At 40.7% G+C, this 140,261-nt stretch overlaps 10 protein-coding genes and 1 long non-coding RNA gene across 23 annotated transcripts; 5 read left to right on the forward strand and 6 right to left on the reverse strand.

Moving 5' to 3' along the window:
- The first annotated feature begins 5,192 nt into the window (after window positions 1–5,192).
- On the forward strand, window positions 5,193–39,180 carry cdk6 (cyclin dependent kinase 6). Of its 2 annotated transcripts, none has more exons than XM_020631563.3 (8): window positions 5,193–5,724; window positions 6,409–6,936; window positions 11,184–11,319; window positions 15,933–16,100; window positions 29,047–29,156; window positions 35,303–35,353; window positions 35,752–35,887; window positions 36,011–39,180. In XM_020631563.3, exons 2-8 carry the CDS (start codon window positions 6,713–6,715, stop codon window positions 36,161–36,163), a joined length of 978 nt encoding a protein of 325 aa, XP_020487219.1. In that variant the 5' UTR covers window positions 5,193–5,724; window positions 6,409–6,712; the 3' UTR covers window positions 36,164–39,180. The 2 variants fall into 2 exon arrangements, with proteins under 2 accessions (XP_020487219.1, XP_020487220.1); XM_020631564.3 differs by having other exon boundaries at window positions 6,588–6,936.
- LOC136177081 (uncharacterized) lies at window positions 23,502–34,813 on the reverse strand. The gene is made up of 3 exons (XR_010664738.1): window positions 34,680–34,813; window positions 24,375–25,706; window positions 23,502–23,764 (listed from the first exon to the last, which is right to left on the reverse strand). It is a non-coding gene; the product is annotated as an uncharacterized lncRNA (long non-coding RNA).
- An 831-nt stretch (window positions 39,181–40,011) lies between the features above and the next one.
- Window positions 40,012–47,458, forward strand: fam133b (family with sequence similarity 133 member B). 8 transcript variants are annotated; one of them, XM_029276942.2, is made up of 11 exons: window positions 40,012–40,158; window positions 40,860–40,957; window positions 42,740–42,818; window positions 44,206–44,325; window positions 44,410–44,442; window positions 44,657–44,728; window positions 45,093–45,191; window positions 45,326–45,367; window positions 45,598–45,690; window positions 46,355–46,405; window positions 46,740–47,458. In XM_029276942.2, exons 1-11 carry the CDS (start codon window positions 40,135–40,137, stop codon window positions 46,833–46,835), a joined length of 807 nt encoding a protein of 268 aa, XP_029132775.1. In that variant the 5' UTR covers window positions 40,012–40,134; the 3' UTR covers window positions 46,836–47,458. The 8 variants fall into 8 exon arrangements, with proteins under 8 accessions (XP_029132775.1, XP_020487221.1, XP_065804168.1 ...); XM_020631565.3 differs by having other exon boundaries at window positions 45,598–45,687; XM_065948096.1 differs by having other exon boundaries at window positions 45,329–45,367.
- A 1,643-nt stretch (window positions 47,459–49,101) lies between these two features.
- LOC109982398 (progranulin) lies at window positions 49,102–52,183 on the forward strand. The gene is made up of 6 exons (XM_020631585.3): window positions 49,102–49,260; window positions 49,537–49,674; window positions 49,790–50,083; window positions 50,275–50,442; window positions 51,462–51,605; window positions 51,776–52,183. The coding sequence occupies exons 1-6, from the start codon at window positions 49,228–49,230 to the stop codon at window positions 51,902–51,904; spliced, it is 906 nt and encodes a 301-aa protein (XP_020487241.1). The 5' UTR covers window positions 49,102–49,227; the 3' UTR covers window positions 51,905–52,183.
- Window positions 52,184–55,458: 3,275 nt separating this feature from the next.
- Window positions 55,459–74,310, forward strand: LOC109982406 (serine/threonine-protein phosphatase 6 regulatory ankyrin repeat subunit A). 2 transcript variants are annotated; one of them, XM_020631594.3, is made up of 29 exons: window positions 55,459–55,611; window positions 63,711–63,794; window positions 64,584–64,662; window positions 65,646–65,716; window positions 66,339–66,539; window positions 66,617–66,704; window positions 66,829–66,971; window positions 67,085–67,192; window positions 67,745–67,849; window positions 68,357–68,435; window positions 68,577–68,691; window positions 68,865–68,947; window positions 69,029–69,092; window positions 69,335–69,403; window positions 69,512–69,652; window positions 69,730–69,841; window positions 69,980–70,006; window positions 70,329–70,403; window positions 70,530–70,731; window positions 70,856–70,940; window positions 71,096–71,213; window positions 71,307–71,526; window positions 71,629–71,716; window positions 71,801–71,884; window positions 71,981–72,129; window positions 72,229–72,311; window positions 72,641–72,723; window positions 72,812–72,903; window positions 73,005–74,310. In XM_020631594.3, exons 1-29 carry the CDS (start codon window positions 55,585–55,587, stop codon window positions 73,301–73,303), a joined length of 3,174 nt encoding a protein of 1,057 aa, XP_020487250.2. In that variant the 5' UTR covers window positions 55,459–55,584; the 3' UTR covers window positions 73,304–74,310. The 2 variants fall into 2 exon arrangements, with proteins under 2 accessions (XP_020487250.2, XP_020487249.2); XM_020631593.2 differs by lacking the exon at window positions 55,459–55,611 and adding an exon at window positions 60,850–61,549.
- Window positions 74,311–74,340: 30 nt separating this feature from the next.
- Window positions 74,341–76,770, reverse strand: LOC109982410 (biotinidase). Its single transcript, XM_020631598.3, has 6 exons — window positions 76,250–76,770; window positions 75,917–76,066; window positions 75,660–75,811; window positions 75,385–75,562; window positions 74,758–75,309; window positions 74,341–74,673 (listed from the first exon to the last, which is right to left on the reverse strand). Exons 1-6 carry the CDS (start codon window positions 76,487–76,489, stop codon window positions 74,401–74,403), a joined length of 1,545 nt encoding a protein of 514 aa, XP_020487254.2. The 5' UTR covers window positions 76,490–76,770; the 3' UTR covers window positions 74,341–74,400.
- Window positions 76,771–83,967: 7,197 nt separating this feature from the next.
- LOC109982408 (biotinidase) lies at window positions 83,968–88,547 on the reverse strand. Its single transcript, XM_020631597.3, has 6 exons — window positions 88,238–88,547; window positions 87,533–87,682; window positions 87,214–87,365; window positions 86,946–87,123; window positions 86,281–86,859; window positions 83,968–86,196 (listed from the first exon to the last, which is right to left on the reverse strand). The coding sequence occupies exons 1-6, from the start codon at window positions 88,454–88,456 to the stop codon at window positions 85,924–85,926; spliced, it is 1,551 nt and encodes a 516-aa protein (XP_020487253.1). The 5' UTR covers window positions 88,457–88,547; the 3' UTR covers window positions 83,968–85,923.
- A 527-nt stretch (window positions 88,548–89,074) lies between these two features.
- dmac1 (distal membrane arm assembly component 1) lies at window positions 89,075–91,752 on the forward strand. Its single transcript, XM_020631599.3, has 2 exons — window positions 89,075–89,475; window positions 89,561–91,752. Exons 1-2 carry the CDS (start codon window positions 89,286–89,288, stop codon window positions 89,623–89,625), a joined length of 255 nt encoding a protein of 84 aa, XP_020487255.1. The 5' UTR covers window positions 89,075–89,285; the 3' UTR covers window positions 89,626–91,752.
- snx13 (sorting nexin 13) lies at window positions 90,748–113,191 on the reverse strand. 4 transcript variants are annotated; one of them, XM_020631596.3, is made up of 25 exons: window positions 113,020–113,191; window positions 103,520–103,632; window positions 103,304–103,406; window positions 103,015–103,104; window positions 100,930–101,051; window positions 100,696–100,814; window positions 100,378–100,482; window positions 100,167–100,255; window positions 99,798–99,881; window positions 99,443–99,581; window positions 99,207–99,295; window positions 98,917–99,016; window positions 98,037–98,230; window positions 97,752–97,856; window positions 97,478–97,648; window positions 97,263–97,332; window positions 96,605–96,747; window positions 96,398–96,505; window positions 96,201–96,311; window positions 95,835–95,996; window positions 95,581–95,652; window positions 95,342–95,487; window positions 94,698–94,766; window positions 94,302–94,414; window positions 90,748–93,273 (listed from the first exon to the last, which is right to left on the reverse strand). In XM_020631596.3, exons 1-25 carry the CDS (start codon window positions 113,029–113,031, stop codon window positions 93,038–93,040), a joined length of 2,865 nt encoding a protein of 954 aa, XP_020487252.1. In that variant the 5' UTR covers window positions 113,032–113,191; the 3' UTR covers window positions 90,748–93,037. The 4 variants fall into 4 exon arrangements, with proteins under 4 accessions (XP_020487252.1, XP_020487251.1, XP_065804012.1 ...); XM_020631595.3 differs by having other exon boundaries at window positions 96,599–96,747; XM_065947940.1 differs by having other exon boundaries at window positions 96,605–96,783.
- A 14,435-nt stretch (window positions 113,192–127,626) lies between these two features.
- Window positions 127,627–129,093, reverse strand: twist1a (twist family bHLH transcription factor 1a). The gene is made up of 2 exons (XM_020631722.3): window positions 128,386–129,093; window positions 127,627–128,112 (listed from the first exon to the last, which is right to left on the reverse strand). The coding sequence occupies exon 1, from the start codon at window positions 128,952–128,954 to the stop codon at window positions 128,412–128,414; it is 543 nt and encodes a 180-aa protein (XP_020487378.1). The 5' UTR covers window positions 128,955–129,093; the 3' UTR covers window positions 127,627–128,112; window positions 128,386–128,411.
- Window positions 129,094–129,360: 267 nt separating this feature from the next.
- On the reverse strand, window positions 129,361–133,504 carry LOC109982486 (protein Fer3). The gene has a single exon (XM_065948516.1). The coding sequence runs from the start codon at window positions 131,547–131,549 to the stop codon at window positions 131,085–131,087; it is 465 nt and encodes a 154-aa protein (XP_065804588.1). The 5' UTR covers window positions 131,550–133,504; the 3' UTR covers window positions 129,361–131,084.
- Between the last annotated feature and the right edge of the window lie 6,757 nt (window positions 133,505–140,261).

The raw sequence follows: 140,261 nt of genomic DNA on the forward strand, positions 1-140,261 counted from the left end.
TCCATTCAAATAATAGTAACAGTTGCATATATGGGCTATGCTAATAGTCTTTTTTCACAACAGACTGTTTGTCTTGTCATGGCAGTAAACACAGGTGTAATTAATAACATTATATCAGATGTATTGCATTCTGTTGAGCAAGCTTGCGGTACTCTACTGAGCTGGCTTGTTCACTGTCATGGTTACTGGGATGTTAGAAACTGTGTCATCGTTTGTGCTATTTGTTTCAGCTGGACTTTTACTGCGTTCCATTCATAGACTGTAAATATTAAGTGACCTCACCCATGTGTCTCAGCAGGGGGCTATACGGAGGTTCATGCTGGAAATCCTGTCTCAGCTTAAATTTCAGTCAACCTAAAGACAAGCTGAGAACTGGAGCTGAGGCGGGTGTTAAGCTTCCTGACAAACTGTTACATCGCGCCAACCTGTCAATCACGTCAGCTACTTGCCTAACTATGGACAACACAAGTAGTCTGTCAAATCAATACGGATGTAGCTGTTGTGCTTATTAGAAACTTAATCCTCTTTTTGTTTAATTCAATTAATCGCACACAAACTATCATGCAGTGTGTTGTTATTGCCAGGTATTAGCTAACAAAACAAAGGTACTCCTGGAGGCGTCCATGTTGCTTGTCCGACTTGTTGCCAACTTGAAACTACAACGCGGTAAACTCGGGTGTGACATCATTCCCAGCTCAGAAACCCTTTTCCTGCAAAAACAGCTCAAATGTGAGCAAATTATTTTTGAGGCACCTTTTCGCAAAATTCTCTTTACACCCATACACCTAACAAAAAATTGAAAATGCTCTTGAAAGGAATAAAATAAAACATCGTAGTGCGCATATAAGACAAAAATATTTGATGTTCTACCTGCCTGTCTACCAACCTGCCTGCATTATCATTTACGCCACATGAACGGCGTCTCCCGCAAGCTTAAACTAGCAAGACAAGATTACAGGAGAAAGGTCACTTGTTGCTAATATCAAGCACAGCAATTCACCTAAAAATGTTTAGGTGGGGTGCCATTAAACAAAGGACTTGCTCATAGACTCATTTTTATGGTCCTTTTCCCTTTAATCAAGGAATGCCCTGAAGGTCATGCAATTTTAACAAGAAACACTCTCAGGTACAGTCTCATGCTGCATGGATGAGCTGGTGACTCATCTGAGCATGTGTTAGGTGGTCCTTTATGATTACTTATTAAAGAAACCGCTGGTGTGAAAAAGACAGAACTAAAATGGTAGAACAGAGATAGATGCGTGTCTTAGCCTGAAACCATAAATCTTATCAACAACGAGTTATTTGTTTTTATGAAGCTCCTTTCTTCATTTTGCTGGAACAAGAGTTAAAAAAAACAAACAACCTGAGATGTTATCAGAAGATAAATGAGCTTCTAAAGGGGAGCAGATGTTAGTTAGAGGTCTCATTTGAATGTTACAATGATCCTCTGTTTGTGTGTGTGTGTGTGTGTGTGTGTGTGTGTGTGTGTGTGTGTGTGTGTGTGTGTGTGTGTGTGTTGGTGACCACATGAATTTGTATGTTAAGTGTGTCTGCACGTGGCCCGGCATCAAGCACCCCCCCCCCCCCCCCTCCCCCAGTCGGGCGGAGGCAGCAGGTGTTCCTGTGTCCCCTAGTAGAGCAGGTTTTTATGTCGCCTCCTTAAGTTAGTGGCTTGGTTGCCATGGGGATGCCCCAACAGAAAGAGGCTTGTGTCTGGGGGCCGGTGCCGGGAGGGAGAAGGAGGAGGACGACAAGGGAAGAGGAGAGGAGAGGAGAGAAGGGGCTTTACTTGCACGCCGTGCACATACTCTGGACTTCAGTCTGGCTTGACAAGAAGGAGGAAGAGAAGAGTCGGAGATGCGAAAACAGACTCAGATTGTCCACTGTGTGCTGTCTTTAGACCCAAGATGTGCTTAAATATTAATCTGCTGATGGGTCGATCACACCTGACTCACATGAAACACACTAAGCACATTAAGTGACGCTTGTGAATCCTGACAAAGGGGTGGTGAACTTAAAAAGGAACCTAGTGTCACAGATCCTATCGGATTCCTCCCCAGGTGCGTGACATCTGTCCACCTATACGGACTTCAGGTTATTATCACTGCACCCTCTGACTTGGACATGCCCCTTTACTTAGGTGGGACCAGGGAGACAAGCCCACAATCAATCTCTCCCTCTCTCTGTATGCGTGTGTGTGTGTGTGTGTGTGTGTGTGTGTGTGTGTGTGTGTGTGTGTGTGTGTGTGTGTGTGTGTGTGTGTGTGTGTGTGTGTGTGTGTGTTGTAAGGAGATCTGGGAGTCACCTGTCCCTTGTTGGCCTCTCTTATCCCCCTTGGGAGGGCCCTAATTCTCTCTTGGCTGGACTGATCAGCAGCTGCCACGTGCACACACATAAGAACAAAGGAAACACATTCAGAAACACAAATAATCGGTCACGCTTTAGATAAGGGTCCACAAATGATCATGAATTTCATGCATGAATGAATCATGACTAAATGAATGCATTCATAATGAAATATCTGGAATTCACATGTCTGAACAGTATCTTAATGCATTCATTTATGTATTAACTAAGGTGTTTTGGGGGGGGGGGGGGGGTGCTGATAGAGTTGTGGGTACTGTGCACCATATAGGGGCAATAGTCCCCCAAGCGGGCGCCCAGGGTTCGAATACCACCTGTGGCTCCTTTCAACCATTTCATTCCCCACTCTCCCTGATTTCTGACTCAATCCACTATCCTACCTCTAAATAAAGGAATAAAAATCCCCAAAATATAATGAAAGAAAACTAAGGTGTTTCAGTCATCATGAGTCAGGAGTTATTAGGGGGATGTTCATGATTTCTACACAGACAAGTTTTCAGTTTGAGGTACAAGACAAAGAACTGACCAATCTGCGGAATTCCAACTGTTGAAATTATGGTTTGTGACTTTCTTTGAAAACTTTATTCTTTGAAGTTTTGTTATCTTAAAAAAAACAGTGATATAAATATGTCATCATGCATTCTGGTACACAAAACGGAATCAACAATACGCATGCCAAGCAAGCTTACCAACAGCCAGTCCAAAACCCCCCGACCCTGAGACATTTAAGCTTATACTCGATGATATCTTATTTTTCTAACAAAATGACTGTGGTCTAATCTGTTCCTGTCACTTTCAAATATATGATAAATGAATAGAGATAAAAGCTGGCTTCATTTAAGAGGCTGATCAATAACTACGCAACGAATGGCTTATACACTTTGACTTGATTGAATCTTGTTTACCACACTTAATATAGACTAATTATTGCAATACTGAGCATTGTTATTGCAGATTTAATATTTTCCTGATACTCTGCAGCCTTTCTTGAAACTATGGTCAAATATATCCGTTTTTGTGTTTTTTTGAGTTCTCCCATTCAAAAATGAAAAATAAATAAACTTTTAGTTGTAGTGCTTAAAGCTGAATGTAAAAAAGGTACTTTTGCTGTTCTTGAATTTAATTGGTAAGAGACTATAGACTTGCATTGAATTACCAAAATTAAATATCAACAATGTTTGCTTTCTCTCCATAAATTTTATTTCTCATATTTACTTTAACCTGAATTATGGCATCCTGTCCACAACACTCAAAAGACCTTATTATCTGAGATGTGGAACTGCAAAAGGCAACTAGTCGCCTGATAAAAAAAATAAATGTCAGGCTTCCTTTTGAGAATAATGTCACAAGGCAGCATTGTTGAAAGCTTCAAGTGGCAGTTTCTAAATAATAGATAATGTACTTTATTGATCCAAAAGAATATACATAAAATATATATTTAATATCTCTTTTAGCCTATTTTTAATTATAAATACCACAAAACACCCCACAATTATAATTAATGAATTATATTGTGACCATGATGTTTGCAGAACAAGATGTTCGTAATGGAACCATCCTGTTCTCGCATCTTTTCAAAAATGAGTCCTCACAGTTGCGCCATCAAAGTAAACACATGACACACAGAGACTTGTGGAAACGCATATAAAAAAAAAAACCTCTTTGTGTATTGTTCACTCAATGACTGTTACAGAAGGAGTGTGTGCATGTGTCTGTCTTAAATCTCTACAGCCTATGCAGTATCTAATTGGCGTGTTCTCTAAACAAATAAGAAGCATGCATTTTAATGATTTCAATCCGGGGGAAGGCTCTCAGAGCTGATTTCACATGAACAATGATGAAAAATGTAAATTACATTTACAGTAATTGGTGTGGGATACATTGTGTGCATTGTGTTGCTTTGTGATGCAAATGCTTTAAATTTAGGGTTGCCTAGAAAGGTTAGGAAGGAGAGACTAACATACTGTACATACTTCCATGTCATTATCTCCTCCAAATGTACCTTGTCAATGGAAATCAGTGGATTTTAAAGCAGCATGCAGCTGAAGTTTGCATGTAAATCCCAGCACTGGAGGAATGTCCTTCCTCTGATCCTGTGTGCGCCTCTGATACACGCCTTCAATGAAGTTATGATAATAGAGCTGGGTTACACGCCTGTAATTGGCCATTCATAGGGATAATCTGACATCAAGTCTTGTCATGTCTAAACCGTGTCCAGCATGAAGGAGAAAACAAACGTGTTAAAGTTTGAAGAACTCTTCTGATCAATAGCATTGTTTTTAATGTTGCAATCAGTTTTGCAAAAAGCATACATTAACAAGGAGAATTATAATTTATCCTGAAATGATCATCTGAAAAATATCTCCATATTTTCCAAATAAATCGTTCTCCATATTGCAGCTCATATGGTTACACTCCTGCAGCATGGGCCCTGGTTGCAAACGACCACCCGAGCAGTGGAGTTCCCCCCGCCTCCCACTGCCACAGATCAAGCCTCCGGGCCTTGAACCTGACCCCTCAGGTCCATCTAGGGCGAGCTTGTCACATCGCATCCCCGCTGGCGCATTGTTTCCTGCAGGAGCTCCTCAATGCTTTGAGAGAGATAGATAGTGTGGCCGTCCATCCAACACACCTCCTCTCTCCCCTCTCTGATCCCCGTGGTGCTCCCGGGGTTGACACGGGAGACAAAACCCGCGGAGAGGACTATGAATGGTAAAGGACCGAGGAGGCCGAGGGAGAGCAAAAAGGAGGCGGTGAGCCTTTGTAGTCGGAGAGGAATGCGGAAATGTCCCCGCTCCGTGTCAAACCTCTCTGAAGGGGGTCAGGCCACATTCAGCCGGCGTGGGAAAGCCAGGCAGAGACGGAGCTCACACAGGCGAGCGGGGCTGCAGTTGCATGGGCCTATCCGGGGATATAAGGAAGAAACAAGAAGAAGAAAGAGAGGGGAAAATCCAAAGAAGAGCGTGGTTTTGGAGGGCTGTATCACGCGTTTGCCTTTGTCCTATGACCCCCCCCCCCCCCAACTCCCTCCACGCTACACCCCCTTCCCCTCCACACCCCCACCCACAAAGTTGCAGTGAGAGTGCGTGTGTGAGTTTTCGTTCAGCCCCCCCACCATCTCCTCTTCCACCTCCTACTTCTCCTCCTCCTCCTCCCTGTTTGAGTGTCTCTCTGCCTGGTGTAGTCAGAGGGATGGGGGGTTAGAGCCTGCACCGTCCAACTACCTGTGTGGCCCCCGCATGGAGGACAGTGGACAGTGATGCGTTTGATGCAGGACATTTTATCCGAGACGCGAGTGTCTCCACAACGTTTTATTGGACATGCCGACGTTACGACATTTTATTGACAACATAAACTAAGGTAAACTATAAAAGTCTGGATATTTATACAGAAATATATATATATATATATATATTGTACAGAACATTGTGCAAAAGTGTTTAAAAATGACATGTTAAATTACAAGGCACCTTAAAACCCGAAAATAACCATTCCCCTTTCTAGAATTCACTTTAATTAGCTAGTTTGAGCCCACGCGCAATTAAATTAGAAAAAAATAGAGGAAGCTGTCTTCGTTAAAGAAAACACTTTTAAAACTCCGCTACCGTATTGTTTTACGCAATTACAACAGTTTCATGTCTGAAAGGTGAGTTTTACTGTGTTTTAAACAGACTGTTGCTTTAGGAAGTTCAGACAATGCAATCAGACAGCCACGTGCTCTCAAAGTTTGTGTCGCCTCATGCACGCACATTGATACAAGTTGAAGAGTTGGTTTGCTGTTTTCCGAGCTTAAAATTACTTATTGTGAAATGTTTGTTCTCGTCGTTTGCGTTTTCTCTTTAAAAAAAAAAAAAAAAAAAAAAGTTTAATTCCCTTTAAGAGAGTGAGACAGCCCACATGAGCTTAACTTTTAACAACATTGCTTGTTGGGTGACTTTTATTCTTTTTTGTTGCACAAGCTAGACAGTTTATTTTGAGCAAACACAGATTAAAAAGAGGCTAACGTGTTGAATTTTAATTATTTTACCTTTTTGTTGGTGATAGGAGGACATGAGTTGCTATGCGTAATAGGAGGAGGAGTGGAAGTTCGGACGCAACGGGGCTCTTGTGTTGTTAGTCGGAATAAAACATGATGACAGCCTGTTATTGCTTACCTGGAGCAACATTTGAACAGATTTGACAAAGATGGTGTCTTCCTCCATCTGTGTCTCCCTGTCATCTAGGCATTGTATGTGCCAACTTTTTTCTGTGAATATGCCTTTGTGAGAAACTCTCTGGCTCGTCACCCTCGCCGGGATTCCCCTCAATATTTTCAACAAGAGACGAGGAACAAAACACATCTGCAAAAATGGACAGAGAAAGTGCTGGGACTCGATATGAGCCTGTGGCCGAGATTGGAGAAGGCGCTTACGGGAAAGTTTACAAGGCGAGAGATTTGAAGAACGGGGGACGCTTTGTAGCTTTGAAAAGAGTTCGAGTCCAGACGGAGGAAGAGGGGATGCCTCTCTCTACCATCCGGGAGGTGGCGGTACTGAGGCAGCTTGAAGCCTTCGAGCACCCCAATGTTGTCAGGTAAGTGAAGGGTAGAGGTGGGTAGACCTGTGTGGGTGAATACTTTGATGTGTAGGCATATTTACAAATTTATTTTTAGAGGTGGGGGGGGGGGGGGGGTAGAAGTTTTTTGTACAAGATAAAGACATGCAACTTCCTTTTTGATGATCTGTGGTGGTGACCATGCTGCCTCATTTGACCTTTAGGTTAGGCTTACATGATGCTGCTTGTCCTCTTGTTTTTTTTGGTAGCAGACATCTTGTAACTGTCATCTGAATGAGCTGGTTGATGACACCATTAGAAGACAGTAGCTACACACCTGTCAGATCACAACTTCCTTCAGTCCCACTGTCTATATTCATTGTTAGCTTAATCTCATTCATTATCCTCTCCTACCACACTTAACTCCTCATGTATTCATCTATGAAAAAGTTATCCCCGTTCAGAAAATGCATTCACCAGCAGAACATGGATCTGTGTGTATACCTGAATGCATGCATTTAACACGCATACGTGGGAGAAAAAAAAACACATTATGATCTCATTAAGCACTAATGTCAAAGTTGATTTAAAACATGGATCAGATTTGGCATGATTGACAGATATCTTATGAACATGCATAAACCTGTTACGCTCACATTGCCATCCTGCATGATCTCTGTTGCTTACCTTTACTCAGTCAAAACCGATCATGGATCTGATCGCATACTCAAAATCTCTGTGCGTATATTCAAAACCCATGGTTACCTTCCAAACTAGTAATCACATGATAGTGCTAATTTCATCTGCATGTAATTTATTGAAAAAGAAACTATCTCTTACCTTATTCTGAGGCTGAAGTCAACATCATTAGATTGGTTTTGCTTTACCAGTCAGAACAACAAAAAGAATCAGTGATCAGAATCCCCCCAAATTTTTTTTTCAATATTTTCAAAATATCATTTACATATGTTATATTGTTGTAAATGAATGTGTCTGCTAGAATTTTGAAACACTAAGAGCAGTGCATCTGGGACTTGTGCATGGTTAGATATTACAGCACCAATGTTGCTGTGTGTCCATGTCAAATAAGAAAGTAAAACTAAATGAAATTCCATCTAATAACATGCTGTATTTAGCATACATATTAACTTCACCATGTTAACTCCCTTGGTAGTTACTGGACTGAAATACAGTGAAACAAAATCCACAGAAAGAAGAAAACTACAGGTTTTTATTCTGGAAAGACTATATTCAGTACACATCTTGTTGTTTTATAATAGCTGTACAATAAGTGAAGCAGAGATTTGATGCTTTTTTGTATGTTCTGGGTTTGAGTTTGTCCATTATGGCTGCATTTGTTCAATGCTGTCAATACTCACCTATAATATTGATGTGGCCTTAAGCAAGACACTCGCACTCGCCCAGCTCAGTTACTGTACGTCAAACTGGATTTAGTGAAAATACTCAAGTTAAAGACATCTCTGGTTTTGAGTTGTGTCCTCCTTCCTCCTCTGCATGTGGAGGCCATTTTCTTTCACTTTTGTAATGAATTGTTCACTCAGAGGTCAGAGACTGCGTCATATGTTGGAACTTGCCAAGGTCTAGCCTTGGTACAGGTTTATTATGGAATATTGAGTGCTTTGGGATTGAAGGGGAAGCTCTAAATGGACGTTTTAGAAGCACAGTTGAAGCCCTTGGGCCTCTGACAATATATCCCCAGTGTATCAATGAATAATGGAGGATAATGCTTTTCTCTTAATGGTTTCAAAATGGGATATGTTCTCACTGGAAGACATGCATCTTTGACTAAAGCTCTCTTATGTAAATTTTATTAAAAAGTTCAACACATTTTGTTGCGACCATGAAAGCAATTTTTAAACAGAGGGACTTCGCTGTTCTCCGCTTTTGCCTATAGCAGCTCACCACCAGTAAGAGTGCATTGTGGGCTTTCTGTGTGACTCGCGGCAACCCCTGGATGTTTGTAATGAGGCCCATTATTCATTCCATATGTTCAGTGTCTGCTAAGAGCCCCCATTGTAGCCCAACAATCGAGCTGTGAGGGGCTTCTAACCTCAGCGCTTCGAGAGGAGGGCGCCGTCTATGCTGTGACATCATGCACAGAACCTTGAATGATACCTCACCCACCGCACTGACTGTGGAGGTTCAGTCATTTCATTTCATTCCATGCATCCATTTTAAATGGCTTATGTTGGTCAGCTAGTTTGAAATGAAGACGCACAGGTGTTTTAAAGTTTTGATATGACATTGAAAGGGTTACTATCAGTTAACATTTGCAGCAATTATAGTCATTCCCTATTTATTGTCAATATTTGCTCAAATTCCCTTTGCCATTTTTTGGGTGTCATGAACGGATGTGGGCGGCTGTGGCACAGTTGGTAGAGTCGTTGCCTAGGGTTCAATCCCCAGCTGAGCAACATGTCCGATGTGTCCTTGGGCAAGACACTTAACTCCGCATTGCTCCCGCTGCTTCGGTGGCGGTGTGAATAGATTATATAGAAATATGAATGGATTAGTGTTGTACTTACTCTCTGATGTACGTCGCTTTGAATAAAAGCATCTGCTCAGTGAATTGTAGAATGAACACGTCATTACATGACTTGAAAGCTTTTTAGAACATCCACATTAGTTTTACACACGTTAAAGTATATGTTGGCGTTTGTCATTTATTTCAAAGTCAATAAATATGATAAGAATGTTTGTTAAGTCAAAGTCTTTGGGGAACACGATCTTCCTTCTTGTGATACTCGCCTCAGAGATTGGAAATTGCTCTATGGATCATACTTCTGATTTTATTGTCTCGTTCGAATACCCTGATAGTCGTAGTAATAAATACACAATATAAAGGTAATGTGATCACAGTTATCCATTACCTTGATACATCTTCACAGCTCCGTCAGCTCGTGTGTTGTTGTGATAAAGATGCTGCCTCTGCAGCAGCTACAGGCACTCGACTTCCCAGAGAGCATCAGGAGTTGTCATAGTGCTGCTGGAAGAATGCTGCTTGTGGTCCCCAGCTCTTTGAAGAGGACATTCTGGAAAGCTTTTTCAGCTTTTCACCAAAGCCTGCTTTGGCAGGTCGGCTGACATAATCTGGATTCTTGGCCTTAGTTTGTTGCCTAGTGAAGCACCATAAGTGCATGTGTTTAAGGCCTGATGGTCCTGAATTTCCAGAAGCTTTTCATACCTTTTATTTTTTTTATTTTTATTTTTTTACTGCCTACTGACAATAGGTTCAAAAGGCCCAAGATGTCTGATGTCCGAGGAGAGAGAGTAGGTGATGCTTGATTGACCAGCTAAAAATGACAAATGAAAAATGCAAACTCTTTTCTTTTTTTTTTTGCTGCATCAACAGCCACATTTTTCATGCATGTACTTAAACTTTTCGTAGCAGTAGCCACACAGGTGAACCTGGTAACATTAGTAACCAGCCCCTCTACAATATGGCGCTCCGTAAACACTCATCATTCATTATTGTGTCTGAAATCACATTCTAATTCGGCACTTCATTTGGTTTTTCTGTTGAAGACTTTATTATGAGCTCATTGGCACTTTTGCACTTTTTGCCGATGCACAGAGCACCGATAAAGACATCGTTACTGTTGCAGGCTGGCCGTATTTCTCTCGTGAACACCGTAATGCATGATATTATGTATTACTTGGTTAGTGACTGTCTGTTGTACACTACTTTTCACAACACATTGTTTTATGAAATAAGTAATAATTGTCACTCAGAAGTTGTGGAGCACTACAAAAGGGTGAATCACTGTAATAGTGTGCTTGTAGTGGGTGATTTCAGCCACAGTCAATGTCGTTAGTTCTACCTGTCTTTAAAATGTCTTCAACTGCCCAACTCACTCCTTATTAACCCTGAAAGAAAAACATGTTACGATTCTCCAGTGTAAAATAGATCCAATAGATTGTTTTAGGGGTTTAACACAACACAGCCAAAACATAAAAACATACAAATGCTTCCAAAGAAGACATTACCAGTTAAATGTTTAGATTGCTCCTACTCAGTACTACTAAGGGTTAAACTGGAAGGAACTGGTAAAAGTTAAACAAGGGACATATTTCAGACAATGGCCATTTCCGCAGGACAATTAGGGACATAACAATGATATGCACAAGATAAGGAAAAAAGATGTTTTGATTCTACCTTCAGTCTCATTAGCTGTGGTCGCTCGCTCTGTCGCAGCAGGCTGAGCAGAGTGGACCAACGTTAAATCAACAATATTGATGTCCTCCACCTGTTTCTCTTGTTCCAGGTTGTTTGATGTGTGTACAGTGTCTCGGACTGACAGAGAAACCAAACTCACTCTAGTCTTTGAGCATGTGGACCAGGACCTGACCACCTACCTGGAGAAGGCCCCTGACCCCGGGGTACCACCTGAGACCATAAAGGTAACCATTACCCTAGTTACCTAGAGGTTTGAATGTTTGTGTTGGAAGCTTTAATGATTATTATTATTATTATTAGAACACTATTTTTGGATGTTTTTACAAGGAAGGATTTCAAAAACAACAACAAATGGAAGAAGGTACTGTGAAATATTGCTTGCAATCTCTACTTGAAATGTGAAGGAAGCTATTTGCTAATCTTCTGTGGTTGTACATTGCATGGCTAGAGCTGTGTCTGCATGGTACTGAGTGAGTTTACAGAGGACAGAGAAAAGTTCCCTTTAACATCAGAGGTACCGGAGCATTCTGGAGGGCAGCACATGTGGCAGATGGGCTGCAAATTAGAGGCTCCCCATCTTCTCTATTTTCAGCCTTCAAGTCCACACTGTATTAACAGATGGAGACAAAAAGTCTGTGTGTGAAGTACTAGCCCGAAAACTCTTTTTTTTTTTTTAAAGTGGACTCGATTAAATGCTAGCTGCAAGTTTAATGTCTGTACCATCAAGTCATTCAAACTCACAACAGATATAACATTTCTCCATAAATCAATTCACAGAGTATCTGTTTTCTCTTTGCCAAAAGGTCGGAAATTGATTTTTTCCACAATCCCTTTTCTCTCTTTATTTCCATTTTTCCCACACTCAATTCTTTTTTAAAAATCTCTTCATCGTGTTTCACCCCAAGGTCTGTAAATGTATCGTGCACAATATCGGAAAAGGAAATCTCTATTTTTGGACAGAGGGGGCCTCAGAGTTTAAAGTTTCGTATTTGAAACAGAGAAGTTCTTGATGCTAGAGTCAAGCCGTTTGTTTTCACCTGAGGGCTGGGTTTATGTGCCATCATTTTGTGTCGAGCTGTAATGTCGACGGGATGCTGTGCAAGTGAAGGTGAGTCAGGTAGATCACACCTGAGGCATTCCCATGTCTTTCTCTGAAGATGATACACTGTGCAGTACAGTAGATTGGATATTCACCCAATGATGATTGTGTGGATAATAATGGTGGTGTGCTCGAGATATAATACCTCTAATGAAACACTGACACTGCTTTTTGACATTGGACATAAATTCTCAGCCATTGTGAAATTATTTGTAGCTTTAAATACTCTGATTATTAGGCTGTACAGTAAAAGTAAAAGTAAACACAACATATTTCTGCAAACATCTGTCCTTTTTCCAAGTACTTTTCAAATGTGAAGATCTGCTCTGTGTGTTTGTTTTTGGACTGTTGATTAACAGAATGTAGATAAGTCACCTTGTCCCCACTCTTGCATTTTAAAGGTAAAACAATACATGAATAGTGAATAAAAAAATGGAGGAAATTGCTGGCAAAAGTTGTTCATTGGAGCCTTAGAAGTCAGTCATTTTTCATGATGAATGATAGCTTGTCTCCACTTCTTTTTGTATGAGGATTTACTTATCAAATAAGTTTCCATCATTGTAAATGAAAAATATTTAGGTTCATTGTTAAGAAAGCAATCTGAAGGTTTGAGAACTGTTTTATTCTTTGTCGTTGAGAAAGTCCCACATGTATTATTTAAAATGGGAAAACCCCTCTTATTGTTGTATGGTCTTTTTTCACAGGCATTCATGTTGTCATACTTGATCATACACATAAATAGTAGTAGTTTTCTGTAGCAGGTTTATTTTGATATTCCTTTCTTTAAAACAGCCAAAGATTTAATCTCAGATCTGGTTTACTTTCATTTTTCCACAAACCTACCAAACACTTTTTTTTTTTTTTTAAGATTGCTAGTGTCAGAACTATAAGAAAAAATGATAGTTTCCCCCTCAAATTCTGATGTTGCAATCCCTCAAGCACTTCGTTTGAAGCATACTGACCCCTAAAGACCTCCTTCTTAAGCTTTCCCTAACATCCATATGGCCTTTAGGGGACAAAAGGACAAAGTCGGAGTGACATGAAGACACTGGCACCATCCCTTGTTGTAGGACAGCCCCCCCCCCTCCCCCCCCCCCCCTCCCCAACAGCCTAATGTGGTCTTGGCAGATGTCACCAGATAGTGTATCTCAGTCCAGCTTTCACAGCACAACATACCTGTGCCTATCAGATATAACGTCCACCTTTCCGAGACTCAACTTTGAATACGAAGAACTAAGAAAAAGCAGTCACACCAAAAACAACAGACATACTTCCCCTGAAAACCAGACTCTCCCCAGCCTGTCCACTGCACGCCCCCTCCCTCCACCACCCACCCACCACTCTGCCTTACTCAGACTCAAGACCCACCACATGGTCATTGATGAAAGAGGTCCTCCTCCAGGAATCAAATGAGCTGGAATGACATCAAGCAGCCAGTCTGCCCCGGCCTCAGTGCTCCTCAGCCGGGCAAGCGCTTGGGTCTCACCCACCCTCCTCCGCCGCCACTCTGCAAGCTTCCATAGCTCTATTCTCTGGGCCCATAAAGGGGGAGGTTAATGAAGCATGGGGAGGGAATTACACTAACGCTAACCGGCAGATGTCCCATATTGTGCCTGGCTACAATAAACAATATGGCTGCCTCTGGTGCATTTGCATCAGAAAAGGGGGCGAACCCAGTAAGCCATGTTTTGACTGCATCTTGCGGAGAGATGACTACTTTTTTGGTCCTTCTGCCTTTTTTTAGGGTCATATGTGTCACCTATTGTGATTTTTCTTCCTGGCCAAGTTGTATGCGGAGATTAAAAGGTTGAAGTTTGGGTTTGAAGACTTTTGTGTGCCATGCAACTTACGTGAGTTTTGTTGCTGCTTGGTTCAATATTTTGTGGCTGAGATGATGTAAAGAAAATGTCTTTGTGTAACACGAGGTATTAAACTGTGTGACTGTATTTATTAAGATATTAGTTACACATAGCTAAACGTGGGATTTCCCATTTTCAAATGCAGCCAACTAGCAGTTGATCATTTGAATGTTACTCAGCTGTGACAGTAATTGATACAGCAGAAGAGATGACACTCAGGCAGAGGGGGGCACAGTGTTGTTTGCATGTTTGTCTAAAAGTCACACTTCTGAGATAATTAGTGTTTACTAGGAAATGCTGTTGAAAGGAAGCACGGCAAAATGGCTATTTAAAGCAGAGAGGAACTGGTGGTGTGGTGGGGGGGCTGCTATTGTGTCAGGCACCCCCCCAGAACACACACACACACACACACACACACAAAATAACCAACTGCCTGCCTCTCTCCTATGGCTCTGTCTGTCTGCTGCCCTCCTCACCGGGTCATGGCTGGATGGAGATGTAGAAAGGAAGGTCTGTTCATGCATCCTGCTTGCCCTTGGTCAGAGGGCACACACACACACACAGCATGCTTACACACACACACACACACACACACACACACACACACACACACACACACACACACACACACACACACACACACACACACACACACACACACAGATGCACCCTTACACAGTCTGAGGTGCACATTCGAACAAATAATGTTGTACACACTTACATCAACCGAGAGGGACACTGTGTGTTTACAAACACACACAACACACACACACACACACATCACACCCCACACCCTGTCTCCGCAGCATTGTGTGTGGCGCCCTGTCTCTTCTTCCATGGCCAGCACAGCAGCCAGCCCCGCGCCGTTTGCTAATGTTTTCTGCTTGAGTGTGCAGACCCCTTTGACTCACTCACCAGCTGGTCAGCCAGTGAATAGCGCTGCGGGCTCAGGTCCATGTCACTTGTGAGGTCTTGGCGGAGAGAGAGTGTGTGTGTGTGTTTTGGAGGGGGGTGTACAGCCCAAGATGCAACAAACCCCCACCAGCATCACAGTATTACAATTCACAAATATCTGTTTTTGCCTTTTAGTTTTCTGACCGATCAAATGACTGTGGAAGCTCATTTATTACCTGCGTAATCTCCCTATTTATTTGTATTTGTCATAAGGCTTTCACCTGAAAGGACTCTATAAGATTTTAACCAAACAATCCAAACTCCAGCTCTGCCAAAACCACCTGGCCACAATCCCCTGTTAATGACTTGTACTTGTTTACAGGTGCAGGACCTGTTTGAGAGTATTTCAGTTTGAATAGAACAAGTCTTAGCTGGTTTTAACATAGTTGACTGCTGTTCACACACCAGTCTACTTGTGCTTGTCTGTCATGGAGGCAGTCAGAGCCTATGGCCATTCTGAGGTCAGATTTTGGGCATAAAAAAAAGACAACAAGAGCTGATTAACTGAATTAGGACAGCTGCTATAATAGAGAGAGCCATGCTTGTACAGAGCAGGGCCCCTCGCTGTCTGTTGGTTATCGAACATCTGCTACAGTTGACAAGAAAAGTCAGGCCTCCTCTAGTTAACTCCCCCCTTGCCACAGTGTCTCTGCCTTTTGTGCTTAAGTTCTCACTGCGTGAACCTGTCATTCTGGCCTTTTGTTGCCTGGCTTGACAGGGACAAATTCAAATTCTGACGTACAGATGTGAGCGTTGGAGCTTATTATTTTCGCTAAATCAAATTCTTGACTGTTCAAGTGTCATTTTCTGTCACCACTATCCAAAAGCTCGGAACCAATTTTACCTATTTGATCATATGAATTGTTGTCATTGTCATAATTATCCATCACTCTCTCTCTTTTTTCCCATTCTGTTCTCTTTGCAGGATATGATGTACCAGCTTCTCCAGGGGCTGGACTTCCTGCACTCACACCGCGTGGTTCACCGTGACCTAAAGCCGCAGAACATCCTGGTCACCAGCGCAGGACAGATCAAACTGGCCGACTTCGGCCTCGCTCGCATCTACAGCTTTCAGATGGCGCTCACTTCTGTGGTGAGTTATGTCGTTTTTGAATATCTGAATTCAGTTTTTCTCATCCAAAAGTCTCTTTTAAGCAGAGTGACTAAACACAAACACTGTTAACTCAGCTGAAGAAGAAAGACTGAAAAAGTGGGTTGCAGGATGTTTAAACTGGGTCGCAGACAAAAATAGACTTGGAAAGGGCAATGTTGCATGACCTCAAATATTAGTTTGTGTTGTCATATAGTGCACAGGCTCTGACGCAATAAGAGTTTGGTTAATTTCCACCTACATAAAGTAATTAGTACTAAGTACTACATCCGTGTCCTCCAAATTCTGTCATGCTTGCTACAGAGGAAATTTAAGTTAAGTTTAAGGTGTTCTGTCCACTGATATATATGCTAAATGCAACAAAACACAATTGTCTTGCTAGTACCTTAATCTTTTTAAGAGCTTATTTTCACCCAAGTATTCAGAATAATGAATAGTTGCTACTGACTCTACCTTTAATGCTTTTGTGCAGATATTTGCCAATGCTATTGTGCATATAGTCTTTACAACAAGCATTCTCACAGAGGACTCATCTGATGTGAGAACCGATTCTGGAGTGAAACTTTTTAAAACCGGAATTGTGTTGTTTTGGCGACATAATAAAATATATGCCTACTGCTAATAAAGATCGTCAAACAGGCAGAGAGAAACAGAGGGAGACAGTGAGGTTAGCAAAGTCTGGACCTTGGTTTGTTTAATAAAATCTGGGTTATTAAGCAGGCCATTTTCATTTATTTTTGTGCGTGCTGCTCAAAGGGATTTCAGTCAGCAGCAGATCAGCTCTCTGTCTCTTTCTCTCTCTCTCTCTCTCTCTCTCTCCATCTTACTACCTCTCTCTCTTTTTGGCATTGTTACAAGTTAATTTAAGATTAATTAACTCAGTTATGCCATGCAAAAACGAAATATGAACTATAAATTGCCTACTTGTATACAGCTGCAGGCTATGGCTGAAATAGTGGAGAAACACAAGTACTGTTAAAGTTGGCATGTTTGTAAAAGCATTTAGATAAGTGATATAATCCTTGCATAAATTTGCATTAACAGCAGTAGAGTTTTTAAAAGAAACCAAAGATGATCCAAGAAGGGATCTTTATAAAGTGGTGAAGTAAAGGCACACATTTTTACAAAAAAAAATGTATGTGAATGCACTTACAATACAATAAATGACATTAAGAAAGTTACAAACAGTATTTAAAAAAAAAATATATATATTAAATAAACATACATTTTGGGCTGGCACACCTAGGCAGTGCGTGCGGGATGGGTGGGTATTGTTCAGGCTTTTTTCGTCCTTTGCCAATCACATCTTTGGTCCAGACGCACACAAACCAACACACTGACACACCGCCTTGAACTATCCGCCCGTCTCTGGAGACTGAGATGAAAAGCGTCTAAAGTGACGTTGCGGGCACTTACAGGGCATCAGCGAGCAGCTCTGCAGCATCAGGCAGAATGATAGGGTTTCTCTGTGTAAAATGAGAGCCAGGCGCCCCCGCGGTCCGTCTCAGGAATCCCTCAGTGGCTGCTGCAGACGGGGATGGGACAGACGAGGAGAGACGGACACCCCTCCCTTCCCACTGTCGGTACTTTGATGTCCAACTGGTGAGCTGTGGGCTCTGATGACCAGATAAAATGTAGAGAGAGACTGAAAGGAGTCTTTGGAAGACTTGAAGATAGAGAAAGATGAGACGTTTAAGATTAAGGGAGCAGGCTACTTCTCATTATGTTGTTATAAGCTTTAATTACAAAGAGAGTTTTTTGATGCGTCACTTTCACACATATATTTGCTTCCATGGCATAGATTTTTTTTTTTGCTAAGTATCTTGAATTATATTACTATTCAGAAATGTTTTGTTTATACATTTCAGTATATTGTATATCAGTTGCTTAATGATAAAACTAAGATTTTCTTGTCATGTTTTTTTCATGGAGGATTGGATATTAGTACCGGTCTTTCCATCAACCTTTCATGCTAGAAGTGCTGTTTCAGTTCAAGAAGATGGATTATAATTTGAAAGAAACTGGGACGGACGAGTAAATGTAAACGTTACTCACCAGATCTGCTTTTGAAGCATGAGAATGATCAGAAGCCAGATGGGGGTTGTAGTTTTAGAGCCATGAAACTTTGGTGATGCCAAGTACGCAAAGCTAATAAGAGAACTTTAGCCACGCTCCTCCACTAATGGAGCATCTGCCCATCTAAAGTAAACAAACGTCCTTTGGGATGGAATGCAAACTTTGATGCTGCTCTCACGATGTGAAAAGACTGACACACACACGCCTGTGCCTTTGTCTGCTCAATAAGAGTTTTATAAGGTTCTCCTTGAAAATGCAGACTGCTTTTGAGTTTGAAACCTTTTCTTGCATACGATTGGTATTGACCTAAGATCACTGATTAAATGTATTAATTCATTGTTTTCTTGGCACACTAGGAAACAGTCGCTGTGGGCTATTTAAGAAGTAATCAAATCTAAGCTTAATATTCTACACTCATTATCAGAACAGTATCCCTCTCTTTTCCATACCTGATATGAGCCAAACATTAGACTCCAGGAACGTTTAAATTTAATTTTGTTAATGATTATTCAGATTGGATTGGAACTGATTCAGATATTTGATCACTGCTGATTGAAATGAAATGACGCGGTTATTGACAAAGTTATTATCCTAGCAGGAAAGCAGGCACGTTTCTTTTTCTTTGTTGAGTTAATGTTTTTCTGTTATGACTCGACAGGGGTAATTTTGTCAAAGGCAGATTAATTATAAGGGAATTCACCTATAGTAATAACTGGGAGAAACTAAGTACCCGAAACTACTCACGCACACACAACACACACTCATTTCCTTCCTTGGGGCCCAAGAGTGAGACGGAGGATGTGTGTGCGTTTGCGCAGGAGAGTGCTGCAATGTGAGCACAGGGTCTAAAGCTAATGCTGCCCTGTCTGGAATCCCCCTATCAGTCCCCACACACACACACACACACACACACACACACACACACACACACACACACACACACACACATACATATAAAGACACCCAAAACGTCCCTTCATCCATTCAGTGTTTCCTCTTGCTAATAAAAGCGGATTGAGAGATGGACACATGTACATCAACACACAGTGTTAAAGATGATCTTCCCCTTTGCCCAACAGACAAGCAGTTGCTTATTTAGTCACTGAAGGCCACCGTTACTGGCACACAGATGGGCTTTGGAGAACTGCTGTTTCTTAAGCGAATGGGGCACTTCTCTCTCACTTTCAAAGTGATTCATTTAGCACTTCTAAAATGACAACATAGCTGCCTTAAGCATTTGCATAAAGTCGTCAAAAAAGAGTCCCTTGCTCCTTTTTTCTCTTCCCAGTGTCACTTACTGAAAGCAGTACTCTTGTTCTTTCTGCTGATGATTTACCACAACTGCTCCAACTTCTCTTTTTGCAATGAGTTTGCTTTCTCACCTAGCAACGAGTGGGGGCTGTTAATATGTCATTGACCAAAAATCTGCTTTCTCTGTGTATTTAACTAAAAAGTGTGCGATGGCGTCTGGCTGCACTAGCACATGCATGGTTACATGTGACTGTTGGCCCCATCAGCATCACCCACCTACCATGTTGCACATATTTCACCCTCAGAGAGAGTTAGAGGGAGGTAGACTTAAAGGGAGAGAGCGAGAAAGAGAGAGAGACCACCCATTGGGTCGGTACTGGGGTCCGGATTAGGCTGCCCCTGGCAATCCCTGGAGGGTCGTTGCTTTGTTGATGGTTTTTTAATGACCCCAGCCTGGCCAAGGGCTCATTGTACTGGTTTGAGTGGCAGGCAGATGGGGAAAGCTGATGGGTTAATCTGACAAACCAGAGAAGAGTGGAGAGGGTTTTTCTTTCTGTCCATCCACAATGTGATTCCATCTCTGCCAAAGCCCTTGAGGACGTTTCTTCTGATGCTGTTTGAATTTGGATTAAATGCGATAGCAGAACCCAACCAGACTATAATGTTGATTAACATTTCTAAGTATATGTGATGCCATGTTAGCTAATCTAAATAATTTAACAACAGACCAAACAGAAGAATAATACATAAGATGATCCTGCTTACATACTGTTACACTGTGCTGAAAATGTAGTTTCCAGTACTAATAAAGTAGGACTAGCTGCCAACATAAATACACATTCTTGTGTATTGATAAACATTTTATTTACTGGCAAAAATGGTTCTCTGGCTTTTAAAAGTGCAAGTAATTCATTAACAAATAATCCTTATTGATTACGTCTCAATCATCTGAAAGTGATAGAGGAGTGCAGATTGGGTCAGGTGTTGTCTTCCAAATATAACCTCCAATGACCTGACCGTGGGGGTCTTTCCGTCCACATATTGGCAGCCATTGTTGTACGGGTATCCCATGAAGCCCATTAGCGTCGGCTCTCATGGATGTCATGTGGCTGTCGTTGCTTGTCAAATTAGATTTGGAAAACTCCAGAGGAATACCACCAGACCTTAATGTTATCACTTATTATTGAAGTCTTGTTTTTCTAGCTTGAAACCAAAATAAACCGAGGGGGTGCTATGATTTACAGAAGATGCCACGATAAGCATATTTTAGTGAGAACTATTTTTTTTTGCGTGTTCTCTGAGATGATCTTAAGTGAGTGTGTTATTGAGTTCCACAGCAGCCAAAGCCAATTTTCGAAGTCTTTAAGCCAGGTCCTTTCAAGTATTTCTCAGTAAATAAATGGTCTCTGAATTCCCGTTTATATTATCAAATGAACCAATTATTATAACCATGCTTTTATATGTTATCATTTGCTCAAAGCTGAATCTTCTAAGGGCGCACTCACTCCTTGTGAGCGCTCCCTACCGTGCTCAAGCGCGGTACACTTCCTTGGCTCTAGCACGCTTGGAAGAGGTGTGCTTCGACACGGTACAGTTCATGCACGAGCACAAGCACGGGCACACAACGTGGACAGCCTTCATTATCAAGAAATCCCAGAGTTCTATGGCTGTATCTGACTAATTTGACTCAAAATAAGTAACAAAGTAGCTGGGGGGGGGGGGGCAAACTTTGCTAGTGTTGAGTACGCCCTTACAGAGTCTGTGAAGTAACTGTCATACTTTCCTTTAAACGTGTTGTTGTAGACATGCAGATTAGGGAAATTGTTACCTGATCAAAGGTGTTTTCCCAATTGTTCCCCTTCTCCCCCCTCCCTTAGAGCCCTCCCACTACCTTTACCAGAAGACGCAAATATCTTAGATGACAATAAACAAATTGAATCCAGATTTCCTGCTCAAACTGTAACAAGCCTTTACAATACAAAGCTTTTAAGCACAGTCATACTCTATTCAGACTTAATTCTTATTTTACTTTTTTATTCTGAATGTTTTTTTGGCTATTTTTGGACTCTGAACATGAGTCTGGTTACAAGTTTTGGGGGAAATGTTTGGTGTTCTCACTTCTTAAATCATATGCTTATCTCAATAGATAGTGATGATAATGTAGAAGAAATGTCTTGAAGTTGGCACACCATACGCTTCTTGATATCATCTGCTTGTTATATAAAATGAACTTACTGTTTTTTTATTTTTTTTAAGATTTATTTTTGGGCTTTTTGTGTCTTTAATGGAGAGACGGGACAGTGGATAGAGATGGAAATCAGGGAGAGAGAGAGCGGGGAATGACATGCGGGAAAGGAATGGATTCGAACCTGGGCCGCCCGCTTTGAGAACTATAGCCTCCATACATGGGGCAGGCACACTAACCACTGCGCCACCAGCGTCCCTAACTTACAGTTTTTAAGGCAACAACTGTAAGGAACAAACCTCAATGCAAACCAGACATATCTCATAATCTTTAAAGTGCATCATACATGCAAGCATCATTAGCACACTGTCGCCGGCTCAGAGCTTTGTTGGAGAATCTGATGAAACGGATCTTTCTCACTGATGATGAAAAAGGTTGAACTGGACAGTCATGTCTTGTGGTTGCCTTCTTATGCCAGACAATGTGTTTCTACTCTGGACAGACTAACAGACAGAATAGGAGGCCAGCAGCAGCAGGGAGAGGGAGGGAGGGAGGGAGGGAGAGGGAGGGAGGGAGGGAGGGGGGGGACCCTGCACTGCACGCAGGAGAGCACGTGCAGTACTCTGGGAATGTTTAGATATCTCCTCATACGGCTCCGCATGGGAAAAAAAAAGGAAAAGTCATGCTCTGTGCTTTGACTGCAGCCGGCTGGAGCAAAGGGGGCTGGCCCCAATTTTGACATAAGCAAACACACACAGTTTACACACACTCATTCTAACTAGGATTTGACTGTAAGTGCACACATTGAAACACAAAAATGAACATAGTCTGCTCAAACACTGTTGCACAACGTACCATGGTCAGTGCAATTGTTACTTATTTGAGCATGCACCCTCGCTTAAGGGTGCCTAAAAGGCGTACATGGAGCATCCCACGCACACAGAAAACACACACTCCTCCACACTCTACTGTATTTATTGTTGATGGTCTCTTGGCATTCCTCCAGGTAGGAAAAGGGGTTACTGATTGGTGTGTTTGTGTGGGAGGTGCATGCACGCACACACCAGCATCTGGATATTAAAGCCTTGTCTGTACCAGCAATGGCAAAAGGAAGAAGAGGAAAAAAAGAGAAAAAAAAAATTACAGCATATATCAGGAATTTTCCAGCTAATGATGTGCGGATGTGGTAGCACTGGGGAGAGAGAGCCACTGACTGTGCTGTCTTTGTTTCGCTCGCCGAGGGCCCCATGCTGCATTCCTGTACACTGTGCATACTTTGGCAACAGTTGTACTGCCCGTTTTTTCTCTTTTACTGTATACTGTTTGTGTGCTGCTCTTGCACTTTTCTTCTGAGCTCCTGTAGCTCTACCTCTCCCCCTCATCTCTCTCCTCTGTCCTTCATCCCTTATTTCCTTTCTTGGCTTTTTGAAGCTCCATTGTTGAGACTGTAAATTGTCTTTTTTTTTTTTTTTTGCAGAACAAGAGAAAAAAAGAAGGGAAAGTGAGAGAAGAGTGAAATAATGGTGTTTACAACATGGCTGACTGCTAGAGCTTCGAATGGGGCCTCTCTGGAGACACAACATTACAGCATGAGCTCCACTGTGCTCTCAGAGAGCATAGTTTTGTTCATTTTATTATTATAACATCCGCTCGGCTTCTCCCATATGTGGCCTGCGTATACAACTCTGCAGCCTTTATCTGTTTTCCTTCCTTACATTCACATAAGAAGGGTTTCATTTGAGCTGGATTGCTTTCAGGAATGTCGTCAAATTCCAGCTTAGGACTAAAAGCATGAAACAGTCAGGCCATTTACCTGAGAGACTCAACTGCACTGCAGACTTATTCTTCTTTATTCAGTAATTGAAGGTAAAACCTCAAATCATGCTCCTATTGACTCACAGCAGATATTTGGCCTCAGGTGCATCCACAGTACTTATCTGAGTGTGTACTGTATGTGTGTAGGTTGTATATGTCTGTGTATGCAGTGTTGGGCTTCCATCCTGGGCTTCCTCAGTGAGAGAGAATGTAAATACAGGCCCCCGGCCAAGTCCCATCAGCCGCAGTCCCTCCGGCGCTGCAGTCTTGTGTTCCGGCCTCAGTCATCCTCATGACATTAGGTCACTGTAAACGTCCTCTTTGGAAGTGCACATGGAGAGTAACAGGAAAATGTTAGTGTCTTGGTAGCAGAGGTAGGAATTGAAGTTGATAGGGATGAGGGAAGAATGTGGTTTTTAAAAAAATGCAACGTTATTTGGTTCATGAAAAATTTAGGTTTTTTTTTTTCAACTTGGGAATCGTTTTCTAGTTTGAGACCTTATTTCTGAGTCATTACAAACTTTGTCCTCATTAAACTTGTCGCTAAGATCGAGGAAAACATGATAACTTGTGCCACGTCATTGCAGAGTCACTTAGCGTTTCCATTAAGGCAGCGGATAAAGAAATTGTTTGATACTTTGAGAATGCTCTTACTAACTTTCTCATTAAAAGTTAGGCAAGTAATTGACGACTACTTCATGTCTGTTAAATACGAGTTTCCTGTCAGCTGGTGACTGGCTTAGCACACAGACGACGGGCAACTTTGATGACCAAGAGGGCCACGTAAAATGTATCCCCACTGCTCGAGGGCGGAGTTAAAGTATGCTCTCAATTAACTACTTATGATTACTTATAGTTCAATAAAGGGCAAATCTAAAAGTTTTAAAGGGAATTATTCTAACAGAAAAAACAACAGTGGACCAGCTTACCTCCGTTTGGTAGTGGAGTGGTCTCTGAGGTTGTTACAGGCACACTTGTCTGGGAGAGGTTAAGGTGGAAAGGTAAGAAAAAGAGGGGAAAAGACAGACGGGTTGATAGATCGTTGTTTATTAAAGATACAACATTTCTATTGTGAACCTCAGAGTAAAGCAAGTTAATTATTTTACCTTTTTGAAAGGAGCAGAGGATTTTCTGTCACAGCTTCCCCAACAGACAAGGTGCATGAAGAGTGAGAGGCTGGAAGAGGTCAAAAAGCTCCAGCAACACTTGTAGTATGAAGATCAACTTTTATTAACAAATGAGGCCGCTCTTATTTATTAATAAAGTTGATCTTCGATACTTTTTGGAAAGAAGGAAAGGAGAGAGGCCAGCTGTTTTTCCTGCCTCCAGTTTTATGCTAAGCTAGGATAACACATCCTTTTTGCTGCTTCAAATGAACGGACACATTTTTAAGTGGTTCTGACTTTTATGACACTCTGAACAATAAAATAAACAAGCAGAAATCCAAAAATGTTCAAGTATTACACAAACCTGTTTAACCTAACCACTTATTTTGTGTTAAAACCGAACATTTAGAAAGGGAAGCAGTCGTTCCTGTTACAAATATTCAATGAGAAAAATGTCTGCTAGGTAAATGTTAAGTACAGACGAATAAAAGCAAAACGATCACCCACTCTTAAACATAACTCACGATCAAAAACTCCTCAAGGTACCTTTGACTTAGTGGGTATTCCTCACTGTCCACAGGAAATGATTGCCAGCATATGTAAATAAGACCCAGGTAGAATAAACCAGAATGATCCTTTAAACATGAAACACATGCTGTAGATAACTTGCATACATATGCAGACACACACACATACACTCAAAAGCTCTTGGCAATGCAGCACGTGAATCCAGGCAAAAGCAGGTGCTCACTTGGTCACGTGCAAGTACTCACACACACATAACACAAACCAAACGCCCCCACGCTCACATGCATGCTCCCCTATTGTCATTCTCCTCCGCTGTGCATGCACAGCGTGCTGGTGGCACAGGTCCGGATGTTGCAACTTCAGACAGTCTTGGAGGTCTGGCCCAGGAGGTCTGGAGGTCCTCTGGGGCAGAGGAAGCCATTTCCTCCCCGAAGCGGAGCGGGGAGCAGAGAGCAGCATTGAGTAGGAGGAGGAGAGTGGTGGTGGTGGTGGTGGTGGTGGTGGTGAGGGGGAGGATGCTCTCAGTGGAGAGGAATTCTTAGAATGTTGTCCTTTAATCTGGAGTCAGCCTCACACACACTCTGTTTTTTTTTCTCCATCTGCTTTATCTGACCTCTTCTGGCTTTTCTGTTACCATGCGGAAGAGAAGAGGGGTGTGAGATAGGCAGAGAGACAGATTGAAAATGCAATGCACAGTTTAGGGCTGATTTGCTTTCCCTGTGTCTGATTGTTCCAAATGTGTCTTTATCTCTGTTTCCATTCAGCCCGTGCATAAGAGAGAGAGAGCTGGAGTGTGTAATGAAGGGATATGTTAAGCAGAACAGAGAATAAGAAGGGTGAGAAAGGGAAGACTAAGGAAGAAGGAATGCAAATGTGGTCAGAAGAAGACGAAGGGAAAGGACAGAAAAAAGCTCAACAGGACAACATTGCAGTTCAGGAATGTCTTTTTTCCTTTGAAGAACAGTCTATGTTGGTACTGTATAACCATCTCCATGAAAACAGTTATTAGGGTGTGTGACTTAGAGCATGTTCTTCTGAAGGAGTTAGGTACGAGACATGTATTAGAACAGAGCAGACTCTCACTTGATCCTGAGACAATTGAGTATGTTATGGAGAGTGTAGAGCAGTGTGTGTGATCAAGATGTGTTCATGGATATTACAGGCTCAGCAACTGTTGTACGTACACTTTACAGCATTGCCGGCACGTGTGTTTTACAGACTCCTTGGCTTAAGGACATAGAGTGAGAGAGATGCATTTTATAGAGTGAAACATGGGAGTGCAGGATGGAGAAAGGAGTTTGGACTGCTGAGTGAAATGTGGCGCAGGCACCAGACTGATTTTTAAGGAAATGAAAGTAAGCGCCCTGAAACTTCAAATCTGAGATTTGAGATATTTTAATGTGTGGAGTTAACATACATTATGCAAAATAGAAAATAACTTGGTAGTCTTCAAAAAATGATGGTTCAATTGTTGGAACTTTTTGTAAGTTATAATGGGTCAGAGGTGATGGGTGAAGGAAATCACAGCATTAACAAGTAGGTATTTAAATTCAAATACATTATCAATTTCTGACATTTTCTTTTCTTCTTTGGTCATAACCTTTTCCACAAACCAATACAGATAAGTGACCCAGGCTGTTGCACTGGAATGACACCTTAGTTTCTTCTAATGAACATGGGGGATGTTATCCTTGTGTTCCAGTTACTGAATGAAATAAATCTTTATTTACCTAAAGCTGAAAAGTCCCTAACAAGTCTAAAATTATGCCAACAGTCACCATATTGGTTTTTAAAAAAAAAAAATGACTTAACCTATAAAAATAAGGAAAGTATCTACTTATGCGTGACGTGTTCTGAAAGAAAATGAATAGGAACATTCGGGCTCTGGATTTTGTGACACAGAGAGTAGGGAAGTGAAAAAAGTCCTGAAAGGCTGACTCGTGTTGTTTCTGGATATCTTTTTAAATTTCATTGACAAAAAAAGAACAAGTAGAGAATGAACAGTCTTGTGCTGTGATGCAAACAAAGCACAAGAGTCGACTTTTCAGTAGATACAGAAATATAAAGTTTCATACAGTCACGCAGCTATTTCAGTTTGTGTTAAACCTTAAATCATCTTTCTTCCGCGAGTGCATGCATGTGTGATTATAAATGCCTTAATCTGTAGTTGTGGGCAGGTATTTCGAATAACTATGTATCACACTTGAGGCGGATGTACCCCGAGCTCTAGGGCTGTGGTTCTTCCTAGAAGGCTCCGTGTGCGTGTGTGTGTGTATTCACAAGCCCTGAGCTGCAAACTCTGCACTACAATGAAGTCACGGAATGTCATGAATATGAATCTACAGCTTGTGGAAGATTTTGATTGGGCCGTTTGTCACCAATGCACATTTATTAAAAAAATGATGCTTTTTGATGGTTTGGTGACTGAACACTTGCAGCATAGTTTAAACTTAATATTTGATAATAAGTCCTATGAAAATGAAAGAAATGCAGCCCTGAATTTTCTAAAAATGAAATGACATTTGGTGCCTGACTATATCAGCAGCTGTGCAACTTCCATTCATGATATTCTCTGAGGTTTCTCTGTTCTAAAAAATGGTCAATGACCTAAACAGTCAGCCTGTTCATTCTCTGTACATGTCTCATTTCTCGTCACGTTGCTCAGCTGACACATCTCAGCCAACTAGCCTCAACTTCCTTTATATTTCCACTAAAGCAGGAAGCAGGAGATGAGAAAGTATCACACATCTGCAAAGAGCAGCCCCCGGGCTCTATTAATAGTGTCATTCAGTTTAGAGGAAAAAATGTGACCGAACTTTTTATTCCTCTTATCAGTCTCTGTTGACTGCTTTTGCGTAAGAACTTCCAGTTCGGGGTAAAGTTTGGTCACTTTGTGAGTTTCCAGGGCTGAGTGAGACTGAAACGTAGCTGTGATTTGAGCTAAATGCTACTTTTAACATGCTCATATGCGCAGTGTCACAAAACTGTCATCTAGACGTTTGGCAAACAATTCATACATGATGCATTATTTCAGTTTTCTTAACATGTACTTAGCACTCATTTATTCTTTAGCCAAATATAAGACAATGGAAATGTAGACCTGTTGATGGCACTGCAAAAAAAGTTATAGTAACCGCAAAGTAAACTGAATTCATCCTCTGGGGACTGCGAGTTATTGTGAGGAGTTAGGCTGCAATTCCTTCAAAACCTGTTAAGATATTTATGAACCACACTCGGGAATGTCATGGCAGTGGTAGAACAAGAATCTGGGGACAATCAACTCGAGTGCACCCTTCTTCATTGCTCTCATATTTCAGACAGTAGAGTCACGTGAACCACATCTAAAAGCTCAGCGTATCATTTCCAAGTACTCCCACGCACAGTCCAAACCAGTTAATAAAGATACCGGTATCTAAGTTACAGCACTCTCCTTTTTGCTTACTAACATTTGCATCAGACTCTGAGGACCCGATAAGTACTCTGCAGCGCCTGTGGGGGGAACTGCAGCCAAAAGCTGTTGGAAATATCTGGAGTTTAGGAAAGCACCTGGAACCAGTCCACCGTCTTACTAAGGGTCACTGAGTTTTGTCTGGAGGCTTTCACTACTGCAGCTGTTAACAATGCTGCTGCTTTCCTGCAGGTTATGAATACACACACACTCAGAGCTCCTGATTGAGTTAACAGGGACACTTTTTGAAACCATAACTTGTGTAAAGTTGCACAAATTGGCTGCTGTTGTACCTCAGGTGGAGGCAATGTTATTGATGCATTACATGATTTTTTTTTTTTTTTTTTTTTTTACTCTGTGTCAGTGTCTTGATGAGCCCTCCCATTTTTGATCGGGATGTCTGTTCAGTTGTTCTTGCAGGTTAACTACATGTTCGACATTGGCCATCATTTGTCCATGTGTGTCTTTTTGTTTAAACGTATCTCTTAAAGGATTCCGTTTTGTGTGTGTTTGTTGTAGGTGGTGACATTGTGGTACAGAGCGCCCGAGGTGCTGCTCCAGTCCAGTTATGCAACACCAGTGGACCTGTGGAGCGTCGGCTGCATCTTTGCTGAGATGTTCAGGAGAAGGTGAGAACTTATCTTTTCACCTTCAATTTGCTCGGAAGTTCTGCAATGTTTAAGTATGTATTTGGGATTTTTGACTTATTGCTTACAACACCTTTTTTTTTATTCTCACTTTTCTCTATATGTTGAATTGTATTCTTGTCCTGAATATAGATAAATAACACACTTCACATAAGTATTCCATGCGTGTTTCCTTTACTTATATCATGATTTTTTTTTTTATAACGGCTTGTGCAAAGCTCAGGTTAAACAAAGTATGTCTGATTCTGATTCTGGTAACTACGCCTCGGACATAAAAGGGATTTGAACCAAAACCCACATTCTCACTGACAAAGAACTTTGTTACAATGCCGTCACAGAAACAGGCAATCTGTAAGCAGCTTCTTATTTATGCTTGTTGCCATTTTTGTGTTGGCACTTCTTTCTCTCCAGTACCGTAAGATGACACCCTTTCTTAAACAGTCCTCACCTTACCTCATTTAAACATCTGTCCATGAACACAACACCAGAGCTGTTTGTTTCTGTCCTTAAATACCATGCATATGTGGTCAGCGATCAGATCCGGGCGGCTCAAAATCATGATTTTACTAATTGACATAATCCCTCATTCATCCACTGTAGTGCGCTCCTTGTTCACTGCTGTGAACAATTGCACTACACTTTGCACCTCAGCAACTGACTATTGTGGTGTAGCATGTTTACAAGAAAACAGTCACACACTCACTGACCTGCATCAGCATAAAGTCTTTGCCACAAGGAATCTGGCGCCTTAGTTGCTGTATTAATATATTACAGCACTGTGTTGTCCCGTTTTAGCTCATTCACACTCGTGTGAAGTCATTTAGTGTCAGCTCAATATGACGTTTACTACTGAACTGACCACTGGTTAAGTAATAATAATAGGTTAGAAAAGTAAACTAAACTGAACCTGAAGCTCATTTCACTCCCTTCGGTTACCATAGCAACTTGTCAAAAGCTTAAGGGATTTGAGAAAATCTGTGCCTGTTTTGTCCCGTTGAAGCTTTGTTTTAACTCTGAGATGTACTCTTTTGTCCCTTTTCAGGCCAGTGGATCAATCATAGGAGTTTTCACAGGTCATGCTATGAAAATCTTCCCCCTTTACTGATGGCTTTACCACGTTTACTATTAAAAGAACAGATAACGATCAGGGACCTATAGGGATGTAAGACTGACTGTAAACACACATTCACATGCTCGTATCCTTGTGACTTGGCATATTTTTAGATAGAATGTATATATTTAGCAAGTGTCATTAAAAGCTTATTCTTCTTATTTACCAGGTATTTCTACTTTTTGAATACTGATACAAAACCTGTAGTTGGATCAGACCTCCCTGATCTATGTTTGATATGTTTTAACAAGTTTGAGATGTCGCACACGGTTCTTTTCATTTTTTTTTTTTTTTTTTTTGGAATATTTCTCAGCAGCCAACTTTAAAGAATCAGTTATTTGGGTGTTTCTTAAACTTCCCCTCACACAACACCTGGCAGATGCTTTGTGAGCAATCACATTTCAGTTAGCTTATCAAACCATTACAGTAATGACAGGCTGCCTGCTGTGGTTGCAAAATGCAAGTCTAGATTCTGCTTCTTGTTGTAGGTATTTGTCAGTTTGTGGTCTAACGAACTTCACACACTGGAGAGCCAAGCTAATAACGGACCATTTCTCAAAAAAAAAAAAAAAGAAGTTAAACTGCCTGCCTCTAATATTAATATTTGTGTGCCATGGTGTGTATAACTGTCTTGTAATGATCAGTGAACTGGGGTCGAGCCAGCCTGTAGTGGTGTGCTTTGGAGCAGATAAGAACAGTCTCTCTGAGGTAGGGCAGAGTGCCAGGAGGAGCTGCCCTGCCTGTAATTTATGCTTCCTTCCCCAACCGTCCTCCAACCCCAACATGCAGAGCCGCACACCGCGACCCATGCTCTGCCCGGGGGACGCAGGGGGAATATAAAGGCTGTGGTGACACAGAGGTGACACAGGGTGAAGAGACTCTTGCACTGTAAACCATCCAGTGTTGTTGAATCTTTCCTCACTTTGTCCTTTTAAACAGCGAGAGTGAACGTCAGAAACTGCTCAAGCGGCACTTAGTAGACTGATACATAATGACTATGTTTTTATAGTGTGGGACAGAATGTATATTTTCTTTCATGATTAATCTAACGCTACTGCATCGATTAAGTGATTTAATTAATTGATCAAGCATTTACAGAAAGGATTGTGCCAGAATGTCTTCATATTGCGTCTTCTGTCTGACCAACAGTCCACAATCAGACATTAATTGACTAAAAGTCGCAGTTACCTGATTCAGGCTGCTCGTTCACTGAGCAATATCCCTGTGCGTCCCTGTTTCTCCCCTCTGTGCTGCTTTTTGGGGTAGTAATCGAGGCCTTAACAGGGGCATGACGGGATCAGCTGAGCCAGTGGAGGTGAGCAGCGCTGTGTGTGCATGTCAGTCAGTGTGTATGTGGAGTTCCCGCTGTTCCTCTACATGTTGTGCGTAGTACATAAGGCACTGTGAATTTACTGGCTGGGACCACCAGTATTATGCTGTTGATGAATTACTATGACTGTACGGAGACGTAACAACCCATTACAGTTGTTCATGATGAGCTCTGATGTTTAGAAAACAGTTGTCACTCTACCACACATTATGCTTTACATGTTGTGTCTCTCTCAGCTGTAGTGAAGACGTGGTGGCCATCTTTTGTTCTTTCAGTGTCAGAGGGTTGATATCCTATGACCTCTCACTGAGCAGTCTTAGTTCTCCAACCACTTCTCTTTACCTCTTTTTAGACTTATTTGACTTTTTGAATCTTGCTTTCAAAACTAAGAATTGATTGATTAGCAAGTACGGTAAACCAAAAGTTGGCAACTGTAATGGTGAATTGTTGGTTAAAGGTAGACGTTTCCAGATCATAAATAGCCTTTATTTTAACTACATTTTGTAGATTTGCTGCTTTTCATTGCCATTTTGACTCTTAACGGCAATGTGTCTTTGTTGCTTCACTTGGCTTACAAATTTGGGCACTTAACAGAGTGTGACTGTTTGCCACGACCTCTTAAAAAGCCAGGTGTGAGACTGTAGATCATATTTGTATTAGCCTGCAAACTGGAAAACAAATTGTGCTCAGATATTGCAGTTATGATTATAGACCTCATATGGGTAACGTAGCATACAAGTTCAACAATTCACTGTTGAGTTAAAATGCTTTCAATGTTATCGTTACGTTATTCTCCGGTCCTTTCCATACAGTGCTCCTTTAAAAGAGCAGGCACAATGTGAGGCCGACAATCCTTGTCTGATAGCAGTTAGCTGTGTGTGTGTGTGTGTGTGTGTGTGTGTGTGTGTGTGTGTGTGTTGTCTAGGTTGTCTAGGTTAAGGTACTTCTCTCACCCTGACACAATAAGCTGTAAAAAGCTTTTGGTGTGTGTGTGTGTGTGTGTCTTTTCACAATCTGGCACCTGTCCAACTTTGCCTTGAGGCGGAAGGCAAAGCAGAGCCCTTTGATGGCCATGAACAGAACATACACACTCTCTCTCTCTCTTTCTCTCTCTCTCTCTCCCTCTCTCTTACTCTCTGCAGGTGATTAAGGTGGCTTTTTAAAAGGCCACCTGTTAGAGATTAAAGGGCACCTGGGAGAAGCGGTGAAAGAAGGCAGGAGAAAGCGTGATTGAGGGAAAGTGCCGAACAAGAGGCAAGGAGAAAACACTGTTTATTGGTTTGCAGTTCTGTTGAATTGGAGATTATAATCGTTGACAGCTCAGGTACAACGATCCAGACATGCCCGCTAGTGGTTTAAGTACTTTGAGAGTAGCTGGTTTCTAAACTGTGAATGAGTACAAAATGTCATCTGCACATGGAGGATTCATCTGTTTGCCCCACGTCAGGGACAACCCCAGTTCACCTCACCTTTCCTTATGACTCATTAAACAAAGGTATTCCCCCCCCCCAAGCACCTTCTTCTCCGCTCTCCACTCTCATCATCATACCAGCACTGTAAAAAAAAAACAAAAAAAACAACAACATAATGAGTATCTACTGTAGCCAGAATGGTTGGGAACTTGTCACCAAAGGAATTTGAGCAAATATCATGCAAGTCTGCATCTGCATGACTGGGATGGTGCCGGGGTGAGTCACGGTTCGAGTGAATGGGGAAAGAGAGAGCGCCTGCTTGTTGACATTCCTCCAATCGAAAAAGTTGAACGTGTTTCGTTAATGGTCCGTGAGAGGCCTTACATCTGTGTTGACTTTCTCACAGTTTGCAACTCAATCGATAAATCCTCCAATACACACAAGCACGCGCACAATTAGATGATCTAAACTCGACACACACTCATGTCTCTGAAGTTCAAACTGAAGGTGCCACACTAAAACACACAATTCTATCTCTCTCCCCTCTCTCTCTCTCTCTCTCTCCCCCCCCCCCTCCCCCCCCTCCCTCTATTTTTCCCACCAGACTGATTGACGCTCTCACGTGCAAACATGCACACACACATTCCAGAGGTTGTCTCAGTGGAATGAGGGACAGGGTAGGCACTAAGGGAAGCATGACTCAGCTGCTCTGTCCCAACCCTGTCTTTTTCTTTCCCACTACCACCCGCCTGTGTGTGTGCATATATTTGTGCACATGCAACTCTCAGAGTAGGAAACAATCTCTTTAATGCGTGTGTGCACATTTATACACCCTTACTTTTTTTTTTTTTTTTTTTTTTAGTGTGTGCACATTAGCATTTGTACTCCACTGTTGACTGTGAGTGCATGCCAGTGGCCGGCTCTATGTGAATCCGGTTTTCCCCCCTCAAACAAACCAACAAACCACTCCAGGTTTAAAAATGGACCTCTTGGAATTATCAGCCCTACTTGTTTTGGCACGATGACTTTGCTGTAGGTGTTTTTTTTTTTCTTCTTCTTCTTCTTCTTCTTCTTCTTTTGCAACAGTCAGAACTGGTTTGGTCTGATCTTAAATGGCTTTCAAAACTTCAGCGTAGAGCTTCACCCCGAGAGACCTGCATGAGTGGTGTGATACTCTTTCAAAGTCAGAACTTTTAACGCAGAGATTTTGGATACCAGTTGTGATTAATCACAACAACAAAAAAAACTCTATCTTAATTTCACTTCAGGACTGGAGTGTGTCACAGAAAGTTTGCTACCGCAGTACAATTGTGAAAAAATACCCCTGTGTGACTAATTTCCCATTTTTCAGTCCATAGGAAAGTGTGGGTGTTGAGCTATGCAAAGCTTCCTGCAAGTGGGAAAACACAGGGAGCACATGGTGGCCGGCCAGTCTGCTGACTTCAGTTAAGAGGGCAGCACTTAAACTGTGTTTAGGCCTGGAAACAGAGCAAACACAAGCACACCTCTGTGACATTATCCTGCCTAACATTGACATCTACTGGTGACTGATCATCTTCAAATAGTTTATTAACTAAACACTTTGAACTTCTTTTACCCCTAAAACATTTCATATTGTTAGTTCGGAAGGAAAACATTTAGAAAAAAATCACCTCACGGCGTCTTTAGGGCTAGCAGAAAGCCTTTTTTCCAGCAACATCTCCTTGTTTCCTTTCTGATGAACTTCAGCAGAAAAGGTCCAGTTCCCAAACACTTTTTCTTTCACACGCCTCTCACTCCTACTTTCCTACACACAAGCGAAAAAAAAAAAAAAAAAGACATGCACACACATAAGGGATAAAAAGGCTTTTTCTGTGCTGTGCGGCAGCCGGCAGCCTTGTGCCGATGATGACTACTGGAATTTGTGCGGGTGCCAGCGCAGGCATGGCCGCCCACAGGAACCACCAGCAGGCCTGCTGCTGCTCTCCTCCCTCCTTTCATCCTCCTCCCCTCATCAGCTACCAACACAGCTCCACAATCCTGACATGAGATGGAGCTGCAAGTGTGTGGCTTCTCCACTCACATCAGAGTCACACATTCCTCTTTGCCTCGAGCAAAATGTTTCTATACGATGCTGTTCACCTGCAGTGTGGCATGTGAGCATCAGGGTTCCGATATGAACAATATTAATTAGAAAATAATGAATACGTTTTCACTGTCTTGTACATCGTCCTGGTTTTGTGAACATAAATGTTCATGCAGTACAATTAAACTTGTGTATTTTCTTCTTCCCCAGACCGCTTTTTCGAGGAAACTCTGATGTTGATCAGCTGGGAAAGATATTTGAGTAAGTATTATTGGCCAGCTTGAAATTGTTGCAAAAAAACTGATGAAAATCATCTCCTGACATCAGTGCATAACACACACTGTATTTGCCAAAGGGCTGATGTCTGACAACGCGCCTGATGTTGGCCTATATCGATTTAACATCAGTGCATCCCTAATATTTTTTCATAGAAACGCATCTGCAAATTAGAAAAGTGTTTTACACTGAATCAGAGCTGGACCATAATCGATTTTCATCAAATCAGTGGAAAGTCTGTCCAAGTACATTTTGGGATTTAAAACGCTTCGACTCTCTGTTTCTGCAGCTAAGCTAGTTTTAGCAAAGACTTTAAACAGAGAAGCAGGGAACACTTCCCATTGCTGCTGGTGAAAGCACTAAGGTTTGTTATCCACCCACAGTGTCGTCGGGGTACCTTCAGCAGAAGACTGGCCCCAGGAAGTGGCCCTACCACAGAGTGCCTTCACCCCCCGGCCCCCTAAGCCAATAGAGGACTTGGTGCCAGACATGGATGAACAGGGACGCGCCCTCCTAATGGTGGGTTTTTTTTGAGCCTCTACAAATGAATTTTTCTGTGCATTCTTTTTAATCACAACACTGCATTTACATCTTCTGTATTTAATACTTTTACGTCTTCTTTTCCTTTTCTCTTCTTTGTAGCAATTCCTCGCCTTTAACCCTTCCAGGAGGATATCGGCCTTCGCAGCACTGAGCCACCCCTATTTTCAAAGCGTGGACAGCCTCAGTAGAAGTGTGTACGCGGCCCAGCCCATCCCCAGCAACAAGCCCACCATGGAGGAGAGGAGCGCCTGATAGTCCTCCTTCACCCTTAGTCATCCCATGCAGTGTCTATAAGAAGCATTCACAGCCCCCTTCCCCCCCACCCCCACCTTGGTGTTTTTCATGTTTCATTGTTTTCACAGTGTTTAATCAAAGCTTGTTCGACACTGATCCACACGTGACTCTTGATCGTCAAAGTGAAAATGAAAGTTTACAAATGAATAGATAACAAAGTGCTACAAGCAGCAGCTTTGCACATATGATAGTCCAGCTTTCCTTCATTCTTCTCTGCACATATGCTGCTACAAAGACTCCAACTGCTCCAATTTGCTACAACATGATGATAACACCAAGACAAGGCTTCGAGTCAGCTTTATGTTGTTGCTCAGGAAGCTTAGTTTTGCCATGATAGCCCTCTTTTAACCCTACTTGTTTTTGTTTTGAAACAACCAAAATGTCATCATAAATTTGACCAGTTTCTTTCCCTCCAGCAGTTAGCCTGAAGCTAGATTTGTGACCTGAGAAGCTCATAGTCAAGAATATATTCCAATTTCCAAAGTGCAATGTGTTGATCCCTGCCGTTAAAGGTGCACATAGCTGAAAATCCCTATTTTTTTTTCCCCCATTGGTGGTAGCTGGTGTACATATTTTTAAGCTTTAAGCTTTAAGCTTGGTTGGTTGAACTATGGAGAAGTACATTAAAGTTTGAAGGGGTTATATTGAAGCTGTTAAGTAGATCCATTTGTATTGATTGCTTTTCCTTTTACTTTAGAAGACATTTGTTTTGTGTAATCAGTGTCAAAAAAAAAAAGCTTTGTGATTCTGTGTTTGTACAAACCATGGAATGCACCAAGGGGGGGCAAAGACTTTTTAAAGTCAGTGAACAAAACTCATGGAACGAAAAAAAGGCGGTCAAGATAATGTCAAAAACAATGACACCAAACTCTCACGCCCCCCCCCCACCCTCGAAAATGCACAAAAGCTATCCTCCCATGAACTGATAAGAGTGTATTTGCTGCTTTTAGGTTGTTAAATGTTGATTAATGACTGTAAACAATGCAAAGAAACATTGACTGCTAGAAGCAGGCAGGAGGCCTTCTTCGCTGGGGGTGGGGGATCTGACCATACAGGAGCCTGTGTGAACTCAATGGACCTCGCCTGCCTTGGTTGCTAACTGTGTGTGTTCGTGTGCAGTGAGAAGACACACCAAACCAGCACAGATGTGTACACGGCATTTAGCGTGTGCACCACCACTGTCATAAGCACGCTCATGTATACACCTACTTACTGAAACATTATTGGGCATCACAAGCCAGCCACTCACTGCCAAGTCATGACTTATCATTCCAGTTCTACATGTATTTTATTACTGCCACCTTGAGGATGTCCTGAGTAACTGCAGACCAGTAGCGGGATTCTAATGGTTTCTGCACTCTTCAAGGAACTTCTTTTTTTTTTTTTTTTTATAATGGGCTGATATCAGTGCTGAGACATTGATGAAATAACTTTTTATAGAGACGTTCCTGATACTTGCTCTGCCTTTTTATTTTACTTGCTTTTAGTCAGCCATCATTTAAAATACAATTATTATTTACTATCCTAATGATACGGTAATGCACAGGTTTGCAACAGGTGGATAAAGTCCCACCAGCACTATTCCACATGAATACATTTGGCACAGGATAGTGTCGCCAATATTGGGTATTTAATTTTAATTTTATTGACAGGTCTTGTATGCTTGTCGTAATCAAGTTGTTACTTGATTGTTTTTTTTTTCTTTGTTTTTGAAGATGCTGGGGAAAATATTACACCAACACCGACTCTAGATGATGATAGAATATTTGAAAAGTAGTTTGACAAAGTGAGGAATGTATAAAGGATAGGCATTGGTACTGTACTGTATAGAATGCAAAGTAAACGATGTAACGATAGAGAATTGTTGATTCCTGCATCGTCAGCCCATAGATATGTCGTCAAAATGGATAGATGTAGAGTAGTGAAGGTCAGTGGAACGTCGTATGGCAAAAGGTGTTTTGTCTTTTGGAAACTTTGGGTGAGCTCTGTGAGTGCTTGTCGAATTTTAATTTGCTTCGGATTGAGAGTGACTACGAATTTTTACAGTAATGCACAATTTTTTTTGTGTACAATTTTGATGCTTTATTTTACAATCATGTCTCGTCGTATTTAGTTATAACCAGCACAGAAAGAGCAAGTTATGCAGAGTTGTATTTTTGTATCTAGTAGTCTTGCAGAACAGTAACATATCTTAACACTGGTTTATGTTTTCTTAACAGGTAGTGCTGCTAGCACAAACACAAAGACACACACTCTGACTTTCTCAGGTTCTTTTACGGACGTCCGAAACTTTCGGGCACAGTTTGCACATCTCTTGGCTACTAACTGACCACATCACTACTCTTTCAGGTTTTCTTTTCAAACTGTTCCACCCATGGTCATATCATTGATCACTGTCTACTGTCATCCCTATTTATCAACAATATGTTACTGTAGTCATTACTGTCTAAAGATAACTGCCTGTATGAACTATTTTTGTCAGCTACTTTTGATTGCAAGATGTCAAACACAATGTAGATCATATATAATTGTCTGCTTGACTAAGCACTGTGTGAATTTTCTATTTGATGACTCATATCTGGTATCAGTGGTGCATACAATGCAATGAAAGCTCCAAATACTTTAGGCCTAGAGGTTTACAATTTAAATAATGACTGCTTTAATCCCATCACACTTGATAAAAACCACTGTACGCATTTTTCATGAGCTAACCAGGTTTTTAGTACATTTCAATCTTGAAACATAAAACTGAAGTCAGATGTTAAACTTTAAGAAGCTTCACTGTTTTCAAACCAATGTTGCGTAATTCATCATATAAATCAAATAACACACATGTTCCTGTGTCACATTTGTTATTTGGCATGTGGAAATGAACGCTAGAATAAACACAATCATGGCATACGTATGTATGGTTGCTGGCATTGGTGTCCTATTATTGTGTTACACCAATTAAATAAAAAGCAGCTTTTTGAGAATATTGTTTTGGACTTATTTCTACCAATTAATGAATTATTCTTGTGTGGAGTTGGTCGTTAATGTAGTGAGGGAATATTAGATACAACACAGTTGCTGTTACAGTGTGTTGTATTTGAATTTTGCCACCATCTACTCTCAACAGTTTGCGTCTATTTCATACCAGCAACAAAATATTTTTTAAATAAATATTTTTGTATCACTAAATGTGTGTTGTTAGTCTGATTCTCTATAAGTGCTTGTATCAACACTAAACCCATATACAAGAAGAATTTGTACTGTAGAGGTTGGAGGCATAAACACAGATATGCCACAAGCTAACCAAATATTTTGGGAGAATCACAGAAGAGATAGAATTCAAATCTTGGGACAGTGTGTAATGTTATCATGAATACCAGCATATATGCTAAAGATCTAAATATAATCAATGTGCTGCGAGTAATTTAATATAATGATTAACTCGAGTGAGAGAAGAATATTTAAAAAAAATTGGAAGAAAGTGGAAGAAGCAGCAGGAAGAGGAGAAAATGGCGTGAACTACAGACAGAAGCAAGAAAAGTACCCCATCCCCTCCCCTAAAAAAAAAATAAGTTTTAGGTTTGGTTCTATTGCACTGGAAATATAAGAGAAGTGTCTCGATTCAAAGCCTCAGACATACCAAACTAAACTTTGACTTATATCATAATTACAATAAGCATAATTGACAATTACAGATAATTGGTTCGTTTTCTCTATTTTATTTTTTGATCGTTTTTTATAGACTTGTCTGATTCGCACTCCATACCACTTGGAGGCGCAGCTGCAGTATTTCGTTGTTTTCCAACGGCCGGAAAAACAACAGTAGAAGAAGAATCGTCAGGTTGCGTTTACAGTCCAGTGTGGCTATGTTAACGCTGGCAAAATAACACTAATGATTGCTTACAGAGTTGCATATTTTCCATTATTAATAACTCGGCATGGGCAAGAGAGACAATCGAGTGGTAAGCACATGAAAAAGTGGAAAAGTTATTGATAATTGGCATGCTACTAGCCCAAATACAAGCTTAGCCTACGAACAAGCTAGGTAATGCATTTCTCCGCCTACTGTACTTATTCTGGGCCCTGGCGGGTTTCTCTCACGTCGTACGTGTGCATATCACCTGTCAGAGAAAAACACTTTTGAAATATATTGGCAGTCTCGAGGCTTTAATTGTCTGGTGTATCTTATTGCACCTAACGCAATGTAGACTAATGCGGCTGCGCAAAGGTGTAAATGCTAACTTTAGCAGCTTAGCTTCAACCAGGCTCTGCAATGATTTGACGCTGCGCACTGTTGTTTTCTGTTTAGTCTTTTAAATATAAGCAGGGACTTTAGCCCTATGCATAATCAATTAATTCATATAGTTTCTTATCTAATGTCAAGGGAACAATTTCTATCTGATGCACTGAGTATTTTGTTCATTTGTCTTGTCATGTATGGAGGTTACATATTGACTGACTGATCAAGCAAGGTTGTACTGACCATGTACACTGATAACATACAATGTTTATTTCATTTTCAAACTGTTCCATTAACTCTTAGGGTTGTTTTGGGGGATTTGTGTAGTGCTTCTAGGTGGAGTTCAGGTTACTAATCATCCCAGTGTCCTATAGTTTGGTTTCTGTGTGTGTTTTGAATGCTTCCCTCTGTTTGGTTTTCCAGGCTTATATTAACCCCATTGCTGCAGCACGAGCCAGAGGACCGTCACAGAATGCCGGACCATCAATACAGGATTACTTAAGCAGACCTCGACCCACATGGTGAGAAAGTCCACGAGCTCCTCGGTGACCCTCGTCGACTTCGAGGCAGCATTCACACTAAACCCTAATGCTCAATTCAGATTTTTTTAAAAGTGTTTGTTTTATTGACCTTTTTGTCTTTTATTAGACAGGACAGCTGAAGAGAGACAGGAAATGTTGTGAGGAGAGAGTGACTATAGCCTCTGTACATGGGGTGAAGGACATAACTACTGGGCTATCTGCGCCAACTGTACATCATTTTTGTCAATTAATTTTGCCCAGGTGCTTTGAAAAACACTTAAGATTGGAAGGGGAAACCCAGATTTGATTTTTAAAATACATTTTTTTGTGGGTGTGAATTCCACAATATTCCTGGTTCTACAGTTGACTCAATGTCGTATTCCGTGTTTCATAAAGCCCTAATGATCTTCAACCCCCTGCCGTCCTTTACAGTTATTGACACTGTGGTTAACTTTTGGTTTTCGGAACATCAAGGGTTTTTTTTAATACCCTGAGTTTCTTCCTGTCTACTCCCTCTAACAGAGCCAGTAACGGTTTAATTTCCTAATTCATTCAATCAGTCAGTATCACACAAGTGTCATTGGAGATTCACTGTTTGTCTGAGTAAAAATCCAGGTTGTTTTATATAGTCTGTGAGGCATACTTTAAAAAGACATACTTTTTTGTCGAACATGGCATGTCCTTTAGTCGAGGAGCCTCTAGATGAGGGGCTGCATTACTCCGCAGGGAGTTACAAATACATCTGGAGATGTTAACTTAATTAGGTCTGATTAATGAACTAGGCAGAATATAGACGAGAGGACATTTATGTGTGTGAAACCAGCATTATGTGGGGGATAAAGCTCATGCACATTGAAATTGCCACTGAATAATATTTACGTTGTAGCCTATAATATGTCAGATATAATTGTGAAGTGTATTATTGAAGCTTTACAGTTATCATCCTACAACAGAGACTAAACAAAGCACTACAGCTTTCTTTTTATAGCCTATGACATGCAAGATATAAAATTCAGCATAATTAATGCTTTCTATTACACTTCCATATTCATTTCTATGAGCTCCATTATACTGCCAGGCTGCAGCTGAAATATGATGTCTTTAACATTCAGACAGGCCACATATGATCGTGCGTTCAGTCTGATTATGGATTATGTGATTAACTTCTACATATTTTACATTTCCGACTTTGCTCACAGTTTATGAATCATATGTTGAACCAAGTTTGGTATATGAATGTTTCCACTTAGCATTAAACGTCTTGACACTGATTGGATATGGGTATCCTACATAATGGTTTTGAGAGGCTCTGGATTTTTTTCAATGTAATTTCACTCTCATCAGCAAAGGAATGTGAATATTTAAATTCTGAATATGCGTGAAGGTTGGTCATCTCATGAATTCAAAAATGATCTGTTAGCAAGAAAATGCTGTTTCCTTACATCATTTTTACGTTCTACAAGCAACAAGTTTCCAGCTGTCTTGCAGAAAAAATAATTGATCCTGATTTATTTGAAATTCATCATTTTCCAACCTGAAAAATGTACTCACAAAACTTAAATGATCCATGATCCAAAGTATTTCTCACACCTGGCAGTTATATTACCAAGCAAGTTGAGTATCCCCAGAGAATATTTCTGTTATCTGGCTAGACCCACTGATCCAAGTATTTACGCTTACCTCTTGTTGATAAAATTACTTTTTTACGTTCTGGGTGAAATATCTGCTGACAAACTTCACATTCTGATTTGTATTTCCACTGATTTATTGTCTCTTCCTCAGGGAGGAGTTAAAGGAGCAGCTGGAGAAGAAGAAGAAGGGCTCTCGAGCCCTGGCTGACTTTGAGGACAAAATGAACGATGTAAGTTTTTGTGTTTTGCTAGTGTCCTTGTCCTTTCTGGTAGCATGATGTTGTTACCTGCCTCCATTCAGATAACACAGGTAGTCCCAGCTCCTTCAGAATAGCACATCCATTCGTCATGTAGTTGCATAAAGGTTTGCCGTTTCTTCCGGCATAGTCTCAAGAGAATGAAGAGGAGAACAGGATTCACCAGTAGACTCGCAGTTACATTAGAGTTGTACAGGTTCGTAAAAGGGCATCAACCCAGCAGCATGACCGGTATCTGCTCCTTTGTGCGAGGAGGAAAATGAGAAGCACCGCCAGAGCCCTACAAAATGACCTCCAGCAGCAACTGCCGTGCATGTCTCTGACACACTGTCAGAAACAGACTCCATGAGGGATGAATGAGGACCCAACGTCCTCTAGTGGGACCTGTGCACACAGCCCAGCATCATGCTGCTCCATTAACATTCCTCAGAAAACACCAGAATTGGCCGGTCTTCCATTGTGCCGCATTCTCTTCACAGCTGAGAGCAGGTTCACACTGAACACATGTAAAAGGCACGAAATGGTCTGAAGACGCCGTGGGGATCGTTATGCTGTCCGTAACATCATCCTGCATGACCGTACGGCCGTGGGTCTGGAGAAGCATATCCTTGCAGGGTCGCACAGACCTCATCATAGCCAACAGTAACCTGTCTGCTGTTGGGTAGCAGAACAAAAATACTCTCTGATTGTTAGACTTTACACTGGTGCAGGGGGAGTAGGATTCCTCCTGGTGAAGAACAATGTCAAGCCTCATGTGGCAAGAGAGTGTAGGCAATTAATGGCTGAAGATGGCATTGACAGTCCCTCTCGTTCCCCTCACCTTATTCCATTTGAGCACCAATGGGAAGTTATGCATCAGTGCATCTAATGCAGCCAAGAACTGCTGCACACACTCCAGGAGCTCACTGATGCCCTGATCCAGGTCTGGGAGGAGATCCCTTAGGGTACCATCCACCAACTCATCAGAAGCATGCCCTGACATTGTGAGCTGCGCATACAGGCACACAAGGGCCATAAACACCACAGAGTCACAGTATGAGTCACTGTGATACAGTTCACACAAGTTAAATCAGCCAGTGATTTCAATTTTTGAATACGATTTTTGGTGTGATTTTTAATTCAGCTCTTTGTGGGTTAATGAGTTTGGCTTCCTCTGTATTTCATTCTCAACAAATTATACAATGCACGTTAGTTAATCTGATGTATGAGTAAAGTGTTCCCTTAATTTTTTAAGCAGTTTATTTTAACTGGCTGTCATGTTAACCCTCATCATATCTCTGTATTTAAAGTGCAATTGAAAATGTAGAAAAGGAGATTTTTTTTTTTGTTGCATTGTTGTTTACTGTGGTTGTTTTTTCAGAAATGGAGGAAAGAACTGGCCAAGAACAGAGAGAAGTTGTTAGGTTTGAGTGAAAAAGACAAAGAGAAAGACAAAAAGATAACGGACAAGGAAAAGGAGGAGAAGAAAGAAAAAAAGGAGGTATGGTATTACTCAGTCATCAGACATTTGGATTTTCTCACTCTTTAATCTTCTCTAACTTCAGCTTTCTTCACTTCTGTTTAGAAAAAGAAGAAAGAGAAGAAGAAATCCAGCAGGGTGAGGAGAGACCTCCAGGACGTTGTAGTTCACTCTCACACACACACACACACACACACACACACACACACACACATACACACACACTCTCTCACGCACTTTAACACTCCACCTGTCCTGAGATGGTCTCTTATTAGTGTGGTTGTTCCATTTTCGAAAACAAGCCAATAACCTCAAGTCTAATGAACCCTGCTTTCATTGTGTTTTGGTCAAGCATTCTTCGTCTTCCTCCTCCTCATCGAGTTCTGATTCCTCCAGCAGCTCCTCCTCAGAATTTGAAGAAGAGGTAAGTCATTACACACAAACCCACAATTGAGTGACACCGAGTGCTCTGAATCTGCTGATCTATGTGCTACACCATCCCATAAGAATGTTGTCTATAGGGGCTGCATAGCGTAGTGGTTAGTGCGCATGCCCCATGTACAGAAGCTATCGTCCTCCAAATGGGTGGACCTGGTTTGAATCCAACCCGTGGCTCCTTAACCACATGTCATTCCCCAATCTCCCTCTCTCTCCCTAATTTCAGACTCTATCCACTGTCCTATCTCTAAAATAAAAAAAAGGCATAAAAAGCCCAAAAATAAATCTTGAATGTTGCACACTAAACTCAGTGCTACATTGAGTGATTGCATTTCTGTTTTTGTGTTTAGGAAGAAAAGAAGAGTATCAAGAAAAAGAGGAAGAGAAAGAAGTCATCGGTCAAGAGAGCGTCAGACGGCTCAGATGAAGAATCTGATGCTGACAGCAAGGTCCGTCTCTGTTTGTTTAAAGAGCACACTTCAACAGTCTGGGTGTGGTGTTGAAACCCTGCAGCAAAAAATAGACTTAAGTTCTTTTAAAAATGCTCAGGTTTTTATCTAATTGTTATTTTTATTTTCCCAAGAAGAAGAAGAAAAGAATCAAGGAAGAAGTCGACAAAGACAAGGTGATTTATTTGAATCAGAATCAGAAATACTTTATTAATCCCAGGGGGAAATTTGTTAAATTTGATCAACCCATTGTAATTTCAGGATAGTTTGAGGCTTTCAAATTTATCATCACTGCATATCTTTATGTTATTCTTTGTTATAAAGCTCAGTCAAGCATCTTTAAGTCCAGGTATTTATACAACAAGCATTATTTATTATTTTCTTATGTCAAACTTGCGTCTGTCAGGACGACAAGTTCCGTAAAAGAAAAAGGAAGGCCGAGCGAAGTTATAAAGACTCATCATCTGAGTCCACTGCAGACTCTGAGGGGGAAGAGGTAGTAAGTATTATTTTTATGTTTGTAGATAAGTAGAAAAAAATTCATACGTAAAAAAATAAACCACATTCTCTCTTCTTAGTTCCTCTTTTATCTCTCTGGTCCTCTTTTTGATTCAAATTTGTGAGACAGGAAATTACAAAACAAAAAAGTATTCTTACATACTCTCACTTTGAAACAGGTTTCAGTTGTTTATTAAATGTTGGATTTGTTTTATTTTCATGCTGTTTTTGACTCAAGAAAGCAGACTATAAACTACTTTCACTCAGCTCTCCTTGGATGCTCACACTCTCTCTTTCCTCCTCAACATACAGTATGTCTGTCAGTCTTCCTGATATGAAAACGTTGATTTACTCACAGGAGGCACTGTTTGATGTAGTGTTGTAGTCAAGACCACACTTAACGAGCGCTCCAAGACAGAGACATTTAGGTGTCGAACCTGAGTCAAAACCAAGGCAGGGCGAGACCATAAACAACACGAGTTTGATGTATTTCAGTCTGAAATTTGCAGCAGGGTTGTGACATCAGGTTAACCCCTGAAATTGACAGATACTGAGAGTTCAATTCAGGCTTTGCTCTCAGAGAGAGAGAGAGAGGATTTTAGACCTTTTTGTACCTTAAAACTTCTCTCTTTCCATGTCCTCACTTGAACTTTTCCTCCCCACAGGCTGAAGCTAAGAAGAAAAAGAGAAGTAGCGAGGAAAAGGAGAAAATAACAGTGAGCAATCGACTTAGATTTCTTTTAAAGCTACAGTGAATAAATCAGATTCTTGATTTAAGTTAGTTCTTTTGGAGAGAGCTACATTTATATCACCTGATCACTTTTGCAGAGACTTATCAGGTATTCCAGAAATGTATGTTGGAAAGGTTTAGGTTGACATACATTTCAACAGTCCTAGTGTCAGCTGATAGATTTGCAGTAATATGTTGGCAAACCTGACTCCTTTTAAAACTACAGCTACAAAAGCACATCTGTATTGTTGATCCAGCTGTAGGGTCTGACATGTTAGACAAAGCATGAAGTGCTATAAGTTCATGCTTTCTGTTCACAGGACAAATCCAAGAAGAAGAGGAAAAAGAAGCACAAGAAGCATGGCAGAAAAAAGAAAAAGAAGGCAGCATCACATTCAGACTCTGAGCTCGACTAACCACCGTAGCTTTACGGTTGTCTCATCGTCCTGACAGTCACAAGTAGTGTTATTTTTTTTTTGCCTTTTGACTTCTTCCATCCAGCCTGAAACCGACACACTCGCAATGCTGGAGTTCTGTGAGTGAAGTTGCAAATGGGCATGGAGGCCACCCCTCAAAGTGGCAACTACTGGTACATATCTTCTGTTGATTTTTACCTCGAGGCTTTTTGTAGATGATTGTTCTTCGAGTTTCACTCAACTTCAGGACTGAAATGTATTTCACTGTTTTTTTCACCCCCTGCTTATCTTGGAGATTTCAGTTTGACCAGCACTTACTTTTTACCCTCGGTATGCTGGCCCTCTCTCTCTCTCTCTTTCTGGTGACTCTGCTTCACACCCGACAGCTTGCATTTCTAGTTGCCAGATGAAGCTGTTAAGTTCGTACCTGCGTCATGCATGTAGACCTGATGATCGGATGTCTCACCAGCCTCATATTGAAGCTGGATGTATGATGAATAAATGTGAGCTTCACAGTCGACCGTTACACAGCGGGGAACTGCTCAGTTAGAGGAATGATTACACTGCAGTGTAAATGTGTAAACCGTGGGAGTTCATGAATAAAATATTGTTTGAGCCTTTTAGCTGTTAAGTTACAGACTTTACTGTGAGTGTTAACTTTATGTTTTTATTTCAAACTGTTACTGCATCTTCATTGTCTTACTTCCTTGAATTATAACTTGAGGTTAGTATCACTGTAAAAAACAAAATGCAATCAACCAGAAAACAATCCAACCTACTTCATTATCATGTCCTCCAAAGGTTCTCTTTAAATTCGCCCCTTTTTTTGCTCTTTTTTTTTTAATTAAACTTAACTTCAGGTTTTTTACATTACATGTCAAATGTCATTAATTATTTTCTTCATCCTGGCACATTTATATATTTGTTGTTAAACATACAGAACACATACATTTAAAAAAAACTAAAGGACAAAGGGAAAATACATTACAACCTTTTTTGCTGCTCAAATACGTCTAACTTGACGATAAACTGTCGCAAGTAAGAAATAAAACCAATACGTTGATGGTAAAAAGTTACACTGAAATTCATAAAGTTTCTGCTGCAAGAAAAAGTTACAGTCAAAATATGAATGTATGAACTAGAGGATAGATAGATAGATAGATACTTCATTGATCCTGAGGGAAATTCGAAACATCCAGTAGCAGTTTACAAAGACATGCACAACATGGAACATTTGTTAAATCTGAACAACAACTGCTGTCCCCCCCTCCCATACATATATATTAACTAACCCCAACAAAGATTTAAAGAAGCCCCTCATGATTCAAATGAAACCTGTGCCATGAAGAAATAGACTCATACTTCAAAAATACATAACCTGTGCAGGAATCAAGATGGATGTACAATTTAAACAAAACCTATTAACAGTTTAAAAGAAGAACGGTAAGTTAGACCTGTACATACGTAGTGTAGACCTGAAAGTTTATGTATGTACAGCAGGGTTTTGAAAGGAGGTAGTGCAATTTTAAAAGAACAGTCTGCCAACTTTAAAGGTGCTAATATATTATTGTGATATGCATCAAGTGTCCAACTAGACTGACTCTTAGGACAGATGGAAAAATATAGTCCTAGAGTTACTGTGTGCTTTCCCCGTGGCCATAACAGTGAGGTGTCCAGTCGTATGGACACTGGGACAAAAGAGTTTAGTCTGTGGATCAGGATTGTGACAGCAGTGTGCCACTGAACACACTCCTGTGCCTGGTGAAGGTGCTGTTCAGAAGGTGGTGGTTGTTGTCCAGGAGGCTCAATATGAAAACAGTATACTCACATTTGAAGTCATTGTATGATAAACACTAGAATCCAGAGCAGCAGTTTAGTGTGGCTCGTTTAGCTGGAGACAATTTGAAACATTTGTATTACAATTGTCAGTCCCATTTCAAGCATTTTTCAGATGTCAACTTGATGACATTTTAACTTCTCTGCAAAGTAGCAAGATAAATCAGTTCAAGTAGAAAGAAGCTGGAATGCCTTTATATAGTTTATTTGTGTATTCTCTTGTTCTTTTCTCCAACCAGTCAGATAACCACCAATAAACTTTTTTTTTTTAAATGTTTTTGAGGCTTTACAGGCAGATCATGTGAGTGAAGTAGTCTATTGGTATCAAAGGTTCACTTGAGCTTGTAAACGACTGCATGATAGGTGAGTGTGTGTGGCCTCATACACTGATTACTCAGACCTCTCTTTAAAAATCCAAGCTCCAAAACCACGCACTGTTGAAATCTGACAATCACGGGACACAAGGGTGTGATGTGATTTTGTCATATGGGAGGGTCTGACCTCACTTATAAAGGGCTTCTGTGGCTCAGATCAGAGGACGTGCGAGTGTTAGTGTATGACAGGAAGCTGCTCAATCTCTTTTAGAAAGGTAAGCGGTACAATCTTTATTTTTCATGAATCTCTAACCAGCCAGAATGTTGCTGTATAACAAGCCACTGCTTATTTTTAGTGGTTTAGAGTGGGAGGAAGTTCTGCATCAGAGCTGAAATGAAACTGAAAGTAACGGCAACAACATGGAAATACACCAATGCCCAAAGTGTCGCGAAAGATCTGACTTTTGAAATGGAAAAAATGCTGTTTCTTAAGGAGATTTTTTTTTTTTTTTTTTAACATTTTCAGATGAATCCTTTATTTTTTTCTGCAGATGCTGAAGGTAACTCTGTGGTTGTTTGTGGTCGGCTTTGCTTCCTGCTCCATCACATGTCGTGACGGAAATGTCTGCCCTGATCTCTCCACCTGTTGTAAGACCCCCCATGGATACAGCTGCTGCCCGTATCCAAAGGTAAGCCACATGTTTCTTCACATAGATTAACTTAAACTGAGTTAGTAAAGATCATTTGCGAGACTGAATATGTCATCCCTCAACTGATTTTTTGCCTGTTTTCATGTGTCCTCAGGCCGTTTGTTGCTCTGACCTGACACACTGCTGCCCTTATGGCTTCCGTTGTAACCTCGTTACACAGATGTGTGAGAAAGAAGATCAGCCATGGTTGAACGTACCCATGGTGAAGAAGGAGGCTGCAGAGGAACCAAGCGCTCCTCTTCTACCTTTATCCCCTCTACAGGAGCTTGAAAAGCCAGATGAACAGAAGAGTTCAGTTGTCCATTGTGACAACTATTATAACTGCCCTGATGGCACTACCTGCTGCAGACACCCAAAAGGCGCCTGGTTCTGCTGCCCATACTCTCCTGTGAGTTGACCTATATACTGTTGTGCAATCAAACACATGACTGTAATAAAACTCCTTCTATTTATTATTGACTTTAACTCAAAGGGATTCCATTTCAAATTGACTTCTTTTTTTATTACACTGAAATCAGAATTCTGTGTTTTAATCTTCAGAAGTATTCATGCTAATCTGTCAAGATGTGTGACGTTTAGGGCAGGTGTTGTCTGGATGGCTACCACTGCTGTCCATATGGCTACGACTGTGACTTCAGCTATACGTACTGTGTGAGGACAGGTCTGAGATACCCCTTCACCCCAAAACAAGGCTCAGTCCCGGCCTTTCTCACTTCAACTAAAGAGGTCAAAAGCAGTCCGAAAGAGGTAGGAGTGTCACTGTTATTTGTCTCTCTTTATGTGGTGCATAAATCCCGTGATTAATAATATTCTGGTGCTCCATCCTCTTATCGTTTCAACTCAAGTTTTGAGATCCTCCATGAAAACACAACTCTCATACATAGGAAGAAAAAAAGATTCCTCTGCATTTTGATTCCTGCTTTTGTTTTTTTCAATGGTTTGAAGTCGATGGGGCTTAGTTGGAAAAACAAGGTCCTTCTGTACACCAATATGGATTCAGCATTCTTCAAATAAAAATGTCACTAATGTCACATTGTGACATTTTAGATTTAAAATATTAAGTAGTAATATTACTATAAAGTTGTTATACTACAAGAGTAGAATCCTATCCTGTTTGTTATTTTGAACGGGAATATAGCAGCCAGCTTCATGCACTAGGATGAGGAAAGTGGAGTACTTGTGAAGTTGTAACTTAGGTTTGAAAAACAACTAAATCCTCTGATCAAATCAGCATCACATTGTGTGAAGTGTTAATAGTGCTTGTTGACAGAAGATTGTTAGACAAGGGCTGTCTTATAGGCAGCCTGGGCATTCTGGTAACATTACAAGTTTATTCTCAAAGATTTCAGTTTATTTGTCTTTATTTTGGCTCAAACACTCCACCACACTTTACATCAACACTTTATCCAGTTACAGCGAGGAGCTGTTCAAAAAGCCTTAAAGAAACTCCACTGTGAGTTAGACCCTGACTCGATGATTGCTTCCAAGTGCTGATCTATATGTCAGTAAAAATGTCTGCTTCTTTTTCAAAACATTTTTCCTCTACCTATGTTTGGGAGGAAAAAAATATTTTAAGGTTTTGCTTGTTAAAGATAATTCATGATATAGACAAAGAATTAACAGAGAGCACTTTCTTAAGAGGCTTCAATGCATATCAAAACACAGAGGATTTTTTTAACCCTAATATTTTTTATCAGTACTTTTTTGTTATTATACTCACATAATAGACAGGCTAAAATAGTAAGTTTGCGTTTACCTTTTTGCAGACACCAATGACAGCACTAACAGAAGCCACTGTTGGTGTCGGTGAGGCTGAAGTCATTCGCTGTGATTCCAAGTTCTACTGCGCACAAGGGATGTCCTGCTGCAAAGGACCCACAGGCCAGTGGAACTGCTGTCCCTACAAACTGGTATGAAAATATGTTTTAAAAGAAACATATTGGTCATAGATCTTGTACAAAAATATTCAGACACAGGTCTTTGCTCTGAAACCTAGACATGAACTGCTAGCTGCGTTAACAACAGTGATTCATTTGTAAATACTGTATTTTTTCTAACATCAAAACTTGTCGTGTTGCAGGGCCAGTGTTGTGCGGATGGTCGGCACTGCTGTCGGCATGGTTTTACCTGTAACTCCACCTCTCTTTCCTGCAATGCAGGGTTCTCTCAGACCCCCTCTCGGGAACAGGAGCCAGCCAAAACAGACTGAGGGAAAGTTTGTGCACTGTGACAGCTTTTTGATATTTTAGTTCACTCAAAATTAACGACACATCTTACAATCAATGGAGAGATTAATATTAACAGCAGCTGAGGAACATTTATTGACAAAGCTTGAGTAGGTGTTTAAATATTTAATCTACATGATTCATCTTAAAATAAATTCACAAATCAAGAGAACTATAAGCCTCAGGTATTTTCAAATGAAACAGAATTGTTCACTTACACTTTGATATCATTTTTTTGAATAAAATAAAAAATGGGAGAGAAACGTTGTCATCTTTTTCTCTTTATTAACTTAATGCTGCCTTACCTAGGTGATGGAAAAATATTCTTGTTCTTGTATGTAATGTTTTATGTATATTTATGTATCTATAGCGGATTAGTGAATAAATAAATTTCACAATTATACATCATCTCTGAGGGGGTGGGATGTGTTTTAAGTAAATTAGGTGTTTATCCTGTCCTTCTAGATATTCATGTTTGACATTTAATACCAGATCTAATGACATTACTGTAGCAGCTACAAGGTTGACTTTGAAGAACAATACATGACACATGAAACATAGCTAGAACATATTTAGTTTTTGTTTTTACAATGATAATCAGACATAGTTCTGTGCCTAGAGACATAAAGAATTGCAGTAAACAATAGCACAATTGTTACTGGTTGGTAGCTTCTAACAAGTGTCTACTCCAGTAGAATATCATCTGAACATAAACAGTTCGCAGTGTTATTAATTTAAGAAATTAATATTGACTGGTGTTGAAACTTAAGCAACTTTTACATGCCAAAAAGCTCTTTGATTCTACAAACATTTTGGACAGAGGATGTTGTCAGGACTGTCCTAATGTCTGTAAAAAAAAAAACATTGGTCAGCCACAATGTATAAATGAATGGAGGGCTTTAGAGTTGCAGTTGTGGTGGAGTTATTATGAGACACAGCATCAAACGGGAATGAGTGAAACACATTTTCAATTCCAGGCTGGAACAAAATATGCTATACCAAAACAAATCAATAGGTGTTATGTAATGACTGGACAAACAAGTCAATGTTAGCTGACAAAAAAAAAAAAAGATTACACTGCAAGGATGGAGTATGAGTATCACTCTGGAGGGGCTGATAGTAGGTACTGGTGTCTATGGGGTTTTAGGCCCAAATTAATAATCATTCGTGGCATTACCACTCATATTACAACCGATTTTTTTTTTGCACTTCAAAGAGCAATTTAATTAATTCTACTTTTAGGCCTTTTGTCTTACCACAAAAAAAATCAGAGGGTGTCACTGGCCTTGTTTTCAGGACATGAATTTGATGCATCTAAGTCCAGGACACTAAAGGTACTTAGTTGGTATAATCTGCTGCAGAGAATAGAGGGGGGAAACATTAAAATTATATATTTTTTAATTAAAACCATTTACATCTTAATGGGTCATTTGCATCTTTCAGAATGAACATAAATTTCCTCCTCAGAGGTGCTGCTTGTCAACAGGCAACGGCTTGGGGCCTCAGGCCAATAAGGGGCCCCAAAGGTCTGACAAACCTTAAACCTTAATGACGGTAGTAAACCTCCCTAAGGGGCCCCCTGCTGACAGCACTCACTCTCATTGCCCTTCTAAGCATTTTTCCTGTGAAAACCAAAGTTTTTTATGAAAGTCACTGAAGGAAAATGAAGAAGAAGAATCCGTCAGGGAGTTAAAAAGAAAGAGGAAGAGCGCATTGGGACATTGGCAGACATAATGGTGGTTAAGGGCTTCCAATTATTTTTTCCCTAGGGCCCCAACAGACTCTAGAATCGCCACTGCTCCTCCTGATGAGTAAGATGAAGGCATCAAAACAAATGGAAACAACCACCATGCTGGTTCTGATAATAGAGCCAATGGAGAGAACTATAAAATGACGTCATGGCCGTGGCAATGTCCATTTGTTATTGACTGCTGCTGGCAGCTACTGTACGGATCACACATTGTTGTGTCATTTTGGCTGGCGTGCCAGTATGCCATGAGCGAGTCTGACCTTTTGCTTAGAAGCACTGCTTCACACAAAGCATCTGTGATCCTTTCTGACGAGGAGAATAACAGACATGTTTTTCCTCATTTCAGAGCAGAGATTTTGACTTTCTTAAAGTAGTAAAACCCACAGGGGTTACACAAGCATCACCAATAGCTCTGTTCTGTTGAAGAAAACCATGTAGACAGTAAACCATGACACCAATATGTGGACACTACACGTTCATTATAATGGAATAACTAAGACAAGACATTTCCTGATGTCCATAACACGCTAAAACATTAACAGTATTTTTTTAAGCACCCAGATATTTACTTTTGGGCCCTCTGTTAGAAAACAAACTTGAGAGTCCCCTGTCTAAACAACAGGGTTTGTATGGTACTTTGCTTCAATTTTACTATTTATTTTGTTTTGTTTTAAAAATTAAGTTCAGTTCTCATTTTGATATCTGTTGTGTAACAATGCGTTCAATACTATAATGGTAGTATGTTGTTTTTTTATTGTGCAGGCTTTCCATTAAAGCAGCAAAATGATGATGCGGGGTCAGCTGACAATGTTTTTGATGACTGTTCTCTGCGTTACTGGAGTGTCAGAATGATGTAGCTTTACATTTCTCCGTCTTTCCCTTTCATTGCTGCTGCAAATTCAAGAAAAGGAACAGGAACTATTAAGACAATGTCTGGTGGAGAACATGGCATGCAGAATGTTACCGTCCCTGCATGTACAAACTTGTGATGCAAACAACTGAAATGTTGTATCTTTATCAACAGTGAGTCATCCTGAGTTGCATAACTTGGAACAGCTGCAGAACAAGGACAAGCACATACAAAAAAAAAGGTAACATTCACATGGGAAAACAGGGTCTGGTGTCAGATCAAGCCAAACACCTTACATTTGATATTCTCACTGTGCACAATTATGTTTACATCAAAAAGACCGTAAAGATCTTCATCGCTGGGAATTTTTAATCTAAAGATCTCGAAGCAATTAACTGAGTCAGACTCCCTGACTTGTTCCTCATTGTTTTAAATCATGTGGATAGTAGTTCCATTATGTGCACACTGACGATGCATGTGCAAACACACACAATTTTATCCCTTCTTGTTAATGTCCTGTTTTTATATTTTCTTGTGCTTGTTTATAATAATATGAACCTATGGGTATGAAATAAAGTATAAAGTAAAGTAATGTGCCTCTCTTGCAGGTTGCATCTTATTAGGCAATTTGTGTCTAATTATTGTTTTAAATTATATTTCCTACATTTTGTAACCTTAGTTCTCAGCCAGTTTTACTTGGGTTTCTTGTCTTTTCATTCATGCAGTTTGTAAAAAAAAAAAATGTTTCGCTGGGTGTGTGTTTTTTTTATTTTTATTTTTTTTAATGTGAATCCGTTTTCTGTGGAATTTCTTAAACTACAGTCGCATGATGAATCACAGCCCACTGAAGCTCTCCTGTCGACTGCTGTGTTTGAGGTTCCTGACTTTCCCGGTGTGTGTCCCATGATGTGGTGAGTGTTATTGTCAGGAAGGAAGAGAGGGGACGCTGCACCGTTTGACTCCAGCTCCGGATTAGTCCATCCTCATCCAGTTTTTCTCCCGGCTAATTCACAGTAACTCCCGGGCGAGTTAAACTGCTTCCCTTTGTTTTTTACTCAGGGAATATGGCTGTGTTGAGGATACAAGACCAGGTAACGTTTACAATCCTTTTAAGATACCATTTAACTCATTGTTTCTTTAAATACATGTGTTTATTCATAACGTTAGGCAACACCATGCCAAAACTAAACGCTTGTTTGATCTTAACTAAACGGCAAACATATGTGGTAAATTATACCAGTGCTGAAAATTAAACTTTTAAATAAAAAGGCCAAATGGTGAAGTTAACAATGCTTCAGTCTAGTATCAAATGACATTTGACAGTTTAGCTAACTAGCTAGTAGCGGTAACCAGTCACCAGAAACCCGTCATGTTTCCGTGGCAACAGCAGCTCTAATGTTTGGTTTAGTCGACTCAGTTTATGTAGAACAACCAGTTTAATGTCATGTTAACAGAGACACAGAGTTTCGACTGCTGGTTTTGCTTTGTCTGGTGGTGACAGACTGGTGAACACAGCTGGGTGGCTACGGTGTTAACAGGGTGGCTAACTCTTAATACACTGCTTATGTGATCGCAACTTTGGCTCTTTTGGAGACACGGTGTTGCACGGTTATGAACTTAAGAAACGTATTATCATTATTTGCTCGATTAATTCAGCATTAACTGACCGATATGACACCCAGGGAGCGGGTTTGCTTAGTCAGCTGCCCTGTTCAGCCCCCCAGCATTAGTTTTCAGGGGTAGTTGTGGGCAGTCACCTGTTGCTGGAAATAAGAAAGGCTGTCACACTTAAATAGAAGCTGTTGCTGGTTGTTAAGTCTCAAACTGTGGGCTGGATTTTGTCACCTATGACAAGCTTAGATCAGTTTTATGAACCACAACACAGGGCTTTGTAGTGTGCATTAAGTTTAAAGCATATTCTTCAACTTCAATTGTAATTAGCTAATGAATGAAGCCAATGCCATTGACATGTGTTTGTATGCTGCAATATATCTTAAAGACAGTTTGCATAATATTCTAGTGTCGACAATTTGATTGTAAATGTGTGTGTCTGACAGGTAGAGGAAATTGATAAATTATAAAAACCACGTAGATAGATAGATAGATACTTTATTGATCCCGAGGGAAATTCAAAGCATCCAGTAGCAGGTTATAAAGACATGACATGAAACATTTGTTACAAATTAACCACAAAACCGACGCCCCCCCCCCCCCCCATACATATATATTAACCTGACAAAAAGATTTAAAGAATACCCCTATGAAACAAACTTAAACTGTGCAATTAGAAATAGATTTATACAAGAAATGTACATAACCCGTGCAGGGATAAAAATATATGTGCAATTTAAAGCAAGAACCTATAAACAGTTGAGGGAAAAAATCTGTAATTACACCTGAATATAAAAAAATAAAAACTTAGTTACAATCTGTGTCAACCATAAGGGATTGTGAAATGTTTTGCAGTTAATACATTTAAATGTATTTTATCAGGAAAATATACAAAGTGTTCAGTGAACACCGCTTTTGAAGCATAAATGTTTGCCTTCTCATCTCATCTTTACTTCATTTCTATAGAGTGCTCTTTAAGTTGAATCATAAAACAAGTTTTTTGTGGTTTCCAGTAATGATGTCAGTCAAGTATTTTGAAAAGCTAAAATGTGTTGCTAAACTTGTCCTAAAATGGGCATAGTGAGATATCTTATTGCAACACTGAACTATTGTAACATGAACTTAAGTCAAAGTTGGTCAGTGAGGGTGCAGCTTTGTGGCCTGTCCTGGCCTGACATGTCTTCCGGGTAGTCAGCAGGCACTCGACTCAACGGGAAGAGTGTGTGTGATAAGATCCCCCTCTCTATTCTTCATTGTTCTGGGTAGTGCTTCGGACAGAGAACTGGACAAAGGTACAAAAATAGTCTTGGTCAGAGAGCACAGGACTGAACTGCAGACAGGAGCAAATGTCACTTTTGGCTATAGCTTCTATGACCTCTAGAGGGCATCCTTTAGCTTTGGAGCATGCCCATCATCCTCACCAGGCTCTGACCCAGCTTGAAGAAAGAGATGGTACAGGCCGTTGATAGAAAAACACATGAATGAAACAAAAGGTCAAGCATATCAGAGAGACTATTGTAGTATTGTTTGTATTTATTAGCCTGCCTGCCTGGAGCAATTTGCTAGTTGCTATTGTCCAAAAGGGTGTGCATCTGTTAAGTACAGTAATAGCAAATGTTGTTGATCTGATGAAGAAGTTCAAGTTAGGAGGTGCAGTTTTTGTTGCTGTTTTGTAAGCGAGCATAAAAGTCTGTATGCCAGGCCTTTGATAAGACAAACACTGCAAATCCAACACTTAGTCATCTCTCAAATCTCATTATCTTAAATATCTGTTAGTATTAGGAAATAAACAAATACAGATAAGATTAGAGACAAGTGAGAAGTAGCACCTTCAACTTTGTCAGCCTTGCATGAATATGTTAATTTCATATCAGGATGTAATTTGGGATTAAATCAATTTCTAAATGAGCATACCCGTATTATGATTATGATAATGATATTATGATTATTCAGGATGTTTTCAAACAGTACTGTGTTTCTTATAAGTAGTCTCTCATATATCCATTAGTAGAATTTTTTTTTTCACTATAAGTTCTTAATAGACCACATTTTTCTTGCTTTTCTAAAATGTAGTTATCTGCTTACTGATTCAACACTAGTGTAAATACATGGTTATGTAACTTGGGGTCCATCTAAACAGGTAACTTGCGTTTGTGCGCTCGGTGCATGTACAAAAATACTGATTTTCTCATTTACTGCCATAAAGACAGCCTTGTTTTTTCTGCATCTGATGCAGGTCTATAAACTATTTGTGATTTGAATCTTTTAGCTCTTCAGATATCATTATTCACACATCCGTAGGTTACCATCCATCCACCTAAAACAACTTCTGTATAGCATGTTGTGGTGGTCATAGTAAGTGTGCATACCATGTGTGTTATATCAGAGTAGCAAAGCTTTATTTGATCTTTTGATCCTTGAAAGCATTTAGATTGTCTCGATGTCAGCCTCTTCATTGCTGCTTTGTGTGTGACTGGTTGTCCCAGCACACAAAAACCCACACCGACACGTGTTGGCCTTTGTGTTTTATGGGGTGGGATTACATTACACACAGTGCATCCTGTCGCAGGGTCAGAGCAGAGGTCAGTGCAAGCAGCATACTTTCACTTACGCACATGCACTATCATGTTGGATCCCTCTCATGAAGTACAGCTTGTAACTTGTATCAGGATTTTATTTGTTGCTGTTCATACTGTGACTGCATTCTGTTTTTCCATCAGCTTTGTCTGTAAAAGTTTCATGCTTGTTCCTCATGCTTGACTTGTTTGCATATGCTAAAAAGTGCTTTTTGCGTCTCCAAACACATAAATACACACTTACTGTTACCAGAGACTCATGTCTGTTTGGGAAGTGGCACCAATGATTCTCTGTAAACATCTTTGGGCTACACTCCTGAGAGTATCCCCATAGCAAGTTGAAAACATTGATTTTTTTTGTTTTGTTTATCATTTCCTTCCCAAACAAACATCATTCTTTATTTGTTCCTTAAAGTAAATCTCTCATGTCAACTTATTCGCTGTTGGAGCAGAAGTATTGTGTTGTGTAGTCTGTGTTTCATATTAAGTTTATAAATGGTAAGGCCATAACTTAAAATGTAGCCCTGCAGAGAGGCGCCATCCAACCAAATCTCTCTTTTCTCATTTGCCCTCACTGGCTCTGTCCCTCCCTCTGAGTCAATGGGGTTGTGTGGCTTGGCAAGATTGCTCTTTTTAGGATCTGTATTGAATATGAAGAAGGCAAACACTCACACACTCAGACATGCACGTACAGAGTGGTCTTGTTAGCTACCCTCACATTCTCTGGCATAGCCAGTTTGTTCCAGTTTTATAATGAGGAGATCGGGACTTTTGAAGCTATGCCACCGATAACCAAAGAGGATACTGAAACACACACACACACACACACACACACACACACACACACACACACACACACACACACACACACACACACACACACACACAATCTGGTATCCATTATTTTCTCTGTATTCTCTCACATTTAGAAATAATGAGACTTCTATTTAAGCACCAACTGCATGAAGACTTAAATGTTATAGCAACATAGTAAAACATAAACTCTAAAAAGTTTGTACGGTAGTCTCAAGCTTGGTTATTTGATAGAATATGGGGACCTGGGTTGGAAATTTGCACCCGTCACTCGCCAAATATGGATGTTATTTTGGGTGAATTTGATCAACTTGCCAGTCACGGTGGCGGTTAAATAAAAGTAATGTAACAGAGTGATTTTAAAACACTAAATGTATTATCTTTCCTCTCAGTTGAGTTTAATTTGCAGCTAAATCAGCTAGATGAGTAAGCCTTTTAGGACATGGCTGTAATGGAAACTCTTAGAAGCCTCAAAATAATAAACTAAATTACTCAATTAAACTTTTTTGTTTGTTTGTGAGCGAGACAAAGAGCATGTTAGTATTTTCTTTAGTAGTTGAAACATCTCCCTTCATAAAATATCCTATTTATTGAATTATGTAGGCCTTGGTTTGATTTGATCATTCATTACATTATGCTGACGGTTAAATAAAGTGGCAGGTAAAAACAAATGATTTTTGAATCCACCAGTCACAGTGGCAGGTATAGGCGAAAAAGTAAAATTCCAACCTAGGTAGGGACACATTTAGCTTAAATTGCACGGATTCCATAAAAAATGTATTCATAAAATTTGACACAGTAAAAAAAAAAATACAGTGTAGAAGCTTTCAACAAGCAATTTATTATTAGCAAGATATGTAAGTCTTTAATAACAAAGCAATTGTGTTGTGCTGCTGAGCAATCAGTTTCTTCTATAGCATCATGAGTCTCCAGTCCACTTACGCTTTAACATTTTAGTATAATCACACATGGACCTGAACTGTCAAATAAAATGACCTGACAACAATTATGCAACTAATTAGTCTCAATGGTCTCTTAGTCTTTTCTTTTAATTTATTGAATGATCGTTTTCTCTTCTAGCTTTACATTCTCTTTCCTGATTATAGAGTTTCTCATTTGACTTTTTGTAACCAGTTTTCTGTCCCCAGCCTACCCTTGGCCTTTGCGCCATTCATCTTCTGGTTCCTTTTTTTTTTCTAGTGCTCTAAGTACCTGCCTACATTTATTTTCTCTCTTCCCCCCTCCCATTCTATCCCTTCTCCCCTCCCCTTTCCTTTCACTCTTTCTCTCCCTCACTCCCTCTCTCCATTTGAAAGAGCTGGCTTCAGCAGTCTGCCTGAAAAGAACGACGCATGCCCACACATACACAGGCTGCTTCAGCCCCCCGTCCACACTAATCACAGGGACTCTGTGTGTGTGCGCGAGTGTCTGCATGTGACGTATGTGTTTGTGTGTGTGCTCCTGGCTGCAGCACAGCAGTGAGGATATGTAGCTTCCTGTGTACTGCTTGGCAGCCAAAGCTCATTTTGCCGCATGCCGCTTACCGCCACCATTACGCAGAGGAATTCCCTGCTGTCTCCGCTGCTGCTGCTCACAGAGAGTGTGAGTGTGGGTTAAAGAGAAGAGAGGAGAGGAGACATGCAGCAAAGGGACTCTGACAGATAGAGAAGAGAGGCGGATTTCACTTTGGATTATACGTGAAGATGAGCGCTGTCTGTTTACGAGGAATCACTCTGTTAATGGGATTTATTGCTCACCTCTGTGTTCCCAGACTGCGCACGTATGTAAGAAGGAACACTGTATTTGTGTGTGTGAATGAGACAATGTGTTAGTGATTGTGTTGGTGCGTTTGTGTGAGTGTTTGTTCCTGATGCGGTCAGAGCGGGCTAGCCGTGTGTGTATCGTGGTGCTGGAGGAGGTGGAGGAGGATGAGCCCTCCTCCTCACCCCCACCTCCTCAGCCCAAATCATCCCCAGATCGCAGATCCCATCATGCCTCTCAAAGGAATGCTGCTGCTCCGGAGGACAAGGTGAGATGGGTCCGATGGTTCATTTGTTGAGATATTCTGCTGCGTTTAAGGCTCATATACTTTTCTTTTTTTTTTTGGTGGGCTGCATTAACAGCATTTTTACCACACAAGTTCACTGGTCATACGTGGCCTGTAATGTAAACCTGTGAGTAGGTTACATACTTACACTATGTACTACCATTGCATAAAGAAACAATACGGCCCAGCGTCAACACATTCAGTGCTAAATATAGTACCAATATAATCACCAATATAGCTCTGCCATATGAGATGACTGCTGGTTAGTATAGATTATCAGCAAAGCCTGGGCCTTTGTAGTCTCCAGTGCTGTCTGTACAAAGGGCAAGCCTACCGTTGAAAGATGGTAATAAGTCCTTTCATCCTATGAAAGCCGCTCTTTGAAATGTAGCCTGAGAATGGGGAAAGTCAGATGAGATGGGCCGGCTCTGTCTGATGACAGGGTTTGTTGTCTTGTGTTGCGACTACCTTCTCCAATCTCTACCATAGTTGTTTGGTGATCATCGGTGTAATGGGCAGGAGACAGATGCTGGCATGCCTGACAGCAACACTTATTTTTAGGTGGGACGAAATAAGAGAGGGATGAGGAAAATAGAGAGTGAGGAGCAGGATCTACGTCATAGTACACGTGTGTAACTGAATGGAATAACTCGGCCGCCTTTATTGGGGAAAGGGGCGTACTTGTGACAAAATGTAATCAATGAGACCCACAGTATTTCAGCTGACTCCCAAAAAGGTGCCATTTATTAAAGTTGAAGCCTAGTCAGAAATCCACATTCATTTTTATAAAAATGTTTGGAAACACTTTAAATTAAGGTCACAATATTCAACATTATAGTTACTTATTAGCATGCTAATAAGTAGTGTACTAGCCGCTCATGAGTTATTATTAAGTGCTTAATAGTACCTTACTTTATATGACCTTAATTTATAGCTAATAGGCCGTTAAGTAAGAGTGTTCCCCCAGTACCATCCTAATAATGCTTATTGATAGTAAGTTTGGAAGTTGTACATTTATTATGTTCTTAACATGCTTTGCTTAGTATGGCCCTTATAAGGTAGATTTATGCAAAAGCATACAGCTCACAATACATTTAAAAAATATAGTACTGCAGCAAAAGGTCACAAAAAAACCCACTGTAAGTGATGTCTTATTTTATACAACTTTTCCAGGTAAAATTATTTTACTAATACTCGTCCAAACAAATTGAAACAAGGGAGGGTTTTCTATCATAAAAGGAATAAACCCACAGTATCACTGAGTTCCAAGAAGCAAATAGCTATTTGTCATCATGACAATAACAAGCATGGCATGGTTGTGCAGCATTCATTGCCATGCCAAATGTCCTCTGTGTAACATAGCAAGCAAACTTTCAGGTACAAATAATTATGTCTATTTGTTATCCTTGATTAAATGTAAGTTATAGGGGGGGAAAGGATTAATCTCACATTATCAGAATGACAGAACTGTGTTTGGATCCACAAATAATTCTAAACTGAAATAGTTTCAGTTTCCCTAATGTTTCCCTAACTGAAATAAACTCATTGGTTACTGTTTACAGATCTCAGCATCAGACACACTGCCCTCATTTCTTACCTGTTAACATTCACACACGATTGCAAATGTAAATACAACTATGAGAGATACTTTTATAGCGCTGAGTTCTGCTCAGTGTGGTTTTGCATCTCTCCTTCATGTCCACCTTCTGGGGAACTTTAACTTCTTAAAAACATGTATAGCTTGTTCACTTGTAAAATGTTCTAATGACTAACCTTGTCATTTTTCCAACTTTCCCCTTATATTTAACATCTGTTACCTCGCCTTGCACCAGGTGCCAAAAGAGCAAAGCGCTAACCTCTTATGGGCTCAAACATTTACGTTCCTGTTTGCATGCATGTGTGTGTTTATGTGATATGATCTGCAGCTGCTACTGTCATAAACAAAGTGGTGATGTAAAGCCATTTGTGACCTATGGTTCTGTCCCAGCTCAGGATTATGGTGCCTGTGTGTAAGACTCTCCTTTCTGTAATGATCATAACTCTGACTGATAACACAGTTGTCAGCATAGAAAATTACTGCCTTGCAAATCCAGTGTGGTGCTAGTGAACATCAGCATTTCCTCTTCCTTTTCTGTCTCTGTAGCCGTCTCTGTTACGAGCCATCTTCAACCTGGAACCAGATGAAGTCCGCTCGCTCATATTTAAAAAAGAGGATGTCAATATTCAGGTAAGTCACACTCTACTTATTGTTACTCCTGATTTTCTCCAATTCAACTTTGTTGTTTTTGTGTCATACCTTTTTGTACGATACTTTTGAGACTGCAGCTTTTCACAGCAACCTTGACAGATAAAAAAAACACAAAGGAGAGCAGCAGTCAGGCAGCAGGCTACATCGATTTGTGTTGTTATTGATCGATTGACTGACTCAGAGTGCCTTCTGGCAGCTTCACCATCTTATATTGCTGTCATCCAGGGCAAGATGCTCAGACTCTTCTTAACACTACTTTCTTTTTTGTTTTTAGAACTTAACCATCACCTGATCCTTCTTTTTTTTTTTGAAACGGCCATCCCTGTCTGCCCCTATTGTTTCTTAATCTATATCCTGAGTTTACACACATGCTCTTCGGGTCTCTCTCTGTGTTTCCGTGAGTCTGTATTGCTGGGGTCATCACACTCAGTCCTCTGGAGTCAGCAACACTGGCTGAGGCCTATTTCAGTCACATGATCTTTGTTTATAGGCGCACTCTGTTGATTGCTCTCAGCTGCATTGACAGAGAGCGAGTGAGTAGTGGGGTGAAGCAGCAGGGTGTGTTGAAGTGATGGAGCGTAGTGAAGAGTGCAAGTGAGGGACATTATTCTCCTGGTGGCTCCAGTCTCATGTTGCTTGTGGCCTGCAGCAGTGTGAGGTCTATAGATTTTATTGAGGGCATGTCACTTTTCATGACATGTGTGTGTGTGTCTGTAAAGGATACACTTCCTTAAATGTGTGTTCTGTGTTTCTGGATCTTGTTCTCAGGACAATGAAAAGCGGACGCCTCTGCACGCTGCAGCCTACCTGGGAGACGCTGAGATCATTGAACTGCTCATCCTCTCAGGTTAACATCACAGCAATGTTTTCCTAACTTCAATCTATACATTTATTTAGTCCGCCATTTGACTTCATTTTTTATCTCGTGTTTGACCACCCTTTGTATCTATTCTCCTTAAGAGCTTACTCACCCATCCACACTGGCTGTCAACAACAATCCCTGTGTGCATCCATCTTATCCTGTTTTCCAACTCTGCAGCCATATTGGCTCTCCTTCAACTTGTCTTTCTCCTTTGCACTTTAATTGTGCATTCATTAATAATACACACACTGCAAAGTCCACATGTGAGAAATATTTTTTAAACAACATTTAAGTAAAAATAGTTTTTTTTTAACTAGATGAATGCTTAGGGCTAGACAATTGCGTGTGATAATTGTATAGTTTGTATTTCTTGGATTTGGAAAAAAATGTAGTGTCTTATGTTTCACTTTTTTTTGTTTATCTTGTGTTATTCTCAGTTCTCATCCGGTAAAGCTTTACTTAACTATGCAATTTTTTACCTGCTACTCATCCTCATTACTCCACCTGTCATTGTCCCACAGTGATCAGTCTTCTGATAGTATATTTGCCTAAACTTTCTGTGAAGTCAGCTGAACATGTTGTCAGGAGGTGGGGCCAACCCTATAGTAACACACAAGAGTAGTGTGCAAGAGTGTGTATGTGGGTGTCGACTGTTGCTCAATAACGTGAGGAGCAAGTAACAGGTGCAGCTATTTTAACCCCCGAGCTGTGTAGTACCACAGGAGTTTTATATCTTCCGAGCATTATTGGCTTACAACACCCCCTACCATAAGTCATTTAAAACGCCCTTTAAACATTCAGTTTGTCTGTTTTTACTCTTCTAACTGTTCCCCTCAGGTGGTAATCCAGCTTTTAATGTGGTTTTCAATTGTAGAGTGATTAACACTTTTCCACCATGTTTATCTTTGCTGTGTGTGTAACATTGTTGACATACTGGATCTCTGTAATCTCGTATTCTCTTGTCTAAGGAGCCCGAGTTAATGCCAAAGACAACAAGTGGTTGACTCCTCTTCACCGAGCTGTCGCCTCTTGTAGTGAGGTAAGTAACACGTAACATGATACACACGTGCTAATGTTTACTGTGTCAACTCCACTGTTATTATGTGGATTTAATTCTCTGAGACAAGATATAAAACTAGTCTTAAAATTAGGCTAACAGGTTTTCTTTATTTCAAACTTTTAAGGACAAAGAGTCAACCCCACAAAGAGGGATTTTCCACTGACAATAGCACCACAACAAAAATGCACACTTTCTACATTTCAGTGAAAATACAAATTAGTGCAGGCAAACACGCAAAGCCCATGAGATATCTTGTGGCTAACTTACCGGCATGCAATAGAATTGATTACTGCTGCTGGGATAATCTGGCCTAAAAGGGCAAAATGCAGTAACCACTGTAATGTGTGTTAGTGTTTGATAAGCCTTCAAAATCTCTTTTTTCTTCTGCTAGGCCCTGGGCAACATGCCGGCCTAGCACAGCCACTTTGCATAGCCTGCCTCTTTGCTATTGTCGGCACTAAAGCCCCCTAAGAATAGCAAAGAATTGTATTACCAACACAGCCACCTGCAAACACCAGAGAGTACTTTGTAAGAACACTGTGGGCACACTCATGTAAATTACTAGTCTGCACGCCCTGATCTATTCTCGCTCAACACCCAGGATGCAGTGGCAGTGCTGCTGAAGCACAGTGCAGATGTTAACGCCCGGGACAAGAACTGGCAGACGCCGCTCCACGTTGCAGCTAGCAACAAAGCAGTGCGCTGTGCAGAGGCTTTGGTCCCGCTGCTTAGCAACGTCAACGTGTCTGACCGGGCGGGGCGCACTGCCCTTCACCATGCTGCCTTCAGTGGACATGTAGAGGTTAGTCTTTGAAGATTCAGGCACATAAACGATTCTGTTGATGTTCATATGTAGTTCATTTTAGTTTTGTGTGACAGATGGTGAAGCTGCTACTGTCTAGAGGAGCCAACATTAATGCATTTGACAAAAAGGACCGGAGAGCCATCCACTGGGGGGCCTACATGGGTGAGACTGTTACGTTTGGTTCTCATGAAAACACACTATAGATTATCAGACTAGATGTTGCCTCTGTCTCTCCCTGCTTTCTAAGAAGGCTTAATCTCTCTCTCCCCTCCATCCTCCGTATCAGGTCACCTGGAGGTTGTGAAATTATTGGTATCCAGCGGAGCAGAGGTTGACTGTAAAGATAAGAAAGCCTACACGCCGCTACACGCAGCCGCCTCAAGTGGCATGAGCAGTACAGTGCACTTCCTGCTGAGCCTTGGAGTCCATGTAAGTGAAGATACTTTTGTTACCTAGCTAAATATTTTTGACATTTTTCAATAAAACACCAAAAATAGTTTAACTTGTTAAAGTAATGAACATAAACCTTCTTTCCTTGTTAGGTCAACGAGGCAAACACCTACGGTAACACCCCACTCCATTTAGCCTGCTACAATGGACAGGATGTGGTGGTCAGTGAGCTTATAGATGCAGGAGCCCATGTCAACCAGGTGTGTGTGTGTGTGTGTGTGTGGTAATTTCATTTGTTTTCAAAGACAGAAAGAAGACCAAGTTCGCACACCAGAAGCTGCTCCAATTAACATTAAATGGAAATGATCGCCACATGCACCGTTTCAGGCCCCTCGCCTGAACAAGTGAGGAGACGCAGCTCCACATACATACAACCCCTGAGGTCACCTGACAAGGATTTTTTTATTTTTGGGCTTTTCGTGCCTTTAATGCAGAGAGAGGACAGTGGATAGAGTCGGAAACCAGGGAGAGAGAGTGGGAATGACATGCGGGAAAGGGCCACGGGTGGAAGCGAATCCGGGCCTACAGCTCGAGACGAGAGTCTCAACACATGGGACGCGTGCCCTAACCATTGCGCCATTAGCGCCCCCCGGGGGACCCGTAATGTTGCATGTGCTGATAATTTCCACTAATTGTTAAATGGAGCAGCTTTTGGTGTGCGGTTATATATATATTGTTTTTGTCCAGCGTCCAGTACTCAACGATTTGGATGTGTGCGTTGCTCTAACTGTGTTTTTTGTGCCTTACTGAAGGTGAATGAGAGGGGCTTTTCTGCTCTCCACTTTGCCTCCTCCTCACGCCAGGGGGCGCTGTGCCAGGAGCTGCTGTTGGCTCACGGAGCTCACATCAACATGCGGGTTTGTGCACAAACACTTTAATAAAAACAATTTTTTAAACACACTTACTCTTCTCAGAAACATGAGCTTCATATCGACACAAATGTAGTGAAGGTATATACTACATAACCTGATTCAGAATTACATCTTAATAATAGAGCTTTGTTTTTAGTGGAAATGTTTACAGTGTTGTTACACTTTGTTAGCAGTGATGGAAACTGATATTAGGTCCCAACAGCCTCAAGATGCAAGGACATATGGAATATGACTGGGGAGGGGGTGGCTCCCCCAGGCTGCAATCTGCTCTGGGAATCTGTGTGTTGGTGTTTGTGTTGTCCAAAAGAGGGTCTAAGATAACTTCTGTTCATTTTAAACTCCCTAAAATTACAAAATTGGATTTGCAGTGTTTTAAGCTGCCCACATCCACTTCATAATGTACCTCAGCATTCACCGTCTGCAATGCTGAAATATGAGCTAAATAATCCTGAGCTTTGTCTCTCTGAACTGTCTCTCCTTCCATCTGCACAGAGTAAGGATGGTAAGACCCCCCTCCACATGGCAGCTACCCATGGAAGGTTCTCCTGCTCTCAGGCTCTAATTCAAAATGGTGATTGCTCGTATAGTATGCTGCCTTTTTGTGTGTCCTGATAGTCATCGTAAAAATATTATACCATGATGAGACACACTATGCTAAATGATTTGAATTAAATGTAAATGAATAAATAAACCCATTTATTTGTTTGAGTAGGAGCTGAGATTGATTGTGAGGACAAGGGCAGAAACACTGCACTTCACATCGCTGCTCGCTATGGCCATGAGCTCATCATCACAGCACTCATCAAACATGGAGCCAACACCGCCAAGTTAGTAATAATTGACATTTACCCATCTGTCAATATAATCTGTGCTGTAGTCATAAGAAGCATGAATAAAGAGAAACAACAGATGGGAAAAACTCAGGACAAATCATCTGCCATAAAAAAAATCCACCCATATCCCTCACACATTACCCTCGTTGTCTTGTGAATCTTTCCAGGAGAGGCATTCATGGGATGTTCCCTCTACACCTGGCAGCTCTCAGCGGCTTCTCAGATTGCTGCAGGAAGCTGCTGTCCTCAGGTACATTCACGCTGACGCCGTTCTTACCACTAGAATCACCTAGTTGACATCCTAATTGATGCTGAATGCATATTTGTGCAGGGTTTGACATAGACACCCCTGACGACTTTGGAAGGACCTGTCTACATGCTGCTGCAGCTGGAGGGTGAGTCATCATTTTAGCTCGCTGTTTTACCATTGTTTTATATCTGATCTCTCTCTAAGCTTTTCTTTGTTCCCTATTTAACAGCCGTAACCGATTTATTTTCATCTGTCTTTTCATTACATTGTTTTGTTTTGCATTTACAAAACAGAAAGCACTTACCCTCTGAAATATTATCCCTGTATTTTTAAAAACTAGATTTGTATGATAACAAAACATCATTGTTAAGCTGTCTCTCCTATCAGGAACCTGGAGTGTCTGAACTTGCTGTTAAACATTGGAGCTGACTTTAACAGAAAAGACAACTTTGGCAGGTAAGCTGAGCATGTAGGAAGGACAAAGGTTGATTTTTAACCACATCTTAGAAAGTAGAGGGAAATTATGAATATCCACTGCCAATAATCACAGATTTATCCCTCCAGGACTCCACTTCACTACGCATCAGCAAACTGTAACTATCAGTGTGTGTTTGCCTTGGTGGGCTCCGGGGCTAGTGTCAATGAGCGGGACCAGAGAGGCTGCAGCTCCCTGCACTATGCAGCTGCAGCCGACACAGAGGGAAAGTAAGTTCTGCTCTGTGTTTTAAGTTGAGTACAAAAATGTGCCAAAGAAGTGTCAGATAAAAGTTCTGATTTTTCAGGTGTGTGGAGTACTTGTTGAGGAATGATGCTGATCCAGGATCGAGAGACAGACAGGGTTACAGTGCAGTGCACTATGCCTCAGCCTACGGACGCACACTCTGCCTGGAACTGGTGTGTATATATGTTAGAGATGGTCAGACATTCCAAAAAAAAACATGGAAATTACATCGAAGAACTTCTGTCAGTTTCTTGAACTGTTTAGTACACAATACACAAGCACACTTAAGTCTGTGTCTGTGTTTCTTTCAGATGTCAAGTGAGACTCCTCTTGATGTGGTAAGAAAGATATTTTCATTGTCCTCGGTTACACAATAACCCCTTATATCAAGTCTGTTTAAGTAGCGCCCTCTGGTGGAATGATAGGGTATATGGCGGTTAGACCATCTGGTGGCCAGATGAAGCCTTAGGAAAGTTCTGTCCTATTGGTTGGATTACAATGGGAAGGTCAATGTGTGTTTTATGCATATTAGGGTTCCTAGTGGCACGCACCACTATAAAGCACTCTTAATATCTTATGCAGCTGTTACTATTGTCTTGACTAATATTTTGTCACACTTGAATCTATAACTAGTAATATGTGAACATCTCTTGGTTTCAGTTAATGGAGACATCAGGTACAGACATCCTGGGTGACTCAGAGAGTCAGGCCCCCGTCAGTCCACTCCACCTGGCAGTAAGTTCAAAGACTTGTTAGTGTCTCTGGATTTGACAGTTTGTCGTGTACACTGCCTCACTGCCATGTTTACTACCATTACACATGAACAAAGAGGGTCTGTTGCTGTGTTTTCCATCTATTCAGGCTTACCACGGACACTGTGGAGCTTTAGAGGTTCTCTTGTCGTCTCTGCTGGAGGTGGATATTTGCAGCCCAGAGGGCCGGACCCCCCTCAGCCTGGCCTGCTCCAGGGGACACCAGGAGTGCGTCTCTCTGCTGCTTCACCACAGCTCCTCACCCATGACCCGTGACTACACACACAAAAAGACAGCTCTACATGCTGCAGGTACACACACATGCAAAAAGTAAAATCACAAAATGAGTACAATGTCTGGCTGAAGACTTTATAAACATGTTTTGCTTCAGAAAAAAATAACTCATACCCTTGCATGTGTGTCTGTCTGCCATAGCTATGAATGGCCACCCAGAGTGCCTGCGTCTGCTCATGAGCAACAACCAACACATTAATGTGGACGCACAAGACACCGATGGACAGTGAGTGTTTGTGTGCAAAGACAAAACATCTTCGGCTCTAGGCTTTTGCTGTAGAGTCTATGCTGCGTTTTTCTTCAAGGAGATAACATTAACTGGTTCTACAAAAAAATATGAATAAACATGATATCTAGTTTAATTTTTTACACTCTGTACAGGACACCGTTAATGTTGGCTGTACTTAATGGGCATACAGAGTGTGTGTACTCGCTACTCAGTCAAGGAGCCAGTGTAGAGAATCAGGACCGCTGGGGGAGGACGGCACTACATCGAGGGGTGAGTGATTCACACACAAACACTAACCTTTCTATTTACGTTTTAATAATGTAATGTAATAGAATGTTTTCCACTTTGTATTCATTCACACAGGCTGTGACTGGCCAGGACGAGTGTGTAGAGGCCCTTCTACAGCGGGGTGCCAGTGTGTGTGTCGGAGACATAAGGGGCCGTTCCCCTCTTCACCTGGCATCCGCCTGTGGCCGGGTGGGTGCACTGGGTGCTCTTCTGCAAGCCACGAACACCTCACACGCTCACACACATCTCACCGACAACCAGGGCTACACACCACTACACTGGGCCTGCTACAACGGTACTGACACATACCATGACTCACTTCTCTGTTCTTATGTGAGGCCATAACAAAGCAGCTTCAACATATGCTCTATTTGTACCCCTCTCTCTGTTCTCTCAGGATATGATGCCTGTGTGGAGGTTTTGCTAGACCAAGATGTTTTCAAGAAGATGAAAGGAAACTCCTTCAGTCCGCTGCACTGTGCTGTGTAAGGAAATGTTTTTTTTGATGGATGACTGTTTTTATGTAGATTGACACTAGTCTGAGGTTATGCATGTGTGGTGTGTTTCAGTATGAATGATAACGAGGGAGTGGCGGAGATGTTAATCGACTCACTGGGAACAATTGTTGTCAACGCAACTGACTCCAAGGGCAGGTGAGAGGTTCAGTCAGTGATGGTTTTTAGGATTTTTTTGGTTGTGTTGCACAGGTTCTGATAATAATAATGCTCATCATGTTTTTGTCAACATAGGACCCCACTCCACGCTGCAGCTTTTTCCGACCACGTGGAGTGTGTTTCCCTGCTGCTGAGCCACGGAGCGCAGGCAAACGTAGTGGACACACACTTGCGGAGGACACCTCTTATGATGGCAGCTCTTAACGGACAAACCAACACTGTGGGTCAGTACATCCCTTGACACACAGATACTCTTTTAGCCTTTTGATACCTAAACCTTTTAAACCATTTACTTAGAAACCGTCTCCATTCATGTGTTGCAGAGGTGTTGGTGAGCAGTGCTAAAGCTGACTTGACACTACAGGATGCACAAAGGGACACATCATTACATCTTGCTTGCAGCAAGGTAACAACCAATCATAGAAACTAAAAATACTTTTTGTAGATATTAAAAATGAGTGAGGATCTTTGACCAAAGCATAAAGTAATAACCCAGTCAGTTTTAAAGAGCTGTTAGCTTGTGGAAATTTTAATCATTCATCCATTTTTTTTTCTTTTTTTAATTGTGGATTCATTAAAACTTTTTTCAAAATCATAAATGAAGGAATTTTTATAAATATGAAGATTTTTTTTACCTTGTCATTGTATAGATTTTAAAACTATGGTGGCATCTATGTTTCTATTCTAACGTCTTCTCTCAGAGTTCATTACATCATTGTTTTCGGTTCATTTCAGGGTCATGAGACGAGTGCCTTGCTGATTCTGGAGAAGATCAGTGACAGGAACGTCATCAACTGCACCAACACTGCTCTCCAGACGTATGTAGTATAGAGAGTGTGTACACAGAGTGACTGTGTGGTAACTTGGACATATTTTAACAGTGTATCCCCCTTCATCTTCCTGCAGGCCTCTGCATGTGGCAGCCAAGAAGGGTCTGACAGTGGTGGTCCAAGAGCTGCTGGGGAAAGGAGCTAGTGTGTTAGCAGTGGATGAGAACGGTTAGCTTTCATCTCCCTTCTTAGCACTTGCAACATTATTCACAATTTCTTCTTAAAAAAAAAATCTTCTTTACTCTCTCGCTACTCTTTTTTTTCCCAAGGTTACACTCCAGCTCTGGCCTGTGCTCCGAACCGTGACGTGGCAGACTGCTTGGCGCTCATCCTCAACTCCATGATGCCTGCCTCCCCTATGGTCACCATAGCAGCTCTACCTGCACTTTCTCTTACTCAGACAGTCATCAACAACCACCCCACTAATAACCACGTCTCCAAAGGTGTTGCCTTTGATACCCTGCCCCCTTTGAGGCCTGACCATGCCTCCTACTGTAGGCCGGAGCACCCGCTGTCCTCTGTCTCTGCAGACGATGAACTGAATGACTCTGATTCTGAGACGTACTGAGGAGGACATGTGACTGCTGTTGGACACAGCGACATACTGGCAGGTTAGCCAGCCACTCAGGAGCCTTAATAGATCACTGACAAGAACTTAAAGACAGAGAAGGGGGAGAAAAATGAGCCAGTGTGTGGGTTATTTTTAGAAAAGCTTCCTCAGATCTAAAAATAATCCTTGTTGTTAGCTGGATGCGTGTTTCCATTAGGTGTATACAGATAATTATGTGCTAAAATATAGAATAAGGAGAACACACACTACATTTCTCTTTGACAGTGGTGTCTTTTTAGATTTTAAGGAATGTTTTGCTTTTTAAATTAAGCTTGTTATCTTAGATGTTACTTTTTGAGGTGGTTTTAAACATTTCCACATTTTTTCCTTCAACATTTAGTAGAAATTAAGCATCTAAAGAAATGCTCAGAGGACTGTTTTTTATGCAGGATTGTCTTAAAAGGAGGGACAATCTTAAGGGACCAGGACATTGAACACTGTTTTGGCTATTCATCGTTTGTTTTTCTTCCCATTTGAGCTATTATTGTAGCTTGGGATGGCTGTAACCTCTCATACACATAGGTGACGCTGCCTCATTGTTTTTAAACCACTTTAATTCTAGTAAAGGAAATTATTTTTGAACACTACAAATTTATTTTGAGTGGAGACCGAATCCTTAGAGGGGATTCTGACAGCACGTAGATCCAAGACCCATTTACTGTATGATCGGTAAGAAATAAGATGATTGACAACCTGAATGAGCAACCCATGAAACTTTTAACTTGCAATGCTGTAACCACTTATGTCTGTGTACTGTACTGGAGACAGGGGAACGTTGCTGACACTGTGGATATGTGTGTGTGTTTGTGTGTGTGTGTAAGAGATATGTGTGTGGGGGAGAGAGAAAGAAAAATTAATAATTATTGCCTTTTTAGGAATAACCGACTTTCAGGAAGAGGATGAACTACTTGGTGCAATGTTTGTAAAGATTAAGTAATGATTAAATAAAGATATTTGTTTTTTGATTTGTTGCAGTGTGGAAATGAAGGAAGTGGTTCCCATCTTGCTCAGAAAATTTATTTTCTAAAACTATTGAGATATTTCTCTTAAGCAGTTCATTCATTGTCCAGGTGATACATCCGTCCGTACAGACACGCAGTCACCAGCCCACCACTCATGTTTGAGTGTTTCAAGATCACTCTGCCATCTGCACCTTTTTCAAAATGCTCTGGCTGCTCCAGGACCATCTTGCTTGCCAAAACTGACGGGTACACATATCTGGTTCCAAACCTCCCCTCCAATTGGAAGTCCATTTTAGACTCGGCCTCTTCCACTTCCTGCCCACAGGAGCTGAGGTCCAACCCTGCACAACGGACGAGTGCACACACCTGAAACAGAGGTGTGATACAGGTGACATAACTGTTATGAAAAAGTTTAAATGAATAAAAAAATGTAATAAATCTTTATTTTACCTGCACAGCATAGCGTCCATTCACGATATGAGTTCCAGCAAATGCTCCTAATGCATACAATTCATTACTGCCTCCCAGTGGAAACCGCTGGTACTGCAGGTGACAGCAAAAGGTGCCATTGCACACATTAACTCTGCCTTCTGTTTCCTTTAAGAGGACAAATGTAAATGGGTCCCACATCATGGAGGAAGTGAAGGTGTCTGAGGAGGGAGGGACTGGAGAAGCATCAGAACAGCTCTCTTGATGACAGAAACCAGAGTCTGCTGCTGTAGATGATTTCGACTCTGCTGCAAACGCCCCATCCTGTTCTAAGACCGGCACCCTAGCAACGAGCAGTCTGCCCTCCTCTGAGTCTCCTCTTTGTGCGTGGTGATAGGTGGCAGAAAAAGGGGTGTAGATACCACTTCCAGTCATGATAAGAGTATCACTACGAATGTTGGCTGCTAGCAGGGTGATATTGGCACCCAAACTGATGGCATGCTGGAACTGGATTGTGTCCAGGAGGGGGAGTTGGTTCATCCAGGCTGTGGGGAAGATTAACTGACGCACGCCCTAAAGGATCCCAAAAGAGGCAGATGTTAGAAAAGAAAATGAAAACCATGGAGTGTAATGCAGATGTATTTCTACCTTTTCCAGCAGGGTAATTGTGGGCTCGTTGAAGAGGATGTCAAAGCAGGTGATAAGGCCAAACTTCCCGGCAAAAGGTGTATCAAAAGTTATGATCTCAGGTTGTGGCGGAGTGTTAAAGGCCTCCTCAAAGTAGGGGTTGTTTTTATGGTAGCGTGCCACCAGCAGGCCATCTGAGCTGAAATAAAGAAGAAACTGTCAACAGTTCATATACAGTAGGAGGTCATGTAGAGGAGCAATTAAATTAGACTGTTAGACGCCTGGAGAAACAACACCTGAAGACCACGTTGGTGTTGAACTGCCAGCGTCCATCAGAGGGACAGGAGGAGGTGGGGTCGGTCTTCAGGGGGCAGGGCTGCAGGCCAGCCATGTTGGCCACAAGGTAGAGTTTGTTACGACGAGCCATACAGCTCAAGCGCTGGAGAACCTGTGACCGTAACCGCAATCAAATGTAATTCATATTCACAAACTGGTGTCACATGTCAGAACGCATGTCAATAACAACATCAAATCTGAAAGTATGATTGTGCACCTCAGTGTTGTTGTATTTGCCAGGCTCTGTGCAGGGGTTCCACCTCTCTTGCTGGGGGTCAGGAATTATTTCAAGGTACCCAGAGATGGATGAACGGCTGAAGTTGAATCCCTGAAGACCATCTTCTGGAAACACCAGGATCTGGGCACCCTGACAGAAGATACGTGAGCCAGGAAATATTACTCTTTTTAAGACATGACGACGACTGTGACATTGTACCTCTCAATGACAACAAATCTAGAAATACAACCTGATCACCACTGACACCACCTGGGACTGCCTGATATTTAATGATGTTATGTTGACCAGTATTATCACTTGTCCTGTCCATACCTGCTGGGAGGCTCGTGCAGCCTGCTGCTCGTAGATGTCCAGGTTTCTCTGCAGGTGCTGCAGGGAAGCGGCGCGTGACAGGGGGACATGAGGCTCCGGGTTCAGGATTAAACTGTGCTCGTACACAGCAGCTACGTAAGAAGAGATCTCACTTGGCTCTACTTGAACCACAGCTGATATTAAAGAATAACAGACCGAAAAGACAACGAACGAAAACATCGTTTTATCTCTGAAATACATCAGCAGTCCGACCAAAACAACGGACTGGTTACATCTAAAAAAAAAAAAACCTCAGGTCAAAAGTCCGACTTGATGACTAAACTGTGAAACCTTCAGTTTGTCAGTTCAAAGGGAGCTCAAAAAGTCTGCCATAAAAATATTAATCCACATGGTCGTAGTTTGTGCAAAATCGGTATTGCATGTTCTTAAACATATTTGCAAAGCTTTCTCCAGAGGCTTCCAGAAAACTGTGAACTAGACGTAAACTATGATGTAAACACCACAGACTGTATTAGGTAAACACGCGTTTATTTTGAAAATACAACACAGGAAATAGTGGCGCATGTAACCTGGAACCACTTTATACAATCCAGTTCTGTCCTTTTTAAATATTTGCTGTACAATGCAATTTATCTAATTTGCATTCCACAGTAGACTTAACACTAAAGAAAACAACAAGACATTTACAAAATAAATACATAAATAAATCTGTAGAAAAATAAAGTACATATAATGTCGATACTACAATTATAATATACAGTATACACCCAGGGCATCTCCACAGAGCGCTCTCATAACTCATAGGGCAGTAACATTTCATACATATGCCTACACATGGAAGGCTGTTCTACTCATATCACCAAAAACTTTGACATTTTCTCCACATGTTGATGTGTATCAGACAAAATGTGCAGAGACGCAAGATAATTTTAAATACATTAATAACATTCACTTTGTCTGCAGAATATGAAAAGTGAAAGCCTGCTAAATGGTGCACCTTTTAAAAACGTATCATACTACTCCTAGAAACCTTTGTTTTGAACAAGAAATCCCTCTTCAGTCTTTGAAAGCTCAGAAGATAACTGCTGTGCTAATTCCAGTAGTTATAAATATTAATGGTGAATGGGAAAGTCCATCTGCTGCATGAAAACTAATTTTATTTTATTGATATTTGTATGACCCTTTCCAAAAACCTCTCTATAAAGTACTGATTCTAAAAATATGAATCATTCAAAGAAACACAATAGTCTGTCAATATCTAAATTCCTTCATGCAGTTATTTGTTGCCAGACTGTCTCCCTGTTTTGGTGCTCAAACTTCAGAGGATTGAAATCTACTCAGCAACCTGAGTTTGGAGTTTTCTGAAAAGGGAGCTCTTGAAAGTGAAGCTGTTACCAGAAGTTTATTTTGGATACATGTCGGTGCTACAGGACCTCAGAAGAAACGTGGCATCATTACATCAAGGTTGAAATACTTCCTTGTGACCTTGAACAGTTATAGTTGAATAAAAGCCCTACGAGAACTGAAAAGAAAGCCTGTGATACAAAGTTTAGGATGACGTCAGTGACGTGAGGTTTTGATTTCCTTAGAGGTTGGTTAAAATGTCAAGTTCATCCTCATGGGTTGCTTAACCCTCGTGTTGTCCTGGGGTCAATCTGACTGCAAATTCAATCTTTTGCCATCAAATATGTTTTCTATTCATCAAATGGTCTGAAAATAATGGGGGTTGTTCAGTACTATGCTCTTCATGATTACAGTAAATTTGAGGTAATTTGATTGAATTATGGGTGTTTTATTGAATTTACTAACGTCTGTTGTCCTCTGGGGTCAAAATGACCCCAAAGCATAAAGTAGTGCATTGAAGCAAATGACAACAACAAAAAACTCAGTTTCCTGCACTAGTGAGGTCTTTGACTACATTAGTTTACGAGTAGAGAGTTGAAAGGTTTACTAGTAAACTTGTAGACAACAAAAATTCTTCATGTTAACTTGTAAGGTGCAAAATATCGACTAGTTAACTAATGAGGCTCGGTATGACCATCCTCTAACATTAAATGAGTCTGGCTGACAAGTGGCAATTTAGTTTTCACTAATGGAATTTACATTTCAACATGTCAAAATGTCATTTTGGTCAACATATCAATAATGTAATTTCGACTAGTAAGAATTGCATTTTAGATATCTAGAATTAATTTGTGATATTTGTAATGTAAGAACAATTATAGATATCATAAATGAACTTTGTCACTCAAATAATTGAATTTTTGATATCAAGAATGAACATTTTTAGTGAGAATTGAGTTGAAAATGACATTGTCAAAAAGCAATTATTGAGATCTGCAATTTCTTGCAGTTTCTTAATTTCTTTCAAGTAGAGAAAATAGGAAACAAATGTTAATTTGAGTTTTTCCACACTCAAATAGTCAAACTATTTACACATAGGCCTACTGAAATTTAGATGATCTCTCCAATCTAGCGCACGCATGGGCCTATACGGACGCACGTTACTAAATGCCATGGTAACCGAACGAGGTGACGTTTGACCGAGGTGACGTTAGAGCTAAATGACTCTTTAATTTCTCATTTGAACTTGAACCTGACACCTGTTGGCCTGATTGTAAAACCTCTCTGCGGAAAACTGATTGTTTTGGAAAACCTGAATCTTCTCCTGGAAAACAAACAGTGGGACACCTGAACTCACCTGAAGAACAAATCTTCATCATCTAAAAGTTACCTGCTGGAAAGATGGCCTCTGGGGGACCCCGTGTGGAGGAGCGCCCGCTGACCCGACTCAGACGATGGCTCTCCGACTTTACAAGTAAGACATCTTTTAATTTTGAATAATGTAGGCTTGTAATTTATTCCCATTAAACCCTTAAATATTGTCTCTGTAGAAAACACGTTTAAGAAGTAGTTATTGAATGTAGAGACAGTTAAGGTTCACATGGGATACTTTATGTTGGCTTGTTAAGAAACACAATTTTTGGAGATAGGCTATTTGATGTTTTTTTTATATATAGTAAAAACGATTTTTAAATTGTGGGAATTTTTCTGAATTTCGCGGGACAAACGTGGAACGTGTCAAAAGTTGTGTAATGATCTGAAAATGTGTTGTTTTAGTTTGAGGACATACCAATTTTCTAATAAGTTGTCGAAATTTTTGGAAAAAATAATGGCGACTGGACCATTTTTCGAAAAATGCCCAAAACATATTTTTCTTGTGCACCATGGAGACGATGGACTCTTTAGGAGTGGAGAGGACGTCAGGACGTCAATGCGCTCATCGGGTTCCGTGTCTCTGGGGAGATTCTATTTTACAGCATAGTTGTTCAAGTTTAGAAATAATATTGAGTTTGTTCGTTTAGTCAGATATGTGTTCAAAATAATTTTTGCTCGTTCATGATGTTGGCTACTTACATTTTTTGGGAAGAGATAGTTGGTGATTCAGTCTCCTCCACGCGCATGATTGACAGCTGATTGATGTGTAGCCTCATTAACCAATACATGCGCCAACAAGCACATTCCTTGCTGTACTGTCTGTTATTCAGATATTTTCCTGTCCAGGTTTAAGATGATGATGATTTGAGTGTAAAAAAAAAAGTTCCAGATTTGAATGCATTTTTTACAAGCTAAGAATTTTACATTATTTGTTGGTGGTTTTTCTTTAATGGGATTTTTGTAGGCCTACATCTGGTGCAGTAGTTACATGAAGAAAGTCTCATTAAGCATGTTAGCCTCCTGTTTCAGTCTATTTTATAGATGTAAAAAATGTAACCTTTTGATGGTTTTTGTTTTACAGGTGGTGTCTTTCAGCTTGTTGCTCCTGCTCATCTTTCTGATCCTCCTTCTTTTCCTGCTGAGCCTGTTGCTCTTCCTGCTCCTCCTGCAGCTCCCTCTTCTGCTCCTCCTGCAGCACCCTCTTCTGCTCCTGCTCCTCCTGCAGCACCCTCTTCTGCTCCTGCTCCTCCTGCAGCTCCCTCTTCTGCTCCTCCTGCAGCTCCCTCTTCTGCTCCTGCTCCTCCTGCAGCTCCCTCTTCTGCTCCTCCTGCAGCTCCCTCTTCTGCTCCTGCTCCTCCTGCAGCTCCCTCTTCTGCTCCTGCTCCTCCTGCAGCTCCCTCTTCTGCTCCTCCTGCAGCACCCTCTTCTGCTCCTGCTCCTCCTGCAGCTCCCTCTTCTGCTCCTCCTGCAGCACCCTCTTCTGCTCCTGCTCCTCCTGCAGCACCCTCTTCTGCTCCTGCTCATCCTGCAGCTCCTCTTGCCACGCCTCCTGCTGCTTCTGTTGCTGTTCCTACTTTCCCTTTGGCTAACTCTTATGTTGTGCCCAATGCTGCTCCCGCTTTTCCCTTTGCTTATCATCACACCTATCCTCCTGCTAGTCCCTTCACTCTTCCTCCTGCTAGTCCCTTCACCTATCCTCCTGCTAGTCCCTTCACTCTTCCTCCTGCTAGTCCCTTCACCTATCCTCCTGCTAGTCCCTTCACCTATCCTCCTGCTAGTCCCTTCACCTATCCTCCTGCTAGTCCCTTCACCTATCCTCCTGCTAGTCCCTTCACCTATCCTCCTGCTAGTCCCTTCACCTATCCTCCTGCTAGTCCCTTCACCTATCCTCCTGCTAGTCCCTTCACTCTTCCTCCTGCTCATCCACTTCCTTATTCCTCTGCATATCCTCCAACTCACTGTTTTACATATCCTCCTACCTATCCTCAAGCTCATCCTTTTGCTTATCCTCAAGCGTACCCTCCTGTTTTTGCTTCCACTAACTATTCACCTTTTCCTCGTTCTGACCCTTCTTTCCCTCATGCTGATCATACTTTTCCTTGTGCTGACCCTTACCCTGACCCTTACCCTGACCCTTACCCTGACCCTTACCCTTACCCTGACCCTGACCCTGACCCTGACCCTTACCCTTACCCTTACCCTGACCCTTACCCTTACCCTTACCCTGACCCTTACCCTTACCCTGAACCTGAACCTGAACCTGACCCTGAACCTGACCCTGAACCTGAACCTGACCCTGACCCTGAACCTGACCCTGAACCTGAACCTGAACCTGAACCTGAACCTGACCCTGAACCTGACCCTGAACCTGAACCTGACCCTGATGCCATTGTTCTCGCTGAGATCAATCGGTTCCTTGAGTTTCACCGGTATGGGCGTCTCCTTGAAGACGACCCTGCTTTCCCTCTTCCTTTCCCTGCTGTCCCTCTTCCTGACCCTGCTGTCCCTCAGCCTGACCCTGCTGTCCCTCTTCCTGACCCTGCTGTCCCTCAGCCTGACCCTGACCCTCCCATCGAACTTGCTGACATCAATCGGCTGCTTGAGTTGCGGCAGTTTGCGCGTCTTCAAGAAGCTGATGAGGAGTCTGAGTTCTCACAGTCTGGGGACGATGATGGGAATGACAGTCCTGTCCCTGCTCTTGCTTACGGGGACGTTTCAGATGACTCCAACTCTGGTCCTTGTGACAGCACCGTGCGAGGCTACCCGGAAGCTCCCTCAACTTCTGGACACAGGAGACGCCGAGCGTGGGAAGACAGCGACGAGGAGGAGGAGGAGGAGGCTGCTGCCAAGAGGCCGAGGTGGGATGATGGCAGCAGCGACTCAGATTGATTCTGTAGTCCTTCTGGTTACATCTGACCACTTTGGCAGGATTGGTGCAGCAACATCTCTCCTCTAACTGGCAGAAACAACAACCCCATGAAGGTCTTTCAAAAATTGGAATAGCATTATTATGCACCGGAAACTTTCATTTTCAGGGCAGGGGTTGTGAACCCTTTTTAACCCTGAGGAAAAGCCTTTGCGTCTGGCAGGGCTTGGAATTCCTGAGTAGCGTCTTGCGCCAGGACATTTGATTTCTTTGAGTTTGCAAGGAGCAGGATCCTTTGGAAATTTGAGGGCTTGCCTTTGCATCTGGCTGGGCAAGCTAACCCCCAAGGAGCCTTTGCATCTTGCAGGGCTGTTAATGTCCCAGGTAGCGTCTTGCACCGGGACTTTAACTCTGTTTTCATTTTGGCACGATGGCTGGATCGACTTTTCTTGGATCCTGAGGTCCGGTCTTTGCGTCTGGCAGGACCGGTGATGCCTCAGGTAGCCCTTGCGTCTGGCAGGGCTGTCGACACCTCGTGCCTTAAGAAGGACAGGAACCTTCATCGTGGCTGTGTGGAGAGAGGAGAGAAGACCCAGGAATACTCTGATTTAACAGAGGACATCTTGGACAAACTCCTCCCCTCATGCTACATGAAGAAACAGGTAAGTATGAGCTTCTGAATCTCATCGTTAAATTCAAAATTCAAAGAACTGTCATACTGACCATTCTTTGTCTTATTGTTTCTGAGAATGAAAAAGGTAAGTACGAACTTTTGACCTCCAATAATTTATGAGAATAAGACGATTCATGCTATTGTGAAGAGTTGTACCAATAGCACTACTTTTTTTATAAACCAGCTTCATTCTTTTCATGTATTTAATATCACTCGTTTAGTCATTCAAAGATGATCTGTCTGTCTTACTAACCATTATATATCATTCTCTCTCTTCCTCTGCTGTTTGAGCTGCTTTAAAAAAGGTAAGTACGAGCTTCTGACACTGATTTGACCTCACTGTTATTTCACTTCATCACCTGAGTCGCTGGTAAAGTAAGCACAAACTTTATTTCAACAGTCACCTGGAAGAATGTGTAACCGAGCGACATACTGTACCTAACACCTATTTATGTCATGATTATTTTAATTTATTCAAAGATTATTTGACCGAGTTACTGACTTTCATTTTCACACTCTCTCTCTTTAGGGTATGAAAAAAGGTGAGCACGATTTTCTGATTTACAGTAAAAGTGATTTACAAAATATGCCACTCCATTTTAACTCATTATCATCACTTATTAAATCATTTGAGTTTGTCTTTAACAATATCACTTTCATTGTTTTGTACTTCTTTGTATGTTTTTCATCTTACTAACCATTCTTCTTCTCTTCTCTTATCCTCCTCGGCCGCCGGAGGTCGAGGAGGATAAGAGCAACAGGTGAGGTGAGTATAAACGTATCCGCTTCTTTAATACAGACAGAGAGAGAAATATTATTACACATGTATATTAAAGATGATTTGTTTTACTGACCTCTTGTGTTCTCTTCTTTTCTTTTATTCCATCACCGGAGCTGCTGCCGTTCACTGTGGACGACGGTGGTGCAACAGGAACAAGAGGTTACAAGGACAGCGAGTGCAGACGATCCACCAAGAAGAAGAAGAAGAAGAAGAAGAAGAAGAAGAAGAAGAAGAAGAAGAAGAAGAAGAAGAAGAAGAAGAAGAAGAAGAAGAAGAAGAAGAAGAAGAAGAAGAAGAAGAAGAAGAAGAAGACCAACAAACACTCTGCAGACCCCATCAGGCAGGATGGACCACAGGACGAGCTGCAGAGTTGCTGCTGTGTTTCAGTCACTTCAGTAAGTACCAGTTTGTTATAGATTACACAAATACAACAAATATAGAATAAAATAACCTTTACCTGCAACTTGTTCATGTTAAGTAAAAGAGAGATAATTTAGTAGAACAAACATTTATACCTCTTGTTTCTTCTATTTTAAAGGGCAGGACTGCTTATTCATCTCTGGAAATCCTGGAGCCCCTGAGTGAAGATGTAAACCAATCACCATCCAGCCTGTGTCACCTGACTTTCCTAACTTTGCTTCTTTGCTTTACATTCAATAAAACACAGACATCTGAAGGAATATGATGAATTGGGAGTTTATTTAAACTTTAGTTAAAAGCAAAAGCTTTTGTGAAAGAGCAACATAATATGTGTGTAGTATAACAGTTTAATAGTTAGTTTGATTCTGTGTTAGTTACGTTTTCTTTTAGGACCTTTCTGTTTTGTGTTCAGACTGAATTCAAACATAAACAGCAAGGCCGGTTCAAAGTTTGCCTGAGAAAGATTTTGCAAAATATCTCCAACCTTTTTTTGTATTTAAAATTAGAACGAAAAAAGTAAATATGATATGACGTTTTTCTCTCTTTATCTACATCAAAATAAGAAAATAAAAAATATGATCTTTCTGAGAATGTAGAGGTCTTCATGTAAGTATTTCAGGTACTAAAGAAAATCAAAAGCAATATTTTGGCAGACGGGGAAGGTCTAAAAAAGATTTTAAAAAAAGAAGAAGGAAGACCTTAAAATTGAAGGTCTTTAAGGCTTAAATAGAACTCATAAGTCACAGTCTAGTTCCAGGTTCATCCAGTAGATGGCATTAGAGTGAAATTAAAGATTTTTAAAGACTTCCCATAACCTGTAGACGGAGGTGCTGCTTGGGGCCATTATGAAGGTGCCTAACAATTTATTTGTGTTAAATACGTCATTTGATCATTGACTTAAGATGACTATGGTTTAGTCCTGCCTCCATAAAAAGATTCTAAAATGAAACGTCTACTTCATTCCTTGAAGTTTAGGTTATATGACCGAACCATGCTTACCTTCAGTTTGAGCTGATAAGAGGTCTTTATCAGTTACGTGCACATCTTTCATTTGACGTGGACTAACACTATCATTTTTCTGTACTTTTCAAACTTACAGACAATTTTGTTTTAGCACCCCTCCATCACCACATTCTGTTTTGTTGTGTATAACACCAATACTATGATAGATCTAAATTAACCATTATCAAAGTGACAAAAATATACATGACAAACTGAGGCAGCAGAAGACCAGCTAAGTCTGTTTTCTTTAAGGTAAATGTGTTATTAATCAATAATAATTAACTCTTTTCCCCAGTTTGGTAGCTTTGTCGAGAGTGCCTGCTAGTTTTTAAAAGGATCTTTCTCCTAAACAAAAAGCTCAATCTCTGTGCTGTAAGAGACTTACAGAGTCGTTTAGATCCCAAAATATAAAAAGTACAGAAATCTCAATACCCATATTCAGTTCGACTGTGATGAAAATCCGCTTACATACAGCTCTGTAGAAAATAGATAAAGAAATGAGGGACTAAATTACTGGTCCTCATTTTATGAAAATGCTTTCAAATCAGCCAAAGGCTGCAGAAAAATAAGCTTATGCAGTCTGAGTTGGCTACATGGAGGTGGAAATCTATGAACACAGAGACAGAGGTTAACAGCATGTGACTAAAGTCCAACACTTTTGTACATTCACGTGATGATATTGGAGCCAGCTCTGGTTTTGTAAGAAGACTGTAATGTGTTTAAAAAGCTGTGGGCGACACTAGGAATGATGTTTACATTGTGCACATCGCAAGGTAAAGGATCAGACAGTATAATGTATGTGTAGTCACCATGATGTGTGGATTGGAAAAAAAAAAAAAAGCATCAATACAGAGCTCTGCACAGAACCCAACCCTCCACCCCATGAGAAGGGGAGGCAAAGCTCATGGTCGCACATTAACAAGGATTTTACTGGAACTGACATTTTGCACCAGGGAGTTGCCCACGATGGCTACAGACAAAGATAATGCAAGGACAATCATGTTGTCATATTCCATGCTGATACTTTTACTGAGGGACACAAGAAGACATCAGATACATTCACTAACGTGGTTTAAAAGGTCTTTTTAGCAATTTTCCATTACACTCCAATGCATAAAGATATATGTTTTTGATAGAAGACAAATGTGAAAAAGATACATTACAACCAGTTTTGGTCAGAACGTATGAATACACACACGTCATTCCGAAGCAGTTCATTCATTGTCCAGGTGATACATCCGTCCGTACAGACAGGCAGTCACCAGCCCACCACTCATGTTTGAGTGTTTCAAGATCACTCTGCCATCTGCACCTTTTTCAAAATGCTCTGGCTCATCCAGGACCATCTTGCTAACCAAAACTGATGGGTACACATATCTGGTTCCAAACCTCCCCTCCAATTGGAAGTCCAGTTTAGTCTCAGCCTCTTCCACTTGCTGCCCACAGGAGCTGAGGTCCAACCCTGCACAACGGACGAGTGCACACACCTGAAACAGAGGTGTGATACAGGTGACATAAGTTTCGTCAGCAGATTTACAATCCCAGATATTACCTAATTTTCTCATTCATACCTGATGGGCATAGATTCCATTCTTGTGCATTCCAGCAAATGCTCCCAATGCATAGAGTTCTTCACTGTCACCCTGTGGAAAACGACGGTACTCGAGGAGACAGCAAAAGGTGCCGCTGCAAACATTAGTGACACCCTCGGTCTCGTTTACGAGGACAAATGTAAATAGGTCGTACATCATGAGTGAAGTGAAGTTGTCTGAGGAGGCAGGGGCTGGAGAAGCATCAGAACAGCTCTCTTGATGACAGAATCCAGAGTCTGTAGCCTTTGGTGATATGAGCTCTGCCTTAACTACCTCCTCCTGTGTGGTGACGTTTTTGTCCAACCACTGCTGGTCTAAGACAGGAACCTTAGCAACGAGCAGTCTGCCCTCCTCTGGGTCTCCTCTCTGTGCGTGGTGATAGGTGGCAGAAAAAGGGGTGTAGATACCACTTCCCCTCATGTTTAGTCTGTCATTTCGAAGGTTTGCTGCGAGTAGGGTGATATTGGCACCCAAGCTCAATGCCCGATGGAACTGGACAGAGTCTAGTAGGGGGAGCAGGTTCATCCAGGCTGTGGGAAAGATCAGCTGACGCACGCCCTAAAAGGAGAATTGTTGTTAGGAAGAGAAATAACAAACACAAGAACACAGAGTTTGATACAGAAATCGGGCGTGTTTTTTTTTACCTTCTCCACCAGGGCTATTGTGGGCTTGTGGAAGAGGATGTCAAAGCAGGTGATAAGGCCAAACTTCCCGGCAAAAGGTGTATCAAATGCAATGAGCTCAGGTTGTGGTGGAGTGTCAAAGGACTCCTCAAAGAAAAGGTTGTATTTATGATAGCGTGCCACCAGCAGGCCATCTGACCTAATTGTAGGACAATCTTTTGAAATTAGGAATTTATGTCTTGATTCACTTGCTGGATTTCACTTAAACTACATTATTTTTTTACTTCACCTGAAGACCACGTTGGTGTTGAACTGCCAGCGTCCATCAGAGGGACAGGAGGAGGTGGGGTCGGTCTTCAGGGGGCAGGGCTGCAGGCCAGCCATGTTGGCCACAAGGTAGAGTTTGTTACGACGAGCCATACAGCTCAAGCGCTGGAGAACCTGTGAAACAGCCCAACACTCATATATGGAATCATATTCAAAGACTAAGTTACGAAGGCTATGTTTTAATGAGTCATTAGTCTTGACAAACTGGTGGCATTTCTGAATTAGTGTATTACGTTAGAATGCACGTCAAGAATAACATTATTTCAAAGTATCGTTTGCACCTCAGTGACGTTGTACTTTTCGGGCTCTGTGCAGGGGTTCCAGCTCTCTTGCTGCGGGTCAGGAATTGTCTCAAGATAACCAGAGATGGATGAACGGCTGAAGTGGTAACCATGAATGCCATCTTCTGGAAACACCAGGATCTGGGCACCCTGATTGAGGAAAGAAATGAGAGGGGCATTGAGTTCTTTTGAAACCCCATTCCTCATTTGAAATAGTATTTCGACTGTGGCTCAGCAGGTACAGGCCAAGAGTCGGTTGCCTCTCAACTGGAAGGTTGGGGGGGGGGGGGGGGGGTTCGATCCCCAGCTCCTGCAGCGACATGTCCAACGCAAGACACTTAATCCCATATTGCTCCCGCTGCTTCAAGTGGCGTATGCATGTGTATAATGGGATGAGTTACTTCTGATGGTCACTTTACATAGCAACCTCTGCCATCGGTGTGTGAATGGGTGTAAATGGGTAGGTGTACAAGTTCATTCAGTACTCAGAAGACTAAAAAAGTGTTGTACAAGCTCAAGTCAACATCCCCTCTCACATCTATCAACAATACCCAGCTGTCTGCGCTTTTTAGTTTTTAACAGCCCCTGACGATATGTCTTCTCCCTTTGACAGTAGGTCAACATAACTACAGTATTACATGAGCAATAAGTTACCCTTTATAAATCTCTGACTGAAGAATGCAAAACACAACCCTCTCACAATACCTGCTTAGCGGCTTCGGCAGCCTGCTCCTCGTAGATATCCAAGTTTTTTTGCATATGTTGAAGGGCAGCAGACCGGGACAGTTGCACAAGGGGCTCCGGGTTAAGGATTAGGTTGTGCTCGTACACAGCAGCAACATATGAGGACTCCATGACAGGCTGGTTTTCAACAACAGCAGCCAACGTAAAAATAAAACTGGCGAAGGCACTGAAGAGTGTCATGGTTACTTTACAGAGACACGAATGATTTAAGTCAGGTAGACTTCAACAAAGCTTATCGTCGAGTTTTCTGGCCTAATGCCAAAAAAAACAAAAATGTTGCGAAAGAGATTTGACGATTGTAAAGTCGGGCGCACTAAATAATAAAGCAACATTTCTCCACATTTAGCACGAAAAGCTTTCAAAAATATTGGCTTGAGTTGTTCTACGTCACTTCTTAATTAGATTTACATCAATATATCTATGTGAACTAGTTCTATTTGATTTTGTGTGAAAATAAATTAAAGATTATTTATTAAGCAATTATAAATGTTATTTATTCACGTTAAATATATCAAAATGTTGTTCTAAATATTCAGTTTGGATTCTAAGGTATAACCAATGTGAAATTATTTCTTGAATGAAAAGAGAATATCAACAAGAATGAATAATGAAGAGTCTGTATTTGGTGGTTAAATGATTTAAATATATCAACACAATTGATATTCAGATTTCTATTTAACAATGTAAAAGCGTTTTTTTGGGGCCACTGTGCAAACATGACAACCACGAAATCGTGCCTCTTACTGGAAATAAATAAAGCTTTTATTTTTAAAAAGGCAAGAGCGGAAACATCCCGAGCATCACCCGGAAGCACTTTTAAAGGTCTGCACTATCTGTGCAGCTCACATAAGAATGAGCTGAGATCAACTTTGGCAATGATGCATTAAATTATGCGAACGCCCTGTGTTAATATACGAGGACGATCAATAGCGACATACTCCATCACATGTTTTTATGTTCACCTGACGCTTTCGTACGTCTCCCCGTTTAGCATTAGCTCTTCGGTGCAATGTCAACAACACCAGAAGCACCAGTGTCAAAACCTGGTCAGGTGGTGAAGAACTGCTGGAGCTGTCGGCTCCTCTGCGGCGGTGGTCTGATGCTGTCCGGCGCTTATGTGTTCCTCCCAGCCCTGAGGACCATCCGACAAGGCGGACCGACCTCCATGGGCACATTGGCACAGATGATATTTGCTGCAAGTAAGCTTTTTGAAGTCATATATGTCAGGCATCGTGGCCGTTGTCTCCCCTCACGTAAATGCACACATTGTTTTCAATCTTTCAGGTTTGACCTCATGGGGGCTTGTTGTCATCGCTAACCCGATGGATGAAACGCAGAGGAAGACGTGAACGCTGCTGAGGAACGAGCGAAAGCAGGAATATGCCTTTGAAATGGCTTTATCATGGACTGAGGTGTTGTGCAGCAGATATTTGTTGCAACAAGCTGACACCAAGACAAAGACGCTTCTTTGATTGTGTTTTTTTTTATTGTACAGTGATTTGGCCTCACATACAAATCCAACTAGATTTCTGTTGGCATTGTGTAGGCTACCATCCTATGGAGGACGAGATCTGACAGAAGTATAAATAAATAAATACTGGAATAAATAATTAAATGCTTGAATAAATAAATAAAAACTGGTAAATAAATGGGACATAAATAATTAAATGTCTTAAATTTATTTCCACATTTATTTATTTCCATATTTATTTCTACATTTGTGTCCGTATGCTAATGAGGTAGGCGGGACTAACGTCAGTCTCATTCAGGATTGGTCACAGGAGTGTGATGATCCAAATCTACTACTTCTGTTCGATGCTGACAGCTAGCTGAAGAAGTGAAGATGGCTTATTTCAGAGTTTTAGCGAATGACTTACGAGCATTAGCTGGCGATAACGCTCAACGCTGATGTGGATATAGAAGTTGACCCAGCAGTGTTTTGACAGTTTATTTCTACATTTATTTATTTATTCTTCTGTCAGATCTCGTCCTCCATACACCGTTCTGATTGTTAGAATAAACAATTGCAAGAGAGAAATTGTATTTCATTAACCCTCTGGTATCATTCAGATTTAGGACCCTTTAAAATGGTCCTTTTAAATCATTCTTCAAATGTTATGCATGATAACGTTTATCACCTAATATTAATATGCCACCAGGTTTCAGCTCTGATTTAGCAGAAGACAATTACAGTGTGAAAAGTAAATTTGAGTACTTATTATAAAGCTACTGGAAAAATAACTACAATATTAGACTAAGGGGAATGTACCTTTGACTAGAGGAAGATCTTAACTCATTCACGAATGAAGAAGCTTGACACCAGACTTTAATAAAGTCAACAATTTTACATTTAGCATTATAAAGACTGCACTCACTGGATAATATGTCAGTTAGTGGTCAGTATGAGGGTAAATATCCATCGAACCTTGAATAACTACAAATTCTGCAAGCGCACACAAAGACAACATGAATATTGTTGGTCAGTTAGTCTGAGTTACCTTTTATTAGTGTTATACTGATCTGAGCACAATTGCTCACAAGGAAGAGTTTGATAAGCATGATGCAAAGAAACACCCTAAAGTCATTTTCAGTCGCATAAAGTGATCATGACATTCTGATTGATTTCTTTTTTAGGTTAAAGAAAAATATGAAAATAGAGTTGACAGTACATTTAGGCACACTATTAACACAGACTGTACACAGATATGCACAATTTTCATTATCATAGATTCATAAATACTAGGGTTAAAAAAAGACAAGCCTTCCTGTTTGGAGAGGTGTGCAGAAAGTTAAAGGTGACACCTTCTCCACTATAGGGACAAAATATTCACCTCTGAGTAAGAAGAGGCTCCAGTTCATGTCCTCCGGTTCACCCCATCAGAGTCAACTAAAGCTGCTCAGTGCAGACAAGGAAAATCCATTTAATGACTGCAGCAGAACAGCGCACCATCCAGCCAATGAGAGAGGCCCTTCCACAGTTGCTACTAAGTGCTCATTAGCAGTGATTCCATTGGTCACAGGACAAGGCTCTCTTGTGAGCCTATCAGACAGGAGAAAGAAGGGGGGGGGGAGGGTCCCTCCAGCTGTCAGCTTATAACAACAAAATATGTTCACACTGAACAGAACATGTTTAATGCATAAAAACACCACTAGTTATTAAAATGAAGCAGTTTGTGAGGCTGCCTCGGAGCTAGCAATAGCCCAATGAGCTAATCATCATACTGTGAAACAGAAACCCTCCCTAGTCATCGCCCCAAAACAGATTCTGTTGGAGTGGCTGGAATAAGTGGAAAATATCCCCCACGTGCCAAACAAAAAAAAAGAAGAAGCAAAAAACAAGAAATAACTCAGACTTATAAAACAAGTCTGTAAAATAAACATTGTACTTTTACAACAACGGAATGTCAAGTTGTTGGGATAAGAAGATGTTTTTTGGGAAACTTGTTTTTTTTTACTATTAAAACTATATGGTTCTATTTCAGTATACAATGATTCAAAATGCACATGCATTACAGAAAACAAAGTATTGCACAAAATTAAACATTTTCTCTGCATAAAAGTGATTAGGGATATATTTCCATATCTCTATTTTGATTTCCTTGTGATGTTCAGTCTAAGGAGCGCTACCTCTAGCGTGTCTCTTGGTCAGTATGTCCTGTTTATACTTTTAAGGCTGGTTCACTAGCTCACACTGGCACAGTTTCTTACTGAGAAAGTGTAGCAGCTTTATGCTAAAACACACGCACGCACACACCCATTCACACAAAACTCTACTCAAGCCAAAAACAAGAGCAGACCAGAGAGTACATTCTTTGATGGTGCTGAGCATCCCACAACTGTGCCACACTTTAGAGCCTCACCATTAGGTCACCAGAGGTCAACTTTCTCCTCCCTCACATTATTCGTTTATTTAGCACAGTAATGCTCGGAGTATCCCAACATCAAGCCAAACACAAGTATGGACAGCATGAGCTTTGGTCTTCACATGTTTGACAGTAGCATTAAAGGGGGTGTGGCTTATTCGTTGAGGATCGTGGGCAAAAAAAAAAAAGAGGCTAGAAAAATGTGTCATTAAAATGTAAAATTGTCCTTTCAACCCCAGTTTGTTCAGTCACATTTAAAAAACAGCGCCTTCTTAACCCAGTGCTATTGACATATTTGGTTGCTATGAAAAGAAAAAAAAATTGCATGTAAGCAAGTGTGCAGCTTTTGCAGATAACATGTCTAGCGTGTGGGTTAGTTTGTCTACAGCTGAATGGCCGGGTCACTCAGATGGCGGGCTATTCCGGCTGACACACACAGAAGCAGGAAGGTAAGGCAAGGTGTGGGTCTATGCTATCTGCTCCTGCAGTTAAAAACAATACAGTATTTGTGGTCTGTTCTCTGAACCACAAGAAAGCAGCATTGACTGGCCCATGATAAAGCTCAACACAACTAAAACATCAGAAAAAAGGAAAATATTTGAGCTAAAACAAATGAATGCAATGATCAGTCTTGGTGCAAATTACAGGATTTAAGTTTGCGCAGGGTGTGTTTGTGTCACAGAGTTAGACGAGGGCAATGTACGTGTTGCTCATCCTTCAGCTCTGTCCAGACAGCTGGAGTGTTTTCACAGAAGAGAGTGTGTGAGGGAAGTGGAAGAGCAGAAATCAAGCGAACACACCTTAACATTCACGTCAAGCCCCTCCACTATCACTCTCCGCCCTCAAGTCCAAGTGTGTGTCTGATTGGCTGATGTCCCGCTGCCTCTGTCCTCTCCTGTCACCTCTTGAGGGAGGACGATTTGACTTTCTGGCTAAATCTGTGGATGCGCGGCGAGCGGGAGTGTAGTTTGACAAAGAGCTCTGGGAATTTATACTGGGGGAACATCGTTTCCAAGAAGCCCTCCAGGAAAACGTAGACAAGCCGACGGTTCATGGGTTGGTACTGAAACATGTCGAAGACACGGAGGATGCCCTTTCTTGTGGTGTCTGCTCCGATGATGTGCTTCAGCTCATCTGAGGCAACGAGAAAATAAGAGGAGGTTAGAAGTGTGAATAAAAAGGGAAACTTTTTCATGTCTACTTTAAGCTATGATGCTGTTAAAATGGCATTGTTGGGTCAAGGTAATGAGTCATGTAAATTTAGGATATTTGTCAGTTCATTATTAACAAGATGCTTTATATTAGTCAGTCATTGGAGAAAACGATTGACAGTCCTTCCTTGACAATCCTTGACTAAGATTTCCAGTAAAAATAAAATTTCATAACCCACATTTACCATCAGATAACAGCTAATGTTAGCATTCAGCCACTTCCTAGTATCATATAGCTGAATGCTAACACACAAGTGTAACAAGATGCAATAGGAAAATGTAAACGGATGTTACCAGGTGATAGCTAAGCATTAAATCACATCCTTTACATAACTTGTAGCATATTTTGCCTTTTATGGTAACATCACAATCAAAACCTATTTTATAAACATTCTAAAATAAAAATGTTTAGTCACTTCCTAGCTAACAGTAATATTTGCTGTGAAGAGGCTGAATGAGCTGATGGTGGATTTTGGGTAAACAAATCTTGTTTCCCACTTAAGTCGTTTCTACTGATCTTCCCGGGTCTTTTCAAATGTGAAATCTGAATTTGTTGGACTGCCTGTGTTTGTTCATTAAAACAGTACTCCAGCGTCCTACCCAGAGCGTGATGTCAGAGGAAAATGGGCGCCATGTAAATATGATGAATTATTATTAAGGCAAAAAAGTAGCATGTGAGTGTTCAGTTTAAAAATAGAGATCTGAACTTCAAGACCATCATTTGAATTTAATGAAAAACACAACTTTACACCTTGCTGTCATGTTTCTCACAATATAAGTCCAGTCAGAAACAAACCTCGACGAGCTACACAAAGGTTATATTAATACTCCATTGGAAGTGTTTTCAATCTGTCAGTTCCAAACAAGAGAGGAGGCCGAAGGGGGAGAAGAAGACTAAGAGAGGAAGAGAAGACTAGCCAACATCAAGATAAAGTGGGAGAGTGATTTCACCTGGCATGATGCCCAGCAGGCTGGTCTTGGCAGCGACTCGGGTCCTCATGCGGATGTTCTTGTCCCGACGTGGCGGTGACTCGGCCAGAATACCGTTGGGCCAGTAAGAATCCCTGTATAGAAACAAAGCCGATGAGGATTACTTTTATTTTTTCAAGGCTTTTTATGCTTTTAGGTAGAGATATGACAGAGAATAGAGTCAGACATCAGGGAGAGAGAGAGTGTGGAATGACATGCGGGAAAGGAGCAACAGGTCGGATTTGAACCCAGGCCGCCCACTTGGAGGACCACAGCCTCCGTACATGGGGCGCACGCACAAACCACCAGGCTACCCCACGAATAACTTTTATGACCAATCAATAGTTCTTTCCAAAGACAAACTGGAGGAGGGGTTACCTGAACTTCTTGACGTAGTCTGCAACCTGCTCTGGTGAAGTCAAGTAGTCCACATGATCCACAATTTTCCTTAAGGGACAAAAGAAAGGGTTCAGGCTTGAAGCTATTTACTCATCCCTGTTGTTGTGTACAAGATGACAGTGTGTGTGTGTGTTGTCTTATGTTCTGAACATGTGTGCTCAGTTTAAGTATTAGCACACAACCCTGCACGTTTATCCTAGTTTTCTATTTGTTCAGGAGGAACTGGTTCTGCAATAAACATCACAACTGTCATAACATGTTTGTTTGAAACATTGTTTGAATGTTTACCAAACACAGTTGTTTTGACATCATGAAAAGAGCTTAACAATCTGGAAACAGACTCCCAGTATCTGTGATGCTAAAAGCCAAACATATCAACAATGACTTAAAGATAAAAAGTTCCCAACATGAAAAAACTTTATGTTTATCATCTTTCTTAAACCTCAAGAAGTAGTTGTATTGATTGGGTTTGTGATTATTTTTAGACTTGTTATGTTGGGCACAGAACCCACTTAGATTGTTCTACAGTAGGATGCATGAATTAATCTGTTTGAGTCTTCTCTACGTGTTCTCCAGGTCTTTGACTGTATTTGAGTCTTTGCTTTGTATTTCATGTCTCTGACCTGTTGATGGTGTCTCCATATGTGGCCCTGATGAGCTGCTGAAGCAGGTTCTTAATGTTCCTGCGCAGCCACTGGTTTTTCTCCTTCAGGTCAAACACCTCGTCCATTAGTAGCAGCATTACCCTCAGAGGGATGTTATCATCAACCTGAGAGCGGAAATGAGATGTTCTAACAACATTTCACTTTAACAAGGAAACGAAGAAATGAAACAAATATTTAGTAACCAACATGCGACTTACGTTGTCATCCAGCTGAGCAGAGACTCGACAGTGTTCAGGGTCGATTTCAGACTTGGGGAGGAGTGGAGGCACCTGGGATAAAAGAAGGGGACACAAGAAAGTCAGAGGATGGTTGGTAGTCAAGGCTACAAGGCTAAGATTTTTACAGACTGGTACCCGGCCTGCTGAGTGGGTTAAACACAAACAGACGGCAGGCTATTCCAAACAGAATATTTAAAAAAAAATGATACAAAGAACTTTTTCTATATTGTTACCTTTAGGATGGACTGTTTAATGTCCTGGCCCAGTCGTTCGGACATGCGACCCATGTTGTCAGAGACCTTGGTCATGCCCTCAGCCAGACTGTCAGGCAGGGCCTTCACTGCGTTAGACACGTTTCTCATGGAGCTCCTCAGAGGATTTACAAATGTGTCTATCTGATGAGTGGAAAAAACAAAGGGAACATACATAAAAAAAAAAAAACCTTTCACATATGCAAATCTGTAAAGTACAGCCACTGAGATTAAAAATTGATGTATTCAGACAACATCTTAGTAAATATAGTGTGTCTGCAGTTTTTTGGTCATAAAATAAATGTCAATAAAACATATGTGATCTATTTGGGGGGAAAAAGCAGCTACCTTTCGTGCAAACTCTCCCTTGCCCTTGCTGTACGCCTTGTTCTCTAGGAAGTCATAGACGTAAGGAATCAGAGTTGGACAGGCTTTAACCATCTCAGGGTTTAGCAGCAACTGGAACATACACAAAATGTTAATGTTATACACTTCACAAAACGATACATCACAATAAATTCTAACTGTAAAATATTTCACTTTACCTGTAAGTAAGCATTGAGATCTTTTTTTCTCTTTTCCAAGAAGTCTCTGTCCATGTTGTTAAATGTTTTCTTCCCTGGCAGCTTGAGGATCGATGTCAGATTCTCAAACTAAAACACAACGTATGCACACAACGATGAGTTTTGGCTTTTTCACCCTTTAGTAGAAAATAAATGTCTGGTACTTAAATAATGATTACTTACACACACCTGTTCGGTGATTCTCATGTGGAAGTCATGGAAGTCTGAGTAACGTCGATACGTCTTCCAGCAGTCCTCGCTTCCGTCATGGTTACGTCTGAACACGGTGATGGCGTACAGCGCGTAGGTCTTACCGTGGTCGTTGCAAACCCCTGTGGCACCCCAGAACCCGGGGAGACAAGTGTCAGCTACCCCACCCCGTAACATACATCCAAAAATTGGAACGGAAGATGGAAGGGGGATGGATGAAGGAAAGAAAGAAAAGAAAGAAGGGAAAAGGAGGAAAAGTGTGTGCGGGTTTGGAGGGAAGAAGAGCAGGAAAGCAAAATGAAAGGATGCAGAGCAGAATGAAATGAGGGGTGGTAAAATGATGGAGAGAAGGGAAAAAAGGAAAAAAAAGGAAAACAGAAAAACAGTGAAGGTGATGGAATGAAAGAAATAAAGAATACTGGAAAAGTTTGAAATGACACAGCAGACATAATGAATAGAGCTAGGAGGAGGAAAAACATGCAGGGAAGGACAAATGGGGGCTAAACGATGCTGAATACTGTCAACAAAACCACATCACACCATCTCACCCCAACCCTCCATCAAGTAAGACTCTTATTAATGTTAACAATCCTCATCACAGAGTGTCAGTTGTTGTGATAATTGTGTGCATATGTACCTGTGTCGGAGATGAAGGCATGTAGGTGCATAGTTTCATCATGGCAGGAGTTGGACAAGTCGTCCAAAGACTGAAATCACAAGAAGCAAGTCATCATGTACTTGTGCAGTTTACTCAGAAGAGCAGTATTGTGTAGAGTGTGACAATAACAATGCATTGTGTCTGCACAGCAGCATTTTTCGGAACCCTTCAACATGAACGTGACAAACACTCACTAAGGTTATGCTTCCTGTTGGAGAGCCGTTGAAGGATTCTCCATCGCCGTCATCAGACCCTCGATAGCTTGGCTCTTTCAACATATCCAGCTCTGCTAGCATGCGGACGTAGAGAGGACTCTGCTTGAAGGAGGGGTAGTAGCGTTCATCACGTAGCATCATTTCGTACACCTTGGGAAACATTGGTCATCGTAAATTAATTGTAAAAAAAAAAAAAAAAGAGTATTCGCATTGTTTACAATATTCCCTCACATAGAGATATAAAGCTTTTTACATTTCGCTGGATTTCATCAAATATCTCTGGTGTGGGGTCGTCCTTCTGCAGCTTCTCCCCTAGCTTTATTACAGACTCCTCATCCACCTGCACCCTAGGAGATGCCTGATTGGTAGAAAAAAAAGAGCAGATGGCCATCAGCAAATACTTGTTTAAAATATTGGACCACAAAGGCTAAAGAAAGCAGTGCTTCATAACAAGGCAAAATATTTAATTTAACAAGACAAACAATGAGGCCAAATCATTCTTATTTATTTAAAACAAAACAAGTTCTTCATCCCCTACCTTTTCAGAGAGGTATTGCTCAAACACACCCAACGCAGCAGCCTTCAGAAGTCCCTTGGTTGCACTGGGCTGCTTCTTGCCATCTTTCTGCCAGCCCTGCATGGCCTCCAGCTGCTGCTGTGCCGTCACCCTGTAGCCCTCCACGGTGAGCCAGAAGAACAGCTCTGCCTGGGCCCCCGCTGCCTGCATGAAGTCTGTGTCCACAGACACACAAGAGTTGGTCTGAATGTGTTCTGACTACTGAGGCTTTTTAGTTACACATACAGTACATAGACATCAAGAATGAGTGGAGCATTTAGCTTGTAGTGTCTGGTTGTCCTGTAACAAAAATAAATCCAACTAAAGGGCATTGGATAGCCTAGAGGTTATGTTGTGTGCCCCTCGTATGCATGAATGTGTCCTCATTGCAGCGCCAGTGGGATGGAATCCGACCTCAGCCATTTGCTGCATGTCATCCCCCCCTCTCTCCTCCCAACATTTCCTGTCTCTCTTAGGCTGTGTCATCCAATAAAGGAAAAAAGGCCCAAAATATAACAATAATAAAAGAAATCAACTACTGATACTCTTGGCTCATGCGCGTTTGCCACATCAAAGCTTTTGCAACTTGGTTCCTTCCATGTGCATGCACACAAACACATTCACGCCATCATTATCTGATCTGTAACATGGAGTAACCTTTTAAAATCTGAGCAGTCATGTAGGACTGAAAAGGGGTGTGTCTAACAAACAGGTTGGGGCTATAAAGTCCAAAGAAAAGGAATACGTTATAGATTATAAAGATGATTAACAGAAATGTTCAGGATTTGAGTCTTGGAATGACAACATTTAGACTATAGTTTTGGCACACTGGTGTATTTGATGTTGCATTTTCCAGAATTACCCATAAAGAACTGCAGGGCGATGTTGTGGACAAGGATGTGATCCAGCGGGATGACACACAGCTTTCCAAAGTTGGCTGCCAGCTTTAAGGCATCCACCTCCTACAAAACACAGGAAATGGTAAGCAAAGTCTGCTACACAGGAATGATAAACCATTCTTAGCCCGGTTGACTCCGTAAAATGAAATTGACCAAACTGACATTTAAAGCCTGAATCACACTAACAAAGTTTTGAACGTTTTGATTGGGTCCTTCAGTGTTAGCACAATGAGGCTGTGCAGCTGCATCTCACCTTGCCAGAATGTAGTCTCTGGATCCTGGTCTCACACACCTTCTTCACAAACAGAAGACTGTTAATCTGGTTCTTGATCACGTTGATGTCTAAAAGACAGAGAAACAAGGAAATCAAAGGAGGACAACAAAGCAGGGAATTTATTGACTCCACAATGCCCTCATACCTTCTCACTTACACCATGAATTCAAGAGAGTATGTATTTGTATGTAAATGAGGAAAAGGGTGTTGCTCACCATCTCCAGCAGTGTCCAGGGAGCGGAGGTACTGCAGCTCCTCCATCACCTTGTCTTTGACGGACTCCAGCTCTGAAGGCTTGTCAGTCAGCTTCAGGATGTTCATGAAGGCTTCGTAGTTACAGCTTGAGTCCCGAATCTATAGGAAATCAAATACATTTACACTTACGCAGCACATACAATAGGTCCCAAAGCTGGTCATGTCCCATTTCATTTGCGCTCTAGTTTTTTTTATATGTATGTAATTGTAATATTAGATCCACAAAAAGGTTTGCAAAATAATTCATATGTAGGCTAGGATGGATGGGATGGGTGTGAGTGGTAAGGCAGGGTGGGTGTGTGTGTCGGTTCTCACCATCCAGATAACAAACTGGTTGATGTAGTCTGGGTCGCTAAGCTGGTTGATCAGAGGAAGTAGCACTCCACGTGCCAGCACCTCCTAAAAGAAACATCACAGTGCACTTCAAGACACACACACACGTATAAATTTACACTACAAACATGCAGTCACATGGTCTGGCAAAGTGGCATAGTCTATTTAGTAGCATTGTGTTGTAGGAAAATAATACTCATGTCTGAATGGCTAGTAGCTCATTCATGATAAACAACAGTTGTGTGACATCATGTGTGTTATGATAAGGGTTTTTGTCAAACTTATAAAGTCATGCTTGTTGTGATCGTTTGACAGACTTAGGGAGGTCTTATTGTCTTCTTTTGTACTCACCCTCAGGAAGTATCTCATGTTTTTGTTGTGGAAATCTCCAGGAGGTAGTAACAGGTACAGAAGCAACTCACACAAGTCCCGAAGAAAACCTGTCACAAACGCATCAGGTTTTTTTTTTTTTTTTTTCGTCAAACATCCACAAGTTTGTGTGAACCAGTTCTACGTGACTGTGTTAACTATAAGGTCAGGCACCTTGCCCATGTGTGTTTACCTTCTTCGTCTTTGTGTGAAGTGCACACAACGTCTCGACAAATCTTCCTCTCCATCTCCACCTCGGCCTCAAAGAAGGAGTCCACCAGCTCCTCTGTGATGTCCCCTGTTTAGAAATCGATGATTGTCATAATCACTGCTAATGCAAAATTTCTCATCATTATGCTCTATCAAAAAACTCCACAGCTGAAGTTTTCTGCACCGCGATTGCAATCAAACCGTATTGTGTAGCTCATCAAAAGAGCAACAAACTACACAATCAGAATCATTGTTGAATAGGAGCCATGCCAGTCATTTAATTATGCATGTGTCTGCTCACTTTGCTTGTCCTCCCTGTCAGCGAGGCGGTCTTGGGCTTTTCTAAAGACACGTAAATGGGTGGCAAAGTCATCCACTAGGCGAGTGGTGAAGTAAGGCTGCCAGTCCACCTCTTTGGACCTTGGAAGAAAAAACACACATATTCAAATGAGTAAAAAAACAAACTAGAAAATAAAAAAACAGGATGTAAAACAAAATTAAGTAGTAAGACGGAGCATGTCAACGCGTCTTGTACCGTGTAGAGAACTGGACGAGGGCATTCTGTAGCGTCTGTCTAATCTCCAATAAGAAGGACTCATCCTCGCTCAGAGTGTAGTACCAGTACTGGATGTAGTCTCTCAGAGCAAACTGGATCACCTACAGGGGAAAAGAATCAAAAAAGATGATTAGTAAGGACAACTCAATGAGATGAACTGAGAGAGGTTAAAAGAACAACGGCCGCCATGAAAATAAAATGAACATTCTGAATACGGTAAAGCCATTGTGGAAAGTAAATTGAGCAATGAGGAATGGGTTAATTAAATGCTGCAGAAGATTTTAGTTTGAGATGGGTAACACACTTAATTCTGTTAATTCATTGGTGAAACATCCAAAGAACAGGTTATTGGACTGTTCGAGCAGAGGATACCTGGTCTAAGTCAGACATCTAGTTCCACTCTGTTGCATAGAGTAAGGAGGATACTACATAAGTGAAGTTAAATCAAGCTAACACATGTATCATTGTATTTGTCAGTTCACATTTTGCTGAGACTTTAAGAGCTGCACAGGTGGAAAGATTTGGTCGTGAAGTGAAAAACAATAAAGACAATGAATGTCTTTCAGAGAGTATGACGTAGGTTAACATCATGTCACATTTAACTGTGCAAGACCTCAAGGTTCACATGTGGCTGAAATGATTAGTGTGCATTCCCGGGGGAACAGATGCACCACAGCAGAGCAGTCACTGTCATCTGACTGTCACAATCTGCTGTGTCTGCAGCTAACTCTGCCGGCCACGCTGCTTTACTCAGGGCAGTGTGCTTAAATCTTGTTTTCTTCTCCAAGGGTTGTAACCACAGGACTGGGTAGAAAGAAAAAAACACTGACCAACAGATAGAAGCAACTAACCACTTCTATTTTGTGTCTTTTGACAGGCAGAAAAAACTCAAATTCAGAGGATCTATGTGTGTATGCATTTAGCTGGAAATAAATTGCACCTCAGCACTGCAGAAGTGTACTACCCTGACAGGGAAACAGGACCGAGACTTTCAGTTCCACTTGCTTCTTGGACAGACATTAAAAGGGCACATCTGCACATTATGTGCTTTATCTAAACTGCATTTAAAACATTGTTTCTTAGACAGTTTATAAATGTGTTAAATATAAACCATAAATACAGTATTTTATCACACATTGTATTAGAATGATAAAACATATCTTTCTTTCGGCTCATAAAAACACATTTTTGCAAATTAACATTAATTTCACAGAGCTGTTTGATGGTTAGAGGAAAATAAATACACAAGTAGAAAGTTACTCATCAAGAAAAACTGACATCCATTTATTATGTGTGTACCAGCAGTAAGTTGTTAATATCCTCTATAACTAAATGAAGCTATAACTTAATTCATTTTCTCCACATCTTATGGTTGATTACATTCTAATTTGCTGGGAATAAAGCCAGCATTTATCAACTGACAGATATTCTGCTGAGGACGAACCCACCGACACAAATCAGCGGGAACCAACTTCCTGTGGCCATGACACACTGAGGCTTCAGGAAGACTTCTTTATGGCTTGTGGCCATTAAATTGCTGGCCTGGACCAGCTGATGGGTCAGACAAATACCTAACTGGGCCAGCATCCAAAAAGCCTGACGTGTCAGTATTTCTCAGCCAGTATTAATCCTGTTTTCTTTCAGATGCTTCTCTACTCAGCACTTGTCCCTTTAGCATGTATGCTATGCTTTTTAAGAACAATCACTCAGCGGTGCCACTACATAGCTGAGTGAAGTGTGCAGGAAGAACTTTTAAAGCAGTCAATCCTAAACAGTTTATAATGTGTGAATTTGTAATTAATACATAATGTAGTGCAGAGCTTTTGTCATTGAGCTATTTTTATCTCATGAACTGGAATCTCAGTTTCAGCTGTGACAACATACAAGGGACAATAAATCTTTTTTTTAATTAAAAAAAAATGGTTAACAGAGACCATGTAGTTTTTTTTTTTTTTTTAAATCTCTTTTTTAAAACATGATAATTCTGTGATTCCCCTTCTCGTGGGTCACCCAATTGCAAACACACTTCTGATGAATCTTGACTAAAGTGCCAAACACACACACCTGTTGTAGTGGTTCATCTATGAAAGAGGAGCCAGTTAGTCTCCTGTCAATCTTTATTGGCTTCAGCTCCAGCTTCATCTCATCCAACGTCTAAGAGAGACAAAAGAGAAACACAGAAAGACAACACTGAAATGAAAGCAATTAAGTCATTGAAAGCTAACCTGAAGTGCACTTCACCAACAAAGAACCTTGAATAAAAATTAGTTCATTTGTTTGTGTTTGTGTGTGTGTGTGTATATATATATATATATATATATATATATATATATATAAAAAACTGTGCTTTTACCTTTAGTATACCAATTTGTGTGGGTGGTAGATATGAGTGCTCGCACTTTTCCAGGTGTTTCTCGGAATTGATCTTTCCATAGAGCAGTGTCACTGCAAAGCCCCTGGAAAACAGAAGTGAGAGTGAGAAAATAGCTGATCAGAGTATTGTAGTACATTTGAAAGAGTTCCCTTGTGCGTGAATAATGATTTAGAGGTTCTCCTGCTCAGTGCTCACCCTCCAATAAAGCAGAAGATATAAAAGGCCAGGTAGAATATGGCAAAGGGTCCAAAGGTGACGAGGAACAGCACGACTCCAAGACCCCCCCATCCCCAGATGGACAGACTGGCCTGAAAAAACACAAATACACAAGGTTAATACTCCCTGTGCTTAAGTTTACACTTTAACCGGTCTGAGGATTATTAGAGCTGGTTGAAGAAAGGCTCCCTATGGACAGTTTACGATATTTGAATTTTTTTTAAAGAATATATGCAGACTTAACACAAAAAAAATCCAGTGTATTCATGTTAAAAGTGATATTTGTTGCTGGTGTTGCTTGATATTTTCCCCTAGACCAATCAAATCATCAATTCCTCACTTAAGAAATGCGTGCACTACTGCTCACAAAACTGTAAAGAAATAATAAAAATAGATAGATAGAATTCTGATACAAACGGAAAAAGAAGATCCGACAATAGTTCTATATAATGATGTCAGCCATTAAAAACACAAGTCTACGCTTATCAAGTCGCGACAGAAAAAGAATATTGAAACACACACACACCACACACGCACTGTGGGGTGTTGTATTGTTAGAAAGTTTCAGGGATAGACTCTGTGTGTGTACAGACTTGTGTGACACATCCTATGGTTTTCCTGTTATTGTCAGTGCAGGAAACCAAGCTCTCATTTCCAGCTCACAGCTCTGTGTCCCAGTTTTCCACGTAAGTCGATCTTGCAGCTCAATTTTTTTAGTCCAATGCAATGCTGATGCTTCAGATGCAACTATCTGAATTATAAACGTAACATATAATTCAGCTGTTACCTTAAGAATCCCCTCTGAGTTTTGAGACAGTGAAGTCAGACTAGGCACTTCATGAAGTTGCACAGCCACATAAAGCAGGACTAAACATTCACTTAAGTCAGGTCAGTGCTGTGACTGTCCATAGCTAAGGATTTTCTTTAAAAGCTGGAAATGACCTTCATCATACATAATATAGGATGTGTTTCCTTTGTCTCGTTTACCCATAAAAGGAAGGCAAATCCGTGTTTTCTATCGGAGATTTACACTAAAGCATGACTGGATTCTTGTCATCTTGGTGGTCTGGAATCTCACAGTCTAAATAAAGCATATCTCCCAACTGTATACCTTAGCCTTCTGCCAAATCACATCTGAAGTCTAGTTTGCAGACACCTTCTTGCACCAAGTAGCACTACATCAGAAGTGTGCTCTTTTGGGGGTAAATCTGAATACTCCTGCAACCTTGCAAAGATGAGCTAATTTGTGCTAATGTAACCAGGCCATGCAAACCTTAGCACAGCAATTCCCTTTCACAGAGGGACACGGTATGAAGAGCTCACACTCTGAGGCCTCAGAAGAGTCCCTGACAGACATCATGATGATCAGCAGTGATGATCTTCTGCTGCCCTACATTCATACCAGAGTTCCTTGATAATCAGCTCCCACTGATGGAGCCAGATAGGGACAGAGTGAGCTTCCTCAGGACACTGGGACATTGTTTTCTCTGCCGCAGCCAACTATAGACAATCTGATGTAATACATAAGACCTGCTACTTACTGTGTTGGATTCAGAAAAATGGGCCTGAAAGCTTACAATGTAAGGAATGATGATGATAGAGGGAGTTCAATTTCAACAGATCACTCTTGCTCATGGTGCTGCCCAGTGAAACCAGAGCATGATGGGTTACAATCGGTTCAGGCTTCTTAACACTAATACAAGACAATTTAAAAAAACAACTGACTGGCTCACTTTCAGGTCTGATGAGTTTGTGACATCCCTATTCAGCCCACCAGTGAAGGACAGGCTGATTACACTGACAGCACTCTGGAGCGATGAAAACCTGATGCTTAGGGCTGTCAGTGAGGACCCGTTGACCCAGAATTTATTTACTCAATGTAAACTAAACAACTAAAACATAGGCCAAGTCTTGTCAAAAAACAGGCCAAGACAATCAGGGCTGGTTATATTGTTAGTTATCACATTAATACCAAAATAGCATTTACCAGCATGCCTTTGCATATGTTACACAGCAGACACTAGCTTGATTAATAGATCTGGTAATAGGAGAAATCAGGTATGGGCAGACATAGCAAGACTAACCAAGAAGGTTAGTCTTTTTTGTTGAATCAACTGGACTTTAATAAGAGAGCAAAAAAATGTATTTACTATAAAAGCCAGCCAATGAAGACCCTTCTATTATTCATTTCTATTTCAGCTCTAAACATTTAATATTTTGGATAAAATAAGCACTACTGATAGTAAACATATCATACACAGTAGTGCCAGAAAATAGAGAAGCATTACGTTTTTTAACATCCATTACCCATATAATGGGAAAAGCTGGAATTCTTCATGGATGTGAAGTTCTGGTTCTTACTAAAAGTGTCTTCAGTTCCTGTGACACATAATTGTCTTGGCAGCAGAATGTGTCCAAACTGGCTAGACTACCTAGTCTTTAGCAAGTCATAACTAGCTGGGACAAAGTCACAAATAGCAGGGTTAGGACTTTAGGGAGTAACAAAAAGCCGGTCAAAGAAGGGACTATTATTACAATTATGAAAGGAGTGACAGAAAAAACAAAGGAGTGCTTTTCACTCAGCGGTTTTTATTGTGCCACACACTTTGACTATCTAAAATGAACAGCAGTGTCCTAAACTCTGACACTACCAAGGCAGCTATAACATCAGCCTTTATGTTTTAGCCACTAGCCACTTACAAACAACCAAATTAAACTCAAGATAATAACTTCCATGCAAACAGTTTGAACTGTAGTAACACAGCTGCTCTGTTTACCTTTCACCCACACCGTACAGAGAAGGCACTCTCTAAGTGATTTATCACTGACACATTCATTACCACCAGGAGTTAGCTACATGCTAACAGTCTACACATGTTAACTTTGTAAAAAATACAATTTCACAACTAGCTAGCTTTCAAAACTTAACCTGAAGCAGCAACTACTATCTAAACCTCTCCAGTGAAATACTTAGACTGGGCTGGGTCTACAGTCGTTGAAATTCCTGACAGATTTACAAAGATCTCAACAGATATTCTATTTCATCTCAAACGAGAACAAGCACGTTTTAAACACAATCGCACATATTTTACAACAGAATATTCCTACGATTATTGTGTGTTTTAGAGGGAGTTATGAACCACCTCAAGTAAAAATCGTATAATCTCGCGAGAAAAAAAGATGTAAACAAAACAGAAAAAAGCAGACCGATTTTCAAGTAGTTTTGTTCTTAATGTTAAATTGGTTGGGCAGACATGGTCAACACAGGTTGTGCATTTGCGTATTTTTCAGTAAGAACCGGAGCAGAGACTGAACCTTCTAGTTTGACGTCAATTTGTGTGCTTGCTAACGTTAGCCTCAGGAACCAGATTGTTCACTGTGGTTTTTGCCACACCATCACCAGCTGTGTATACTTCTCTCCCTCAAGGGCTATTGTGGTCCCAATCAGAAAGTCATTACCTTACCCATTTCTAAACTATTTCATCATTGATCAGGTCAAAAGTAATCTTTAATTTCCCTGATGACTCTCTGTTTGGGAGGTCTAACTCCTCACAATAACAGATCATGTGGGCTGAACATCAGAATCAACCATGGTCTGTGGTGCTGGTGAGCAGCAGTGAATGTGGAGGCTATCAGTGAGTCTGTGTGACGAGGCTGTGGAGGCTTGGCTCTACAGGAGAGATGATAACTGACACTCTTGAGTCATTACAGCTTACACAGGGTTTTAAACATGAACCATCTGTTCCAGTGATTAACACCCAGGCGATCGGGAACACACACATCTAAACAAAAGCAATTCCTTACACAACACACCCTGAATGGACACAAAGATGTGTGCTACAATACTTTGAGTGTCGGACCAAGATTAGCGCACATGTAGGCTGACATAAATGTTTAAGTAATATGACTGATGACGTCGGATCAATAATGTGATAAAAATTATTAGTTGTATGAAGAAAATGGCCAAGTATAAAGAGTGAAAATATTCAGTGTTCGCTTCACTTTACTAAAACGCTAAAATAACTTCAAAGTTTTGTATTTCTTGATAAACAAAATTGCACTTTTAGTGTGACATCATGATATTTAAATAATGATTCATACTCTGCCTGCATTTGTTTTTTCACTCTCTCTCATAAACTTAAAATGACAAATATCAACTTCCCCTGTACACAATATCAAGCACTACCACATAAAGAGGTAACATTTCCATGTAGATGTCCACTATTTGACGTCCTTGGCTCCAGGCATTCACACACAAACATCCTCTTATCAGTGTCTTGAAGATTATCTTTCCCAGATTTCCTGGCGCAACTTGAAAACAAATCCTACGCAACTACACATACCCTGCACTGAAAAGTTGCAGGCTTGCATGTGTGGGAAGAACTCCTCAACGGTTAATCCTGCTATTTCTGTGATGCACAAGTCCACAAGCGACGACGTCGATCACTGTGGTCTTTAGGGGAAAGGTTAACTCAGCCCATTAAAGCTCTCCTGTGAGAGATTCACGGTTAATTCCTCAGAGGGAGAGAAAGTGAGTGGGGCTGACTGATCATGTTGGACTAATCCACCATGACCACCATAATAGAAAGAGCCTCCATATTAGCTTCAAGATTACATCTCTACAATGAAAGAGTACTGGTATATTAGTGGAATTGCGCTATTAAAAACTTGTTCCAGTAATGATGGGAGAGAAGAACAGAAGGATGTAGGACAAAAGTCATAATATCATAGAAGGATTACAAGGAGCTTTAACAACTCCACTACACTGAAGTAAACAACACTTTGAGAATATAGGAAGGACCACATTCATTGTTTTCTCATATCATAAAGACAAAAAGATTAATTCAAGAACCCATGGTAGATTTATCAATTATAAAAATAATTCTAAATTGCAGCCCTGGAAATAGTGATTAAATGTAGTTTTTGGGGTCTGGTCTTTATCCTAAAAAGACACCATTGGACAGGTAGTGATAGCAGGATCCAAGGACTGGTTTCACTTGCACTATAGTGGCTAGTCTTTCCTTTTGTTATGGGGGAATTGATTATAACAAGTTATTGCTTCTGAAAAATATGAGGTTGTGATATGTCACTTAAATAATGAATTAGAAATCATACTGAAAACGTGCTCTTTATGTTGTATTGCCCACAGTTTATCTGAAATCTCACAAGCGCATCTGACCTTCTCTGTCATCTAAAGGTGGTTGGCCTGCAGCTGTCACATCACTGACAGCTCACACTAACAAACACCACAGTCAGTACAGTAGCAGAGCAGATAATGTGCAAAGCTACCAGTACATTCTAATTCAAACCCTGTGCTGTGCAATTCTCAGCTAACAAGCCTTTGCCTATTTAGCTACCCATAGCTGTCATTACCAGAACTACATTAACATTAAGTGGAGCAACAAGTGTAACAGGAAAGCACACCAAGCCAGAACTATCCACTCATAAACATGCAAACAATCTCAAGACAGCACAGAATATAACCTGAGATGGTTAGGCAAACTGGTTTTCTTTTTTTAATCACTGAAAACATGATTTACCAGCAGAGTACTTCCCCGAGCACATATTTGAAATAGCAGTTAAATGGTAACAACAGTAACAACAACTGGGTTATGGGAGAGTATTGCGTACATACCATACTATTTATAGTTTGCACTAGTACATATTTTACAATAGATGAACAGGAGATTTAAATGTCAGAGAGTCATGGGAGATTTCATGATCCACATGTTTAATAAATAACCTTTGCTTTTGCTCAAACTTCATACAGGAAGAAGAACACAAAATTATATCTTGGTTTAAAAGTACTTGACTCTTTGAAGTGCAGGGTACATGTGAAAACAGTCAACAGTATCAAATGAACAAATGAGTGAATGTGTTGAGAAAGGGCTTTATCTCCGCTGTGAAGTTTGAGAAACTTGTACAATGAAGGACTGATGTTTTTCTGGCAGTTTCCAGTGTCAGAACACCTGACTAAGACACTTAATGTGGTCACTTGGCTGTATCAGATTCATCCCACAAACACATTCTTTGGCCAAGGTGAAGTACCAATTGGCTGTCCACTCTCTGGCTCTCTGGCTGAGAACTAATTTGTTTCTCTATTTTCTGTCCGAGTTGGTATGGCCAGCTCCCTGTAGTTTGACACTGCATTAACGCCACTGTTGCCCTGAGTGAGGTCAGATTCCTTTGACCCATACTGAGGTCGCTTGTTTACTTTTCTTAAACTTCTAGGCCTTGGCAATAAAACTAAATCCCTAAAGAAATTGTGTGATATAGTTTATATCAATTAAAGTGATCTTTGGTCATTTAAACTCTAAATGGATAGATCAAATAGCCTTTCACTCACAAATACAAGGACAATCAGTATCAGCCTCCAATACTGCTTAAAATGGTATCGGTTTGGTGATTAAGTCAGTCAATGCACTTATCGGACACCATAACCATGAGCAGCCAACAAAATCAACTGGGTTCATAAACAAAACAAAAGTGTGCTGCTAGCAAAGGATGTATGTTATTCAAAGCTATAGCATTTTCTTGACCACACTACTAGTATCTTAGGGGTACCAAATATGGGCATATAGTAATGTCTAGGTTTTGGAATTGATATTAGGAAGAAAAACTGGAATTGGAAAAACCTCCTCCCTAAAATAAGTTAAGCTCCAAAGCTGTAAACAAGTTAATGTTAGACGCAGCTAGCTAACTTCCTCCACTTAAGACCTGTGTCTAATAAAGATCTCCAGATATGCACTCATGTTTAACCTGAAACACATTTATTCAGTGCTTTTACTTTTAACCACTGTAACCTTTTTACTAGCTGAGCTCCATGAAACAAACTAAGCTTTTATTAGCAGCAGCTTTGCTTGGGCTCCTCTAAGACCACCGATAAGTATTTTTTATTGATCATTAACAAAGAAATATTGTGATTATATTTCAGCAACAACATCCAGCCCTTTATCATTGTATTGAGGTAGGTAGAGTGCATCTCGAGTTTTTTTGGTATGTGATTCATCATAGAAACTAACCAAAAAGTAGGAAACACTGGGCCAGCAGCATCCCACCAATTGGATTATAGCCAAGCTTTAAGGGTTCTGAGGTCCTGCAATAGTGCCATATCCCAAACTTTTTCTTTCTTTTCAAAGATCTGTGGCAGATTGAAGTCAATACCTCAGGCTTCTGTAGACACATTGTTGATATATAGTGGATACAAAACACAGGTCTGTACAGAGCTTAATTCTTGAATGTGTCTGCATGTTTGGCAGGGAACTCTCTTTCACAGACTGAAGGACAGAGCATGAGGTGTACTAGGCCGTTTGTGACAAAGCACTGGCCTATATGTCCATCAAGCTTTAATTAAGACACCTAAATGAGATTAAGCCAGGGTCGGAAACCACAGAGATAACTATGTGGGCCTGTGGATGAACACAATGCACACACAACAGACTAACTCAGTGTGCAAAGGTGCATTCATCTAACTAAATGGTTAAGCTATTTGCTCAAAAGGAGGTAATCACAGTCAGCTACAAAGAGTGTAAAGCCAGCCTTGATAAACTATCCAATGTTCAACAAGGACACAAAACAGCAAAGTAATGATTAATACCCTGCAAAAAACAAGTTTATAAAACAAAAAGGAACATCTAATCCAAAAGCCGATAATTTAGGATAATAAATTACATGTTACTAAAACTTTGTATCATGACACCAGGAGGTCACATGGTCAGTGTAGTCAAATGAATTGAAGCTAGTGGTTTATCATTAGCAAAGAGGCCCCAGCCTTGTGTGAAGACCTTGAATTATACATTTTGCTGTAATTAAAAGCACCCAATTTGTAGGAGTGTTACAAAACAGACATATTCAGTCAAAGGTTTAATATCACCAATAAAAACTGAAAACAGTAACCCATACACTCATTAAGCTATGCACACCGATAAATTCACTGACTCATATATTTCCATATACTGTTGAAGTTAACAGGTGTGCGTGGCTGGTGTTCCTGTTTGTGTGTATGCGTTATGCCTTAAGTGTTTGTGTGGGTCAGCGTGTCCCTGTGGTGCTCCTACAAATGTCTGGGAGGTTTCAGTTATTAAACAGTCAAATCATTTGTAGATTGATCATCTGAGTTGTTATATCTGATTTGAATGAATATGCATATGCTATATTTTGATATTGACATAAGGCACTTAACTATATCAAATTGAAATAGTTTTCTTTGTGGAAGAGTTTGTAATATCAGCAAGTATCTTATTTTTGTACAAATAATTAATAAAATACAGTAACATTATGAAACATGTGATTTACACCCCTATCATATTAAGTTGCCATAACTACTGTCATGCATCTTAACCTCACAGTCACTTTACATCTACATAATAAAGATGGAAGTACAATGCTGTTGTACAGCCAAACCCAATAACAGCATGGTCCAATGTCAACAAATAATTCACTTCAGACTTAAAGATAGCAGGAACGACATTTTTGCAAAGAGCTACTCCACTATACTTCAACACCTGACTGTCCATCACACAGAAATCAGGACTCCCTGTCAACCTTGCAGAACTGTGCAGAGGAACCTAAAGCCTCATTACCGAGGCTAAACCTGTACTTAAACTGCTGGAGAAGTGCCTGCATGTTATCAGGTCACCTGCCTCTCAAGTGGGGCAGACAGTGAAGGCTGCTCAACAGATGTCATGGCAAGTAATATGTTTGTTTGAAGGCAGGAAACCAACATGTATTGAGAAACTACATGTCAAGAGCGGTAGCACAACTACAATGTCATAACAAGTCACACACACTCAAAAAAAAAAATGGCTTGTCATCCCGATTGACCACAAAGAGACGACTGACCACATATGACAACATATTAATATTTTAGTAGAAGCCTTTATTAGGCCAGGTGTCTGTGTATGTTTGGACTCTGAAAACCCTCTGTAAACATACACAATGAACAGCTATTTGTGTAAATGTCACATTTTCTCTGAAGTAAACAGAAATAAGGGAAGGAAACGCCGGACAAATAGATGTCATCGCTTGATATGGTTGTTGACAAATTCAATGTGAGACAATATGATAAACATAAATGCACACATGTGCTACTAATCAACCTGTGTGGTACAACACAGATTACTTATCTCCTTAGCAGCTAACGCCCAGCTCACCTGTGCTAGTAGAGTAGAAATTGGTTGTTGAGGGACGTAAATCATAATCTAAACATACTAACGACACTGACTATGTTGAGCTAATTCCAGGACGCGTTGACACTTAGGATATCATGGGCTCATCGTATTAACTTCGCGTTACCTGTGTAATCCCATGCAGACTTATAGAAGGCAGCATTTCTAAACACACAGCTCCGTCCTCTCCCTGTCAGGCTGCTGTGTGTTTACCTGCGGGGCTAACGCTTAGTAGCTAGCTTCTACAAGCTAACTAGCCGTGTCTTATCACCGTTACACACACACACGTCCATTTCACCAGCACTTACTCACCTCTGCAAACATCGTCACAAAGGCTGTGCGTGCGGTGGCTCCGGCTAACCCCACCACATTGTAACATGCGACGAGGAGGTTATTTGCTCGGTTAAAAACGGTCGTATTTCCAGTCTCCGTACTCGCTTCGGAGCGTCGCCATGTTTGCGAGGTTTATGTCTCGGCTGCCCCGTTTCTGGACGTCGCCACGCGATTGGATGAAAGGCGATGACGCAGAAACACACCCGTGACTGATTGACGGACACAGATGAAGCGATGGTAGCGATTGAATTACCTGAAGTGAAAATATATTTAAAAACAAATGTACATCTTACTCGAGTTATCACATACAAGGGGACTTCATTGTCATAATAAACCAATCCCTTCAGAAAAACGAACTTGGATGTATTTTCTGTATGTTGGTATCAAGGATGTTTACCTCTCTCACCCCCCTCCCCCCCATACATATTGTTTATCTAAAAACAGAAAATGGAATCAGTGTGATCGTTCTGAAAAAAAGATAAACGTAGCTTATCATTTAAAAAGGACTGGAAAAGTTTAGGTCAAACAAAAAAGCTTTGTTTTTTTTGTTTTTTTACATTTGGATCCTAGAATAATGTTTTACAAGGGATCTGTTACTTTTTTTCTTTTTTGTACTTTATTTTTCCAAAAGTAAATCACCAATGTGACAAAACGAAAAGACATACGTAAAGCATACTATAAAAACAAAACAATCAAACAAACCAGTAACATCAAAACACATGTATGTACATGTGGTATGTAAACCATCCCACTTAAAAAAAATAAAATAACACTAGTATATAAATAAGCAACAACAAATAAACAAACAAACAAACATACAAGACAAAACAAAAACCCTGCTGCCCATGGTACGACCCCCGGTTCCACAACTGGGACCGATAACTTAAGTTCAAGTAGATACAGTATGAAGCAAGGCAGTAAAAATTCATGTTAGATAAACAGTCAAATTAAAAAATGTCTTAGACATAATACATGATTCATTCATACATAATTCATTGTGAAAACATATTTAGAAATACAAGAAATACTAGCAATAAAAAAGTAACTGATAGTCGACTGTTTACAAAACATAGCAACGACAATGACATCAAAATAAATAAGTATATATACATAAAAAGTGTTTTCCCTGTGTTTGGTTGTTGACTTCTCTCGATATATATAAACAATCTATTTACTGGGCGTACATTTAAACAAGACAATACTTTTTTTTTTGTCTGTTTTTATTAAGTTGTGGTGCATCATCTTTATGACTTTTCACCCCTACTTTCTACATAGCTCTCCCATTTGAGCCACGACAAGTGGCTCATTTCATGAAGGGATCTGTTACTTACATATAAAAATATTTAGTACTTTTTAGAATGTAAATACCTCACTTCTGTACGATGTAAAAACTCAAATGTACATTTTCTAGTCATTTATTTGTGTGTGTTGTTTTGTCTTTCTTTCAAGTATCCTGACACATCTCAATCCATGTATCCAAGTCCAAGTCATCTAAATAAAGAAGCACATTTTTATGGCTAAAATAAATATTTGAAGAAATTGTGCACCAACATTTTATCAGCCTATTGCCTGGATTACATTTGTGTTCTGTTAAAAAACATACACAAAAATATAGTTAAATTCAATATTGATGTAACTGTCCAAATAAAATCTCAATTATTTTTCTGAAAACTTGTATGTGCCAGACTGAAATATTAAGGATTCAAAACCTTCACCAACAAAGGATTGATAATATAACTTGTAGCACTATTCAGGATAATGGTAATAAATGACATCCTCTTGAAACCAAACACTAAGGTCAAATAAAGTTCTAATGTTGTCTGATTCAATCATTGACCAGAGGCTACCTGCAGACCTGGTGATAGTGCATTATTTATTGCCCCCGTGGCACCTTCAATTACCCGGGCTATAGCTTACACTTCCTGGCAAAGTGAAAGCAGCAAGAGACAATGAGCTCAAGAGTGAATGAAAAAGATTGTCAGCTTCAAAGAGCCTGCCTCATGATACCTGTCTCCATGTGGACAGTTTGTTAAGAAGTATTAAGCAAAATGAAGTCTATGATCCCTAATGTTCAAAGAGCAGAGCCCGCTCACCAGGCTGCCCATTCTTCATCAAACACCTGGTTACTCACAGAAAAGACTTCCTCTGGGCTCTCATGTTTCTTTAGCCCTTTTGCTCTTTTCTCTGCCTCCCTGACACACTCAAAGAAACATGCTGCAAAGTTTTAACAGTGGACTTTATGACCACAGTTAACAGTGGACTTTATGATTCGCAGGCCTTTTATGAGAAAAAAACGTGACAAGAAGACCAGCGTTTCTTCATCAAGATCATTGAATGCATCGAGATAAGTTCTAAGTAATTTTCCATAAAAATAAACTATTAAAATAAATAAAGATAAGAGAAAAGATATGCTGATATATTACAAACTCTTCCACAGACTAATTACAGTGGAATGATGGTCAACATATTTTGCAGATGTGATCACCCATCATAAGCATCATATGTCTTGCTAATAGTGAATAAATTAAATAAAAAAATATGCACTCCTCTGAATTGAACTTGCTCCAAAGCTTTCTAAAAGTAGATGTTGCAATATGTTTTTTTCTAAATCTATACCATGTGACACAGCTGTTGACTGCAGTGTGGTTTTATTACCACTGGAGGTCACTGTCAATCTGTCATAAACTTCTGTGAGGCTGAAATAGATATAAATGGAATGTCTACATTTAATGACACTGTCCATGCCAAGCACAGCTAAACAAAAATGCAACAACCCCAAAGTGGAAACATAATCCACATACATAAAATACCAAAAGGAATGTGAGGTCCGTTATAAAATAAGGCATTTAATTCAGGGTTAATTCAATTTGATGCACATTATCAGAAAAATGTGATACAGAAACGATCTCCAAGAAATGTCAACATAAAATAATAAGATTAACAAATATAAGTCACATACTGTTTCCTCAATACAGCACTCATTTATTTAAAGCTCCCCTTAAAACTGTTTATCAAGCCACATTTTAACAGAAGTTACTGGAATGCTAAGTTACAGTGTCAAGGTTGCATTATGCTGCAAAAGGATTCTGAGTATATTATATGGGCATTTAATACCTTATTATCTTCTGCTGATCTTATCCGTTATTAATGTCTGAATTAAAGCTCCTGTGAGCACATGGTAACACACTCTGTGCTGCTGTTTCTGACAAACAGCAAGCAGCCATACTTACCACATAATATAAGACACATGAATACATTGAAAGACATAAAAATAACACTTTCCATTTTTTTACTTTTTTTTTACCAACTTTGGGACATGATGAGTAAAAGAGAGGGACTCATCAGTTAAAATACCAAGATATCGGAAAGTAAAAAAAAAAACAGGCTCACTTCAGTGGCTTAGATTTAGCATTTGAAAACAGCACGATTCTTTTAACAAACACGTCACTCACCTTGAACCTTTGCCTGGGTTAATGTAAAAAAAAAGGCTGTTTCACCAGAGTGCTGTGAATCCTTTCGTCTGAAACATATACCTGGTACCTGGTGATACAGTCATTAAAAATAACAATATAGGAATAATCAATCTTTTACACTGATGGTCTCTTTTGCTGCTGCAGTTCATATACATGCATCAGTATACATTTCAGTCTGTTTCATAACCAGCTTTAAAGTCTTCACAGGAGCATTAAAGAAAGGCTGCTGCTATCAGATTGAAAAATGCAATCTTCCAGTGACGTGAAATAACTTTTCATTCCGGTTCATCTGCACTTCAATTTATAAAAAATAAACTCAAGCAGTCATGGTGCAGCCCAATGGGCACAGTTAAGTTACAACCTCATTCTTTCAGCTTTATAGTGTGTCTTGTGTCATACAAAAATGTGTATCGTCACTGCACCAGACAGCACACAGACAATGTCTGTTATTCCAATTCATGTCCCCTCCAGTAGTGGAGTGTGAAACATCAACAAGGTCCATCTCAGTCCTATGTGCAATATGTGGTCTGCATGGTTCAAACTGTAGCCTGTATTATGTACCTGTTCCGATGTGTTCTTATATAAAACAACATCATTTATCCTGTGTTTGTGGTACTATGCTCTCCACCACTCTGCTTAGGCATGACTGGATCCCAGAGTTAACGTCCATCACCCTGAATGAGAAAATGAAAGCACAACGAGGCTGTAGGCTGATCCTGAGTCCTGCAGAAAATCAGCTAACTTTCAGAAACACTTGTAAGACTTTGCTTTTGGGATATCCTTTATTTTTTGTATTGGGAGTCGGGTATAAGGTAAATCATAATATCAACCCCTTTGGATACCTATGCATCAATTGATGTCCCTTAACAACCATAAAATGTTTTCATATAAAGGAGTCATTGAGTTGTTTCCAGGCTTTACACAGTCCTTTGCTCTGCTTAGTAAGCCAATGAGTGACCTGAGGCAGTGCATCCAGGGAGGTTTGGCCTGAAGGAGGAGGACCTGTGTGTCAAAGGACAGAGGTCAGGAGGTGGAATGTGACGGCCAGTTGTAATCTAATGACAAGGGAAATGAATTTGATATAGGTACATTTATTCACTATCAATTGATTATTTTCAAACTGCACCTTTTATCAACCTTACTTAAAACCTGGTTCATTGGATTACAGTAAGTTTGAAAAGCACAGCATTCTTGAATTGTGATTCTCAAAATGTATCTGCTGATAACACAATAGACATGGATAAATAATCCCCTTGAAACACTTTATACAGTGCAGACAAAGAACTTTTTTTTCCAACAGAAAGTATGATTTCAATCATATGTTGGCAAACAAATGAGAGTTTGGAAGAATAAGAATGTGTTTTACAGGATGCAATTAATTCAGACCTATTGTTTCAGCCACTGTTTTCTGTTTTCTTGATGGCCACTGTTACAGCCATCAAGAGGGACAGTTTGATTCTTAACAGCTAAATAAGGGAATGGTCACTTTAAAGCATAATGTTAAAAGAGCAGAATGATATATTCATTTGTAAGTCGTTAATTATGTGGCACAATGTGTGTCTTGAAATGCATGTTTGTGGTGGCAGGGTGACAGGCGGTAGATTTAGGGTGACACTGGCTAAATGTTTGCAGATGAGGGCTCCCAATATTTAATCACCATGGTAAGAAGGGTCACCGGGGTATAGGCCAAGAAGCCTGAGGCACTGTGGGTAGTAATGGGGCGAGACATTTACCTCAGAATCAACCATTTGTGGTTATATGAGTGTGTGCGTGAGGTTTCTGTGTTTGTGTGCGCCCTCAATTGTCCCCTGACTGCTCGCCTGAGGGGAAAGTGTGTTTGGCCGCGCTGCCCCTCCAAACTCCACTTAACACAACCTTCTCCCCCCTGACCTCCACACAATCCACAGGAGGAGGAGAGCTGACACTTCCTGGTGCACAAGGATCATGTCACTCTGGTGATGTGTGCTCGTCCCTGTGGTCGGATACGACACACGCTGGATAGTTTAGTGTCCGTGTGGGGAACATATTTGGAGGGGAAAACACAGGGATGACATTGCACTAAGACAAAATAACAAGCCCTATAGCAAACTCAGCAATCAGCTCACAGTTCTGCAAGTCAGAAGAATGTTGCACACTAACCGCATTAAAAAGTGAGTGAAAGTAGGAGGAAGAAGAAGAAAAGGAGAGAGATAAGAAGGTCAAGATGTTTTTTAAATGCATTACAGAGCATCTTGTTAAAGTAACTTGTTTATTCATGTCAGGCTTTGAGGTTCAGCATTTTGCTACAAGATGACATAACATGCAAACAGAAGAAACTCAGGATCATAATCAAAACAGCTCTGCCAACTGAGCTACAGCCAATTCTAAATTACAGGTTCCAGCAATGTAATCATGGGCATAATTCTTTCACAAATTAGTTTGTGATTGGCAAAAAAAACAACGTGAAGCCCCGCCTTGAGTCAGACCCAAAATCTTTTAGGATGAGTTCAAAACATGGCAGACTACACTATGTGTTTGCACAATGGTCAAAAACCTTTAAAACCTTTGCATACCAATATTTTTCTCACGTTTAATCAAAGTATGGTATTAGGCTGTTTCCATTATTTGCAGTTCATGTGGGGTTACCTATGCAAACCATTCAAATCCAAAGCATGTTCTTTAAAGTCTCTATGTGGTGTTCACATTACAAATTGAAGCACTGACATGTCTGAAAAATAACCCAAGAGATCCAAGAAGCCTTTAAATCCAAGGCTAAAGAACTATTTGTTGTAGAAATATTTCAGACATCAACTAAAACATCTTATCTCATCTTACATATAAATCTATCAGGTTGACAATACATGTCAAACACTTTGAGAACTGTAATGACCTGAGGTGCAGCCACCATGAATTGAAAATAACTCTTGTGTCTATTTGTATTCAACCAGAAATGAGAAATCTTTGTAATAATGATTGCGATGAGGAATTCCTTCAATTTTAAATTAAGAGTTGAAAAAAGTCTGCTGAGCAAGTAAAAAGCTAACAATTACGGTACTTACAAAAGCTTTTGCAAGTCTCAGTTTCATCTCAGTGGTCCCATTTGAGTCAAGTTAAAGGAGCTACATTTGCAATGTGTAAATGAAGACCTGCTGTTTAACTCCAACAGTTATTCACTTGACAAAATCTTTTTAATGGTTATTATTCATTTCTAAAAATACCATAATCTGTTTTGATTCCTGTTCTGACAGATGGATTTGTAACACAGAGTAAAGTTTGTGGTGAGGTCTCTGGGAGGAGGTTTTACAGTGTTAATCACCCACATTTTGTGTTAAACTTTTTTTTGTTCATTCTATTCTCGAACCCGCAAAAAATGTTTTTTTTTATTCTCCCCCTCAGCTTTGTCCCTGTTGAGTTTATACAGTAAAATAATACAGCTGTGTAGAGATAAGAAAGATCTATTTTCAATTTTCAAAAGAGTTTAAATAAACCTGCTTTTCATCCATTTAGGAAATTCCACAAAAGCGGTGTGGGGATACTGAGGGCAGGAATACCGCAAGTCTTCAGGGAATACCACAGGAGAATATTTCCCGGAATTTTGGGGGCCTGTGCAACCACAGCGACTGCTCGTTTTGAGCCTGAAAGCTGCTCATTTTGAGATAACGCAGGTAGCAGAGCGTTTTGTCTCCTTGACTGTTCCTCTCTGGAGGACTTGAAATGAAAACAATTAATGGAGAAAGAAGATGAGGAGGTGGGAGAGGGAGGAGGTGGAACATATAGGAGAGGGGAGAAGGTGCATTTTTCAAATGGTGAATAATTTGTCTGCCCTGACATGATGCTGTGCAGGACCACTTCCTGTGGCTCAGGTTTCAGTGTGTGAGTGTAAATGTGCGGCGGGGGGAGGGTCCACTTCCTGCACCTACTCCTGATTTCTGGGGGCCTTGCTTTTTTGTGGAAAATTTGGAAAGAAGATGCTGTGGGAGCAGCTCTTTGTAAAGTATCATATTTGAAAGATTGATTTTGGATATTGAGATTTGTTTGAGTGTAGTGACTGTAAATATGACATTTTACTCAAATACATGTTCTAAATGTAATAGTGTAACATGATAAAACAGTTTAAACATTTTAAAGGATGAAGATTTAAATCAATGACTGCATATTAAGGCAGATGCCTGGAATTGTAAGCCAAAAGATTTAGAGCTCCCCCTGCTGACTGGCTGCAGTATAGTTCATAAACCCCGCCTCCTCCGTGTTAACAAAACATGGGTCAAACTACAAAACTAAAATAAACGTCAAATTCATTTTTCTCAAGCCTGCATTCTGTTGTGATACTTACCATGCTGGTTTATATCCAAGTGCTAATTTTTCCGAGTAGCTTTGTTTTAATTAGTTATTTGATGCAAAAAAAACAAAGCAGAAGTAACGTCTTGTCAGCTCTGTTGATCTCCTGCAATATTATCTGCTGGCTTAGCAGAGCAGAGGAGGAAAGGAAAAAAAATGAAACATTACAGTCATTGCACTTTCCATAAATATAGGTGTCTGCAAAAATCTGTTTTTCTATGGACTGTATACCAACCTCTGGAATCAGACATTTTATCAATTTTAATGGTGCTTTAGTTCAGCACCCATCGTGGGAGTATTTTTGCTTTACCTTTTTACAGGGCAGGAGAGATGCATTGTCCATATTAATATTCCATCAATGCATCTTTTTTTTCTTGTTCAACCCGTATTATTTCAGTTGTCCGACATAGTTTTGTGTTACTGTCATTCATGTTGTGTGGCCTTAGGAAGTGGAGTATGAGAAGTTCTAGGCTAAACATCCTTCTTCAGACATTATGCTCCCCTCCCTTTAAATTAACCATTAAATAGCAGTTAATATCCCTGTGGTGTTTCTGCTAATCATCTCTGGTGGTTGTGTTATTGGTTTAAACCTGTGTGTATGTGTGTGTGTGTGTGTGTGTGTGTGTGTGTGTGTGTGTGTGTGTGTGTGCGTGTGTGTGTGTGTGTGTGTGTGTGTGTGTGTGTCTGTGTGAGTGCAGCTTGGGGCTCAGCTGTGTCTGCTTTGAGGTTTCTGTGGCTGCAGGTAGCGGACCTGTTCACTTAAAAACTGTACCTCTAATGCACTCCAGATGATTCAACTATTTATAACTCTCTCTCTCTCTCTCTCATGCACACACACACACACACACACACACACACACACACACACACACACACACACACACACACACACACACACACGTCCACACACACTTGAACACACGAACATACCCACACCTTCAAACTCCTCTGCCCTGTTGTAATCCTGGCGCCTGTTTTTTACTATGCTATCATTTCTTAAGACTAGTTTTGTACATGAACACACACACCCAAAACACACTTTTTTCTTCTGCTTTCTCACCCTCTCTTAGCTTATGTGTCCTTCCTGTCATTTATACGCACTTTTGGTCTCGAGAAGACCTTTTGCCTCTTTTTTAAATCAGGGGTGTTACTTCACTTTTCCTCTCAGCTCGGTCTGTGCCATGACTCAAGTTGTGTGTGCAAGTATTTGTGTGTGTGACTTTTGAAAGTTGGCACTAACTCTCACAAACCAACCAGGGGAAGAGAATTATTGGGCATTTAGGCCCTTTTTACAGGAGCTGGAAAAAAAACCTCCAAATGGTTCATGTGACACCAAACTGCCAGACTTATAAAATCACACAACCAACACCTTCTGAGAGAGACACACAGACAGAAAAACAACAGCCAGAAAAGAAAATATAAAGCTCTAATATTAAACTTTTCTCTGAGGAAAGAAAAAAAACAGACACTCATAAAAAACTGCTGACATGCGATAATCTCTGCATCAGCAAGACTTTGTTTTCTTTTAGTCACAGTATCTTTCTCTTTGTCTGGGCAGGATATTTCTTCTTTTTTTTTCTAAACACACATTTGGCAAATGCCATCTAGCACATAGTGAGACATGATGAGTGTTTATGTGTTTGTGTGGAGGTAAGCAAAAGGGGAGAAAGGGAGGGGAGTTTGAAGAAGAGGAGGAAATGAGAGAGGGGGAAATATTAAACAAAGAAAAGGAGATTGTACGATAAGGAGAGAATGAAAAGAAGAGGAGGAGGTATTTGAGAGAAAGAGAGGTGGAAAAGGAGTGTTACCACCAAAGCAAAGAGAGCAAACCAGGGAGGGAGAGATAAAGAAGGTGGAGACTGAAAAAGACAGAGAGAGAGAGAGAAAGACCACCCTACCAGAGGGAAGGCTGCAGATTTCAACGTCTTTTTCTCTCCCAGCACAGCTCCCCTCAGAGAGGCTGGATTTGTTCCTGCTGCCAAGTCATCCTTCACTTTACCCCTGTGTGTGTGTGTGTGTGTGTGTGTGTGTGTGTGTGTGTGTGTGTGTGTGTGTGTGTGTGTGTGTGTGTGTGTGTGTGTGTGTGTGTGTGTGTGTGTGTGTGTGTGTGAGTGTGTGTGCATGCTGGCTCATTACAAAGGCCCTCAGAACGCCAGTAAACTATGGCTGTGCTCTGGTTATTACTTTCGAAAGAGAAAAGCTTGGAAACTTTATATAATTCAGGATGATGCAACACACTGCAGAATTTGGACAAACTTTTAACACAACAAGGAAACATACATATCTCCTGTTTAAAGCCACACTCCGTCAGTGTGAATAGACCTATGTTCACTCAAACAATGGCGTCTTTTTGTGGATAATACACAAGGTGTGTTGTGCGTGACGTTGTGTTATTTCTTTCTGATAATCCACAGATAAGAGGCCAGTGTGGTTTTCAGAAGTAAACACTGAGAAAAAGCCCCTTCAAATCCATCAAAAGACCCCTAATGTTCCCCGTTTTAAGCCGGATTCAGACATTCAAACATCTCAAATCCAATATAGGACCCTGGTGTAGTTTTGAGGTAAATTAAGTTAGGAGAAAGAGCCTGTGTTTTTGAATGAGCTGTGCTGCTCTTTGATAAAAGCGTGCATGTTTATGTTCGTAAAACGGGGGTCACTGTGATATTGTCTGGTATGTGGAGAGTTATAAGAGGCTTGTGCTTAACTCAATCTGCTAGATAAACAGCCCTGAAGCAGGAGCGAGGCTGAGAGGATTCGTATAAGTTTGCTCCCTCCTTCCTGCCCTCTTTTCTCCAGCTCTCCTCTTTTTTTCTCACTTTGTTTTAGACTCCTCTCAAATCTTACCCTTTCACAATCCACAGTCCATTGCTCTTTTCTCCTCAGTAAAACAATCTGAATCTGATAAGTGCGACAGTGAGCTGAGAGCTTACTTTGTGGAGGTGAACACGATGGCTTGTGGTCCTGCTGGGGGTCGCTGTGGTCCGGGGATGGAGTCAGTTTGAGAGGTCAAAGGCCAGGACTGATGGATGCAGTTGGCATCGTCCTCAGGGAGTGTGTGTCGGTGTGTGTGTGTGAGCTCATTATGTTATTGCGCAGCTGGGGCAGTTTTTGTCCTGACTTCCTTTCTGTCACTCTTATTGCTTCCTGATTGCTTTAACAAAGCTACAAAGAGGTACTCTCTTTCAAAATACTTGCAACACTCTCAAACTTTTTACTAATTATCTAAATTATTAAGCAGGACAAAGATTTGAATCATCAGGATAAGGTGCATTTAGGTATGTCACTAAATATTATTCACAAGTTACACATAAAAAAGTTAAACAACAAATATAAAATGGATATATCTTGAATTGGCAATTGGTTTGTTAACTGTTAATGCAGCTGTTTTGACTTTTTGCAGCACGCTCTGTTATCTGCAGCGTGTTTCTGACATTGCATTTGTTTTAGACTTTTGCATTTGTTTTGGAATGTGCATGGCTTCTAAATGTGCAGCCTATTAGCCCTTTTGGAAATCTTTGGACCATTGCAGTGTGATTGCCCCTGCCGGTCACCATAGTAATGATCTATAAACTAATCACATACAGTCAGGATGAACAGATAATTTGTCCATGCACACAAGTCAAACCCAAGCGGAAACCTCCAGTTTAAGACGAAAGGCATGGCAAAAAAACAGGGAACCCCCATTAATACCCATATTAAAATATCATCTTTTAGAGCAGAAATAAATGTGTTCACAGCCTGGTTTAAAAAAAAAAGATTTTGGTCTCAACAGCTCTTTCCTAATTGGTTAAAAAAAAAATGATACGGGGGTAATTTCTTAAGGAAGTACCTGTTTTTATTACATTATGGCTAAGAGAAATGCCTACATTTGTATATTTTGAGGCATGTCTGAGTGGACTATATCAAGTGGGTGCAAGCTGTTTGCCAGGAGGCTGAAGGCTGGCCTCACCTCTACCTCGTTGCCTGTTACTAGATTAAAAGTTAGGTAGAATCAGCAATTCCAATATGGCGACCTCGATCGTTTGCCTTCGTAATGCCATTTCAGAAACCAACGACACCACTGAGACTATGTCCATGTTTTATTTAGTGTGTGGTGAAAGCAGGGATAACCTGACGTCACCATTTGGGTTAGTTTTGTGATTTTGGAGAGTTACTTCCAGACCAAACCGATCAGTATGATTCCAGAGGCTCTTGACTAAAAGTAGCTAAACTTTATGTGTAAATCTGGATGCAAGATGACAGAACCAAACCTCAAAATGCTGAACCTTTTTTGTATTAAATACACAGTAAATAGGAAACAGTATTAAAGGCATCTATTTTTTTTCTTCAAAGAATAGAATCATCAGCTAAGCATCAAGTTTTTTAGTTTTTGAATAAATAACTTCTATAAAGGTTTTATGAAAAACATTAAACATTAAACAGTAGAAAACTCCACAAAAAAAACTTTAATTTTCATTTGCTTAAAACCTCTGCAGCATTTTGAAATGCAATGATCTGTACTCCGTGTTTATCTTTTCTGCAGAGCAGTATTACATTTTAATTCAGAGCATGTCCTCTGGTATGATTTTTCATGATTTGAGATGTGATATTTAAGAGCAGTAAAGCAATAATTATGAAGAGGTTATAAAACAAAGAACATATACACACACTTACACTCACAAACTGACTGCTTCGACTTGTGATGAAACACAACTAATTCACTCTAAGGGAAACCAGACTAACAGACTGATAATTCAAATCTCTTTCCCTGTCTTTCCTCTATAGACATGCGCACGGATGTGTGTATGTGTGTGTGTGTGTCTGTGTTTGTGATAAACTTCCTCTCCACTCCTGTCTCCTTGTGGTGTCAATGGTTAATGTAAACCAGGTCTTGTTACCCCATAATGGGAAACTTCAGAGGGAGATGGAAGTGAGGGAGACACAAAGCTGAAAGAAGTGAAGGCAGAGGAAAGACAGGTAGGATTTTGCTGCACCAAACAGACAAACAAACAAGAGTGTCAGCTCTTTGGAGTTAAAGCTTTACAAAGATTTATAACAAAGCACACACAGACCTGCACCTTTGACTTTTAGATCGCTTAAAGGCCTGTGAGCGCAAAGCAAGTAGATATAAAGAGTGATTAATGAGTGCGTGTGTGGGTCATCAAAGAGTCTGTCATAGCCTACTTAAATCCAGAAAACCAGATGCCTTCACACTGATAACAAGCGCTCATCCCATTACCTTCAAACATCAAAAGGCGGGGGACAGGAGGTGAGGAGCAGGAGCCCTCTTACCCCCTCTTTCTCTTTCTCCTCAGAGGAATGTATTTCCCTGTTTGGTAGGCGTGAGAAATCTTCCTATGTGTGTGTATAACCTACGTGTATGTGTGTGTGAGAGAGGTGACATTCCTGTGTGTCAGAGCAACAGCCTCAAGTTTAAGAAAACATGGCCACGGTGATCTGAGGGTGGGAATCGATTCCCCCCGGTCGAATGGCGAGGGCCAAGGGGTCAGAGCTGATGGCTTTACCTTCCACACGCACACCCGTGACGCAAAAACACGGTAACACTGCCATATTCTCCCTCAACAATCCTACAGAGAGACTAAGAACACAATATGAGGTGTTTGCATTGACCTCGGTATCTTTCATCTACAGCGTGATACGTCCAACTCATACAATACTGAAATAGCCGACTGCTCTATAGGAAATTCAAAGGATTTCACTGTGAGAAAGAACTATATCTATCCAGTGCCAAATCGCAGCAGAAGCAATCTCAAGACCCTTTACAAAAAAGAGCAGTTCAAGGCAGTTCTCTTAATACTATTATTTACACAGACCCTAATCCACAATAAGCAACCTGGTAAAGGTGACAAGGAAAAACTTCCTTATAAAAGGAAGAAACCTCGAGCAGAAATATCATAGGTGGAAAGTGATTTGTGACAACCATCTGGGCCAAGAAAGTGGGAAGGAAACAGACGTAAAGAAGTCCTCTTGAAGTGGACATTTAGAGGCATATAAGCATAGATAACTAGTGAAGTCAAAACTAGGATCTCCAATTTAGTCATGCTACAATCTAGTCCTACACTTCCTGAATACATCTCAGGACCTATTTTAGTATAGAAAATATGCCTTCTATTTGCTTGCCATTTCATTTCTACAGGTATTCTGAACAGATGGATGCTTTAAAGTGTTTTGATTTTGCTCAAGAATACTCTATTATGCAGGGAGATACTTAGATACCTTAATGGGCATCTTAGATGGAGAGAATTTCCATCTACACAAACCTGAATTCTTCAAATAATGGTGTAATTGTTCTTTCATGATTATCTACTCGTTTTTTCTCAGAATTGAAGACTGTTGTCATAGGCTCTCCAGTTTGCATTATGACCTTTATCCACTCTATCTTATCTGTCAAAGCTCCTGGGTGTAGCTGCTGTAGCACCTGCAGGAGACCCCCATGCTGACCTGTGGCTTCACAGGACATCTGGGAATATCGTGCATGCCTCCCACTGCTCCACATTCACCGCTTTAAAACAGACCACCAGCTAATTATGGCTATCTCAGATCCCCCAGCTCAAGAAATCACTACAAAATAAGCCTCGGGTATGAGATGTTTTCGTTTGCCCCCCCCCATCCGTCTGTGGTTTAGTTAACTGGGGATTCAGCAACAACCAATGAAAATAAACTTTCCAGAGTGAGCCCAAAGTACTGACACTATGGGAAATGAGTGTGTTCAAAGACATTGTGGGTATTTTACGTGTTATTCTTTCTGTTGGAGCCTAATTTGAAGTATATAAAGAATATGCAGACAACTACAAGGTTAGAATGATACTTTCATTTTTAATTCAAAATATTACCAAATATTTACAACACTCAAAATGTGCAGACTGCAGATCTATTCAGCATTCCGAGATATTCCAAAATAAATACGCTTTATTGGAAAGGGAAGGGAAATGGAATTTAGAGCCTGTGTAGAAAAATAAATAGAAAATATTTCATTTGCTGTGAGACATTGTCACAGGGAATGTGGAAGGAGGTGATTCTCTTGTGTTTCCAAAACAGAGCAGTTCCTCAGAGCTCATCTTTGTTTTTACAACATTCATAGTCGCAGTGGTCTTTCTTCCTTCATATTGGTCCTCTCTGTCCTAAGTGCTCCTTAGCAAACATTTCAGTCCATGCAGAGGGAAATGTAAGAAAAGCCTGCTCTCCTCCCAGGCCTAAAACACAGCAGCACAACTTCATCTGGGATTGTCCTGTTTCAGTCTGAAGGATCGGCCGGATCCACTGGTTGTTTGGTCAGAATTATCTGTAAAAGAAAAAAAAACAATAAAAATCAATACATGGACATGGAATTATAGTAGGGATCAAGGCGTGTCAAATGTGTGCAATTGTTTTGTTATCTACCAGCTCTTTCAAAAAATAGTCGTAGAGTGAAATACTATGAGAAAAATAAAAAATAATCTGAAGAATTGTAGCTCTATGGCTTTCATTTGACTTCTAGGTTGCAGTGTGTAATACTGAGCATGGATTATTTTTGGCAGAGCTTGCCTCCCTACAGGATGAAGAGTGAAAAGCCTACCGTGCTGTTCCATCCACAGCAGCCTGCTAGTGGGTCGTAGTAGACAAGGACCACGCGCCCCCCATCCTCCAGACGGAAAACGCATAGCTCAGCCGCTCGTGCGCCACGTAGCTGCAGCTGGTCCCTCGCGCGTCCAGCTCGTCGCTCTGCAGAACTTGGCACAAAAAGTCGATATACCGGGACGCGAGCTTCAGCGTCTGGATCTTGCTGAGCTTGTCGGACGGCAGAGTGGGAATGATCTTACGTAACGACGTGAAAGCCTCGTTGAGCGACTGCGTCCGTTGCCGCTCGCGGATGTTGGCCATCACGCGTTGTGTGTGCAGGTCATCGAAGGAGGGAATGGGGCTGCTGCTGCCTTCACTGCCGCCGCTGCCCGCGCTGCCGTCTCCTGCCTCGCAGCTCTTTCTGCATTTCTTCTTTCCTGGACTCGGACTCTCCGTGTCGTCCTCCTCGTCCGGACTCCTCCGTGTCGCCCTCCGCTTCCTTGCGCCTCTCCTCGGCAGCTGACAGTCTGTCTCTTCCTCACTGTTCCCTGCACTGTCCATTTGAAAAGGATCCTCTTCCCGCATCGTGTCTTTCAAAACTTTTCTGTAATCTCTAGGGTTCTTACAACTTCTGAACTTTATCCACTGAACTGGTTACAGCGTCAACAAACACGGCAGGTAATAGAAACCCTGGCCTGGACAGAGGTGTCTCTCCACAGAGATGGAGAGGTGTCTGCCAGACTAGGAGGGCCAGGGCTCTTATAATGGGGAGCGCGCAGGAGGATTTTGGGGAGCGCTGTGATTGGGTGAGGAGGGGTGTAACATTATACTGCAGAAGGAGACGGAGAGTTGAAGTTATTATAGGATTGGTGGTTAAGACATGCAGGCTCCTTTACACGGGAATATGAGAGGAGGTGTGGCAGGGGCGTTGTGTTTCTTAAATAAGGGTATGGATTTTGGCACAACACAAAGGGGGACGAATTTGTATTCAAATGATGTTCAAATGATGTTCCATTTATTAACCCAAAAGCATGTTTTGACCAATTTAGAAGTTTTTGTCTCGGTTTAAAGTGCAATGTAACAAAACTCAAAATATGTAGCCTAATTTTCCAAATACCTTATAAAGTTGCTTCTTGTAGCCTACATAACATCGACCTTCTTTTTCGCCTTATTGCAAACAAATGAAAAACATTACTAACAGAAATAACTCAGCCTGTATCTGTTGGCCTAAAAGTCTCTCTGCACAGGTCTAGACACTGCCTGAGAAGGGAGCAGCGGTGGCGGTGAAAAATATCAGACCTACTGAAACACAGGAGGTTGTCACAGCAGGAGGCCCCTGCTCGTAAGCAGACCAAGGTGTTTATTTTCCCGTCAGCGGCCCCGCGTTGAGGTATGCGCTTAAATGAGGTCTGACTCCCGCAGGGATCTCGACACCGCGGCTCAGGTTTAAAAGACGGCCCGTTCCAGGGAGCTCTCAGGGCGGATCCGTCCTCACAGCGGGGTCGCTAAAGGCGGGGGACGGCTGGAGAGAAATGTAAACAGTGAATGTGATAAAGATGGACAGGGGAAAAGAGAGAGAGAGTATCTAACACGCACACATGACCACCCAGCATTTGGGTCCTTCCACCGTATAATATCAAAATCCAGCAGAGAAACCTCTACATGTGGCTGAAACTAGATCTGGCATCTTTTGGAGGTGATCTGTGGTGTGAATGTGTCCTCGGGGAGGCCTCACCTTTGATGGGGAGGATGACACGCGAGGATGGCCACAGCAGGCTCTGTCTGGTCCGGTTTTATGAGAGGAACAGCGACAAGCATCTTTTTAAAAAATATATTTTTATATCTCTGTCTTACAACCAGGATCTGACACTCAATTAACCCTTGACTTAATCAATAGATTCACACCTCAGTGCCAAAGATAACATAGTGTCATGCAGTGAGCCTGGAATTTACGATTTAAATACGCTGATTCTTTATGCATTTGAATGTGACTGTGATACGTTGATAAGGCTTTAAATGGGTAAAATACATCTATTTAGTTGTTGTTCTTTTCCCTTCGAGGAAAAGCTTCCCTTGTTCTTCTCACCCACACCTGCCCGGTCTGCACGAGGCCAGGTAAGGCACGCGGCTGTGTCGCTCTCCAGGGTACTGAAAGAACACACCTGGTCATCCGGCCTTGCGTCAACCACTTCAGAAAATGCTGCTGTTCGTTAACTTTTATTGAAAGGTAGGTTATTAACAGACGCAACCTTTTAAAACAGATAATTAAAAAAAAGGTGTTAATGAAAAACTGTGTTTGTCGATCTACTGCATGATATGTGGCCTATGTGTGCTTTGACCTAAGTATATTTCTTTACATTAATGTCATTTTGCTTACAATTTGGATGCAATTGGGATTTTAAAAACAGTTAAATATACTATTAATTTGTTTTAAAGCATCAATTGGTATGGGGGGAGGTGGGGGGGGGGGGTCCTATATAGGGAATTTTATTATTAATACAATGCAGTCCGTGCTATACATTTAAGGAACGGGGGATTGAAATGTAAAATACGATTTTAATAGTTTAATATATGTATTTCTGCAAAGCCCCATGTCTAGTTCTAAGATTTCCCAGTTTGGAATAAAGAAAGTTAATTAGTTTATCCGTCCAGTGCCATTGTCTTCACGTACATCACTGTCCAACTCTAACTGTTCCAATCTCAATGGAATAAAATTCACATTGGATTATTTTGGATGTTTTGCTCCAGCAGGTCCGTCATGAATGAGATGTAGATGATAGCCAGACGGAGCGTGTCGATCCGAGACAGTCTCTTTTCGTAGGCGAACGTGGGAACTTTTGTCCTCAGCTCATCAAACGCCTCATTCAGGCTGAACATCCTCTTCCTTTCCCGCACGTTGGCCGCTTGCCGCTGCACCACGGTGATAAGCCTCCTCCGCTTGGACTTGCTGAGATGCCCGTGCGCCCCGAGGCTGTAGTACCTCGGGGAGTTCACCACAAGATGCTCAGTGGTTTGCACGCCGGTGTCCATGTCCCGGCCCCAGGGTGAGGCGTCCAGGTGCGCCTGTTTGCTAGGACTAGATAGGTCATCATCCACCTGCTGTTTTGGTCCCATATTGTATTTCTGCGGAAAATCCATCAAATTCAAGTCATCGGCAAAGTGAGCTATCGTAGAGTCCATTTAGCGGCATTGCATCCCCACATGCATGCCCAAAAAGTAGCGTTATGGAGAAAATGTCACTTGTATTAGTATCCTATTCCAACAGGAGCAAAATCAAAACTGACAGAAAAGGCAGAAATCTTTCAGAGACTGAACAAGGAAAGCATCTCAACAAGTAAATCCCAAACTTTTCCGAATCCGGTCTGCGCTCTACAGGGTGAGATCCTATTTGGCTCAAGTCCAAGGGCCTATCCTGCTGTTTTAATATGCCTCCTCACAGCGCGAAATCTTTTAAGTGATGTCCACTCGACTCCGGCTCCACAACGAGTGCATTTCTGACTCTGCTTTGCGTGGGTTTAATCCGAGCAGAGAGGCTAGAAGGCCGAAAGAAACTGGAGGGCCCCGTCGATTGAAGCGCACTCCTCCTGGAGGCCCTTAATGAGCTTCTGAAGAACAGAGCCTCTTGACGGAGGGTCACGCAGTCATGTTTGCGCTGTCCCTTCTGCTTCAGAGGCTAAATAATGACACTTTTATCACTTAAACAGGCCAGGGGAAGACCAAATAGAACATTCCATAACAGTCGCTACACACCACACGCTTTTCTGTTGCAAATGTAAGCAAATAACTGTCCGTTCCCATGGCACGACTAAGTCCTCAGCGCAGGGGTTGCTGGGAGAGACACTACTATCACTGCTGCACTTCTTGACTCTGCAGAGACAGGACATCCACAAATCTGCTTTATAACATCACATTTTGTGTTTAATTGTCAATGATGATGACGATGACCTCTCAGTAGTAAGAGAGAGAAATTGTTAAAATGTTTTGAGCCACAGTTGACTCGCCAAAGAGAATTTCATTGTTGTTGTAAATTTCTAAGATTTAGCATTTGCTTTATCCTGGCAGTTTCACTTAGAACACAAATATTTGTTATCCTTATATGTGGATACGGAGCAAAAAAGGTTTGCATTTAAAAAAAAAAATACTCCACAGAGAGAAACTGCTGTCATTATAGGCGATAATAAATAGTTTCAGTTTCTTGTAGTAAAATAAACTAACTCAAGGGCAACTCAACTATCATGGTGTAACTGTAATAGAATACACAGAATTCTGCTTGTTTTCTGCTGATGGTTTTAAAAGCCCGCAAGTAATGACAAATTGTTTCAGGGGCATGACAATTAAAACTTGCAAGTTATTAGAACGGGGCCAAATGATAATATCAATGGTGTTGAAATAGTATACATTCTCATTTGCTAAGTTGCTCCAGGAGCTTTGAAGAAGTTTCAGCAGAAGTTTCAATGAATTCATGCAGAGACACATTGAATGTGCACTGTCTGTTTGTTTAAATGGTCTTCTGGTTTCTGCTTTGGTTCCATTTAATGAAGCTTACCTGCTTTAATGAGATTAATATCAAATTTAATTATAGTATCTTAACCCCAAGTACTGAGCATTTAGAGTTTGAAACCTGAATACATAGTTCTCGACGTACAAAAGTGTACAAAAGACGCTGAAAGTGTTTATTAAAGTTTTTGTGAGGTGTTTTTAGTTATGAAACAAATCAAATTATTACTGATCCACAAAAGCAGAAGAGAGCATTGGGGAGAAGTTTTATATTTCTGAATTGTTTTCTTTTTACCTGTAAACGCGCTGCCACCGGGTAGATCAACAGCACGATGCTAAAACAGTCTTTTTTTGAATGGCAAACGTTCACAGAAAGTGAAATGTTAAAGTCAAAGACAGCAGGATGAGATTTTTTCAGCAGAAAATACTAATTACGCATATTCGTGACAACATCGACAGAAGGATTAAAAGTACCACTTTGACCACAGAGGGCGCCAAAATCAACAAAAACACAAATCCCTCACAGGAGCTTTAATGGCTAAAATTAAAACAGATAACTAGTTTTAAAGGGTGCCATATGTAAGATGTGAACTGCTTTAATACTCATCATTCTGGCTTAACAAATTCTTAATACAATGTAAGCATTTTTCCAGTTCATTATTAAATCAACTGTGTTTTAAGTTTTTATTTACTCTTTGCACCCATAGTCACTTCATTGCGTAGTCCACCCAAATGTATGAAAACGCAGACACATTTGTTTGCAGCTATTTTTTAGTGCGTTTTTAATCTTTGATTAAGTATTTATATTATTCTTTAAATTGCAGAATAGAGGCCGGTAAACTAAAGAATCACTATGAAAAGTTAATCATCTTGAATCAAAAGTAAACAAAGGGAGATTTAATTTGTCTACTCAATGAAAATGGACAAGAAGAAGTGCTTTAAAGGGCTGTTCCACATAATGTTTTATAATGAACTGTTTGGATTAACTTTTGGCCGCATGTTGACAGAGCTAAGGCCAGTGTTAATAGTTAGTTTTTTGCTTTTTGCCGTGGCTTATGCAATCCTGTGTGATCAATACAATTACTAAAGAACGAGAGTTTGAGTGCACAAGTGTCTGTATGCACACTTCAATTCCAACCTAAGTGTATCTTCTCCATCTCCCTTCGCTGCCTCCTCTTCCTCTCGCTCTGTTTTCCTGGCGGGCAGATAAACATGATGAGACATTCCGTCGGTTGTCCTGGTAACACTGAGAAAGCACAGCTGGGTGGGAGAATATGAGGTAATCTCACCCTGGGGCTGCTGGGTAAATATTGGTCTTAAATAAGGAGTAAAACCCCAAAAGAGTCACACAAACACACAGAAACACACACACCTACAGGGGTTTATCCCAGTTTTGTCAGAGTGGAAACACACACACACACACACACACACACACACACACACACACACACACACACACACACACACACACACACACACACACACACACACACACACACACACACACTCATAATGGCCTGTTTCCTGCTCTGCTCCGTTATTAGTGGGTATACAGAGTGAAATTAATGACAGTTTGTGGTGTGACTGAATGTTTATGGAGGTAAACAGTGGAAGTCAAGTGCAGTAAAACCTCAGAGTGACACCAATTTTTTGTCAAAGTTAGTCAAGTGGAGATTTGTATTTATAAAATAAGAGTCTACAGCCATACTACCAGCTACATAACAAGCCATGAACCATCAGTGCTTTGAGATAACACCAGCATGCAGTTATAGCATGCTGAAGTACAGTAGGTATACTGTTAACACGTTTATCATCTAAGTAAGCATGCTTACATTTGCTAATTTTTAGATAAATCAAGTAGCCTACAACTTCATTTTTGACCTCATGTTTTGTTTGTTTGCAATTTGAGTAACATTGGGTTGTCTTGGAGTCAAAAATAAAAATAATGTTCTTAAATGAATAGCGCTTTCTTTCTAAGCAAGACCATACGGACATCTTCATTCAATGTGCGTCTAGTAGATTTTCTAACACAGACTTTATAAAACATGGATATTCTCTCAGTATCGTCCCATTTGTTTCTGAAAAGGCGTTATGAAGCGTAATGATGGAGGTCGCCATATTGGGGAATGCTGTCTGCTCATGAATATCATCCAGCCCTTCTCGCTTGCCATCTAGCTAGCATATTCCAAACAATGGAAAAAAAGCATTAAACAAAACCCACAGTTTAGAGTAAGTAAAGGGATTTAAGTGAAGCCTGGCAAACAGCGACAATGTACCCGCAATCAGTTAAATCAGCCATGCCCTAGTTATGCATTAATAGATAAACTCTAAGCCTAAATATAATCACACCAGATGAGTTATAACGCCCCCCTATAGTTTTAACCAATAAGAGAAAGAGCTACAGAGACCAAAACAGGCTTTGTACTAGGCGGTTAACATGTTCATTTCTGCTGTAGAAATGGACATTTTAATATGTGGCCTGATAAAGATTCTTTGATTTTTTGAACCAACCTCAAGTGGACACTAGAGGAACTGCAGTTTTATGCACATCAGCATTGGCTTCCTTTTTTAACATCTAAGGTTGCAGGTATATTTTAATGTCGCAGCAGAGATCACTGTGATACATCACCTTACTGTAATAAAATATATCACTCGCCAATCACTCGCTAATCACAGGCCAATTTTTACTGTCAGTAACCTCACAGTCAGAGTGTGACCATTCATTATAATAATGCAAGTTATCTCAACCTGAGAATAAAGGATCGACAAATGAGTCTCGTTTTTATCTTACAGAATTACAGTTTATCCCAAAAATGTCAAAAGCAGAATCAAAGTATCCAAGAGGTAAGCCTGTAAAGAGTCATGTGTTTTGTTCCAGTAGTATGTTTTACTGCAGAATATGCTGTTATGAAGTAGTTTTTTTAATAAAGAGATCATCAGAGAACAGTATGTGTGCAGAGCTGCTCCAGTGCAGCCTGAGCTGTTCTCACCGTGTAAATCTGTCTTCCTACTCCTCCTCTGGCTCGGTCCTCAGTGTGCTGTATGAACAACGCCAAATCTCTCCCACCACTACAGTAAATCTGAAACTAGACACTCCTCTCTGACTCTTTTTTCTTTCTCAGCTACACACTCTCTCTCTCTCTCTCTTTGACTCTTCTTTTTCCCTATAGTTGATCTGATTCTCTCCAAACGCAGATCAAATATTATTTTTCTACATTCGTCACTCCTGAGTGGAGCAGCTCAACTGATTTTAAAGAGATGGAACAGAAAAGAAACAATAACGGGAATAGAAAAGGATGAGGATGAGTTTAACTCCTGACCTCTGTCATCTTTCTCTCTTTTTTACACACCCATAAAGCTGACTCATTGCTACATTTGTCCCACACATCTCTTCCTCTGATTGGCTACGGACTAACAACCAATCATGGAGTATTTACACGGTCGGGTTGCCAGTGAAGGGTATTTGCTTTTTTTGTGTGTGAAATCTGAATAAACCCCAATACCACATCTTACATCTCTTCCCCCTCTCTTCCTCTTTTTCTCCCACGTCTCCTGCTCGCCAAAATGCTTCTTGCACTCCTCCTTTTTCAAAACGTCTCAGCTCTCCCTCTCCACCACCACACTAAAATCACACACACCCATCATGTCAGCACCTTGCCTGAGCTTTGTTTCCTGAAAGTTTGTCACCCTTACTGTGTATTTTTATGGTGCCATGTTTCATTTGTTTTGACAAAAATATACTGGCTTTTTATATATATGCAACTAGATGTCGGCAGATTGTGCAGATTAATGCCGCTCTGACACTGATTTTAATGTCATAGGTTGGCACTGTAGGCTTGTCTACCACGCCATAAAAGTATTTTTACTCTTTTCATTAATGTATGTTTACTCTTGAATTTTTTTATATGGGTTAGACTTTTCTTAACTTAAAACAATGCCAAAAGAGTTTGATCAATTCAGAACTAGTTCAATTCAGTCCAAGATAAGGAACTACTCTTTGTTTATCAGGTTCTTGAGCTTTAAAGGCTTTAGTAACAAACTAAGAAGCAGTCCCAGCATTATCAGTCTTAACTGATAATGCTAGGCGCTCATCTAAAAGTTAGGGATATATTAAAATAGCTATTGTTTAGTATCATCAGAAGGTAGTAGATATTTATATACTTGTATTAATCACATTTACTGAGTGGAATCTGGAAGGAGAAAGTGTTTGCTGAGTCTAGAAATGACAGCATGAGCTTTTCAGGAAGATTAGACACTGTAACATGATGATTTATGTTCATAAGAAAATTCTTGTGAAATACTTGTTGGAATATCATCTTTAAAGAATTTATTTTTATTTTTCACAAAAATGTTAAATAAAAGTAAAATTCCCAAAGCATGTGCACACAGAACTGATTTTTACGATTACAAGAGCATATTTTGTCTGTTTCATAGATTAAGAAGTGTTGTAGTTTATTACAATAACACTGTGGCAGATTATTGATTATTTTCCACTACAGTCAAATATGAAACCTGTCATTTTAGAACCATATAACACTGAATCTCATCAGCCCTGATAACCAATCCACTCTCGCATGGGCACATGGCTCACAGATGCATCCTTAAACCCACTGAGGAAACCTTTCTGTCTTTCGCTTTTTATATTTAACACATTTGTCATTTGTTATTAAAAATGGCCTGCTTGCCAGAGTCAGTAGATATTTCACTGACTGATCAGGTGAGTTTCTTTAATCTTTTCCAAAATGGCTTTCTATCAGTGCTGAAGTACACATCCTCAGCAGCACTTGGGCCACCCAGGTTTGACTTTCTCTTCATGCCTCTCTCTATCTCACAATCTTTCCTATTCAAACCTCTCTGCTCAGCAATTTTACAAGGTTGTCATAAAAATATTATAATAAAACATTTAGTGTTGTCTTGGGTATTGTCCTGTAAAGCTCTGCACGACTAAACATGAGATCATTTTTTTCCAGACCTAGGAGTTTTTTCCCCCCTTTTGGCTTATTTATTTTCTGTGGTTTTGGGAGTTTGTGGCTGAAAGTTTGATGATATTGTGCATGTGTGTGTTCCTTTACTTACCCCTCCCATCATTACTCCTCCCTGCATATCTGCTTTCTTCTTGATTTATATGGAAAAGGTATAAGGATTAATAAAAATACATTTTTACTTTGGCTTGTTGTTGTACAGTATATCATTGCGTTCACTACGTGTGACTAGGCCCCATTCTTTCAATTAAAGCTTTGTCTCTGTCAAGGATATCATAATAAAGTTAAGATTAAATATTTTATTTTACCTTTTGTCCTCTTTCTGCCATATTTCCCTGCAGTGTAGGAGTAACAATTTGGTCAGAACACTGTCTAGACGCCTCTGAGCCTCCCATTTACTGCTGATTACACTGAGCCCTATTAATCTCACTGGCCTGGGTAGAAAAGAGGCACACACACACACACACACACACACGCACACCACACACACACACACACACACACACACACACACACACACGCACACCACACACACACACACACACACACACACACACACACACACACACACACACACACACTAAGACAATTAAGTTCAATAAATTGATCAATCGATCAAAACGACCAAAGGATGATGCAAACTATAATGAATGTTGAATTTGAACAGTATGAGAAGTAAATATGAGTAAATATAATATATCATCCACACATGATGCATTATGTGTTTCACCTCAGTTTCAAAGTAAATAATACATCTTTTTTTTTGTAGGCTATCTCTCTTCCTTTTTCTGTACATAAAAAAATAATAATTATGTCCCGATTCAAATCCTTTGCATGTGTTAAACAGAGAGATTTTATATCAAATTGAAAATCCGTCATACAAAATGTGACTCAGGAGTACCTGTAAAATGCACTTTGAATGATGAAGGACTCTCTGACATTGGAAGGTGACACTGAAGAGAGACAAGAGGCTTGATGTGAATTAATATGAGTTTCAAGAGCAAATGTTACTATTTAAAAATGACTCCTACCCATAATGTAGGATGGTGGAAAAGTCTATAGTTGTATACAAGGGACACATTTATGGTTAAAAAATGGCAACAAAGCTTAAAAAGGTGTTTGAAAAAATTCAAGAGCTCAACTTAAAACTCCTGTGAGGAGTTTTGGTCTTTGTTGAGTTTGGCGCCCTCTGTGGTCAAAAGAGATACCTTTCATTCTTTTGCTGATCTTGTCCTGTACATGCATAATTAATGTTTTTAACTAAAGGAATCATCCTGCAATCTTTTCTCTAATGATCTCTTTTGCTTTGGGAGATAAAATATATCAATATGACTTCAGTCAGTTCCAGAACCAGCTTAAAACTCCTCACAGGACCTTTAAGTGGTTGAATCTGAAACTTTTCAGTATTTAGGTTAGGCTAGGTTAAAAATGTAGTTTTTTGTAGTTGTTGTTTTTTCAGTGAATTATTTGGATGTAAAACAATTTTCTATAAGGCTATGTGATGATGGTTGAATGAGTTGATGACTGCCTGAGTGATCTTATAAATGAAAGGCATCTGAAATAAGCCAGGCACAAACAATGACCCAAACACTATCTCCCTGAGTAAAATGGTGTCAGAAGAAACACTTATCAGCGGGTTGTGGTTACCAAGGAAACAAACTAACTGAGATTTCAATTCATCCTAGTCATGTTTACTTTGGGGTTAATGGTGTGTGTGCACGTTAGCTTTTAGCATGTGTGCGTGAGGACATCGATCCCTTGGGAAAGAGTTTAATGCTCAATCTGTCTGACACTGTGTGATTGTGAGCTCTTTGCCCACCTGAGGGAGCTTAAAACACAGAGATGTTGAACAGAAGTGCCAAAAATCTCTCAGATATGCCTTTGAAAACGCTATAAAGGGATTTCATGGATGTTAGAAGACCTGTGAGAGACGGGCTTTGATACGACTCTGCTGTGTTGGACGATATATAGCCGCAGACGCTGGGCTCCGACTGGTGGAACACTTAGCTTTTATGACCTGCTGCCATTTGGGGCTCTGGGACGGAGCAGAGTGCCGACCGCAGGACTAATTAGGCCTGGCTGATGCGGGTGTGCAAGGACAGAGATTTGTGGATTGAGGGTTGTGGATGTGATGTGTTTGTGTGTGCCCTGAACCTGGAGCATTGCGTCAGGCAGCTTTGTGTTCATCATACATAATTCTGGGGTCTTTTCATGTAGGAGGCCTGGAAACTTTGACAAAAAGAGAGATAGGTAGACACACACACAGACAAACCCACACACATAAACACACATCAGAGACCAGCAAGAGACAGAGGTGTTCAAAAAGATACTCTGGCCTGCTCAACAAAAACAACACTCCCCTTATTGTCTTGTGCTCTCCTGCTCTCATTTCATTTTGTCGTCTTCATCCCAG

The sequence above is a fragment of the Labrus bergylta genome, chromosome 19 (genome assembly GCF_963930695.1).
Source record: "Labrus bergylta chromosome 19, fLabBer1.1, whole genome shotgun sequence".
NCBI lineage: Eukaryota > Metazoa > Chordata > Actinopteri > Labriformes > Labridae > Labrus > Labrus bergylta.

What these genes read in the sequence shown, in the direction of transcription:
- fam133b (XM_029276942.2), top strand. Translation starts at nt 40,135, where the DNA reads ATGGGCAAGAGAGACAATCGAGTG. An exon ending in AATCTGATGCTGACAGCAAG is followed by an intron (nt 45,192 to 45,325) that starts GTCCGTCTCTGT and finishes TATTTTCCCAAG; the next exon opens with AAGAAGAAGAAAAGAATCAA. An exon ending in ACTCTGAGGGGGAAGAGGTA is followed by an intron (nt 45,691 to 46,354) that starts GTAAGTATTATT and finishes TCCTCCCCACAG; the next exon opens with GCTGAAGCTAAGAAGAAAAA.
- snx13 (XM_065947939.1), bottom strand. An exon ending in TTGATGAAATCCAGCGAAAT is followed by an intron (nt 97,649 to 97,751) that starts GTAAAAAGCTTT and finishes ATGTTTCCCAAG; the next exon opens with GTGTACGAAATGATGCTACG. An exon ending in AGGGAGAGTTTGCACGAAAG is followed by an intron (nt 95,997 to 96,200) that starts GTAGCTGCTTTT and finishes TCCACTCATCAG; the next exon opens with ATAGACACATTTGTAAATCC.
- twist1a (XM_020631722.3), bottom strand. Translation starts at nt 128,954, where the DNA reads ATGCGGGAAGAGGATCCTTTTCAAATGGACAGTGCAGGGAACAGTGAG.
- LOC109982398 (XM_020631585.3), top strand. Translation starts at nt 49,228, where the DNA reads ATGACAGGAAGCTGCTCAATCTCTTTTAGAAAG. An exon ending in GCTGCTGCCCGTATCCAAAG is followed by an intron (nt 49,675 to 49,789) that starts GTAAGCCACATG and finishes ATGTGTCCTCAG; the next exon opens with GCCGTTTGTTGCTCTGACCT. An exon ending in ACTGCTGTCCCTACAAACTG is followed by an intron (nt 51,606 to 51,775) that starts GTATGAAAATAT and finishes GTCGTGTTGCAG; the next exon opens with GGCCAGTGTTGTGCGGATGG.
- cdk6 (XM_020631563.3), top strand. Translation starts at nt 6,713, where the DNA reads ATGGACAGAGAAAGTGCTGGGACTCGATATGAGCCTGTGGCCGAGATT. An exon ending in GAGCACCCCAATGTTGTCAG is followed by an intron (nt 6,937 to 11,183) that starts GTAAGTGAAGGG and finishes CTCTTGTTCCAG; the next exon opens with GTTGTTTGATGTGTGTACAG. An exon ending in AGATGGCGCTCACTTCTGTG is followed by an intron (nt 16,101 to 29,046) that starts GTGAGTTATGTC and finishes TGTTTGTTGTAG; the next exon opens with GTGGTGACATTGTGGTACAG.
- LOC109982486 (XM_065948516.1), bottom strand. Translation starts at nt 131,549, where the DNA reads ATGGACTCTACGATAGCTCACTTTGCCGATGACTTGAATTTGATGGAT.
- LOC109982410 (XM_020631598.3), bottom strand. Translation starts at nt 76,489, where the DNA reads ATGTATTTCAGAGATAAAACGATGTTTTCGTTCGTTGTCTTTTCGGTC. An exon ending in GCAAATACAACAACACTGAG is followed by an intron (nt 75,812 to 75,916) that starts GTGCACAATCAT and finishes TTACGGTCACAG; the next exon opens with GTTCTCCAGCGCTTGAGCTG. An exon ending in CAATTACCCTGCTGGAAAAG is followed by an intron (nt 75,310 to 75,384) that starts GTAGAAATACAT and finishes GGGATCCTTTAG; the next exon opens with GGCGTGCGTCAGTTAATCTT.
- LOC109982408 (XM_020631597.3), bottom strand. Translation starts at nt 88,456, where the DNA reads ATGACACTCTTCAGTGCCTTCGCCAGTTTTATTTTTACGTTGGCTGCT. An exon ending in AACACCAACGTGGTCTTCAG is followed by an intron (nt 87,124 to 87,213) that starts GTGAAGTAAAAA and finishes TCCTACAATTAG; the next exon opens with GTCAGATGGCCTGCTGGTGG. An exon ending in CAATAGCCCTGGTGGAGAAG is followed by an intron (nt 86,860 to 86,945) that starts GTAAAAAAAAAC and finishes TTCTCCTTTTAG; the next exon opens with GGCGTGCGTCAGCTGATCTT.
- LOC109982406 (XM_020631593.2), top strand. Translation starts at nt 61,391, where the DNA reads ATGCGGTCAGAGCGGGCTAGCCGTGTGTGTATCGTGGTGCTGGAGGAG. An exon ending in AAGAGGATGTCAATATTCAG is followed by an intron (nt 63,795 to 64,583) that starts GTAAGTCACACT and finishes TCTTGTTCTCAG; the next exon opens with GACAATGAAAAGCGGACGCC. An exon ending in CTGTCGCCTCTTGTAGTGAG is followed by an intron (nt 65,717 to 66,338) that starts GTAAGTAACACG and finishes CTCAACACCCAG; the next exon opens with GATGCAGTGGCAGTGCTGCT.
- dmac1 (XM_020631599.3), top strand. Translation starts at nt 89,286, where the DNA reads ATGTCAACAACACCAGAAGCACCAGTGTCAAAACCTGGTCAGGTGGTG. An exon ending in ACAGATGATATTTGCTGCAA is followed by an intron (nt 89,476 to 89,560) that starts GTAAGCTTTTTG and finishes TCAATCTTTCAG; the next exon opens with GTTTGACCTCATGGGGGCTT.